This window comes from Halichoeres trimaculatus, unplaced genomic scaffold (assembly GCF_033239565.1).
Source record: "Halichoeres trimaculatus isolate MK-OKI-2021-1 unplaced genomic scaffold, fHalTri1.1 fHalTri1_scaffold_15, whole genome shotgun sequence".
In the NCBI taxonomy this organism is placed as follows: Eukaryota; Metazoa; Chordata; class Actinopteri; order Labriformes; family Labridae; genus Halichoeres; species Halichoeres trimaculatus.
Genome location: NW_027437193.1, coordinates 26413446 through 26525169, shown reverse-complemented (window position 1 = coordinate 26525169; position 111724 = coordinate 26413446). Strand labels below are relative to the sequence as shown.

At 40.6% G+C, this 111724-nt stretch overlaps 9 protein-coding genes across 11 annotated transcripts; 6 read left to right on the top strand and 3 right to left on the bottom strand.

Moving 5' to 3' along the window:
• Positions 1-3222: 3222 nt before the first annotated feature.
• Positions 3223-4110, bottom strand: LOC141804287 (G-protein coupled receptor 35). Its single transcript, XM_074688632.1, has one exon. The coding sequence runs from the start codon at positions 4108-4110 to the stop codon at positions 3223-3225; it is 888 nt and encodes a 295-aa protein (XP_074544733.1).
• Positions 4111-27365: 23255 nt separating this feature from the next.
• On the top strand, positions 27366-41221 carry LOC141804597 (nuclear receptor ROR-beta-like). The gene is made up of 10 exons (XM_074689113.1): positions 27366-27776; positions 34259-34344; positions 34459-34600; positions 35058-35582; positions 36439-36560; positions 36869-37001; positions 37530-37637; positions 37960-38070; positions 38461-38573; positions 38670-41221. The coding sequence occupies exons 1-10, from the start codon at positions 27770-27772 to the stop codon at positions 38829-38831; spliced, it is 1509 nt and encodes a 502-aa protein (XP_074545214.1). The 5' UTR covers positions 27366-27769; the 3' UTR covers positions 38832-41221.
• A 665-nt stretch (positions 41222-41886) lies between these two features.
• Positions 41887-51512, top strand: LOC141804327 (endophilin-A2-like). Of its 2 annotated transcripts, XM_074688695.1 has the most exons (8): positions 41887-42128; positions 44710-44778; positions 44949-45165; positions 45271-45404; positions 45617-45775; positions 47225-47328; positions 47653-47786; positions 48785-51512. In XM_074688695.1, the coding sequence occupies exons 1-8, from the start codon at positions 42084-42086 to the stop codon at positions 48964-48966; spliced, it is 1044 nt and encodes a 347-aa protein (XP_074544796.1). In that variant the 5' UTR covers positions 41887-42083; the 3' UTR covers positions 48967-51512. The 2 variants fall into 2 exon arrangements, with proteins under 2 accessions (XP_074544796.1, XP_074544797.1); XM_074688696.1 differs by lacking the exon at positions 45617-45775.
• Positions 51513-51828: 316 nt separating this feature from the next.
• stap2a (signal transducing adaptor family member 2a) lies at positions 51829-56997 on the top strand. Its single transcript, XM_074688694.1, has 11 exons — positions 51829-52052; positions 52884-52955; positions 53042-53161; positions 53244-53300; positions 53395-53546; positions 53629-53760; positions 53855-53924; positions 54164-54266; positions 54380-54475; positions 55798-55926; positions 56050-56997. Exons 1-11 carry the CDS (start codon positions 51945-51947, stop codon positions 56103-56105), a joined length of 1095 nt encoding a protein of 364 aa, XP_074544795.1. The 5' UTR covers positions 51829-51944; the 3' UTR covers positions 56106-56997.
• Positions 56998-58818: 1821 nt separating this feature from the next.
• Positions 58819-66948, top strand: sema4e (semaphorin 4e). The gene is made up of 15 exons (XM_074688551.1): positions 58819-59257; positions 60479-60791; positions 60938-61083; positions 62994-63056; positions 63138-63236; positions 63389-63488; positions 63589-63699; positions 63800-63951; positions 64140-64318; positions 64434-64590; positions 64768-64990; positions 65113-65228; positions 65344-65501; positions 65589-65641; positions 65720-66948. Exons 2-15 carry the CDS (start codon positions 60683-60685, stop codon positions 66376-66378), a joined length of 2325 nt encoding a protein of 774 aa, XP_074544652.1. The 5' UTR covers positions 58819-59257; positions 60479-60682; the 3' UTR covers positions 66379-66948.
• Positions 66949-67342: 394 nt separating this feature from the next.
• Positions 67343-75949, bottom strand: cactin. The gene is made up of 10 exons (XM_074688550.1): positions 75612-75949; positions 74628-75213; positions 74424-74519; positions 72042-72187; positions 71755-71917; positions 70433-70547; positions 68976-69168; positions 68744-68866; positions 68149-68531; positions 67343-67983 (listed from the first exon to the last, which is right to left on the bottom strand). Exons 1-10 carry the CDS (start codon positions 75914-75916, stop codon positions 67493-67495), a joined length of 2601 nt encoding a protein of 866 aa, XP_074544651.1. The 5' UTR covers positions 75917-75949; the 3' UTR covers positions 67343-67492.
• A 620-nt stretch (positions 75950-76569) lies between these two features.
• Positions 76570-83001, top strand: LOC141804634 (ubiquitin-conjugating enzyme E2 R1-like). The gene is made up of 6 exons (XM_074689185.1): positions 76570-76767; positions 77171-77383; positions 78402-78488; positions 78637-78734; positions 80994-81128; positions 81253-83001. Exons 2-6 carry the CDS (start codon positions 77198-77200, stop codon positions 81461-81463), a joined length of 717 nt encoding a protein of 238 aa, XP_074545286.1. The 5' UTR covers positions 76570-76767; positions 77171-77197; the 3' UTR covers positions 81464-83001.
• Positions 83002-83662: 661 nt separating this feature from the next.
• On the top strand, positions 83663-99717 carry sirt6 (sirtuin 6). 2 transcript variants are annotated; one of them, XM_074689496.1, is made up of 9 exons: positions 83663-83825; positions 84769-84896; positions 87241-87423; positions 89757-89816; positions 93177-93272; positions 93352-93432; positions 95253-95376; positions 95477-95797; positions 99487-99717. In XM_074689496.1, exons 1-8 carry the CDS (start codon positions 83760-83762, stop codon positions 95789-95791), a joined length of 1053 nt encoding a protein of 350 aa, XP_074545597.1. In that variant the 5' UTR covers positions 83663-83759; the 3' UTR covers positions 95792-95797; positions 99487-99717. The 2 variants fall into 2 exon arrangements, with proteins under 2 accessions (XP_074545597.1, XP_074545596.1); XM_074689495.1 differs by lacking the exon at positions 99487-99717 and having other exon boundaries at positions 95477-99462.
• A 6399-nt stretch (positions 99718-106116) lies between these two features.
• On the bottom strand, positions 106117-111449 carry LOC141804495 (relaxin-3 receptor 1-like). Its single transcript, XM_074688951.1, has 3 exons — positions 110956-111449; positions 109339-109782; positions 106117-108951 (listed from the first exon to the last, which is right to left on the bottom strand). The coding sequence occupies exons 1-3, from the start codon at positions 111160-111162 to the stop codon at positions 108340-108342; spliced, it is 1263 nt and encodes a 420-aa protein (XP_074545052.1). The 5' UTR covers positions 111163-111449; the 3' UTR covers positions 106117-108339.
• Positions 111450-111724: the final 275 nt, after the last annotated feature.

Below are 111724 nucleotides of genomic sequence, written 5' to 3'. Positions count from 1 at the left end.
AAACCAACTGCCATACTGGAGGATCTTGAAACTACTCATCAGCATCCTGGGAGAATGAATGTATTCATCTCTTTTCTGTTTGTGCTCTTTCTACTGTGCAGTATTACAGACAAGCACAACGACTTTTCTTTCTCTCTGTTTTGCATTTTGAAAAGGAACTGTTTTCTGTATCATTTGTGAATAGTGTAAATAATCATGCTGAAGTTAAAGTGTATACGGCTGTTTCTTTTCCAGGAGGGTCTTCTGAGACTGGGCTGTGTTTGAAGTGTGAGGTTTCCTTTTTTTTCTTTCTCTCGGTGACGATGCTGTGAATAAGATGTATGTACAGTATTTACGTGATTTTGGCTGACTGCTGAGTTCAGCAGTTTCCCTGTTATTAGAGTAGAGACACAGGCAGAACTGAGCCTTCTCATTTGACTGATGCCTGCCCAGTTTTTGCAGTTGCTAAGATACTGCTGTTATAATAACCATCAATCTTTGGAGTACTGCTATTAAACGGCATTATATAACTGACTGCTAATGTTGTCGCGTTTGCTTCTGAATGCACTCATTGAAATAAATGCATACCATTACAGCACAGCTGAAGGCAGCACACAGATAAACACATTTAAAGCTCTATTTCATCGTGAGTTATGTGTGTATCATTACTGTCGTTTATTTTTGGTAAATGAGGCTCGTTTTTCATCTGTTTGGCAGTTTGAAACTTAAAAGGAGGCAGCTCCAGAGAAGCATATCCCTCTAAAACAAAAAGCAGCATTTACATTTCTGACCACAAGAGGGAGCTGGACACTGGCCTTCAGCTGCTTAAGGAGTGGAAAGCTTCAGCCCCCATGGGTGCCCGAGCATTTACAGAACATGTTCTGTGCTGCTGAGCAGAACACAGACTGTACAGTGATTGTGATGTGCATTCAACCTTCAAGAGGAGCAGTTTTTGTTTGGACCCGAAACATTTTAGCTTGATCACAACTCTAAAAAGAAAAAAAAAGTGCAGCCAGAGTTTAATGTACTATCTTAAGAAGAAACCTCAGTATCTCCTGAGGGGGCATTCATTACTCACAAACCAGGTCCTGTAGTCATGAAAAGATGTCAGAGTGGGGAGGCTGTATTCAGAAGAAGGGTACCCTGAGACGAGGAAGAGACTTATTCACCCTCTGCATCAAAGGTCCTACGACTACAGACTTTGTTGTTTGTTGTTTGTACTGCAATAATTTCATCATCATCATCATCATTTGAAAAAGCATGATGTTGCGCATTGGCCGTGAACACTGATCTGACTGTCCTAGATTGATCTGGTTATGTTTAGTGTTGTGACTCATGAAGTAATGTACCATAACCAAGTACAGCCAACAGTGCAGATAAATGGGGTTAAATTCTACCTTTGTGATGAATGCACATTTATAACACTGTGCACTGAAAATCAAACAATTCAATCCTTAATATTAATTACCAAACAAAGATATGGTTAGCATGATCTTCCTTGTTACATCAAGGTATTTTTCTTTTATTGAAATGGGGAATTTCGGCTGTAATCTAATGTTAAGGCAAAAATTGTAAAAGCTGAATATGTCTACAGCATGTAGTTAGGTTAAAAAGTCTGGTGCCAACATGAGAATACACTGGGCTCCTTCTGACTGACTACAAGGCTTTAACAAAGATTACACACAGCACTAAAGATTATTAGAAACTGACATGGATTATCTGGATCACTAACACACCCTAAAGGTCTTGAGGAGATCACCTAGCAGTGTGATGTACGGGTGTAACAAATCAAGTTACATTCTCTGTAAATACTGACATTATTAACATTACTGTAAAGATAAACACAGTTCAAGGTAACACGTTTATCAAATGTGCCCTTTAAGTCATATTAAACCTCAGAAAAAGTTCTTCATAAATGTTAAGCATTTTATGTAATGAAAATAAAAAAAGAATACAAATTTCAAAAATTTCCTAAATCTTAAGCAGGATTTAGATTAAATGGTCTCCTTTAAAGAAATGAGAGACCTTAAATTAATCACCTAAGGTAACATTTCCGTAAAGCTCATGGTCTAATTAGACAATTTTATGTACTCAAAGAAAATGTGCTAATTTTATAGAGTATGATTGAATTGAAAGTGAAGTGATGCAGCAGGTTGTGTTTTACATCATGACTGACATAACTTCACTGAATTCCATTTGTAGAACCAAGTACTGATTCAAGTAAAATCAAACTCATCCTTGAACACAGCATTGTAAGTTTATATAATATGAAATAAACAGAGGTGTCAAAAGTATTCACATTCGTAGAAGTACAGATACTAGGGTTTAGAAGACTTTTGTAGAAGTTGAAGTATCAACTCAAGCTTTTTACTTAAGTAGATGTGTAAAAGCACTGGTTTTAAAAATGCTTAAAGTATAAAAGTAAAAGTAATTTAAAAGGGGGAAAAATGCTGTTAAGGTCAAAAGCTGAGGCTGTGCCACAGGGGCCTATAGTTAATATAGTTCATCCCCCCTCCTGAGTCTCTGCCACAGACATCTTCATCCTATACTACTTACGTCTGTTATGTCGTTGCTGAAGAGTGGCGTGATTTGTGTCATGTGCAGGTGTGATGGATTGTGTACAAACCAATAGGGTGTTGGAATGGTTTTACATTTATACATCTCATCCATCCACAATCAAATTCACTCTTTCCAGATAATGCCATTTCAGCAATTTTAGGATAGGTTTTTACTTTTTTTTGCTGTCTTTTTGAACAAGCTGGAATGAAACAGGCAATTTTAAAATGTAAGGAGTAGAAAGTAAAGATATTTGTCTGAAAATCTGAGAAGTAGAAGCAAAAAGTTGGCTAAAAAATAATTACTCAAGTAAAGTATAGATACCCCAAATTTTTACTCAAGTAAGGTAACAAAGTCTTCTTACTTAGTTACTTGACAACTCTGGAATTATGCTAAATTTAGAAGAAAAAAAAAACTTTGAGATTTTGTTATTAAACAAATGAATATTTATTTCCACATAAACACACACAAAAGTACCGAAAATTGGTACCATAACGTTTCAAATGTGAAAGATACCCAACACTATGACTGACCTGTGATTGCTACCACAGTAAGTCTCATGGAGTCTTTTATCTCCAGAATAAAAAAACAAGTCATTCAAACAGGGGACCAACCAAAACTGAAAAATGTTTCTCCTACTTTTACTTTATACTATTTGTGAATTAAAGCTGAGAGCCACACTACCCATCATTCAGCTGTTTGACTGGCTCTGGGTGCATCAGAGGACTCCATGCGGTAAGTTATCTTTTTCAATAAGAAATAGTAGCTGATGGAGTCAAGGCAGCAGTTTGAAGCGGCGATCCATTCAGATATAGACAAAAACAGATGTTCTGACAGGGGATCTGAAGGTGGTGTGCCAAAGCTGAGGACTGCAAACCTGATGTGAATGGGTGTGTAGCAGAAGATAAACACAACCATGTTTGCTGTTACAATGCTGATTGAACTCTTCCTCTTTCCTGACTTGGTGTTTTTGTCTTTTAACAGAATACTTAAGATCTGACTGGAACAGAAAACAACGGTCAAGAGTGGAAGAAGGAAGCCTGCAAAGACCAGCATGAACCCAAACTGTAGGGTAATACCCTGATTTTTGCATCTTTCAAAACAAGAGCATAGCTTGTCAGGGTAGTTCTCCTCTCTGAAAATGGCACATATTGTCAACACAAACACCCAAATAGCCAAACAAACAGCAAAAGCAGTCATTTTCCTCTTCCTCCATGCTCTGGCACGCAGCGGGAACCTTACAACCAGGTATCGATGCACACTGATGGCTGTTGAGGTGAAAATGCTGGCGTACATGTTGATGTAATGTGTGTTGACAAGGAACGTACAAAAGTAGTTCTTGGGCAGGCATGAGAAAGAATCATAGATCCTTAAGGGAAGGAAGAAGATGAGGGCAGAGTCAGCTGCAACCAAGTTTAGTATGTAGATGTGGGTGTCTGTCCAGGATGCCCGCTGGGTGTAGGAGGCCCACAGAGCCGCAGCGTTGAGGAGAAGACCAAACAACAACAATGGACAGTAAGCCACACCTTGGAGAGTTTCCAGTGTGCTGGTGGTGTTGGTGGTGTTAGTGCACATACTGAGGTTACCTGCAAACATGATTAGTGTATGTTAGTTTAGAAAAATGAGATGCAAACACAGGCATTGCATAAGATACACACACACACACACACACACACGCATCCACACACACACACACACACACACACACACACACACACCCTTTTGTTTCTTTGTTATTCAGTACAGCTTTGGAAAAGTTTAAATTCCTTTAAGTCTATTCTAACAGAATTAGTTTTGCTGCCACACATTTTTTATTCTGCTTTGGAGAGCAGTACGTGCATTAAGTTTTAAATCTCTGACATGAACAGTTTTGGGGAGGTTACTTTTAAAAAGTAGTTTTTACTTGTTACATGTTCCTTATGGAAAAAGCAGTCCTCTACTGTGCTTAGTTACCCTCTATGGAAAGAAACTTTTTATGCTACTAGGCTACTACTACGCTACTTTTGTTAGGTGGCGCCCTGTTGGCTATGGCTGCCTTTTGCAGCAGCTCTCTCTTCTTTGTCCGATTCTTGGAATTTTTTCATTTCTTTTTTGTAATCTTTGTATTTGGAGTGGATCATTACTTTGAATGGCTCATTTGTTGGTCATGGACAACAAACTTTTTGTGGCTTCAGTGATATTTTTACTACTTTTTCTCCTGTGTTTGTCTGGAGATCCTACATGTAACCATGGCTGCATTGTTTACATGTGAAATCAGCTGTTAGCAGCCTGTAGCATGTCAATGCTAACTGGTGCAGGGCCCGATGTTTCCCCACAAGGTGAGGAGAAGGAGGTGAGGACGACGTGCTGGTTCTAAGGTGTGAGCTAAGAAGTGACGACATGGACCTGTCCTTCCATCCATCGTTGTTGGGAACGTGGGATCTATCTCCAATGAGATGGACGAGCTAGCTGTGCTAACCCAGCAACAGAGGGAATACCAGAGGGCAGAGTAGCATCATGCTATTCACAGACATGGCTAATGGAGCTAACATCAGACACCAACGCCACATTGGAAGAACTTCGCCTGCTGTGAGCAGACAGGATCCAGGAGACAGAGACTGAACAGACTGCTGAAGAAGCTCAGTCCTGGACCCTGTGGAGGTGGAGGCTGGCTGAACTGGACAATGATGGACAAGCTGTCATCATCTATTTTCTTATGGACCTTTTTACACTTTCTATACACTTTCTTACATTTGTTTTTCTTGATTGCTGCTGTGACTTCAATTTCGTAGTACTTGTTACAATGACAATAAAGTTCTATTCTATTCTATACTATTTGTTATTTTTACATTACTTTTATGGTGCTCAACTTTGGACAGAACCCCATCTCATTTCCTAATTGTGCATAGGTCTACATTAAGTTCTACTATGGAGGACATATCAGGTTATTCTCTTGTGCTCTTTATTTTGAAAAATGCCACAGAGCGCTTGACAAGAAAAAAATATGCCATGATGACTGACTGCTCTCCCCATGCTATTGGGAGAACCAGCTTCGGTGTGAAATGAGAGTCCGCTTCTATTGCGCATGCACGCAGCTGAGGCAGTATTGCTGTCAAATCGGTCCCTGGGACAAGTAATGTTGCGCCCAACTAAAAAAGGAACTTCTTTTTGTTGCTGTATTTTCAGTAGTAACAGTAGTTCAGTAGTTATACTAATTTTTACCCCAAAAAGTAGTGTAACTACTGTAAAGCATTACGTTGTAACTCGTTGCCCCCAAAACTCGACATGAGTCACAATAGGAATCTTGCAAAAAGAAAAAAAAATGTCTTGAGTTGTTGACTGAAGTTAAAGCTCCTGTGAGGAATTGCTGGTTTAGGTCAGTTTTGATGCCCCTTTAATTCTGGACAAATGACAACTCTTACCCTTTGGTAGAGTTTGTCCAGTAAAAAAGCAAGTAATTTTTATTTTATCTAAATTGTAGCTTTCATCAACAACATTATTGCAAAAAGAAAGTCTCTTGAGAGTTGTTTATCCTTGAGCCTCCCACCTTGCTGCTGTGGTTTAGATGTTAACAAAAGCTCAGCAGCAGTTGCTCTCGCTGTGGCTTTTTATGCTGATTGTCTTGTTTGCAGGTCATACAGAGGTGTATTCATTTTATTTCAGTATCCACTAGAAACTCATCACAGGAGCAAACACTGCATTTAACTGTATCCATGACATAACATACTGTGTCCATGTGGTATATTATATTATATTCTTGCTTGCGCTTGAGCATAAGTGACTGTACCATGCTAAGACGATCCTCGTCACAGTGATGGGCACTGGGGGGATTTCAACATTTTCCTTCTTGCTTTTCAGAAATTCTTGGTGCTACAGGTGATGGTTGTAAAGGTGTATGTTTACAGTAGTGGTGTTAAAAGTGGCGTTGTGTTACTCCTCCTCACATCACCTTCACTTTACAAGTGTTGTAAAATGTCTGCTTGCAGCACTTCAAACCAGTGTTGTTCACAAGTCTGGAAACATCTTTACTTTTAATGTTTTTTTTTTCTTTATTTGCTTATCTTTTTATAAGTTTTGGATTAAAACCGAGGACATCCAAAATATGTTTTTTATTGATTATTCAAAGTAGGCACTGTTCCTTTGATGACAGCATAGCGTGGTATTCTCTCAATCAGCCTCATGAAATCGTCACCTTCCATAGTTTTCAAAGTCACAGTTTACATGTGTCATTAAAGGGCTGTGAAGAGTTTGAAAGTAGTCTTGAAAAAGTCTCCCTTCCAGATATATGCCTCTTTGCAATCCACACTTTAAAATGAGATTATCAATGCCAATATTTCAGGTTACAGGTTGTTTTAAATTGCTACTTCTTAGCTTCCAGTTGACGACCAGGACCAGGTTGATTTACGGCACGTCTAGGTCTCTATGCCAACACCACACCAGCTGACAAAGTTTAGTAGTTCTCTGCTAAAAACAATTTCTGTGATTAATTTTGTTGTGATGGTGGACACTGGAGCCTAACTGTCAGACAGAAAAAGGACAGAAGAGCAAAAGAAAGATAAACGGGGGAGTGATACAGCCTGAGCTAAAGGCTAATTAGCCTTCAGCTCTGGCTGTATCACTCCATAACACAGGGGCCAAACTGTTAGTGATAATGTTCATTCCAACCCACAGTCAGCAGTTATTCTGCAGTGGTCTATTCAAACTTGAGAGTCTATCAATAAAATGAAGAGTGAGGTTACGTTAGCTCTGATTGGTAGATGACTGGCAGCGCATAGCTAACCAGGATTTACTGATGTTACACATTACAGACATGTCTTAGAGCACCAGGCTGCCAGCTATGCTAAATATAAACAGCTACTTTACTACTTACAAACTGACAGTGTTTACTTGTCACTTTAGCCTACAGTTACATTGGAGCACGGGGCTGATGATGTTGCTAACATTAGGCGGCTGATTCAACATTTGCTTGTCGTCATGTTTCAAACTGTAGCATAACTGTACTGATAAGTCCCTTACCTCAGCATGTTGTAACCGGTAAAAAGTTATGTACAAAGAAAATTTGTTTCGACCCGATCTCCATTTAATTCCAAAACAAACACACACCTCGCCGAGAGTAATTTAGGACAGTGTGCGGAGACTCGGGGCCACAAGGTGACGAGGGAGAGCAATCAAAACAGATCATCTTCATAGCATCTTTAATGTGTTCTTGATGTGTTAGAGACCATCAGTTGTGTAAGGACTTAAAAATTGGGTATAGTGAGAACCTCTTTTCAAGAAACAACAAATCATCATTACTTTAAGACATGAAGGTCAGTCAATTTTAAAAATTTTAAGAATTTTGAATATAAACTTAAAGTGCAGCTATAAAAACCATTAAAAGCTATGATGAAACTGGATTTCATGAGGATTTTTCTGCAGCCAGTCCCATCAACAAGGCCCCTGACCCCCACTGACCCATCCTGCAGAGATACTTGTTGTTTACATTGTGCACAGCTGCTTATTTGAGTTATCATCACAACTCCCACTTGACAGTTATCCTGTACATATGTTGATCAATCTTCACATCTTCATATTTTTGCTTATATTTTATATTTTTTATATTTGCATGCAAAACACTCTTGTCTTTTATACTCTTAACATAAATTTATCAAGCCTGTGTATTTAATTATTTGTACCAACAGACCAAGACAAATTCTTTGTGATGTAAAAATCTACTTGGCAACAAATCTGATTCTGATTCTTTTGCACCAGGCAAAGAAGACCAAGGGTTATGTCAGCTGCAGAGGATACATTTATTCGAGTTAGCAGCCTCAGAAACCGCAAATTAACAGTGTTTAGATCATAGACCACATTAATACTTTGCAGAGTTCAAGTGGCGGACACATCTGAGCATCAACTGTTCATAGGAGGCTGCATGAATCAGGCCTTCATGGTCAATTTGCTGCAAAGAAGTCACTACCGAGGAAGACCAACATCAAGTAGAAGAGAGTTGTTTGGGGCCAAAAAACACAAGAAATGAACATTAGACTGGTGGAAATCTGCAGATCTAATTTGAGACTTTTGGTCTTTGTGAGACACAGAGAAGGTGAGCGGACGCTTTGTGCGTGCGTAGTTCTCACCATGAATCATGGAGAAGGAGGAGGTGTGATGGTGTGGGGATGCTTGGCGGGCGACACTGTTAGTTTATTTATTCAAAAATCAAACCACAGCATGGTTAACGCTATATTCTCCGGCAACATGCATTTTCATCTAGCACTCCTGTTAAGGGGCGGGACCATCTTTTGTTTTTCAACAGGACAATGACCCCAAACACATGTCCATGCTGTGTAAAAGATATTTGACCAAGAAGGAGAGTGATGGAGGGCTTTGTTTGATGATATGGCTTCAACAATCACTCAACCTAAACCCACATTGAGATGGTTTGCTGTGAGTTTGATTACAGAGTGTAGGAAAGATAGTCAGCAAGTACTCAGCACCCCTGGGAACTCTTTTTTGACTGTCGGAAAACCATTGAAAGTGACGACATCATGACGCAGACAAGAGGATACCGAGATACCGTGGCTACTTTCAAGAATCTACAAAATAAAACACTTTTTTGGCAACATAACTCCAACTAGAAAAGCAATCAGAGTGCGCAGACCTCCACCAAGCATACTGTGATTGTCACCAACACTTTAGTCCTACTTTAATGTTATACTCCCTTTCAGCAGACTGTCTGCTACAATTTGGTGTTAGTTGCAGGTTTGTATGATAATTTGTTTCCTGACAGTGTTGAAAATTATGATGACCCAGTACATATTTCATATTCCTGATCTTAGTATCCAGAATATTTCCAGGATCTGGATCGTACTTTTACATCTGTCAGAAATTATGGTGACCTTGTCTTGTTTTGTTTTGCAAAACAATCTGACCATTTATCATGGAGTTATACACATATGGTGAAAACGGCCCTATCTCACAATGATAAAGAATCCTATAAAAAAGTCCTGGATCCAGACGGTGATCTGGATCACCTCCAAAATTTGATCACTTCCTCCTTATCCCATTTTGAGCATTTCCTGAAAATTTAATCAAGATCTGTTTGTTGATTTTTGAGTTATGTTGTTCACAGATAACCGCTCCCAAAAACAGAACCTCCTTGGTGGAGGTTAATATGATCGGTCATAATTTTGATGTGTTCATTAATAATCTACAGTGTGTGAAATAGTGAAAATAAAGAAAAAACACGCAATGAGAGAGTGTTCCCAAACTTTTGACTGGTTCTCGATTAAACATTCAAGCTACCTTGGCGCTTAAGTTGTAATCGCGTGTGCAGGATTGATGTATCAATACATCTGTTTACATGTCTGTAGAAAATTTTAACATCTTCCTATACCAAAAATAAACTTTTAAACCTTTACCAGCCAATTCTGATGCTCTGGCAACAATCTTGTGCATCCTCATCATTTATTTCATTAGTTAATGTGTCGTGTTTTCCCCCCACATGGTTTCACTTTCTGTTCTTTAAAGTGTTCAGATTTTCAGAAAAAATAAAATAAAATTGAAATAAAATACAGACAATTTGAACAATTGGAGCAACCAAAACTGTCTTTGGACATACAAGTATTTTTGATATTTATAAAACTTCTCAAAATAATGTTAACTTCTCTTTTTCATACTTAAAAATAAGATTTGATGGCTGCTTTGTTGTTTTTAAAGAAGAACTAGCCGTTGTGGTCTGCTTTCTTTAATCATCTATTGTTGATCATGTAATGCTAGTATCAGTATCTTGGCTTCTCAATAGAAAAGTTGGGGTCGCAACAAGCGGCCATTATTACAAGACGTGAGAGAAAACAAAGTAAAAACAGAAAGAGTGAGAATATAACTGGTGTCATGTGTTAATAATTCTCAAGAGTTTACGGTCACATCAATGGATAACCCCCCAAAAAACATTGAATTACTCTTTGATTAGAATCACAAAACAAAAAGCTAACTTACCAAATCAGATTTTCACCTTTTCATGAACTCTGTTGAACTGACGTGAAGCTATCGGCAAATCCTCTACACAAAGCCCAATGTGAGAGTTTTAACTTTGTGTTGTTTCTTCTGTTTCGGTGTCAGGCTGTGGCTTAAAGTGAAAAGTAGGAACCAGAAGAGGAAGGGGTACCTGCTAAACAGTGAACCACAAACAGAGTTTATCACGTAGCTTCAAAGTGACATTTGTTTGTTTCTGCTTGATAGGCCAATGAACTAGAAACAAATGAACATGCAGATAAAACTGGAACTGACAGTCGTGGGCTGAAGGCTTCGAAGTGGTGTATTGGTGTCCCAGTTAACTACATGAAAATCTTACAAGGTAGTGAATGGTTATTAAACAGTGCTGCTGTGTCTTCATTTCTGAGTTTAAAAAAAAAAAAAGGTGTTCTGTGTGATTCAACAATCCAGCAGCAGCAGTGAAAAGGAAAAAACAAGCTGTGCTCTGAAACGGAGGTGAGCGCACAGGTCAAGAGCTTCACTGACAAAGCCAGACTAGAAAAGGAAATTGTAGTATAAATCTTGTCTTTGTGCAACAGGCACGACTTCGAACATAACCTCTCCACTCCTTTAGCGGCTAGACTGTGATGAGACATTGGTCAGTACTTGGTTCTGTTGGCCTACCAGGGGAGAGAAAACATTTCTATGGATGAGAAACCAACTTTTTGAGAGTAAAGGTTTGGAAAGATTGTGTCAGAGTCTTTATGTGAGCCATGGTGGGGGGACTGTTTGTCTCAAGCATATTTTTCCAGCTGTCATCATCTGAGCTGCAAAAATAGCCTGCGAGTCCTTTGAGCTTGATAACATCTAACCATCATAGACTCCATGTTTGAAACTTTGTGAACAAAGAAACCTTTGAAAAGATGGTTCTGGGTTAAATGACAAACTGAGAATGGAAAAAAAGATATGTAACACTCAAAGACGTTGTTTACCTCCTTTCAGCTTTTTGCAAACCTCTCATTTAGTTAACCTATGTCCTCATTAAATATGCAACAATAAAGGACTTTGATTGGACGCTAAGGGCGCAGCAGAGCAACAAATGGCTTCCTGGAAAGAGTGTTTGTGTTTGTGACACTCACCCTGCTTTGTGGGGCTGCGTGCGTTGCTCATGTTTTGCTTTGTTTTTGCATACAGTAACCATGTCCAACATCAACTGCTTGTTTGTCTTGTGGTCTCTGATTCACTTGTTCGTGGCCGAGGGCGTGTATGCCGCACCAGAGTGACTAAGACTGAGAGTTTCAAGACGAAAGAAGTGAACACTGATCAAACATTATGCTGACATTAGTAAAGAATGTTTCGTTTTTATCTTATATACCCTAAGGTTATGATCATTTGAACATTTGGGTTTATGAAATCAGATAGCTAAACATTTACTGAAATTGCTTGTCTGCAGTAATCATGGACTTTGGCCACATGAGACCAGATTGAACTAGATGAATCATCAGCTTCATAACCTTTATGGGTCCAGCTCGGATTCATGTATTTGAATACAGACAATGATGGGCAAATTGAGTCCTGGTTTGAAGCACACAGGCATTCAGACCAGGGTAGGTTGGGTCGGGGTTGAAAGAAAAGGAAAAACAAGGCTGATGAGAAGCTCAAAGCTAATAAATGAATGTGTACAATGACTTTAGGGACAGCTTCAGCAACAAGTTGAGAGATTTTCTTGTCATTTTATTGGTCCTCCATGAAGACCTGGTCTACATTGGTAAATCTATGATATATAGGCAATGCCTTGTGACCAACTCAACAGGGTAGACAGAAACAATGGGAGAGACTGACTTTGTCACTTTTTTACTTTCCAGTAGTTTTGAAATGGTGTGTCACATGAAATGATTAGAATAAATCTGAATGTTGATAAAGGATGGAGCTCTGGTTGAGGAGGTCTGACATGGCAGGGATGGCCAAGCGGTGTACTTCGTTGACTATATAATATGAACATAGTCTCCATGATGTCATCGAGCTGATTCTTAAGAAGAGTTTTGAAGCCTATCGTCGCCAGATGCCCTGATGGAAATGGTCATGCCAACCTAACTTCTGTGAAGCTAGTTTGAGGAAAAGAGGAGTTGAGGTGCGCTTTGAGCCTTATTGCTAGGACCTTCATTTCCCATCTGTCAGTAAAGTTAGCTGCGCAACTCATCATTGAGAATGAGTTATCTCAATATCTTCTGAACTTATTAAAAAATTCTTCCCTGCATAGGGTTGGCCGTAAAAGAAATTGGCTATCCAGACCAAAAATCTTTTTGATTCAGGCTTTATTTCTTTTTTTCTGTCAAGACCAGCTTTTCTGGAGTCCAGACGGTCTAGAGGTTAAGGTCGCACTGCATGAGGTTTGCCCTCACGCAGGTGCCCAGGTTTAATTCCAGCCTGCGGCCAATTTCCCGCATGTTTCTCTCCACTCTCACCCCCTTTCCTACTCTATCCACTGTCCTCTACTATCACATTAAAGGCATGACAAAGCCCAAAAATATTGTTAAAAAAATAATAAAAAGATTGGCTTTCTTTATGGGTGCTTCCAGTACTCCTGGGGTCAGCCTCAAGTGGTCACTCGAGGATTTGCAGGTTTGAGCACTTCTACATTGCAATCAGTGGCATTTCCCAAATATCTTTACAAACCATCGTTCACATTTTATAAAACTGTTAAACTCTCTGTATGTATTATTCTTTTTACCTTAAAAAGAAACCCTCCAGAGTCTCATTAAACCAATAAAAGAAGTTTGACACGTCATGGTTAAAGGCACTGACAAAAGAAAATATTCTCCATTTTAACACCATGAAAGGTTCTGTCAGCATGCTAACACATCTATAGTTGTTGAGTTTAACATGAGTTAGTTTCAGGTTGTTTCAGTTGCTGCTTAACATTTCTTCCAGAGGATTTTAGTAAAATTTAAAGCATACCAACCATAGACTGTATAAAACATGAACATAGCCTCTGCGATGTCACCCGTCTGTTCCTGAAACCCTGAAATGATATAATGACATTTGATATAACCACGGCTGTGAAATATTCTTTGAACAGCTACCAGGCGCCCGCCAATCACGTGACCTGAGCTGTGCCTCTGATTGGACAATCAAATGATCCAAATAACTTCTAAACTGCTGATTTAGAAAAAATTCACTCACCGTACAGTGTGTGCCAATAGTGAAATCAACGTTTTAGACCCAAGCCATTTTTGAACCAGGCTCTAAATATGCTTTTAAATGCTGCAAGAGTCTGTTTTTATGGCTGACTTCCAGTTTTTCTGCAGCAACCCTCTGGCCCTGTTTACACAACAACGTTTCATCTGAAAACGCTGAAACGCAGAGAAAAAAAATCTGCGTTTACACGGAAACGCCGATGGACTGAAAATGCTGTAGTAAGCATGCCAGGCCTGTAGGTGGTGCTACAACTGTCTTGTCCAGAAGCCGCTTTTTTGGAGCTCTCCACCGAAGTAAAGTTGAGCCTCTAATCTGGTGTATTGGGGGATACTAAGAGCAAAAGTGGAGCAACAGATGCACATTTTGTATGAGGACAGTCAGCTGATTCAGCAGATTGAGCAGCACAAGCACAACTTGGTAGTTTGCGACGATCATCACAACGTTACTGTTGTCCTGTTGTATGCGCGCGCTCCACTAAAAACACCGGATTACTGTCAACACAGCAACGGTGTCAGCAGTGTTTCAGAAAAATCCCACTCTGGAGGCTGTTTTCAAAAGTTTACATTTTAGGTCGGCCGAAACGCCGTTTACGTGTGACCGCGAGGCTGAAATGCAACAGAACTTTTGCGTGTCCACACAGGCTTCATTTTTACCAACTGGATGTTGCCCCTTGATACCAACCAAGCATCAAGTACTGCACAGACACTGTGTTTAAAAAACAAAACAAACAAAAAACCTGACAGCTTATCCACCATTTCAACAACATCAGTGATGTTTTAAAATACTTGGCTGGTTACCAATGAGAGCAAAGTGCAAAGATAAGAAGACCAGTCTCTTCCTTCACTGTTTCACTAAAGACGATGACTTCAGCATCAAAACAGAGTAAATTTCCTTCTACAAGTGAAGGAAAAGGTTGAGGAAAGGGAAACCACCAACAGAGTGGTTGACTGGAGGCCTTTTAAAAACAAGAGGGGAGAATGGAAATCTGAAAATATGATTTGGAAAAATCTTTGGACAGACTTAGCGGAACAGTTGAGAACACAAGACACAAAAAACAGATGACAGAGCAGAAAGGTTTTGAGTACAAAGTTGCCCTTTAACTGAGTGTTTCATATATTTAAATCTATTTTAAGTTGAAAGAGTTTGGTTTCAGGAAGGTTTGGCGTGCCCTAACCCTCTCGCTTCGTTTATTAGACTGCGGTCTCCCAAATTAAACGGGGGCCGGAGGAAGGGAAAGTCATCCTTGAAGAGGGAAGACAGAAGGTTAAGTGTATGGTAGTGGCTGTTTAAATGAGACCATCAATGTGAGAGTCGCCTGGAGATGCAGTGGCTTCATTAAGTATAAAGGCTGTCATTGGTGCTGAATGTTTACCCACCTAATTGACACATCTCCTATTAGAGCGGCCTTGATACTCAGATGTTTACAACGAGAAGCCTGAAGAGCTCAGGAAATGTAAGATTGCATCCTGTTTATTAGGAATTACAGCTTGTAGTTTTTACTGTTATTGCATTACGTGGCGGAGCTCTGATTTTATTAAAAGCTGCAGCATAGATGTTTTTCTCTGAAAATAAAGGCAGAAATCTAATATTGCACAGGATATGAAGGAGCTCCATATTTCAGATGGGCTCTGTTGTTATCATTAATTTGTTTTAGATCCCTCAAGGCTTATCCTGTTTTCGCAGGGATATTTCCCAGATTGACCATGATCTGGTAGAAAATCTCTGATATATTTTGTCTGCTAGTCTTGGTTGATTTCTTTACCCTCGGTTGAGAGCCGGTCTGTCTCTGTCTCACTGTCGTGCTGTCTCGTTTTTTCATGCATCTCTGCTTTCATTCCTGTCCGTCTGGTACTGTTTGAAAGTGCCCTTAACACGTCAGTTGTAAGGCGGGCGGTGGAGGGTTGTTGGAGGTGGGGGGGGGTTTCCATCGCTCTAACTAGGTCAGTGAAGACACACCCCTCTCTTCTCTGGCTGTGCCCCCCCACCCTCCTGTCTTCCTCCATCTCCTTTCTTTTTTCCTCTGCTCCCTGCTGTGACGCAATGCAGACTTTCTGCATGGTCCGTCTGATTCTCTCCTGTTACACCAAACACCACAGTCTCCCACTTCATCGATGACATGATGACACCTTCAAAGTCAGCATCAATCAAACTCATATCAGCAGGAAAACAGGGACAACTTGCACTTTCTGAGAACTGCCAGGCCACTTTGATGAATCAGCCACGCCATATGAGACCGTTTAAATGCCAGAGCCTCGAAGATTTGGCCCCACTTTTGTTGGGATGACAGATTACATAAAGCTGCCTTATTGCATAATGTTCAAGGTGGTCGTCAATCTGTGGTTATACACATCAGAAAATGTCACCATTGCAGTGTGTTTGATCTGAGAACACACTCTTATAAAATCTCTTCCTTATTTGTTTGTGGCAGAGACGACAGACAACAATCGCTGCATTCATCTGCTGTTTTGAATCAAATACAATGCTCAGCTTGTGACTTATCATGTGTCTGCACGCTCTGTTGACAGTATGGACTGAAAATCATCAAATATGCATGCTAAAGAGCAAACTCCAAGTATTACATAAGCTTAGAGTGTTGTTCCACGATCCCAACGCTAGATGTCTCTGCTCCTGCTGGCTGCTGTGCGATGAGTCATCTGGGCGGTTTTACAGTGTATGAACTGAATTACCACATCTCACCCATGCCTGGTGTGAAAAATGCAGCGTTCATCTCGGTAAGATAAAACATCAGAGGTGAGATATATGTGGTTAAAAATGTATATGCATGCTGTATGAAATGTGTAATGTTCTTGAAGTGGTGAAAACTTGGCCACAGACGAGATAAATCTGCTGAATAAAAGTGAAAACTGGAAAGAAAAAATAGGAGAAGCTCATGTATCTAGGATGACTTATGCACTTTTTCCAACCTCCCCATGGTGACATCATTTGGAGTAGGATTGAACATAGAAAATGAGAAAATGAAAGGGAACAGGGTTTGGGAGGATGAAAGCAAACACAGAGGGTTGAAAAAGCAGCGTGATAAGGTGTGTGTGACTCTCCAGCAGTGCCCTGCGCATGGCACACACCAGATGTAGGTCATTGGGCCAAACATGGAGGAAGCAGCATGATATGAGGCAGAAGCAAGAATAGTCGCAGCGGAGGCGATTGTGCAGGAAACTGGAATGTTTTTCTTCTCCCTCCACCCGGCTGTGCTCCCTGGCCCTGTTTACTGCAGACAGGACACAAAAACACAACCTCGTCGGGGTCCATGTGGGATCACGTATGCGGTCGCATGTGGTGCCTGTGTGCACCCATGTGTGGGTGCAATCACACTCACCCTGGTGTAACTGGGTCATGCTCACATGGCAGAGCACGTTGAGTCACACCAGAGATAAACACTGGGCAGTTGCCGTGGAAACCGCCTTGTCCTGTTACCACATCCATATTTGTATTTGCATCAGATTTATGTGACTGAGTTGACGTTGATAAAAGCTGTGGAGTACGTCCTCACTCGTATCCAAAGCTGAATGTTATCGTAAGTGATTATGAGCACAGGTTTGATAAGTCTGGACTGTTTTCAGCGTGCAGCAGCTAAATTAGAGGCTCAGCATTGTGACTGTGTCAACACGGCTGAGTCCTCCCTCTATTCATGCGTCTGTGGGTGTGGACGTTGAACCTGCTTCACCAGGAACAAAGAAGGAGAGAAATGGAGAGGTGACAGAGGACAACTCAAAGGAGACAGAGACTGTCAGAGCAGGAGATTTGCAGCTAATTCTGTTTGTCGAGACAAGTCTGGACACACTGTAGAAACCAAGCAGGATGACTCTGCGTGTGTGCATGCTTGCAGCCTGAGTTTGGCAACATGTCATAAGGATCTGAACTGACTAGATGTCACGCTTGCGTGTTTTTATAAAGGAAGTGGGTTTCTGAATAGGAGTGTGTTTGTTTGGTTCATGTGACTATCTGTGAAGGGGAAAACAGAGAAGAGCTAATCTTCCTCTGTTTGGCTCTCACTGCACAGAGCCCTTGAACAGGTACTGAATGTTCAGAGTGCACTGATAGTAAAATGCTGTGGTTACTCTGCAAATACAAAAGGCCAATGTCTGTGATTGTGTTTGCTGAAAGCTGCATATGCTGGAGTAAAAAAATCAGGTCTGATGTTTTATGCAAACAGTGTGAACGCAGTCAATGTGAATTTGGTTATGTAAAGACAAACATTTCATCTAGTGAGGCAGCTGTGGCTTGGTGGTAGAGTCGGTTCAGAAGGTTGTGGGTTGGATCCATAGACTGTATAAAACATGGATGTAGTCTCCTCGACGTCACCTGTCTGTTTCTGAAAGGGAATTGCGGCCATATTGGAAGTGGCAAGGGCTTCGCATACAGCCATAGGGCGCCTGTCGTCAGTCACGTGACCTGAGCTGATCTTAATATCCTCTGAACAGTTGAGTTAGAAAAAAATTCACCCCTCGCACAGTGTGTGCTGATAGTTAACTTAGCGATTCAGACAGGAGACATTTTTTGAACCAGGCTGTAAATAGGTTAATTTCTGTTTTGAAAACAGCTTTTTTTTGGCTTGGTGTGTGTGTGACTTCTGGTACTCATAGAGCCAGCCCTCAAGCAGACACTCGAGAACAGCAGATTTTAGCACTTCCGCACTGTCTCACATTCTTAGACCAGAGGTTGCCGCTTGGTTGGATCCCTGCTCCTACAGTCACATGCAAAGATGTGAAGACAGTGAACCCCTAATGTCTTAAGCAGGGTGTAAATGTGTTTGCATGAGATTAGTTATTACTGATGGTCGCTTACTATACCAGACTCTACCACCAGTGTATAAATGGATAAATGTGACCAGGGGTGTAAAAGTGCTTGATGCAGTCAAAAAGATGAGAAACGTGCTTCACAAGTCCAAGTCCATTTACCGTGAAAATGTAAGTATTGCTGTAGAATGTTCAACATCCATGACATTGATACACAGACTATATTACCAAATAATTTCAATTCACACATGTAAAATTTTTCTAAAACGAATACTTAAAACAATATAGAGCGTAATGCCAGTGTTATGGAGATTTGAAAACAGATGCGATGGATTGTCCTTTTGTTTTTTTTTGCTTGTAAAATCAGGGGGAGTCAAACTTTTATGTCCCAGAGCTCTTTTTCCTTCCACTAATGTCTTTGCAGAAATCCAGTATAAAGAATAAACAATAAAAACATTTACATCACTTCCCAAGTTTAACACATGGCATCACATTTTTTAGGGATACAGGTGTATGTGGTTTGTTACACCTTTTAACAATTTATTTAGTTGGTCTAAACATTAGTCTCAACTAGAAAAGCAGGCAGAGAGCTCAGACTTCCACCAAGCATATTGTGATTGTCACCAACACTTTAGACCTACTTTAATGTTATACTCCCTTTCAGCAGACTGTCTGCTACAATTTGGTGTTAGTTGCAGGTTTGTACAATTATTTGTTTCCTGACAGTGTTGAAAATTATGATGACCCAGTACATATTTCATATTCCAGATCTTAGTATCCAGAATATCACCAGGATCTGGATCATACTTTTACATCTGTCAGAAATAATGGTGGCCTTGTCTTGTTTTGTTTTGCAAAACAATCCAACCATTTATCGTGGAGTTATATACACATATGGTGAGAATGGCCCTGTCTTACAATGATAAAGAATCCTTGAAAAATATCCTGGATCCAGACGGTGATCCAGATCACCAACCAAATTTAATCACTTCTTCCTTATCCCATTTTGAAGATTTTCTGAAAATTTAACTAAGATCCATTTGTAACAATTTCCGTTATGTTGTTCACAGACAAACAAACAAACTCCCCAAAACATAGGTAAAAATATTCAAAGTTTGGGATAAAAGGGTCGCATTGATGTAAAGCAAAAGTTTTATGCAAAAAAAATGACACTAGTATGTAAAAATGTCAAGATATGCTCGGGCAGACTTGGTGTGTTCAGTCATAAAGGGTTAAAAAAATAAAATAAATTTAATCAGGTCTGTGTAGATATGCTTCATCAATAGATACTAAACAATGTTCCACCTGGTGCAAATGTTGAAGAATCTTGATTAGACAAAGTATGTTTCACCTACTTCAAATAAGCAAGAAGAAAGCAGGGAAAAAATAAGACAGAGAAATTGCTGCGGTAAAATAACCCACTTTCTTAAAATAAGTGGATTTGCATTTGTGTTCTTGTGGGATCCAATTACTCATTAAAAATCTGATTAGTAAAATCAGTTTTGGGCCCTTTAATGCTGAGAAAATCCAGCTTTAATTGCCTTGCCATGGGTAAGGCTGGGGCTGAGGTTAAAAATAAACAGAAAAGTATAAGAGGTGTGATTAAATGCAAAGGGAGGCTGGTTTTGTCCATGAACATCTACCATTTAGTTCATCTCATGAGAACTCAATAAATGTGTTTTTCTGCAACCCCACAATACCTTCTTCTTTAGTGGCATAACTGGGTTTAATGAACGCCAAAGACAACACAAGAATATATGTTCATGCTTATCCTGCAAGCTGAGGGAGTGTGAGATTAATCTGTATTTAATGGTCTATGATTGAACTCATGTCGTTTGTTCTGCAGTCTTTATCAAACTCTCAAGTGTGTAAAAAATGAAACAGATAAGATGAGCCAAAAACCAAAAAATAGAAACAGATGTGCTCAAGTGTGGATTGGAAACAGGAGCTGGGAGGACAAAAAGAAATGAGGAAAAAAGAGCATGCCGAGATGGAAGGAGAATGCAGAAGGGAGGCGAGTCAAAGAGTGGATTTCGTTGAGAAGGAAGAGTGTTTGTACTCAATCTGACACACTGACCTAGTGACGCAGCAAAGCTCACAGCTCCAGATTACAGAGCTGCAGGGAGGGAGAGAGGGAAGAGAGGGATTAATGGTGCAGGCAGAGAGGAGAAAACAGGGAGATTAACTGAATGAGGGAAGAGGGATTACAGCTCTGTGGATGGCAGGAGCCTGAAGTAATCTCAACAAACCAACAAGCGCAGTGCAGTGCTTATGCATGAGCATGTGTGTGTTTACAAAGCTGTGATGTACAAACAAGGACAAATTAGGAGATGGAGGCTCAGGCTGTGAACTGTGCATGCAGTTTAAAACATCCGTGTTTTTATAAGAATGCATCCAAATGATTTATATTACAGCAGGTATAAAGACACACTGGAATGTGAGGAGTCGATGCAGCTCAGACGAAGAGATCGGCCACGGGGCCCCACTGAAACCATGTGCAGCCAATCAGTTACAGTTAGTCCCTCATCCCTACAAAGACTCTTTGATGTGAGCGAGGCCTTTAAATTCAACCCTTGGGAGTCACAAGGCTGCGCCGACTTTGATCTGAGTCAGGAGAAACCTTCTGCCGTTACCGTCAACAAGACCTTCTGCACAACAACAAAAAGCCTGCCTGACGTTCGGAGAGCTGGCGAGGCGTTTGTGGGTGGGTGGAAAATCTAAAAAAATCAGAGAAATAAATGCACGCATACTGTTTGTGTTTGGGTCCCTGCATCTTGAAGATATCCATGTTTCTGTATAATGTAACCAGTCCCAGGAGGAGCAGAGAGGAGCCAATGTACTAAAGCTGAACAGATCATTCTGTACTTTGTTACCAGCAGGATTCAGAGATTTTATTCATCAGCCCTATGAGCGTCCAAAGAATATGATACTCCTTTAGTGTTTATTTAAAGCTCCTGTGAGGAGCTCTTGCTGGTTATGAAACTGACTCTGACAAGTTTATAAAACTGCACATCCTGAACGTTACAACAATAATACATCCATTCATTATCTGTAACGTTTATCCAATTAGCCCTATAGCACCAAACTTATCCTATTTACCTCCACCAAGGAGGTTATGTTTTTGGGAGAGTTTGTTTGTCTGTCTGTGAACAACATAACTCAAAAAGTAGCAAACAGATCTTGATGAAATTTTCAGGAAATCTTCAAAATAGGATAAGGAAGAAGTGATTAAATTTTGGAGGTGATCTGGATCACCGTCTGGATCCAGGATACTTTTTAAAGGATTCTTTATCATTGTGAGATAGGGCTGTTTTCACCATATGTGTATATAACTCCACCATAAATGGTTGGATTGCTTTGCAAAACAATACAAGACAAGGTCACCATAATTTCTGACAGATGTAAAAGTAGGATCCAGATCCTGGTGATATTCTGGATACTAAGATCCAGAATATGAAATATGTACTGGGTCATCATAATTTTCAACACTGTCAGGAAACAAATTATCATACAAACCTGCAACTAACACCAAATTGTAGCAGACAGTCTGCTGAAAGGGAGTAAAGCATTAGGTCTGTGCTCTTTGACTGCTTTTCTACTTGACCAATGACTTTCAAAGACCTCTATCTCATCCACATGATAAACAGTTTACCTGGTAAAAAAAAAAAAAAAAAAAAAAAAAAAAAAAAAAAAAAAAGAAGTTTCAAGAAATGTTTTCAACCCCTTGAAGGTTATCATTCCACTACTGGTAGCTAGAGTCATATTTTTCCCCTTTTAAATATGGCTGCCATCATGACATCATCCACACTGATTTTTTTCCAAGAAAATCATTGCTAATTTTGAAGAATAACATCTTAATTGTAACTCATTTTTAAAAACAAGTATTTTCTGTACTGAAACATTATGTTGAATAAAAACTTCACAATAAAGATGCCAAAACCACCCAATGTGTCAAAAATGACACAGAAAAATGTCATAAACAAAATGATATGCAAACATTTTTGTGAATTGTCTTAAAATGGTCAGAAAACATCTCAGTTTGAGGGATTAGGATTTTCTGGCTATTTTTTGACGAGTCAGGCTTTTACGGGGTCAAGGATCATGTAGAGTTGAAGCCAATACCAGCTATCGTTGGATACAATCCTGAGGTCAGGTGCACTTGACCTCAGGATGGACATTAGTCAAACATTAGTATGTAAGATAAACCACTGTTCACACTCACCTTAAAACCCAACAAGCATGTCTTTGGGCAGTAGGAGGGGGCCTGACTAGCTGGTACGCAGCCAAAAAAAAAAAACCCATGCCAACTCAGCATAAGAAAACCCCCATGACAATTCGCACCATGGGATCAATAAGATCACATGACCTTATTTTAGTAAAGCCAAAAACAATTGGAGCTTAAACCTGTGTTTTTCTTATCAAGTGATAATAGAGCTCAAGTGTCATGAAGGACCTTCAGATAAGCTGAGTTTAGTTTGGAAATACAAACGGTTGCCCATAAAGTTGGATTAACAATGTGATTTGCAAACATGAATTGTGGATTAATTTTCACTGTGATATGTTTGTAATAGATTGATCAGTTAAGTTTTAAAAAGACATGCTTTTTATCTATGGTTGCTAGGTGCCGCCCTGTTGGCTATGGCTGCCTTTTGCAGCAGCTCACTCTTCTTTGTCCATTTCTTGTAATTTTTTCCGTCTCCTTTTCATAATCTTTGTATTTGGAGTGGATCATTACTTTGTATGGCTCATTTGTTGGTAATGGACACCAAACTTTTTGTGGCTTCAGTGATATTTTTACCACTTTTTCTCCTGTGTTTGTCTGGAGATCCTACATGTAACTATGACTGTATTGTTTATATATGAACTCAGCTGTTAGCAGCCTGTAGCATGTCAATGCTAACTGGTGTAAGGCCTGATGTCTTCCCACAAGGTGAGGAGAAGGAGGTGAGGACGATGTGCTGGTTCTCAGGTGTGAGCTAAGAAGTGATGACATGGACCTGTCCTTCCATCCATCAATATTGGGAACGAAAGATCTATCTCCGATAGGATGGACGAGCTAGCTGTGCTAACCCAGCAACAGAAGGAATACCAGAAGGCAGAGTAGCATCATGCTATTCACAGACATGGCTAATGGAGCTAACATCAGACACCAACACCACGTTGGAAGAGCTTCACCTGCTGTGAGCAGACAGGATCCAGGAGACAGAGACTGAACAGACTGCTGAAGAAGCTCAGTCCTGGACCCTGTGGAGGTGGAGGCTGGCTGAACTGGACAATGATGGACAAGCTGTCATCATCTATTTTCTTATGGACCTTTTTACACTTTCTATACACTTTCTTACTTTTGTTTTCTTGATTGCTGGTGTGACTTCAATTTTGTTGTACTTGTTACAATGACAATAAAATTCTATTCTATTCTATGTAGTAATAATAAATCAGATTGTAACAATCAGTTCATGGAAAGAGGCAGACAATATTTTAATCTAACTTTTCGGGCAACAGTGTGTAAGGAGACAAACCTAGATATCTTATTTATTTCAAAAGAACTGGTTCATTGGCTGCACAGGGGGGCAATGATCAGTGCTGCAGCCTCACAGCAAGAAGGTCACTGGTTTGATTCCCAGCTTGGCTCAGGTGGGCCTTTCTGTGTGGAGTTTGCATGTTCTCCCCGTGCATGCGTGGGTTCTCTTCGGGTACTCCAGCTTCCTCCCACAGTCCAAAAACATGGTGTGTGGTGTGTGTGTGTGAATGGTTGTCTGTGATTGGCTAGGGACCAGTCCAGGGTCTCGCCCAATGACAGCTGGGATAGGCTCCAGCTACCCGCGACCCTCAACAGGATAAGCTGTTAAGAAAATGAATGGGTTGTTTTTTGCCAGCAGACTCTCAGTCCAACAAATTGCCCAATTTTATCTGATTAGTTGCGTGGTTGAAACCCATGAAAATTACAGCCCGTTAACTGAAGAGGCTTTTGAAGTTTTGGCTTTGCTCAGGGTAGCAGTTGTGCTGTCCATGTTTTTATACAGTCTTTGTTCAACACCTGTCTGTTTGGGTAATTTGGCTCCAAGATAAAGTCATGATGCAAGGCAGCAACACGAACTCCTGCTCCATCATGCAAAACAATATGATGAGAGTATGTGCATTAAAATATAAATTAAATGTCATTATGAGAGATGTTGAGAAGAAGAAAAAAACAGACAAATGAGCAAAATTGCAGGAAACACCAACTGAAACAGCAAATAGAAAACCACACATAGAGGAGGAAATCAGGGAGAGAAACTATACCAAATATCGTTACTGTCCATGTACCACAAATATACCAAGCATCACTAGAGGTAGCAAATGTTTTTCTCTATCAAGGATGAAATAAGACAATAAATACAGCCACGTTTCCTTACATAACAAAAAGGGATTCCTCATTACATGGCATTTATTTATAGGCCTTGTTAGAGTGGGTGCATGAAAAGTATCTCAGAGCTTCTCTGCAGGGGATCATTTTCTGTCCATCACAGGCTCCAAGGGGCTGCCAGCTGAAATGACTTTGTTGCTTTGGAAACGTTTTTCTCTGAATGAAAAGACTGACAACAAAATGGGCAATTTCACCTTTCTCTGTGTGAGTGTGTGTGTGTTGCTGGTAAACACCCTCAAGCATTATTATGTGAATATCCTTCCATTTGTGTATCTTCCCCGCCTGTCAGACTCCTCCTTATCCTGTAATCATGCTGCTGGAAACCTCCAAAAGTCCTTCGAGCTCTTTTTCTTTCCTTTCTTTAATATCTCACTTTATCATCCAGCAACAAAATGTCTGCCACAGACAAGCTAAGCTGAGGCCTTGCTCCTCCTCCTCCTCCCACCCTTCGCTCTCTCCTTCCTCTGCTGTCTAAGCGAGCTGCAGCAGTTACATAAGAGCTAAGGTCAAAGTGTCACTGCCGTTGTCAAGGGAGACATAGAACAGAGGGGCTTTGGAGGAGATGTGCACAGGGGGGAAGCAAGAGGGAAAACAGCACACACACATAGCTGCGAAGGGGAAAAATGAGTAGAAAAAGACAAAGAAAATGAAGTCTTGAAAGTGTTTGCATGGGTAAAATCATCAAAATGTCAGTGTATTTAATTCAGGCTGTGATAAAGGAGAAGAGGAAGTGTGTTCATGCAAAGAAGACACGCATTTCAATGGAAACAATGAGAAACAGGCAGAGGAAAAGGGTTTAGGCAGGCAAAAACAAAAGAATGTGAATCCCTGCGTGGGTAAATGTGTGTGCGTGTGTTTGTGTGTGTGTGTGACAGAAACAGAAAAAGAATCCGTGACTGTAGGTGCTCTGCGCTCGGCTGCTCTACTAACCTAGTTTGAGTAATCTCTGCCTTCGTGCTGTTTCATAACACTGCTGCCAGAACATTGCATCATAAGCCACCAGCTACAGCAACATCCCCCTCCACACCCCCCCTTATGGGCACCAGCAGTCACACACATCTACATCACTATCTACATCTCTTTAATGCAAGCATTAAAAAAAAAAACAGAGAGGATACGACGTGAATTTGTGTCAGAAAGCAGAAACTGTCCACAGAAGGAGCAGTGGAAAATTTTCAGCTTGATTGCATTCCACCGTAGATTAAAGGCTAACAGGGAGATGTGACTGTGACTGTTACATAAATGAGATGCAAATGATTCAGCAGCAATGGAGAGATATGCTCTTGCTTGTCTGTGCAGTAATCTGAATGTGAAACAGGAACCAGACGACTGCGATCAAACCCTGTGACGCCGCTCTGAGTTGGTTGAAATGTTAGTGAGCCATCTTTGGGAGGGCAGCCAAGGACATTTCTAACGCTCCTTTTCTAAAGGACACCACGAAGGCTCAAAGTTCATTTAAATAGTCTGATTAAATATTTTACAAGTACACAAAATGGGTCTCAAAGTAATCACAGCTACTCTACATTCTATACTCAATTCTGTACTGTATTTATGTTCATTTCACTTTAACTGAAAAGAGATGATTACTATCATATGAAGACACTGATAACAGGACACATGGAGGTATCATTTCTAAAATCAAGCCTGATATATCTGGTATATAGGTATTTGATGAATGTGCTGCACCAACCAGAAATCACATTTTCACAAATTCAAATTCCTTCAAGAGTCATTTGGGTTCAGTGGCTTGCTTAAGGACACCTGAGCTACAGCCAACTGAGATTATATCCACTGTCCTTAATGTTGAGTTAATACTGGAGCTGCAGCTTGATAAAATGTTTCCATCATAGATTTATGTCACCATCAATAATCACTCTGAATGTGGTAAAAGAAATGCTCAGTACAATCCAATTTGCCAGATCTAAATGACTATATGGACAAAAAGTGCAAAATGTTTTGAAAAGGAGTTTTCATTAATCAGATATTGCTCAAGTCAGCTTTTGAGGAATGTTCAGAAACTTTTTCTTCTTGTACAATAAAAAACAGTCACTTTTAAGCTTTTATTTTGGGAAGCTTTCTGAGTAAGTGTTTGAATAAAGTCGTCAAGTTCAACACCGCTCAGGCAAATGCTGAAACTATTCTGAGAAAGTGTGTTAGCATTTTGGCAAACAAAAAAAAACCCTGTTTGATAGCCTCTTCCTGTTTGTTTAAACTTCTGCATCACCTGATTTGACTGATAACATTCTCAATGGCATGGCTATTCAGGCTACATCTTGCTCTGTTACAGTAACCGCTGCAAGTTACATAAAATCAGGGAAGTTTGTGGAACAGCAAATATCGAAGTTTGTAAAAGCAGAACTTATTTCTGTCTAATTATCTTCCTATGAGCCCCTAGCAATGATTATTTCTCACTACAGTGCGTAAAGACTCGACTCCAGTCATTCGTTTACTCAGCCACCTTAAACTCGCTCCCGTGCGCGCGCCCCCGCGAGAGCTGCGAGAAGAGCTGTCGGCAGTGAGATCATGGGAGAGTCCACGCTTGGAGAAAGTAGGTTAGCAGGGTAGACTGAGAGGAAAGCAAGCGGAGAGTCAGAGCGAAGAGGGGGGGTGCCGAACACCACTCGTCAAACCGTGTGGGACTATTCTGTCAGAAAAGTTCAGCCAAATCCGTTCGCCGAGACGGTTACGATGCGATCCGAAGCCACTTTCTTCACTCTTTTATTTCGCTCGGACTTGACGGAGCGATAGAGGAGTTTCGGTTAGTTATTTTTTTTGCTTTTTGGGTCGTGCTTAAAGATAGCTGTCTGCAGACGGGACGAATTCAATATTTACAGTGCCAGATCACTCTGGCTCCTACGTTTTCATCCTGCTCTTTCCTGTCACCTACATTAACCACATGTAGCCGAGTTTTCATCGTCCATAAGTAAAGAAGAAAACATCAAAAATGAGAGGTAAGATGGTTTTTATTCTACACTTAATTCGTGCATGTTTGGTTAAACTTGGGAGAGGTTTTGGCATGTTTTTGTACGGGCTTCAGCGGCCACATGTGTGCGCACAAGGACTTGAGTGCGCCTGTTTTCCTCCCAGTGCGCATTAATCCCTCATGACTGGATTATGGCTGCACTGAGCTCGAGGCTGCACGCTCCACTGTGAAGTTCAGCATGCAGTCAAACCGAAGCGAGAGGCATGTTTTTCAGTAATTAGAAATCGCTCAACCATGAAAATTGAGTTGTTTATAAAATCAACTCTTAGGCGCGTGGTGATAGCAGCTAAATTCTACAATTACGCATTTGCATAATTTTGTTTTCTGATGGTGACGTTGCAAAATGTGTCTTGTTTCATGTGAAATATGAGCCACATTTCACCTGTGAGACCTTCTGTAAAATTTGTCTAGGGATCCATGTTAGGAGTTATGCAATAGGGGAGAGGGAGGGGCATGAGAGGAGGTTGTTGTTAACCAAAACTAGAATTATGTAATCAACATGTTATTTGAGACAATCAGGTTTCTAATAAGGTGAAAATGAATTTTAAATTGTACACATTTGAAAACAGCTTAAAAGATAAAGCACTAAGTTGTATTTACAGAATTATTTTGAAAACGTATCTTTTAGTCGTTCGAATCTTTTGAATCGTCAGTCCACAAGAATTTAATAAAAACGTTTTCTTCTCGTTTTATTTTCTTAACTAATGTAAAATCTGGGGACGGTGTGTATGTGTGTGTGTGTAGTTGTGACGTTGCTGTGATGATGGCTGTGCCAGCATGGCCGACAGTGTGAGTGCGTGGAGGGAGAGGGATCTGGCTGTTCCACTGACCTAGTTATGTCACCAAACATTATACAGCAGCATACGCAGCGGAGGGAGGAGGAGCGGCTCAGGGAAGCGCCGTGCTTCTGGACGTGCAACACCATGTGCGGTTTCATGCGCGTTCCCTGGCAGAGACTGAACTTGAACTTGGGCATTGGGGCAACAGATAATCATTAACAGAGGGTTTGTCTTAGTGCAGACTGACTGGGGAGTTATGAAAACGGATCTGAAATAGGCCCCTCATGCATTGTTTGCAACATGTAGGTCAAACTTATTTATATTTCCTGTTACGAGCATATTACATAACCTCTTAAATTTGCATCAAAACTGAGCAAACTAAAACTGTTTTTGGTCATTTACTAAAGCAAAGCATTTAATTAGACTTTGAATTATCATTGACTTTAATATTAAAGTGGATTTAATTCTTTTTATTTTATTTTTCTTTGTTCGTTTTCTCTCTCTCTTTTTAGCTTTGCTGACTGTTACAATCTTTTGTTGTGCAGGACCGGAGATAAGCTACTAAGACTCGTTTTTTTTCAGCATGGGAGGAAAGAGATGAATTTTTGAACTAAAAAGGGGAGAGAAACGGAGAGAAGGAGGGGGGAGGAAGAAGCAGAGGGGGCCTCTGGGGGTGGGAGGTTCCATTTCTGGCAGGATATCCAAATGTAAACAAACCTCAGCCTATTCTGCTCTTCCTCACTGCACTTGAAATGTAGGTTAGTTTCTCAACCTGTCGTTTCCCTGCAAGAAAAGCCCATCAGCTAATTTTATCCCCCTCTGAACCCAAATAAATGATGGTGAAGTCCAAACTGATGAGTCATTAGAGAAGCTTTGGCCTGTTGACAGACTTAGAAGCTCAATATGATGTATGAACCTCCAGCTCTTCCTGTTTTTACTGTACATGATAGAAGTGTGAGCTCTAAACTTTATTCTAGATATAGGGAAAGATCATGGGACTCATTCCACACACGAACAGCCGGTGGAGGACAGCTAAGGAATTCTTAGCTCTGTTGTAATCCCCCCCTCTGAGGGCCTCTGCTCGGCCTCTTCTGGTATTTGCATCTTTTAAAATAGAGCCCCTTGATTTGAATGCAAGAGCTGCGAGAGAGCAGGATGGTCTGTATGCATTCAGTGTGACTGGGTTCAGTCTCATCTGTTCTTTTGTGCATCATCCTCAGAGGGTATCAATACAAAATGCACTTGTGCTGTATGTTAGAGAATGGGTGTGCGTCAATAGCAAATGAGGTTTGCGAATTCAAGCAGAGGGTGTGAAAATAAACAGGGTTTCAGTTTCATAAGTGCTGATATATCCTGTCTTGGGTGTAAGCTACTCATCTTTCAGAAACAAAATGCCAAATCATCCTGAAAACACTCCCTTACTCTGACATGAATTCAAAAGGAGACAAAAGCAATGAGGTTGAGCTTCCTTCATTGTTGTGATGCAGCTCTGTGCTGCCCTGTAAGCCTACACCCAACTGTGAGGCATGATACAACAAGTGCCTTAGCATTACTAATTTGTATAAAACCCAAGCACAAGGCTTCTCGCCTCTTGTTGATTATGTGTTCTCCTCCAGTCAGATATTTGTACAGCCAGGTAATAAAAAAAAGAAGATTGCCAGTGAGCTGAGTCTTATGTCAATGTGTTGCTCCAGGGCATTTGGCAGCGTGGCCTTTGTTGGGACTTGCATAATGAGTAAACACGAATAACCTGTATGTACAAAAAACGCTTGTCTGATTATAAAACAGATAAGTGCGACTGGATTGTTCATGTTCACGTCATAAAAAGCTTTGAACATGTGGAGGGTCAAACTCTTCTCTTCTTTGTCACACTGACACACTGACATACTGACTGTGAGAGCTAGGGGGCATCTGTTGGATAATTACAGGCAGTTTGTTCCACGTTTCATGCTAGGAAGTGTTGGCAGCACCAAGTCAGTGATTTTCCTCTGCCTTACCCGACCCCACCCAAGTGAATTAGCCTCAAATGTAGATAATGCGGTTACACATTTAACTGACTGATAAACACTGTTCAGGCCAACGTTGTTTGTCGCAGATCTGTTAAAAAGTTTCAGTTGCCTGTTTGTTATGTGTGAAGGCTTGGGTGTGCCACATAAATTAGATGTTTTGCTGATCAAACAGCCATTCTGAATGCCACTCTTTGTTTGCTGTTTGCGTAATCTTGCCCTGTTAATTGCTTTTAATGCCAGTGTTTCTTTATTTGACTTGGTTATTGTGTCAGCAGAGGAAATATGGAAAGCTTTACATGCAGGGTTCACACATTATGTTAGTGAAAAACCAGGATTGGTATTGATCTTCCTGGAATGCATACTCGCTCCAGGGAGTTAAAGGTCAAATGCCAGAGACTGGTGCTGTAGCAAAGGTCAACATTGATATTCAGGGTGAAAGACAAATTTTGCTTTCACAGAAGTGGGGCTACTGATGCTGCATGACTTTATCAGGATTTTTACATGGTTTGATTAGTCTGATCCCTCAAGTTAGTTTTTGCTGTGTGTATTCCTCATAACAGTGATGTTTTTTATACAGAGGAAACAGTCATTGGGGCTGTTCATTCAGTAGAAGTCCTATAGTAAACAACGTTAGAGTCACTTTCAAGGCAAAATCACATGGTTCTTGAGACTTAGATGTGTGCTTTCAGTAGTTGTCCTTGTCACATGTGACAGTAAATTACCAAAGGGCAAAATTGTGTGCACAATCATCAAGTATTTTAGCTTGACTCAAGTACATTTCAATGGTTAATTTCACTATTTTTAAAAAATATTCAAATGATAAACCAAGTAAGAACTGGAAATAAAGTAATCTCAGTCAAGAAGAAGCTCAAGTTCGCTGTTTGCACTTTCAACCATCAAGGCTTCCCTCCAGTTCTGCACCTTGTAATTTTTTGTACTAGTTTACATGCAGTTATTTCTAAATACAAGCTTCTGGATGGGACAGGTTACATAAGAGAACATAAAGGGTACATTTTACTGGGCTTGGGTTGTGGCTGCATATCTGCAGAGAGCCGGAGAGGAGAGAAAAAACATGCATGTGTGGTTGTAGCAGCAAGAGTGGGTGGCTGGGCATCTGTGTAATTCTGGCTCTCAGTACAGGACAAGAATAGAACGGGTTGAAGCAGAGGCTCAGTGTCAAAGAGGGGTGGGGGCTGAATAGTTGACATTGAACTTGAGAGTTTGTCTGCCTCGGGTGGTTGGCAGTCAGGTATACAGTGCACTTCTACAGTTGAGTCAAAGTGGTTTGGACAATAATAAAGCAAAGTGGAGGAAGAACATAAGGTCAAGCAGAGATAGGCCAAGAGGAACTCTGTGAGAAGAAATACTGGGCAATTTATTTCAGTTTTTAAGGCTTGAAATCAGTTTTTCTCTTCGTTAATTTTTCTGTTATGTAACCACTGAGTTTTCTGATGCAAGCAGGAGGCCTTTAGGGAAATGTTTTTTTCTAATGAGGAAGTCTGAGCATTGTGTAGTTCCACCTTAAAACTGGTCTGCGGGCAGCTGGGAGCGCGCCTGGCTCCCTCCTCCCTCTTCCCTTGCAGTGAGAAAGTGTGTCAGTAGGACAGAGTGTCCACATGGGCTGACAGGCTACAGCAACTGACTGATGGATGACTCAGCCAATACCAAGGAGGCTGCGAGCGCCGCTAAGCCAGTGGGAAAGAGATCCTCTGGAGTGGGCGGGGTGTCAGTGTTGCTAGAGTGAGCTTGGCTGAATGAGTGTTGTGAGGAATGCTCGCAGACGAGAGTTATATAACTGCGAGATGAGGGAGGGGTGGAGGAGGAACCTGAGAGAAAGAGAGGAAGGGAGGGAGGAGGGGGGGGGGATATTTTTCCATTGCATGCCTGCAGCTGCCCTGATCAGTTGGAGTATTTTAGTCAACAGTTTTAGAAAAGAGACAGACGACCGTGTCATTAAAAAGTGGATAGACGTGGAAAGTTGGTGTTTTCCAGTACCTAAGAGTGCAACAATCCTCCTCAATCACACAGACAGAATCGTTTTCCACAAATGGGACTTTTTTTTTTTTTTATAAATTAGTCTAAGATTACACAAACACCAAGGCTTAGCAACAGTTGTTGAATGATACAGCTGTTGTTTGTGTTCTTGGTGAAGAAAGAAGGAGTCTTTGTATGCGTGTCATCTGTGTGGAGTCATGTGATTCTCTATCTGTTTGTGTACTCTGTCTCCACATGGGGGCCACATGCAGGGTGCAGAGAAACACAGTCCATAGTTAGGTATCTGCTCTTTTTCTCTGCTTGCTTATAGTGAGACAGTGTTTTTGCAAGGTTGTTTCATAGCTTATCATAGCTCAGTCCTCTGACCCAGAACAAACTGTTTTTTTAAATAATAATTGATTACTTCAGTCTGGTGGAGAGTACAGAGTTTATCTTTGTTCCTAAAATGTGTTAATCATTTCCTAATCATAAAAATTCTGTTATGCAATGTGTTTTATAGGACAAGACGTAATACAGTAAAGTTGAAAGGTTATTAAACATCAATAAAAGGACTAAAACAAGAAAAGAAGAGAATAAAAAAATTCAAAACATGTGAAAGGAAAAAAAAGTGTGTCTTTTTGGGAAAGGGTCCCAGTAAGATCAGACTACTAATGCACAATTCAAAGAGCTGATTTGAAATATTACCTAGCGTCTTCAATACTGTCATTAAAGTTCAGCTGAATCTAGAAGCTGAAGTCTGACAGAGACATGACTCAGGACAGGTGTGATACCACTTTAAGGTTTTTATTTTGGATCAGCTGGAGAGGGATGATGCTCTTTTGAACACAGGAGTCTTCTCAACTGTGACAAAATAGCAGGACAGACAACCTCTTCAAGGCAAACAAAAGACACACACGAGCTAATTTTAGCCAAAGCTTGTAGCTGGAGAAATCCTGATAGCACAACAAAAAAGAGGATCGCAGATGGGCAAAAAGAGAGGCACAAATATAGTGCTCAGAACTGGTCGCCTTTACTACGGTGGTGTGGTCACCACCAAGAATTAAAATGAGGGGTTCTCATATTTAGTATAATCACATGGGAAAAAATGGGTCAGGTTTTCCTCCTTAAAGCAGAGAAACTGTGACATTATGATATCTTTTCCTCTTTGTCAGCTCTAAGTGGATCCACTGTAACTGTCACTAACTTGGCAATGCATAGTGTATTATTAGCAATTTGCCAAATAAGCCACAAATATATACTGGGTAGCATCGCCAAGAGGGAAAAGGAAGCTTGCAAACACAACCTAAAAGCTTTAACTGGTTTAACCTCTGGGAACAAATTACCAGAAATGATAAGTAACTTCTTCATTTTAAAGAGGACAGCTGTATTGGGAACAGATGTTTGGATAAACACAAAGCGGAAGATAATTTACAAAACTATTGGCCACGTTTTGTAAAAACCACATTTCACTGGCTGATGATGAATATATGCCACACATGGGCCTCTGAGAAATGTTACGTCAAAATGAAGATATGTTGTTCAATGTTTTGTCAAATTTTGGCAGCAGTTCATGCTGTGACTCAATATTGTCAAATAAGGACAGAAATGTATGAGTTGCACTGTACAAATGGATTTTGAGGACACATATGATTTTAGTATCCTTACCTCTGCTTGTTTTGTTCTTGCAGCTCAAATTGAGGTCATCCCCTGTAAGATCTGCGGGGACAAGTCCTCAGGAATCCACTATGGAGTCATCACCTGTGAAGGCTGCAAGGTGAGGAAGAAAAACACAGAGAGCAAACAAGGCCATCAGTTTTAACTTTAACCAAACTGTTCTAAATGTGCCTGTCATTAATCATGTTTATATTACTGTGTGTGTGTTGTTCAGGGATTCTTCCGCCGCAGCCAGCAGAACAATGCCATGTACTCTTGTTCCCGTCAGAGGAACTGTCTGATTGACCGAACTAATCGTAACCGCTGCCAGCACTGCCGCCTTCAGAAGTGTCTGGCTTTGGGCATGAGCAGAGATGGTAAATATACATAAACAAAAGCACATTTTGTGCTTTCTGAACACAGTTTTTTTGACATGTACTGTAAGAAAATGCAACAGAGCCAAGTTTGTTGAACTAGGTCATTCACTTACAGCAGGGATGTTTACTGGAGGTGTTTTATCGATGACCTTCAGTGTCCATGACTCTTTGAAAAAATAATAAAGGAAGGGCTCTGAGTGGTATTATTTCACTGTTGTTAGCAGGATTGCAGAGACTGCAGAGAAAGAGAAGAGGAAACACAATATTCAGATTAAAGAAGTAGCCAAATGTCACCATGCCATCAAACAATAACAAAGTGTGAATATCTCAATTGTAAACTCTTAAAAGGTCACATATCAAATTAGCTATTGTAAATATGAATAAAAACAGTTACTTGTAAGATTTGTTTGAACTGTTTATCTGATTTTCTCAATAAAAATGTCTTCTATTTCTGTAGCGGTCAAATTTGGTCGTATGTCCAAGAAGCAGCGTGACAGCCTTTATGCAGAGGTGCAAAAACACCAGAAGTCCCAGGAGTGTGTGGGCTCTGGAGGCGGAGGACCCACTTCTCTGTCCTTGACCAAGGATGATGGTGTCTGCAGTGGCAGCGGGGAGGACGGCGAAGAAGGTCTGAGTCGGTCCTACAGCAGCGGGGGCTCCAGCTCCACTCTCAGTGATCTGGACGACATTGCGGCGCTGCCAGACCTGTTTGACCTGCCACTGACCCCTGAGGAGGCCAGCGAGTACTGCAGCCTGGAGCTGCTGGGTGGAGGAGCCAGCACCGGCAACACCTCCAACTCATCGTCCTCTTCTTCTTCCTCATCCCTGTCCAATCAGAATTCCCCACAGCAGACGATGCTGGACGGAGGGGACAGCAACGGGCTCCAGCTCCTGCATACACACACTCATTCTCACCCGCTGCTGGGACACACACATGCACTGCTGGACCACCTGCCTGATGACTGCTCAATAACAGATCTTGGTGAGTATTCTTGATAATAAATAACAAATGGTTTCTTCTTATATTATACCTACTACATATAGAAATACATGATGTCTAGAGTGTCTACTGTTTATACCCTTAAGTCTTAATGAGTGGTCTGTGTTTAAATATCGTTTAAAGAACTGAGAAGTTGGCCTTACTTGACTAGAAACATAATTACAGTCATATATGCATAGGTGTACAACAGGTGGGCTATGAAGACTTTGTTCCCTTGAGTGTTTTCAACTTTGATTCTAAGAGGTCGAGTAGAAATGGTTTCAATGAAAAAAGATTAAGCCAAAGAAAGGTTTTATGAAAGCAAAACAAGAAAAAAGGAGCATGTAAAATTTTACAAACCTACAGCATACATCAGAAAATAATGACAGGGAAAAAAACAGAATGATGGTGCTGTGGTACTTATAGCTGCAAGGAAACCTAAGCAATTAGTTGTAGAGATGTCTCAGGAGAAGAAATCAGAAATGTCTCTTACATCTTCATGGTTGCCAGCATCAACAGACAGCAGAGAGGTTTGTGTGGCGCTCCTGGGACTTTAAAAAGAAGCAGTTAGTAAATATAATGACTGGTGGGTATTAGCGCAAGGTGTGAAAGATGAAAGATTTCACTAACAGCAGCAGATGATTAGATGAGCTATTAGCGTCCTTATAGTAGCAAATGCACCAGCAGAACGGTGAAAAGCATCTACTTATTCAAGGTCACACTGTCTTCAGATGTATAGGAGTAGATAATGGCACATTTATGCTCTGCTACGCTCTCTGTCTCCTCAAAGCATAAACCTGCTGCACTCATAGGAGCTGAATGAGGAAGCACTGATTTTATGCCTCTTTTCCTTCCACAGAGCATATCACACAGAGTATTGTTAAGTCTCACCTGGAGACGTGTCAGTACAGCGCTGAAGACATGAAGAGATTTACCTGGGCACAATACACACCTGAGGAAACACGGGCTTTTCAAAACAAGGTACATAATATAAAACACATGGTGTATGCATGAAGTATTAGTGGTGCCATTTAAAGCTCCTGTCTTACACCTACCCTGTGCCAGTGATGTCAGAAAAGGTTGAAAAGTATCACACAGAAATAGCCACTTACTCTGCTGATTGGCATGTTTAGCTCACAAGAAGAGATAGATATTAAATTCAGTCTTTTTCATGACAAGATATAATCTCCACACAGGAGCTTTAAAGTGCTGAATAATATGAAAAACAGCTCATTCTTAATGTCATGTTCTTATGAAACACTCACATCTCTCTGTGTCTCCCCTTTCAGTCAGCTGAGTGGATGTGGCAGCAGTGCGCTCACCACATTACCAACGCCATCCAGTATGTGGTGGAGTTTGCCAAACGCATCGCTGGCTTCATGGACCTGTGCCAGAACGATCAGATCATTTTGCTGAAAGCAGGTCAGTGTACAGCCTAAAAAAATTCACTTCCTGAATACCTGATGAACAAGTGAATCCTTTCTGAGTAAACTGAGTCTCAAACTTGCTAACTTTAGTTCCTTCCTGTGTTTTTGTCTCCAACCTTCTACCTTCACCTTATTTGTTATTTTACTTGAATGAATGTCACACACTTTCCAAACATTGTGGGAAAACCTCTTTTCTGGAAACAAATTTGACAATAATGCTCTATATCTGTTCAACACATATTTATAACTACCTATCTTTAAAATGAATGGCATATATTTGACTATTTATTTACCCTATGTAAATCTTTTGAACTCTTTAAAAAAACCTTTTTGGATACCATTATGGATTTTAAATGGTTCAAAACTGTCTGACATATGCTGCGCACCAATTTGGGTCAAAATTATTTACATTTTGTTGTGTTGTTTTGTGCATGTTGGAGTATCTTGGTCCCTCCTCCCTCCCCTATCCTCCTCTTTCTCCATCTCTCCATATCTTTGGCTCTGTCTGTGGCTACTATTTCAGGCTGCCTGGAGGTCCTGCTGATTCGTATGTGCCGAGCTTTTAATGTCAACAACAGCACCATTTTCTTTAACGGGAAGTTTGCCCCCGCTCACTTCTTCAAAGCACTTGGTGAGTCTTCAGTAGATGAGTAGCTATTATAAAATACAACACTTTAATGAAACGGTCTGTTAGAAAATGAGCATTGTTGTCTAGAAAAAGCTTCTGTGCGTACTCTTAGTGACAGCAATCGGAAAAACCTCTGCAGTGACAAAGTAGTTAATTGTTTTAAACAACCTTATTGTGCTCATTGTTCTGGAAATGCTTGTTAAAACTAAGTAGCAGTAACCATCATGGCGAATAAAGTCAAAACAAAGAAAAAGGGTTCAGCTGTTGGTCCAAGTAGTCTTATACCTCAGTCTTATGAAGACGTCTATTTTCTATGTTTCCACAGGTTGTGACGACCTGGTCAGTGCAGTGTTTGACCTGGGGAAAGGACTCTGCCGTCTGCAGCTGTCAGATGAAGAAATGGCTCTTTTCAGTGCTGCTGTCCTTCTGTCTCCTGGTGAGTTCTCTCTTTCACACTCACAGACATGAACGTAGTTTTCTTAAAGCAAAAGACACTCGGTGCTGCAAAACTACCACACTGAACCCCACACTGACACTCAAGAGCAAGTGACACTCAAGTAACCAGACACCAACAGTTCATGCTGTAAACAACTTCCTTTAGTGTCTCGCTTATATTTCAGCTCATTTTACTGTGGATTTTTTAATCAAATTTAACTTTTTACATCTGTTTAGAAGAATGTCTGATTTACTACTGATTTGATATTTCAGTCATAAACAGTCTTGGATTTAAATCTTTCTCTCAGAAATTATATTTTGTTGATCAAGGGCTCACACACGGACAGAGAGGTAACTTCACATTAAGGTATTCATATTTTCTTACCCATAGATCGACCCTGGCTAACAGAAGGCCAAAAGGTTCAAAAACTCCAGGAGAAAGTCTACCTGGCTCTGCAGCACAGTCTCCATAAGAGTGGAGCTTCCGATGAGAAACTGGACAAGGTAAAACCTCTTCTTAAACAAAAACTACAAAAACAGGTGTGTATTCACATAAAGGAACATACATAGCTTACCTTCATGTATGCTCTTCCTCCACAGATGGTGTCCAAGCTGCCCATAATGAAGTCTATCTGTAACCTCCACATCGACAAACTGGAGTTTTTCCGCTTGGTGCACCCGGAGACCGCCTACAGTTTTCCACCACTGTACCGGGAAGTGTTTGGCAGCGAGATGTCTCTGCCCGACTCCACCGACAGCTAGAGAGGCGAACAGAAAAACCAGAGAAGATGGAGAGAGTTTATTTTCAGAGGTAGGGAAGCAAAGGAGAGACAGAGTAGATTAGAGATTTTAAAGCCTAACAACAACCAGCAGTAACAAGACAATCCAGGACTTTAAAAACTCCGTCTCCCATGATCCCAAAGTAGTCCTCCACTTTCCCAGCAGGCAAAAGCACCTTACACTACAGACCACACATGCTCATGGTCCTCTGCATATTGTAGCATTAATACAAGCAGAATGGGCATTGTAGTATTAACACAACAGCCCACTTAGCATGAGACAGCTCCAAGCTTAAACACTTTTTGACATCAGATCCACGGTGGATCACCAAACCATTTATGAATGTACCTCATCGATCAGCACCAGTGCACAAGTAAGAACCTATCTGCAGTGAATGTACAACCCTGCCACTCTGAGACAGAGTTTTACACGTAGTAACAGAATGAAGTCATGTTGATCAACAGGTCTCACAATTAATACAACTCTCAGTCAGCAAATCTCTTTTTAATAATACTTCTCAGTATGGTACACCTGTGTATTCATACAGACAATATCTTTGTACCGACCATCTCTTAGGGACCAAGATCATGAGTCATTTTCCCAAATCTAAAAATAAAAGCTCACAAATATGACATGACTCACAGCTTCGGCTTACTTCCGTAATAAGCATAGAACCAGTCTCACACACATTTAGACAGTGTTCGGTGCTGCCTCTTTGTAGGCTTTTGTAATGCAATGAGAAACCTCAGTCCCACACACCCCTTTCCTTGTAAATGCCACTTAGAGACAGGAAAAGATGAAATTATCTTTAATTTATATACACATTTATAAACAAATATTTTAAATAAGAATGTAAATAGATGACTATATAAGTGTATGGAGAGTGTTAGAATGTGTGAGTTCAGTCCAGAGAGAGAAGTGGAGGGTGAGATGTTCATGAAGGGGGGAGGAGAAAAAAGATGGATGATTCACGAAGGCAGATTTTTTTTTCTTTGGACTCAGATGTTTTTCTGGACTATTCCCTCTTTTAACAGTACTCTCAGGTTTCCTTGGCAACAGCCCCTTCTTGCCCACGATGGCGAAAACCCAGCTGGGTAAGGTGCGGTCAAGCAAGGGGTAGACACTTGTTGCGGATGCGACGCAGCAGCGGGGGCAGCGTACTCAAAGAAAGGAAGGCGAAAATGACATAGCCTTTGTCATCGCATTTAAACTGAGAGACTTCAGTATGCGCTGTGGCTGCCCGCCCCCTGCCTAAAGAGACAAGAGGACAAACAGGACCCTAAGGAGAAGAGCAAGCCAGGCTAAAGATGACTTAATGAACTGTATGATGAACGGGGATACACAGGGTTTTCCCCACCCGTTTCTAACCATTAATCAGTACCATAGGTGTAGTATATTTGTCTTTCATTCATAACGTTTCATTTTGGTTAAAAGCTCGGATGATGATGGTCCATATATGTATCATAAACCTTCCTTGCTGGTTGGAGCATCTGTATTATTTTGTACATTTGCTGTTCCTGTCCTTTACTCCCAAACCCAACACCTATCCAAATACCAAGCACTTATACTTTTCCTCTTTCTCACTGGACACCAGTCTAAGGCCAGACAGAGCTACCAGCTGCCCCCTGAGTTGGGCCACATAGCCAGTAAGACTTCATGGTTTTCAGTCAGTCAGTCTGTTCTGTTATTTTTCTTTTAACTTCTCATTTGTAACACAAAACCATCCATAACTGTATGCATATATCATGTTCATAAATAACACACTTCCTGCAGGTTGTTCTGATGTTAAGATGATGATAATAATGTCTTACTCGGGGTGCTGTGAAGTTCTTGAGCAGAGTCTGAGGACCTGCTGCCTGCCGCTCAGGGAGCTAGCTGTCATCTCTTCTTGTCCCTTTATTACCAGTGTCGTCTTTTAGCCTTGTGCTCCTCACACCTTTGCACCTAAGATGAGACCCATAACCATAATCACTGTGGACGTAAGTTCTATTTTTGTGAATGTTACTCACAAAGTGTCAAAGCCCTTCCTGTTTGTCCTAATATTGTAACATTAAATTTTTTGAGACATAGGATTTAAAAGACCATGAATAAATCAGTTAGCGTTAAAGATGAATTTTATTATTGGGGTTAAATGTTTCTTTTGCTGTGATTTACATTTATTTGTCAGTCTTTTATCCACCTTTTTCTTTAAGTGTCTCCACTTTTGTCTTGTAAAGTCAGTGATCTATTTTTTTTAATTAAAGAAAGATTAGGACAAGTACAAACAAAAAAAGAATAGTTTGTTTCCCTTCTCTTTCCCTGTATGACAACATGTACAAGAGGTATATTACTAGTCCAAGAGTAACTGAGTCACACAGCGCGATATATATTGTTGTCCAATGGGAAACATTATATGTGGTTTTAAGAATGTAATAAATGGTTTCCTTTTCTTTTAAAATGTTTCCTGAGTCTTATTTACTCCAACATGACTAACACATCATTGTTTAAAATCAAACCAGTCTCTAAAACCATCATTTGACACATCTAGACAGCAAGTGTAAATGGTCTTGAAGCTCACTGTAAGGTTTAAACCAGGAACTAACATTTGTGTTGTCTGAATGTTGTGTTTCTTGCACACCACGGAGTAGTTTTGAGCTGCATCATGGAGCTCTTTAAATTGAAAAATTTCTTAAGACTTCAAAAATACAGACAATAGACTGTACAAGATAAATACACTGATTAAGAGAATAACAAGTACAAACAAATCATAAAAACAGCAATAAGATGAAGTTGAAACCCACAAAATACTTTAACTTTAGTTAACTGTTAGACATTGTATGAAATACCACAAAAAAAAGAAAATTAAAATACCTAAAGGGCATTTTGCCACTGGTTTGCCAGGCTAACACTTAAGTCAGGAAGCAGCAGTAAGTCTACTGTAATACTTTGCAGAGAAAGAAAGATATTAGGACGCATAGAGTGCAAATGTGTGTATGTGGAAGTGTATAGGTGTGTGCGTGCGTGCGTGTGTGTGTTTGACCCACTTTATCCACCGGAATGGTGCCTCCCTCATGGAGCTGGAGCCAGGAAATTGTGGTTGCCTAGCAGTTCTACATCTACGGTGCAAAGTTTGAAGACGTGTTGCTCGGCTGTTGTGCCGTCTGCTGCTGCTCCAAATTCCAGACGCACAGCAACTTGTGAAAAAAGCACACATTTTCCTTGTAGTGCTCCAGGTGGCAACGTTGACGGTTCAACATGTCGGTCGCAGGACTCAGAAAGCAGTTTTACAAAGCGAGTCAGGTAAACGAGCGACTTTTCTAAACATTCACTGTTAGCCAAGTTAGCCTTTCGAGCTAGCACCATCGTAGCTATTTTTATTGAGAGTTCACGCTAACTTTGGGTGTTAACGTGAAAAAACGCTCAGGTGCGACAGGAAAAACAGCTTTTATTGTTTAAGATGTGTTATATTAAAAGCTGTTTCTCTTGGGACGTACAGGTCCACTTAGCTCAATTGTTATTAGACTTCTTTACGACTGTCAAAGGTGATGTAGCTCAATAACGTCAACATTAGCCTGTAATGTCAAATTAGCTTACGCTAATCTAAAGGCTAAGTAAGTTAAAGTTAATGTTTGAAATGCCTCCAACACCTTTTACCTCGTTTTCTGGGGTTGGGCTGGCTGAATGCACTCAAAACTTACTTTCTCAAAGTTTATGCCGCCCGTCGTCGATGACCTAGTTGTTATTTACTTAGAATTTGCAGTTTTGTTATGGTGCAGCTGGTATTCCTGAATGTACGCTCATGTAACACTAAAGGGCACTTTCGACAATTATTTGCAGGAAACTTGAGCAATATGAATGGTAATGCTAGTTACCTCTGACATGCTGGATTACGCGAGATATGTCATGACATTTTGACGAGTGTGTTATTGTAACAATACAACACCTGTTAGAGCATCCTTAATGTTTTTTGACGATCTGCAAGCCCTTCAATTTTACCATTTGTTCAAATCAAGCTAACATGAACACTGTATTTCTAGTTACGTGATTACATACATATGATATGTTATGTAAGTTATGTCGTTGTATGACGTGGTTATTTTACACTCCTATAGTTGAATTTATGAAAACAATCTTTATTAACAACAACGAAACCACCCTGAATTACCAATTTAAGAGAAACTTACAGTCTCAGTGTTTTGTTTGAAGTTTAACCCCACAGTTTCCAAACTGAACATGCTGTTGTAAAGTTTTTTTTCCCACTATCAGTATTGTACAGAGTTATATCACAAGTTCTCGCTGAAAACAGATGGATCCTGAAACTAAGAGAGCAAATCAAATATTTAAGCAAACAGAGTGACTTGATGCGGTGTCTTTTAATTGGTGCTTACATGGTGGGTTGACAATCTTGGGAACTATTTAGTGTCCTCTTTCTGAATTTCAATGAGCTGTCATTAGTCTGTGGACTTTTGGGGCAGTTTAGTGTGACCCCTTTAATCATAAAACTCATAAAAACATGGTGAAAGATTCAACATTTGGGGACACCTGTATGATATACTGACCTAACATACCCTGGTATGCAAATGACAGCTCTTAGCTTAGTGGGTGTGTCCTGGAATCCCAATTATGTGGATACTCTAACAAATGTGCTCTTGGTTTATAAGTAATACTGTAGCAACAGATTTAGCAATGAAGGTGACAGCAATTTTTACAAATCAGAAATAGTGTCACCAACGACTCCCACTGCAAAAACTTAGCAGGTGGAGCATACAGCATGTAAATTAGTCATAGACTGAACCTCCTGCTTTGTGTGAAAACTCGCCTTGGGTTATCTTGCCAGTCAGGCTTGGAGAAGAAAGAACAGGGTGGAGTAAGTAAGCCAGTCCTTAAAGGTTGCCCAACAAGCTCCGTGTCACAATGCCATGAAAAATCTGTTTGACTTAATACATGAACAAACAGAGTAATAATAAGTTTAGTTCAGCAAAGGAATGTAACTAACATCATGCACCCAATCAGCACACTTATGATTTCTTCTGTGTGATGGAATCGTTTGATGTCTGTTAACCCAAGCTCCAGTTTTTCCAAGATAAATTTCATATTGTGTCCTCACCTGGATAAGCAGGTGTTCTAGTCATGCAGGATGGAAATCGTGTGTTTGCAGTTATCAAAAAAAGATTGGGCTCTGGTAATGTGTTTGCGTTAGGTTTTCACAAAAACAGGGACAAAATAAAACAAAAGATCCACATATCTGAGTTAAAACGCCGTCTGTGGGACAATAACTCGCTATGCCTGTGGATTGTGTAAGATAGAGGATTGCAGTTTTATGTTTAGAAGGGTTATGACAGCTGCACTGAGTTGAACCAAATGAGAAACACACACACACAAAGGGTCTCTGTTGAGCCTGCCAGCCAACTGCGCAGGAGTCTGTTCCTCCTAAAGGGGCCTAGAGAACGTATGTGCCGTATGTGAATGATGGTATGAATAAGGAAGGGATAGAAAGTCAGAGCTGGCATGTGTGTATAGTAAAAGTATCCATGGATGTGACTCTGAAGTAGGAAACGTGTGTGTGTGTGTGTGTGTGTGTGTGTGTGTGTGTGTGTGTGTGTGTGTGTGTGTGTGTGTGTGTGTGTGTGTGTGTGTGTGTGTGTGTGTGTGTGCTGACCTGATGGAAACAAGGGAAACCTTCTGTGCAAGTCCTTATGGAACAAAAAAAAACAGGACAAAGCACAGTAGAGTTTTCAGAAGTCACTCCTTTGTGAATCTTGAGGAGTTTCTTTTTCTGTGATGTTAAGTTTTCAGCCAAACTTGGTTTGTCTTATGAGCGTGTGTTGATTGTTGAGGTTATTTGCCAAACTGAATAAATGTGATGTGATCATGTTTGCAGATGGTGAGTGAGAAGGTTGGTGGTGCAGAGGGAACCAAACTGGATGAAGAATTTAAAGACCTCGAAAGGGTAAACTAATTACAGCAACGCCTGCAGTAAACTCAGAAAATGTTATTCTCTGTTTCAAAAAGTGAAGTGGTACCAGCATCCTTTATTCCTGTAATTGTCTCAAAAGACAAACATCTGAGTGAGTACTTCCAGGTAGTACTGGTAATTATGTCTTCCTCTGTTCCCACCAGAGAGCAGATGTGACCAGCAGAGCAGTGGTGGAAGTAATTACTAAAACATCAGAGTACCTCCAGCCAAACCCAGCTACAAGAGCTAAGCTCTCCATGCTCAACACAGTTTCCAAAATCCGCGGGCAGGTAAAGAGTCCAGGCTACCCCCAGCCTGAGGGCCTCCTTGGGGAGTGCATGACCAAGTATGGACACGATATGGGCAGGGACACTAACTTTGGTAAGGCAGTTTCTGGATGAGTGTGGTGTGGTATGTAAAGAGTACTACAGACATGCTTCATGGTTTAACACGCTTTGTGATATGTTGGGGTGTGTCCGTGTGCAGGAGGGGCTTTAGTGGACATCGGGGAGTCAATGAAGAGGTTGGCAGAGGTCAAGGACTCCTTAGATATTGATGTTAAGCAGAACTTTATCGACCCACTGCAGGCTGTGGCTGAGAAAGATGTGAAGGACATTCAGGTAAAGTCAAAGAGGTAGTATGCTGTCACACAATTAGACCAGGCTATGAGTAATCACATCTGTTTTTTCTCAGCTCACCAGCAAAATTAGTGTGATAACAGAACAAATCAGAGCAGATCCAGATGTATATTTTTACTGTGCACATTCCCCATAACTATTATAAACAAGGGGAAATAATCATAATTACCTCTGTGAAATCCCAACTCTCGCAGCACCACCTCAAGAAGCTGGAGGGCCGCCGTCTGGACTATGATTATAAAAAGAAACGTCAAGGTAAAATCCCAGATGAAGAGATCAGGCAGGCCCTGGAGAAGTTCCACGAGTCCAAAGAAATGGCTGAGTGCTCCATGCACAACCTGCTCGAAACAGATGTGAGTAGGCTGTGCACATTGAATCCCTGGTCAGTCTTCAGAAGGATTTCAGTCAGTGTATTGCCAACATGGCAGCCTGCCTTTCCTGTGTATTTGGGATTTTGTATTTGTTTAATTTTTGAGTGTTATTTTAACAGAGGTTCAATTGGTGAAAATACAGGTACAATAATGAGAACGCTTATTATCAATGTGCTGGTTAATGTATGAATACTCTAAAGCAAAGCTAAGATCTAAGATCAGTGTTCTTTAACCAAAATGACTTGAATTACAGTTATCCTGCATAAAATGGATGCAACGTAACAGAAAAACATTGTTTGATACCACATAAATTGTCATTAATACATCTTGTGCTGATGTTAAATCCTAATTTTGGTGCATCTTAAATTGTAATTGGCTTTTAAATTCTCTTATCATCTTTGACTTTGTTATGTTAACAGTTGGATCTTTAGATCTGTGACATTTTCTAGGACTGTATAAACATAAAAGTTGCACTAGCAGAGTGGGGGAGTCACAGCCTTTGTTTTTCTACAAGGCAAAGTAAAACAAACAGCAGAGAACATTTTGAGCCATATTCTGAAAGAGACAAAACGTACTGTTACTTCAGAATGCTCTTGAATGTTCTTGTTTGCACAAAGTAACAATGAACAAAGATTAACACTCACTCTCACGGTTGTCAACACAGTAGTTTCTTTTTTTAAATAACCAGTTTAACTTGAAGACTCCTTTTTCCCCTCTAATCCTCTTGTGATTATAGTAGGCCAAGTTATGTCAGGGTATTCAAAATTGGAAAGACATTTGTTGGACAGTGTAACAGTTCATGAAAGACTTCAAGGAATAAATATCTGTGCCAGCAGATATTAGTTTATTGAGTGGTTGATAGATCCGTAGAGTTCACAAATATGTTTTGAGAGCTGCAAAAGCATCTTTTTGTGCCAAGACTGAAAAGTGCTCTATAAATAAATGATGATCGTTATGGTGATTTATAAAGATGTGTTTTTGGTGAGTACTACTGCCTTCATGTGTTGTCTTTTCTTGAGTTTAGGGAAAAGTTAGACAAAAAAGTCTTTCCTTTAATAGACTGCATAAGAGCCTGCTGAAAAACTGGCCTCAGGAACTCTATAATTAGTCATGTTTTTGTGCCTCTTAACAAAATGATGTGAATTCTGACATCTGTTTCTGTTAACTTTTAGTGACAGGTTACACTTTAGCTTTTCAAGACATTATGAATGAGCTCAAGTCTTGTGTTTTTCCACAGTGACTGTCACAAGCTTGCCTAACCTGTTTTGTTTCGGTATTTGCTGTTTCATACCTGCCATCATGAGATGTTAAGACCTAGCAGTACTGACGTGATTGAAACAAAAGAGAGGAATGAAAACAGTGAGGTTGTGAAGAATGCTTTGAATGGTGTCGGTGCATTCTAAAATCATTTCTCTGTTAATGAACTCGTAGGTGGAGCAGGTGAGTCAGCTGTCTTCTCTAGTGGAGTCCCTGCTGCAGTACCACAAACAGGCCTCACAGGTCCTAACGGAGCTTTCTGAAAAACTGAGCGAAAGGTCAGTACCATGACTGTTTGTAGGAGATGGTATTCCTTTTAGGTGTTAAGGCTGTGTCCTCTGGCTCATGACGAGGAATGATTCAGCAGGGTTATATTAACTGTTACACTTCTGACTACAAATAATGAACATTGAGGAACATCTAATTAATTTTTGTACTAAATAACAACTTCAGATGAGTTTTTTTTGCTTTGTAGTCACAGAAAGTATCTGTTCATTCAGTTATGCTGACATCATATATTGTACCTGGCTTTCTCTGTAATCATGCATCCCCTACCTGTCAGTTGATAGATGTGTAATTTTTCAAAATCCTCCTGATCACAGGGTGAATGATGCTCAGTCACGGCCAAAGCGGCAATACACACCCAAGCCAAGACCATCCTTTGACTATGGAGAGGCCGAAGAATCTAACGGTGGATATGCCCCAGCTGCAACAAGTCCTCCAGCTTACTCTGCAGGTATACTTATCTTTTTTATGCTGTAACAGCTGAGAGTGTACTTCTCTTTGAAAGGCCTACTCCCAAGAAGGCTTGCGTGTGAGCAAATCTCATTCTTAAGCATGTGGCTTCTTTCCTTTTTGCGACAAAAAGCAGCCCAAGCACAATATCCTGGTCCATCCTTCCAAAGAACCTCCATCAAGAACAAACCCTGTGAGTTAGACGGATGAAGTTTCCATATCACTTTCAACAATATCAGTTTTCCCCTGAGTCCACATCCTCTGTTCTACAGAGGTTTGTGCATGTCTGTGATGGTTGAGTATCCAACTAACCTTATCTAATGGTGTTTGTAGGGTCAACTGGACTCTGTCAGAGCTCAGACCAAGGCGGGCTTGTCAGAGTGTAAAACTGTCTGAACAAGGCTGCAGATATATAGAATCAGCAAACTATCCTCTGTCATTGTTTTTCATCATTGACCATGTGAAAGTAATCATGGTTTTCAACTTATGCTTACATTTGACAGTGCTTGAAAAACAAACTAATTCTGCTGTTATTCCCTTTGCTGAATTCTATTTATCTGATGGTCTTTGATCAACTGAAGCTTCTGAAACTCAAGAGACAGCACAGTGTGCCACATGCTGTAAAGATCATATAGGAATGATCAGTGGTTGACTCATATTCAATTCTTAATTCAAACGCAAGTATTATGACATAAAAATTTAAATGTATCATTATGGTTTAAAGAAGATAGTTTCATGTCAGAAGAATAATTGTTGATCTTGAGGTTCAGAAGATTTCTTTCCTCCTAGACTGATGACTAACCTGAACAATGTTCTTTTTTAACAGTTTGTTTCATGGTCTGTTCCTGAGATCTACTCGGAAATGTTCTGGTGTCACCACATAAAATATTTTCTAAGATGAATAAACTCATCCATGACAAATTGTCATACTGTTTTCGCATAGTGACAGTTTTTGTTGAATTTTTCACCCTCTGCCTTTCTCTCTGTGTCTCTCTGCAGCTGAGCCGTGCTGCAAAGCCCTGTACGACTTTGAGCCAGAGAACGACGGTGAGCTTGGCTTCCGTGAGGGTGACATCATCACCTTGGTGAGCCAGATCGATGAGAACTGGTTTGAGGGAAGCATACGTGGTAAATCTGGATACTTCCCCCACAACTACGTTGAAGTTATGGTGCCTCTGTAATAAAAACAGCCAGGCAAGAGAGGGACAGCCAGATGAAGGGGGGGATAGCAAAGTATCTTAAATAATCCAACGATATCGTCTCATTGTTTTTGTTAAGGGGTAAACATCTCCAGCTAGGAACCTAATTTTAGTCTTTACTGGTAAAGCAACGTTTTTTTTTTATTCCATTGGATTAGATAAAGGTTAAATGGATTCTTTGTAAATTGTAAAAGCGATTGGTCAGAAAAAGCAGCTAAAATAAGGGTGCATTCTCTATGATGTAACTATTGACATCCATTCTTTATGCACCTGTGCACTTTGTACACTACACCTCCATCATCTGAATGGATGAAGAATGATCATGAGGGAATGACGTTTATAACTTCTCCAGAAGTATCCATAAACACTAAGAAGTGCAAATGCTTTATTCTTATCCTCTTAGCCTTTAAAACTGTGTGTAAAAGACATTTTCTGAAGTTGTTAATATCGGTACTGCACACATGCATTCAAATGCAGTGTTTTCTACACTCCCAGTTTTCACATATGCTTGTGTAACGTCATTGTAGTCGGTGAGAGCCAACATGGAGGACCAACTGCCTTTTGTCAGTTTTATTTGTCATATACTGCCCCCTGGTGGCAAAGAGCTCATGCTTGGCCATTTGACTCGAGGCAATTACTGGTTTCTAATACCTCATACAAAATCCATACTTGGGGGCTTATCTTTGGTTTCCATGTTGATGTTTACCTTCATTATGTGAATATGACAAGAGTAAGTCAGCAAGTAATTCCAACCTACTGCTGTATGGAGCACTATTTAAATTTTAATTTCACACTACATGTGGGCAAAGAAAATGAGGAGGTCTAAAAAATCTTAGCTTGGTTTCTTGGTGACAAAAATATGATTTTATGGCTGATATGCATGGACTTCCAGATAGATCACTTTTAGAATCTGAGTCCAACCCAAGAGTGCACAGTTGTTTCACCAATAGCTCCTTCTTTCACTGCACTCCGCTGTTTCCTCACAGAGCTGATGCCAAAGAAAAGTTGTTTGTTGCCTGAGGCTGCTTTCTGAACTTGAACATAGTTTGCAGAGCTAATGTTTCATGTTCAATTAATCATTCAATGGTGGTAAATACAAAAAAAATATTTTCTCTTTTATTTAGTGTATATTTCATGGAAGGGCAGCTGACCCGTGTTCCCTCTTTTTTTAAAACTAAATGTAATATGATTCAGCCCCTGCACTAATATTTTCAGCACACCAAAGCCATAAGCACACATCCCACAGATCCTCTGTTTTCTCCACTGATACCGCTGGCGGTGTCACTCACAATGCTTTTAGGCTTTGTACACAACTGTTTGTAACCAAAATTGCAATCTGATTTATTTTCCATACAAAATGTTGAGGTTAAGCTTGGCTTTCTGCTCTAACATCTCATTTGGAGCATGGAAATTAATCTGATGTGCTTTGGCTGTTTTTCTACCTGTCTCAGTTTTCAGGCTGAAACTGTACACCACACGTGACAGAAAATACTATCTCCAAACTATTGTGTACAGATTTTCCTCACAATGAGTAAGGTCTGCACACAAAAGGTGGTTTCAGTTTCAATTATACCCACTACAAGGTGACTGTGAAGAACAAGAATGTTTGTGCTGTTCACTAAAATGCCAACTTTTCCCCCTTGTCATGATCCCCTTGTTAGACCACCCCCTGCCCCACTCATCCCTCCCATCTCTGGTTTAACGGGTAGTGGAACAGACAGGTCTTTTCAGCTGGGGAGGGCACACAGCGGTGGATTATACCCTCCCACTCTCTACTAGTCTTTATTCACCAGCTGCCCCAGTGCCCCTGCCCCCTCTCTCATTATCCTCAGCATCCCAATCCCATGGTGCCTCTGGAGCTCAGCCTCCTGGTCCATCTCTGGTATAATCTCCCCATTGTTGTCATAGCATGGGCCCCTTGAATGATATATTTGCATGCCTGCTATGTTATTCATGTTGTGTGTATGGCCAGAGGCTGTGCTGAGCAATAACTGTGTGGTTCAGGTGTGCGTTTACATGCCTCATTACACCAAATCCAAAAGCACAGAGTTTGAAAGGGGAAATGAGGAGAGGGGGGTTTCAGGTTGAGCTATTATGTGGCTTGTATGTTATTGGAGGTGAATAATGTTATGGAACAAAGAACCAGGATCAATTTTTATGTGCTGCTGTCACAGCGGAAATATTTTTCTGAATGCTATGGCTGACATTGAGAGTAATGCTGCATTCTGTGATAGCTTGTTTTGTCTGGCTCCAGGTTGCAATATTGATAAATGAAGTATTATCAGAATTTAAAGCTTTATTTTATTATACCAAATGTTAATGAATATGTCTGTCAAAATTTAACTTGCTTTGCATGTGTCTTCATTACAGCCTCTTGTGTCTTAAGCAATGCTATATTTTTGCAACTGTGACATGTTGGGAGACCAAAAGTGGGACTATCCTGGATTATCTTTGGGATATTTAGATTACCTCTACACTTTATGTAATCTTCTTTGTATTAAGTATTGTATATTTTTATTACTATGTGAAGGGGAATGAATGCTGTTCTTCAAATAAATATTTCAAAATATGACTTCTGGTGTGTCTTAATATTGTGTGAAATAATATTCCTAAAACTGAATTATTTAGAAATTTTATCCAAAGAAATTTGTTTACAGAGCCACAAAATACGGAGGAGTAAGGCTTATGATATGCAGCTCCACTGTTTTGCTTTGGGGTTTTTTTATCCACCTCTTGACGTGTTGTTATGTCGTTAAATTTCTGTTTTGGACGTTTATCCCCCAACCATTAAATTTTAAGACTGCACCACCACCCATCTGCATGATCCCCTGTCACAGCAGGCTACAGCAGCCAGCTGTTGGGCTCCTGCCACAGCACTATCTCATCGGGGAAGGCGTGTCACTCCCCCGAATTACTCAGCGCCCCCTTTGTCCTCGGTCGGTGCCCAGCCAGCGACACTCATGGCGGCTGCACCCGTCAGACAGCGCCCTGGGCCGGGGGGACCCCGGGCGCAGCTCCCACCTTGCTACTACGAGGGCTACCTGGAGAAGCGAGGACCGAAGGAAAAGGTAGGTTGGTCCGCCGCTGATCCAGTGCCATGTTGTTTCCTGTTGTGTGCCGTAGATAGCGATGGTCAGTGTGTGTGTGTGAAAGAGAGTGCTCCTCCACACCGGCTGATCCCCCATTTCCAGTGAACTGTCAACTTCCTTATTGTGTAGAATGGGCGAGGTGAGCCTGGGGCTGGTGGGGATTTTTTTTTCCCACATTGCGAATAACATAGCCTATATTTAATTTTTGTGCTGTAAAGTTCGGTTCTTCAAGAGTCTGACAGGGAGGCAAAACGACCTGTCAAAGACGACTGCCGCGAAATCATAGCATGGAAAAATCAAACCACCTGAATCATTTGTGGACAAATTATGATGCACTGGTTACTTCTAGCTGCGGTCGAATAAACCGAAAGACTACTAAGCTTTATCAGCACCTGAAATCTTTGCAGACTGAGATTTAAACTGTTATGCTGTCATAATTTGACAACCCTGATCCACTGTTTTGACACATCTCTAATACTAAGCTGGACACAGTGAATCTGACAATATCAGACAGAATCCTATTGCATTTGTTTTTTGTTTTTGTTTTTTTCCTTCATTTCATTACATGCACAAAAAGAAGGTGAAAATTTATAGTATGCCCTCCCCCCAGACCCACCCTCTCTCATTAGGCTCATTTTAATGCAATATAGACATGTAATGTGAGCCTGGCTCAGGTGCAGGGAATTGCCCTGGTCCGTGTCCACAGATTGAGAGCAGCTGTGGTTCCATCTCTTGGGACAGGAAATATCCATTACACACATGTGGTCAAACTCCTTGATTTGCATGTTGTCTTATTTCTCTGTATGGCAGGCATCCAGGCGACTGTGGACCTGTCTGTGCGGCAATTCCCTGTATTTCTTCAACAATGCCAAGGATGCCCATGTAAGTTTTCACATTATAAACTCAGTACATGTGAATTTTTCTTTGTGCGTCATAGTTTGCACACTGTTATGTTGTGTGTTTTTAAGTATGTGGAAAAGCTGGACCTCGGCGGGTTTGTGTCACTGAAGGACGACTGCAGCCGAGACAGGAACCTGGAGGCAGCAAGACTCATCCTGCGCATGAAGGATGGAGAGACCAAACTTACGGTAATTCATTTATTCACATTCATACATGTTCATAAAAATACAAGCATTTTACAGGGTGTCAAAGTACTATTGTGTTTCCCAGGCACCTAACTTGGAATCAAGAGAGCTCTGGAAAGGTTTCCTCTACTCAGTCATAGATGTAGGTATTCATCTTTTGCACTTTCTTATTATATCTATTCTCTCTATCTCCTTTGCATCAGCTTACCAATACTCTCCTTTTTGTGCCGTCACAGCTCAACGTCCCCTCCTGTCTCACGCTGCTGCCTGGCCAGCTGCAGATGCTGAAGGAGGTAGTGGACAAAGAAAGATCCAGGCGGAGATCTCGCACCCCAACACGTGCTCCTCCCTCTCCCCTCTCCGTGCCTTTAGTGGGAGAAATTCCCCCGTGAGTTTTCCTCCTGTGTTGCCTCCAGTGAGTGTGTGCACGACTGTATTGCCATCCATAACATGCATCTGCACACTTGCAGGTGTTTTCGACCAGTGTCTCGAACAGAAGCTGAAGTCCTCTTAGAGAGACACCCCGACTGTGGGAACATGCTGCTCCGTCCAGGCAGAGATGGGTGCTCGCTGGCTGTCACCACACGTCAGGACCTGAATGGGTAAACACCTGCTGGGCATCTGCACACAACAACTACAGAGTGATGGTCAGACGTTATGAACTGCTAACACCCTGTATCTCTCCTTTCACTCCAGGTCAGTGTTCAGACATTATCGTGTCACACAGAGGGACCAGGGCGGTTATGTGATTGATGTAGAAAATCCTGTAAGTGTACAAGTTTTCTACTTGACCAAAAAATTTTAAGACGCTTTGGTTCTATTTTACAAAGATTCTCTGGTTGTTTCAATCCAAGACTGTGCTGTTAAAGATGACGAGGCAACAGAAACAAATGGGAGCAATGCTTTGAGACTGCTGCAGTCATAATGTCTCAGTCTGTGTGTTCCCTGTGCTACTAGCATACATAAAGCTTTGGGCGTTTTAATACAGCAGGTCTCTTTCTCTAGATTCCCTGTGCTACACTTCACGATGTGATCGACGCCCTCGTAGAGAAAACAGCAGGAACTCTTCAGCCGTTTTTACTGGAGGAGCCTTACGAGGAGAATATCAGTGAGACCCTCCATGCACCACACAAATATCTGCATTATATCTTTGCCTTTCCTCTGCTTTTTTTTTTTTAAACAAACTAATAAGAAAAAGTGAAAATATTTTGCTGTCTTCAGCATACGTTTCTGCCAATGACGAGAATGGAGAGAGGATCCTCCACACAGCCCCAACCAGCCCCCTGCCAAAGGCTCCTGCCCTGCCTCCAAAACAAGGCTTGTCTCAGTGATATTAAGCTACAGTTATACACTCACCAGCCACTTTATTAGGTTCACCTTGCTAGTTCTGGGTTGGACCCCCTTTTGCCTTCAGATCTGCCTTAAACCTTGGTGGCATAGATTCAACAAGGTACTGGAAACATACCTCAGAGAGTTTGGTCCATATTGACATGATAGCATCACACAGTTGCTGCAGATTTGTCAGCTGAACATCCATGATGAGAATCTCCTGTTCCACCACATCCCAAAGGTGATCTATTGGATTGAGATCTGGGGACTGTGGAGGACATTTGAGTACAGGGAACTCATTGTCATGTTGAAGAAACCAGTCTGAGATGATTCCAGCTTTATGACATGGAGCGTTATCCTGCTGGAAGTAGCCATCAGAAGATGGGTACACTGTGCTCGTAAAGGGATGGACATGGTCAGCAACAATACTCAGGTAGGCTGTGGACTTTAAACCATGCTCAGTTGGTACGAAGGGGCCCAAAGTGAGCCAAGAAAATATCCCCCACACCATTACACCAGCAGCAGCAGCCTGAACCGTTGATACAAGGCAGGATGGATCCATGCTTTCATGTTGTTGACGCCAAATTCTGACCCTACCATCTGAATGTGGAGCAGAAATCCAGACTCATCAGACCAGGCAACGTTTTTCCAATTTTCCATTGTCCAGTTTTGGTGTTGCTGTATGAATCGTAGCCTCAGTTTCCTGTTCTTAGCTGACAGGAGGGTCACCCGGTGTGGTCTTCTGCTGCTGTAGCCCATCTGCCTCAAGGTTGGACGTGTTGTACGTTCAGAGATGCTCTTCTGCAGACCTCGGTTGTAACCAGTGGTTATTTGAGTTACTGTTGTCTTTCTATCAGCTCCAACCAGTCTGTCCATTGTCCTCTGACCTCTGGCATCAACAAGACATTTTGTCCCACAGAACTGCTGCTCACTGGATATTTTCTCTTTTTGGGACCATTCTCTGTAAACCCTAGAGATGGTTGTTGGTTAAAATCCCAGTAGATCAGCAGTTTCTGAAATACTCAGACCAGCCCGTCTGGCACCAACAACCATGCCATGTTCAAAGTCCCTTAAATCACCTTTTTTCCCCATTCTGATGCTCTGTTTGAACTGCGGCAGATCATCTTGACCATGTCTTCATGACTAAATGCGTTGAGTTGCTGCCATGTGATTGGCTGATTAGAAATTTGCGCTAATGAGCAGTTAGACAGGTGTGCCTAATAAAGTGGCCAGTGGGTGTATATTCCTATAATAATAACAAAAATAATAGGGATAATGATGATGACAATAACTGCTGTATTCTGCTGCAGATCGTTGGTGCAGCAGCCCATTGTCCAGGTCCCCTGCCCCTGACCGTCGTATCCTGACTTCATCAGTACCAGCCTCGCCCACCAACCCCATGCGACGCCTCATCCTCTCCCCTTCACCTCTTGCACAGAGTGAGTGGCACAGCTCAACTAATGCTGCAGTCAGATCCCAATTTTTTACCAGCAACATTCCAGCTACATGTTTTCAGATTTCAAGTGCGGGCATCTAAGTCTGTTTCATACATCTGTCCACAGCACTCAATGAAGAACTCAAAATTAAGCTGGAAAAGAGACGAGCCAGCCAGGAGTGACTTAATCATAAGGCTCATCCTCCTGTCACAGCATCTTTACTCTTCAGTGCCAAATAACTTCTCACCGCAGCTATGTATTCATCCTGTGCCTTCAAGGTGGAAGACAACGGACTACAAACACCACTTTCTTGAAGGGGATGCAAAATGCGCTGAGTTTCATTCCTCTGGTCTGGCAACAAAGTTTTTGGACTTGATCATTAGATGGACTTTGATGGGCTCTGAGAGAGCAGGACAGGCTGCTAAACACTGGATTAGGTTCATGACAAGCCTCATGAAATGCTGCCCGTCCTTTGGTTGGAGTAACAATCCATTTGCCTTGTGTCTTCTTACATTATACTGTTTACAAACTGTCTCGAAGAAAAATAAGAAAGTGCGACATTAAATTAAAGGTACAGTGTGCAGTATTTGTCAGCATTTAGCAGAATATGGAATATAAACATATTTAAATTAGTGTATAATCACCTGGATGTAAATATTGTCTTATTAGTAAATTACACAAGCTTTTTCAAGACTTGATAAGGATCCCCTTACTTGGAGGTCACCACCTTGCTCTGGCATACTGTTTCTACAGTAGCATGGACAGAATAGTTAAGGCCAATCACATTTTCATATTCAGTGTGTGGCCAATGAAATGTACTGGTTGAAAGAGGGAGAAGAATAAGATGAGTTGCTGTTGTGCAAAAAACTATTAGTATGAACGGATGTTTTTAATGGTAAAAACTTGACAGTTGAAGAGTCGTACTCATCATGCATCTTAGGAGCACTTTGTCCCTGCAGGCCACCACTGAGTAATTTAATGAGAATCTGACTACTAACATTCAGCTATAAACTCCCATTTCTACACACTGTACCTTTAATATGTCTTAAAAGTAAAAAAAAACAAAAAAAAAAACCACTCACTGTATTAAGATGACTGGCAGCTGAGAAGCATTGAAACATGCTTGGCCACCAACTGAGCCTGATATCTGATGCCAAGATCAACACCTGAGAAACTTTATCAGCTCTGAACCTGAAATGAGCCCAATCAGGTTTAGGCTCAGCAATCGTCTCCATTGACATAATTGTGTGTACTGTGACTGGGAAAAAATGAAATGTGTGTGAAAACAGTTGAACGAGCCAGAAACTGTGAACTGCACAATCTCCACCTGCTGCTCTGGCATGCTGTTTGTGGTTAATAAGCAACCATTGATGTATTGTTAATTCAAGGACACTGTACTGTTTGACTGTACTGTTGGTGCTTATTTTATAAGTGTTTCTTAATCTTTGCCACTGTGTACGTGCTACTGTAAGGTGCTATGACTCACCCATGCTTAGACCTGCCTGAAAGCGGCAGGTGACTTCTTCAGCCAAATCCTTCTACTATATTCAAATCCAAAGGGCACCCTCTAGTGGCATGGCTGTCACCTGAGAGATAGAAACCTTAACAGCACAAACCCACGACACCTTTAATAGGACAATGCTGTTACATACAGCATGGTAAAGACTCATGGCTTCAAGACAATATTACACCAATCCCTACCTCTCAACATTTTCATAACAAAAAGGATGGTTCATCAAATATCTGATGATCAATCAGTGTTTCTACATGGCTTTCATACATTTTGTGGATTGGCTTTCCAATGCACATGCAAATCATATCAGTATTTGTGGCAGTTTTTGATCAAATGTCTTCTTAAAATGAACAACTTAACATTTGTACACGTCGTGTGGTAGTGTGTGCTTAGTCACAAACAAGGAACAGTGTTAGATATCAGGGACATTAAAGTGCTTTGCATGGGTCCAATTTGTCTTTGTAATATTTCTCAGAATCATCTTTATCTTTATTGGCCAAGTTTCAAGAATACAAGGAACTTGACTCCGGTTTAAACTGCACTCTCTCAGTACAAACGTGGATAGAATTACAAGAGTAGAAAAAATAGAGTTTAAGTAGTAGAAAAAGAATAATGATTATTACAATATTAAATAAAGAACTCTGCACAGAGTAAATACAAAATATATACACAATTTAAGCTAGGAAACAAGATAAGCTTTTTATGTCTCCCACAACAGGGTTATTCTTGAATTAATTTTAAATCATTTATCAAGTGCCAGGCTTTAAGTCTCAGTTTCTGTTAATGCATGAATTCTTGGACAATGTTGGAATCAAATCAATACTACTAGTGAATGATTCAGTCTTTTCCAGTTTTTGAAGACCCATATCAAGTCTTAATATAAGTACAAACACCCAAAAGATAGTATAATTGAAAAAAAGTCATTTTTTAAAGTTAATTTATTGTTTCATTTTACTTCTTGCGCCTGTTGTGATGATCTTAAATGATCTCACACTTCGAAATTAGATGATAAGTCGTACTTTTTCATTTCTATTTTAAGTTTTTTTTTTTCATTAAACAGTGGCCCTTCAAGTGGAACTCACAACAAAAAAGAAAAAAAAAAGAGTAAATGCAAAAACCAAAAAAAAAGAAAAAAAAAGAAAAAGAGTTTGTGTCTTCTTCATCATCTTTTTTGTATTATTATTATTTTTTTTTTGTTTGTTTCCTTTGTTGATCCGTTGTCTTTGGGCCACCATTGTATTTTCAATCTTGTTTCATCCACACGCTTGATAAATTCTGTTGAGCACGTGCAATATAATTAAAGGAGATATAATCAAAACAGATAAAGAAAAACCCTATCCATTCATGAGAGGTCAGAAAGCTTTCACCACACGCCACTAGGTTACGTTAGTCTGTCTCTCCTGTTTGGACATGTCACTCAGCTTCTAAAAATCTGTGCAACCTGTAAAAGCACCAAACCCTCTGTGCATCGCTCATCTTGGACCAGCTGTGCCCTCTCCTGACAGACAAAGGTAAATGAGAACAATGAAAACTTAATCAGATCAGAGATCAGCGCCTGCCGCCGCCACAACTGCTCACTGAAGGCGGTTAAAAAACGGAGCAGCAGCCTTTCAGACACTGTTCACCGCGGGATGTGAGTGCTGAGAGACCCTCTCTAAACACGGATGATGACTGCTGTGACTCTAAGAGGACCGAAACAGAGACACGGAGGCTGCTGAGCCACAAGATAAGCTTTTTTTAATGCGGCGTGAGAGTTTTGGAAGTGAAACTTTTTTGTGTTTTTGACACACATTTTAAAGGAAGTCGAAAGCTCATGTAAATGTAAGTAAAGCTTTAGAGCTTACGTTGAGTACGGCCGCTAACGTTTCTTTGTGGTTTCTACGTTTCCAACGTTTGTGTACTTTGCGTAAGTTTTATTAAGAACCGTTTTTTAAAGTTGCTAATGTCTAAAAAATGGCGCTTAACAGGTGCTGGGACTATGGTTTAATAGTATCAGCAGCTTTGGGCGTGTCGGTGCACAGGTGAGTTATTAACTTTGGACAGGAGTGTTTATTGACGGTTAGCTTGTTGTTCGCTAGTACGTTTGTGTCGACTGTGATGGCAATTTGGGCTTAAAGCTTCATTTGTTGCATTCAGTAGTGCAAATTACCCAGAATAACCCAAATAAACCACACACACCTCGTCATTTTGCTCTTAAATTTTCCTACGTTGCAGTAACTGACGTAAAACACCCTTAAAAGTTTCAATACATGTTTTTTAATTGGGGTAATTTGACGTATTAATGCGTAAAATAAGTTTGTTTGTGTGAGTGTATGTGTGTAGTAATGGGTGTAGTAAAGCTGGCTTTAGCTTCAGGGCAAAATATGTGAAACATCTTATCAGGGCTGCATTCTCTGACATGCCACAGCCCATCAGGACAACACTGCAGCACACCTCTGTTAAGGAAAGAGACACCTGGTACACACACACTAACACACCCACACTGCAGGTTTTTGTCACACAGTTTGTCTCAGAAAAATCAGAGAAAAAAAACTTGTTTCATAACCGGAAGCATATTCTAAGACAAGCAACCATCTAGGTCAATCATTAGTTTGATGGTAGACTAAATGAGGCAACAGTGATGAGCAAACCACAGTGTTTCCTGTTGCTGCTGAAATGTCTTGCAACTAAGTTTTTGCAAGGACATGTCTCTCCTCCTCACCAGCCTCGAGCGCTCTGTGAATCTCTCATTGTTTTTTGTGTCGTGCCGCAGGATGGCTGAAGTTGCCATCCTTGCACCCTACTGAATGTCTTTCATGGCCCTGCATTAACATCACTAAGGAACTGACAGATTTACTAGCGCGCTGACTTTAGCTCACTCTGCCCTTTGGAGCCATTTCTCTGCTCTGTCTGATTTTGTTTTAAATGCATCTGTCACATCTCTTTGCGCTTTTTCTTCTTCCGTTTTTGCTTTTTGCAGCACTAACTTTAAACATTTCTTCCCTTTCAGATCTCATGTTCAGTGAATTGACTTTGATATCCATACAACCTCGTCTCTTTCAGGCCTCCTCGGCTTTGTTTCTCTAGTCTGTGCCATCCATCTCAGGATGGACAGCCTGCTGAGTGGGGCCAGTAAAGGGGCCATCAACCTTCAGTCGGCAGAGACCTCATCACGTCATAGATGCTGCTTGCTGTCTTTAGCCCTGTATGACTGACCGTTTGGGAAACAATAAAGCTTAAATTCCTGTTAGCTTGAACAAAAGAGCCATGCATCCGCTGCTTTCCCTCTGCGCCCTTTGGCTGCTGCCCCTGGCCTTGATGCTGGATGAAGACTCACCACTGGACTGTGTCCCCCGCAGATCTGTGCCATATCATAGTGAGTGTTGTATAACCTTGGCCTACATTTCGTCATCACAGTTACTTACATGTTGACTCATGGGATTTAAGCTTGGGTTGGTAAATTGGGAAAAGGGGATGAAGCAATTGTGTTTGCTGAGCAGTACTGTCTCATTCTGTCCGTAGGGGACAATGCACACCTGTTTCGAGAGGAGGGGGTCTTCAACTACTCAACCATGCTGTTGAGAGAAGATCTAGACCTGCTGGTACTGGGTGCCAGGGAGGCAGTGTTTGCTCTGGATCTCAAAGATATCTCCAAGAAACAAGCCGTGGTAAGAAAAAGCACAACGGTTAAAATGCAATTCAGGCAACTATAACAGTGCCTTCAAACTTTTACTTGCCTTATCAGAGCTTTGTTAGCCTGCAGCTAAATATTTTTAAGAGGAAACTTGTGTGTCATGCCAAGGTATGTACCTCTAAATTACAGTTTACATAGTTTTACATACAGCATGTACTACAAGTTTGGTGTTGGGCTTTAAGAGCTGCCTAAGAGACAAGACCTTGTACTCATCGCTGTCAGTCACTTTCAACTGTCAGACATGATCCCATTTTCTTTTTCTTTCTTTCTTTCTTTCTTTCTTTCTTTCTTTCTTTCTTTCTTTCTTTCTTTCTTTCTTTAAACTATTTATCAATTTTTATTTAATTTTTTTATTCAAATCTATCAATGAAAAGCAGATATTAAAGAGTGGAATTATTTAAAACACAAAAACACATGAAATAAAACATTACTGGAACAAAAGTAATCCACCCACCCCAACAGAAACACAGGGTATCACTTCTCTGTAATATGTTAAAACAAAAAATAATAATGGCACTAAAAAAATAAGTAGTTTAAAATAAAGAAAATTCTATGTTTTATCAAGTCAAGTTTGAAGTTTACATAAATACATCAGTTCTGGATCCCAGATGCTGTAAAATTTGTTCTTAGACCCTCTCAGTGAACTTTTATTTCTATTTTTTTATTGTATAAATAGTGTTATAAAATCATTAAGTCTTTATGTCTTTTCTCAATGTGCAGTTATCTTGATCTGTAATATCGAATATAGCTGCAGATACACTGGGTCGAAGTTCAATATCAAGAGCCCTTGATAAATTACTGAAGATCAACCCCAGTAGGATGAAAGAGCAGGATGTAACCTAAACGTGAGTTAAATTAGCAGGAGTATTACAACATCTGTCACAGCTAGCATCTTCACCTGGATATAGTTTTGAAAGTTTTGAGAAATTACCCCGATGTACAGCTTTGAATTGTATGGTAATAAACTTTGCGCAGTGAGTAATTTCATTTGTTATTTGGAGTGCACAGTTCCAGCTGTCCTCTTCCATGATCTCCCAGAGTTCATTTTTCTAATCTGCCTTAATCTTTGCAAGAGGTGTGTTTTTAAGAGAAGATGTACAGTTATCTTAGAAATCAGCACAAGAGGCGTCCTCTGAGCCCAGAGCTAAAGATCTACTTGGAATAAAATGGAAATAACAGAATTGGCTGGGTTAAGGGCGGTTAGATTTTTGTGCAAACAAACCATATATGTATATGTCTTTGAATTTATAAATACCCAACCTTTGCTACAAAGAAAATACCAAGTCCAAACTAGCTGGGCGACAGAAGCGACTGCTACATACAGGGCTTTGGCTGACAATATGATTCCATTTTCTGTTGTTTACACCTCTCCACTGTTGTGTTTTATGTACGTCTAGCTGTTTACATTAGTTCAACCTGGCACAGAAATGAAACATGATTTTTCTTTCACACGCTTCAGTTGCATTCTTGTCTTAATTATGAGTTTTTCATTTATCAACACTGCAGTGACAGTCTCCACTCATGCAAAAAGCCCACCCTGGCTGAAAGTATTGAAATAAATAGTGCTATTTTATTTGGAATAATGGGAATGTTGCGTCTTACAACACATTATAGCATTATAAAAAAACGTATTAAGTAAAAAATGCACATGTATTTACAGTTCATAAACCTTTAGTGTAGATTTGCTATACAAATACTAAATCTAATCAGCTTTACTTATAGTACCGCTTTACTCATTTTACATCACGCTGCAACTGTGGGCTTCTCAAAAAGGCATTAAAAAGCCACACGAAAGTTACAATGATGAATTTCAACATTGTAGTTTGGCTCTACTAAAGAAAACTCAAGGTCTGTGTTACTTCATAGTGTTTTCTACTCTTCAAGGTTAAATGGGAAGTGACACAAAAACAAGAAGAAGATTGTAAAAACAAAGGAAAGGATCCTGAGGTGAGTGCAGTTTTGTGTTTGTTGATTAAACTTACACATAAAAAGCAGGTGTGTTTATTGCATTTTAAAATGTCTTTACAGACAGAATGCAAGAACTACATCAGGATCCTGCACAAATCAGAGGATAACAGGATGTATGTGTGTGGAACTAATGCTTTCGACCCCGAGTGTGATTACATGGTGAGACTTCCAGAGCCACAGTGCTCACTATCCTCTGTGTTCATCATTTGTGTTATAAAATGTGGTTTTGTGTAGTCAAAGTGCAGATAAAATAACTGAAGGTTTTGGAGATAAACACAGTGACTTGGAGTGCTTTTTGTGTGTTCCTGCAGTCCTATACAGATGGGAAACTGGTTCTTGAGAAGAATGGAGAGGATGGCAAAGGAAAATGTCCATTTGATCCTTTCCAGAGATACGCCTCCATCATGTTTGGTGAGCAGCAGTTTTAGGACGGCAACAGAAAAACAGAAAAAAAAGATAAAAATGTTAAAATCGGTGAAGTCATTTATTTTGTGTCCCTGTGCCTCATCAGAAAACAGCCTGTACTCAGCTACTTCCATGAACTTCCTGGGATCTGAACCCGTCCTGATGCGCAGTTCTCCTACCTCCATACGCACAGAGTTCAAGAGCTCCTGGCTTAATGGTACGATGTGATAACAGTTTGTGGTTTTGTAGGATACATTATTCATGCAATCGCTTGTAATAGGTTTGGAAAAATTTGTGTGTTCATCCCTTTATTTCAGAGCCCAATTTTGTGTCCATGACTGAGATGCCAGAGAGTGACTTTAGTGAGGATGGAGACGATGACAAGGTGTACGTGTTCTTCAGTGAGACTGCTGTGGAGTGCGACTGCTACAACAAACTGGTGGTTTCCCGCGTGGCCCGTGTCTGTAAGGTGAAAGGGTTTAACCTTATTGCCCTAAATAGTTTTAGCTCCGTTTCCTACAAAGAGACGGATGTATAAATACAACTTCCCCAGCTGTTCTCATTCCACCCTTTCCGCTGCCTGATTGTGCATCCTATTCAGCAGCGTGTTTTTTGTCTTGTAAATATGTCATCGTATTTGTCTCTTTGTGCTCACAGGGAGATCTTGGGGGTCAAAGGACATTGCAAAAGAAATGGACATCCTTCCTGAAAGCCAGGCTGGACTGTCCTGTGCTTGAGTCTCAGCTGCCATACATTATCCAAGACACGTACCGCTGGTGTGACCCCCAGAAACGCTGGAGGGACTGTTTGTTCTACGCCGTCTTCACACCACAGTCGTACGTTTAAACTAACAATATTAACAAACGTCTTTTTAGGTTTCCTTTTTCTTTAACTGTATTTGGCAGTTTGCCCTCATTTGTGTGTGTGTGTGTGTGTGTGTTTGTGTTTCAGAGACACATCAGACCTTTCAGCTGTGTGTGCGTACAGCGTGTCCGACATTAGCAGAGTGTTTGCAGAGGGGAAGTACAAGACCCCGGTCCCCGTAGAAACCTCTTTTGTTAAGTGGGTGATGTATAGCGGAGATGTCCCCATCCCTCGTCCCGGAGCTGTGAGTCTGCCCACTATTCAGTGTGTGTGTGAGTGTGTGTTTGTGTGTGTTAGAAAACAAAGGCTGAGCTTAAAAAGCAACTCTTTTTATGGCCAGTGGCGGAGCAGGCAGCTGATGTCTTTTGTAGTGTAACTCTGTTGTTCTCTCCTCTTTCCTTCCCGTCTCCTCCTCTGCCAGTGTATAGACAATGCCGCCCGTAGAGAGGGTATAACTCAGACTCTGGACCTCCCAGACCGGACCCTTCAATTTATCAAAGACAAACCCCTCATGGACCAGGCTATCCAGCCAATCAGAGAGAAGCCTCTGCTGGTGCGAAGGGGAGCTACATTCACACGCATCATAGTCAACCAAGTGCAGGCGGCAGACGGAAACAAATACCATGTGATGTTTGTTGGCACAGGTGTGTGAGTACAGCGTTGAATGAAAGCAGAACACTGTCATTTCCTGTGTGTGATCAGCTTTTCTGCTGTTGATAACATTTAGCAGTGGGTAAATTTAACTTGTGTCTGTTTAATGTGACAGAGGAAGGCACTCTGCTGAAAGCTGTGAACTATGATGAAGAGATGTTCATCATAGAGGAGGTACAGCTCTTTCAGCCACCAGAGCCAATCAAGATCCTGAAATTCTCAAATGTCACGGTAAATTCAAATTCATTAATAGCTCATCACGCTAATGCTTCAAGTGTATGTTCATTCGTGAAACACACGTTGGTGTCATTGTTCTGTGTCTGTGTGATGGATCCATTGTGTACAGGGTCAGATCTATGCAGGCTCAGACTATGGAGTAGCACAGGTACCACTGGCCACCTGTGAGAGATCTCCATCCTGTATGGACTGTGTGTTAACCAGAGACCCGTACTGTGGCTGGGACAAAGCTGAGAAGAGATGTGTTTTCATTTCTGACTCGCAGGGGTAGGCAGATTTCATGACTTGCTGAGCACAAAGTGTTTGTTTTTGTCACCCAAACTATATTTGATTCATTTTTATCCTCTGGTTTAGGGAGCTGGTCCAAAGTGTTAAAGATGGTGATGCATCTCTTTGCCCAGAAGCTGGTGAGTAAGGCAGTGAATGAGCATCTTATTCTCAGAGCAAAGAAACAGTCTCTCTAAAGAGCTCTGTTTTACCATCAGATCCTGTGAAGCCTGTGAATCAGACTATCTGGCCAGGGGGGAACCTGAAGCTTCGCTGCACTGCACCCTCCAACCTGGCAATAACCACATGGGAGCGGGATGGCAGCCCTCTGACCCCCGAAGCTCGACTCCAGTTCCTACGAGACGGACTGCTAATCCTGAACGCCTCAGACTCAGATGCTGGTCGGTACCGCTGCGTCTCTACTGAGAGCTCCAAAACTGAACCGTTTTCCACTGCTGTGGCTGAGTATGAGGTCAGGGTTGGCCCAGCAGACAAAGGCGGTGGGACTGTGATTATGCCCAGGGCTCAGGTGAGTGGTGCCTCTGTGGCTGGACTGCAGGCTGTCGTTGCACTTCTCGTGGTTTCTCTTCTTGCCCTTTTGGCCTGGAACTTTTACAAAGGCCATCTCCCGCTGCCCTGGCACTGTGGGAAGAGGAACAGACTACAAACCCAGGTGACCCACGAGCATGGGGGTCTAAACCAAAATGCACCAAGGCCTGGACTGGTGGAGGAGAAACCTCTCGTTGTGGGAACGGACAATGGCCGCAGTAACAACAATCACACTGGGGAGGCAGTATTTAGTGCAGCAGAGGAGCGCAATGATCCAAATGTTAATCTTCCTACTTTAAAATATATTGATGATGAATCGGAAATCTGAAAATGGTGTGGTAGTAACTGAGGTAAAGTTCTTATTGGGAGACAAAGCTTGAAAAACAAACGGTAGAGCCCTAAACTATTTGTTTGCAGGCTGGATAAGGGGTTCAGCTGAAATCTTAATTTATGGGACTCAAACAAGTTAGATTCTGAAAACATTCCACATTTTTAAACCTTTGTTTTTGAAATACTAAGTGTTAAGTTGAACACACAAACCTATGAATTTTTTGTTGGAATGAGACACACTTCAACTTGTATTGTACTTGTTTTCTCTTTTTTTTTAAAGATCTCATAGTTTTGTAAATCCCTTTTTTAATTGAAATATTTTGTAAATAGTGTTTTATTTTCTTTAAGAATGTTCAGCAAATGAAAGTGAGTCATTTAATTTTTAATGCTGTGCTGAGCAGATGAAGTGTGTTTGTATTAAAGTGTTTCTACTTGGTGGCTGTGTTGTTTTGAAGTATTCACACAGAAGAAACAGGGTTTACTTCTCAGCAGCATGACTGAACTTGCCAAGAATGTGAAAGAGGCCTGCAGTCATAAATCAGGAAGTGATTGGCAAGTGGTTAAAAGCAGGGAAATGGTGAAAGCAAAGAGCAGGATGCAACACATCAGAATTTTAACTGGTCCTGTTCATGACTGAAAAGTTTTGTTGAAGTGCACAACGTCTGTGTTCGAGCCTCAAGCAGATGTGACTGATTGCCAACCAGCGTAAGCAGCACAATGGGGGCCTTTCCAAAGTTTATATGCTATTTTGCTCCCTGTGTATTGTGTGTCAGATACAGCATCTGCCTCTGGTTTACATTCAGGGAAGATTAATTTGTTTTAATCCTAATTCACCTAAAAAAATTGGTTTTTAATGAGGGAATTTACTACAGCTAATAATCAAGAATAGACAGCTTTTTGAGTTAAAAAAAAATCTTTAATTTGTATTTTCAAACTTCATTACAGTTCACTTTTCAAGATAACAGTACAAAAGGATTTGAAGCTTTAAGAAACTGCCTTTTGTTGCCAGGTTAACTAACAAAATAAAGCACATTGACTGTACAGCCTGTATAACACACTGCTTCTGGTTCCAACCCAGTAACGGGCCCACCGACCTGTTGGGTCTGCGACTTCTACCGCCTGTAGCGGTATCTCTTGAAGTGGAACCACAGCTGGAAGATCCCATTGGCAAACTGACAGCGGAAACCGTGTCTGTGGGAATACTCCCACTCTCTGTTTACAATTTTAAAAGCAATGTCCTCATAAGGAGGACCTGCATGGAACCTCAAGATACCAAAGTCCTTGTTGTCGGGACTGGGCTCGAGGAAGTACTGTGGGGTGGATCGCTTGTCAATCAGGTCTGGGTAGAAGATGTTGAACTTGTAACCCTGGACAATCTTGGGCGGTGGGTTATCAAAGTCGTAATGCGTCTGGTTGTATTTGTTCCACTCAAAACCAGTGTGGACCCTGTTGAAAAAGCGTGGTTTCCTGGGACGGTATTTGTCAGCCCACAGGTACATTTTACCTGTGACTGGGAACTCCACGCTGAACTGGGCCTCGTCGTTGCCCATGCCCTCTCTGGCACGACGTACGAAAGCGTCTTCAGCACTCTCATTGGCATCACCTGGAGCAGGAGTCAAAGGAAACAGATTTAGGGACACATTTGATACATCACAGTCTCAAGGATGACTGGTGTTGCTGTTTTCTGGATACTTTCATGTCAGAGCACCAACTAATTCCACATTCTCTGTAACCCTGACATTTAAACTCTCAGTACATGGGCTCATACCTGTGACTTGCAGCTGTCTGCGTGCTAACTGCAGCCTGTGTGCGTCCTCTTCTGGTGTGATCGTGTGTGTGTCCAGAGGCAGCTCAGACTGCATGAGCAGGGTTGGACTGTAACGACCCGAGTCGTACTCCGCCTGACTTTGCTGGATCAGGTCCTCCTCTGTCAGCACGGCCTCCACCACCTCCCCCTTCTCCTCGTCCTTCTTGTCATCCTTTTCCCCCTCCCCCTCCTCCTCCTCCTCCTCATCTTGGTTTCCTGCTGCGGATGGAGATGGACCAGCCTCCTCTTCATCATCCTCTTCAGTTCCTCTGCTCCTGTGTTTGGTGGAGGGGGATGAAGGCTGGCTGGTGTTTTCTGCCGCCCTTGTTTGTTCTTCTCTGTCTCTGGAGATACAAAACAAGGGCTTAATATTTTCCACAGGTGAGGTGAAGATACATCACAAGTATTCAGCATGTGCTCCTGAGTGATAACACTCATTCTAAAAGTAAAACAGAAGTGCTCCTCCACAAATATGAAGTGAAACTTGAACCTCAGGTGGTTGAGGTCACAGATCTCAGTGTGTGTGTGCTGTGTTTGAAGCTCTGAGGTAACTTACTCTTCCTCATCACTCCTCTGCTCCTCTTTGATGATGGGGAACAAAGGTTCACTCTCCACTCCTTGTTCCTGTTTCAGCTTAAACAGCTTCTGGCGCAGCACATCCTGGTGTCTCTCTCTCAACCTGCAACACCAAAAGTAATTCTTACTGACACTCACTTTCTGGAAAGAGGGCTAAGGAATGGTTAAAATAATTGAAAGGACAAAAACAAAGAGGGTTCATGTATGCGTACCTCGCTCTGGCCATGTAGACTCTGACCTGCTGTAGCAGACTCTCCCAGTAGCCGATATCCAGATTAGATCCTCCGGCTCGGATCTTGGACTCGATGTTGAGATGCAGGGCCTGCAGCTGACTGTACGTCTTTCCTTTGAACACTGTTTGCACATCTGTGCTGACAGCTGTGTTGATGCCCTCCCGGCGATCACCTGATGATTCAAAGGTTACATTAAAAAAATGAATCAAACAAAAGCATGAAGTGTGTGGTATGATGTTCTGAAACTTCTGCTCCTATTTTTAGCCTAATTTTTTTTCTTTTTTAACTCGCGTGACCTCAAAAAGTTTTTCTTCCAGTGTCCCTTGTCCTCAAAGACAGGTTGTTAGCTGTCAAATAAATTGTGATGTTACTTCAGAAAGACTTATATACTAGATGATTGTACGTTTCCTATATGGCTGTCAGAGCATGTAAGCGCAGGGAGCAGGGAGCAGGGAGCGGCAGGCTGAACTTTGAAAGGAGCGCAAAGCAGGATATTATTTATATTTATATTTATAAGGCAGAGCTAACCTGATACGCCGGACGGACAGTTACATATATCCACCAAGGAAATACTTCACTTGTCCATCTGGGTAGCAGCTCTTTGGATTTGTTTTCAGAGGTGGGACCTTCAAAAAAATCAGCAGCTGGTGATTGGACGGCCGTTCTGATTGACACACTCACCACAGACCAATCCACATCAAGCCACGGTATGACGTAGCTTAATGTGTGCCGCTGCTGAGCAACAATAGACAAACAACTACAGGAAAATGAGAAACAGCTGTAATAATGGCGTTAGACGACAGCTGCTGTTTTTGTAAAGTTAACTTAAGAATCAAAGGAACGCTGGCAAGAACGAAAGTCTGCTGACGTCACGTCTGCTTGTCACTTCCGCTGCTCCCACAGGTACGGTAGGTACTGCAGCTCCCGCAGGTACCACAGTTTGTCTCTGATTGGGCCTTTGAGAATTTAACCGAGTGAATTTGTGGTCAATGGAGCCTGGCAAGATGGATCTGCAGGATTTCAGAAACTGAATCAGGCAGGTCCGTGTGCCAACCAATTTTCGCTCTTTTCCGCTCACAACAAGAGTCTGATGCATGCCCAAATCTGGGCCGAAATCTAGTTAATTACAGTATCCAAGTACAATAATTTATTAACTCCCACCTATTTGGGGTCTAAAGCTTCAATTCAAGATAAGTAAAATATATTTTGGAGAAACTGAGATGCAATCTCAGTTGAGTGCTGAGCAGTAATGGGCGGAGCAGCATGGTGGGACTTAAAGCAGGGAGCGACAGAGGTGGGCACCTCAGGTAGCGAGAAGCGGAGATCCTCACCATTCCACTCCGCTTGCATGCTCAGATGGCTGTACAGTTTGAGAATCTGTTTCCTTGTCAAGACTGAAGTTATGGTGTTTTTTTTAAAGAAGAAAGGATTTGTACCTGGTCCTTTCCCAGAGGCCTCCAGTTTTCTCAGCTTGCTGATTTCGTCTTCGGTGATGGTCGTCATGTCTCTCCAGAAGTCCACATTCTTCCCTTGCTCCAGTTCCATGTACACCTACCAGCAACACATCCCTCATTCAGTACACCAAGAACAAGGTTTGGTCTAATGGATAAAAATATGCAGCAGCAAACACATGACCTCTGTTTTGTTTAGTTGAAACTAGGGGTGCACCGATTACAATTGTCTGACCGATACCAATTTTTATTTTTTATTCTTTTTAACTGACAGCACCTTCAATGTTCCAATCTTATTTTATTGAAAATCATTGAACAATATCTGTGAAACAATAAAATCTTTATGTTTTAACTTAAACACCTAATAAAGTGTCCTGAGTTTTAGGTCTCAGAGCAAAAAGCAACAGTGGCTGGCTGTCAGACCTTCCTGGGGGGTATATAAGATCAGTTTTATATGTAAGGATGAGCTGATCACCAATCCCCCAAAATTAAGGAAAATGGAATGTCTAGTTGAAACCAAACGCTTCATAATAAATTTAAAACTGGAACTTACCTGAAGAGAAGTGTAATGTATGTCATTTGAGATTTCAAGTTTTAATTATTAAGTTAAATCAAATGCAAATGTAAAGTGTTGCTTTTAATAGGATTTGCTGCTCCTCAGTGGCAGCTAAAGGAATGACCACAGCAGAAAGATCTAACATCTTAGAACTGTTAACGGTATAAAAATTGCTCCATCTACATATAAAGACCTATGCCATCAAAACAACTTTATTTGTTAGTTTTTGTAATCACACATTAACTGTGTTTAAATTCCTCTAAATTCCCCCCAAAAAGTTTGAATGTAAATTATCCAAACTGTGGGACTTACTGAAATCAACAGTTTTTAGAGGGTGCTACAATTAATAAAGTGACCACACCAGGATGACCAGTATGTTGATAACAGCATCAAGGTTTTTCTTTCTGATATTTGTTGTTCCAACGTAATTTGATCAGATAAGAGCTTGAAGTGATGACATTTGGATTTTTTAATTCTTATACATTTGAAAGTGGATAGTTGATCTAATTAAGCTTCCTTGTAAAATGATAGAAAAAACTTTGATAGATTCTGTGATCATAGATGATAAAAACTAGATCTTCCCAGATTGTTTTTGATTTGGTTAATCATTCTAAATAATTCCATCCTGGGATATTCTGAACAGGTAGCCACCATCAAGATGCACTTGATACAACATTTCTACCTACCAGCTATAGAGTTTACTCTGTGCATTTAAAGCTGCTCTCAGCTGGAGAGGCAATGTGCTGCATACCTTAATGTCCTCCAGCAGATCATCCATGTCAGTGACTGTGAGCCCATTGAGGAAGGTGTACGGCTCATGCATCTCCACAGCAAGATCGTCATCTTCAGCACTGATGTACTTTGCCAAAAGGTCAATAGGTTTAGCACGACCATCCCGGATTCTGATCTTAGACCTGCACACAGAACACACACATTGTCAAGAGTTATGAGAGCTTTAAGAAGCTGTTGCAGTGGCCTAGATATTCTCATTGGCTAACAGACTTTAAAGAAATGTAGTAACTGTTGATGCACGCTTACCGTAATTTGGCCTGTTGCAGATGGAAGTTGTCCTCCTGCTCAGCCCAGGTTTTGAAATGCTCTGCCTCCTTCTCCCTCTGCAGCATTTCCAGCTCTGTTTCTCTCATGGCCTTTTCTCGCTCCCTTTCCAGACGCAGCTGTTTCACCTGAACACACAAAGATAGATTTTGTAATGTACTTTACTAATCCATGAAAGGAATTTCAGGTGTCTGGCAGATGAAATTACAAAAATCCCATACAACAAGAAATGTAGATGTCTGTCAGCTCATCTCATTGGCTAGAGAGTTATGAAGCCTAACAAACGCAGTAACTAACGATTTTCTGTTTCTCTCAGTCCTGCAGTGCATAGAGATGAGCAGTCCACAAAGATGCTGGGAAGTGGATGATCAGTATAATTTAGAAAGGCCTCTACTTTCTTGTGTATTCAGCTCTCCACCACAGCCCCCAGTGAGTCCGACCTGGTTCCAATCACTGTACCAGCTCTTTTCGCCCATTTGTCCAGTCGCCTGGCATCCTTGTTTGGTTTTACTGCTTCCCCAGCAGATTGCAGCACAAAGTATCACACTTGCCACCACAGACTGACAAAATATCGGCAGCATCTTTCTGCAGATGTCAAATGATCTGAGCTTCTTTAAAAAAAAAAAAAAAAGGCGACTCTGCCCCTTCCTGTAGAGCGCATCTGTGTTAAGGGACCAGTCCACCTTGTTGTTCAGACGTACACCTAGATATCTGTATGATGGCACCAATCTGTCCACCCCATGAATGTTAACTGGCTGATGGCAGAGCCTGGATCTTCAGAAATCCACTACCACTTCCTATGGCAGGACTCAGAGTTGTATCAGAAGTCTGCTGCAAACAGTGTGAACAGGGAGCCAGAACAGTCCCTTGTGGAGCCCCTATAATGCTCATTACTGTCCCCGAGACACGGTCCCCTAACCTGACAAACTGTGGCCCTTCTGTGAAGTAAGTGTAAGAGGGGGTATAGCTGGAGTGGTGAAGATGGGCTTGTGTAGAGAAGGAGCAATAGTAGAAGAGGAAGTGGGTGCTGTTTCAAACCTTATGAACAACTGGTTGAGTTCATTGGCTCAGTCCACATCCCCCACTATTGGCTGTCTTTAATTTTTTTTCTGTAGCCTGCGCTGGTACTGTTTCCTCTCCACACTTCACAGGCATTGCTGTGTTGTAATTTACTCTTTATCTTCTTTTTGTATTCCACCTTTACCTACCTTGATCTCCTCTTCAACTCATGTGTGCGCCTGTTTGAGGCGTTCTTTGTCACCATCTCTAAAGGCTTCCTCTTCCTGGCCAAGGATTGCCTCGGGTCTGTTATACTGGAAACAGTGTCCAGTCTTTATCAGTATGACGGTGTCTCTACAGAAGTTGATGTTCTCAGTAAAACATTCAACCTGTCTGTTGATGTCCATGCTGTTCTCATCTGTTTCCAGCAGTGAATCTGTGCATTAAATCAGTTCCTTAAAGTCTCACTAGCCTCAGGTGTTCCCTGTCACTGTCAGGGGAGTTGCCTCAGTACACAGGGTCTGTAACGGGTCTGCAGTAAATCCAGGTTGTGGTCCGACTTGCCCAGTGATGGCTGTGTAGGCATCCTTGATGTTGACATACAGCAGATCAAGTACTTTACTCTCTCTGGTTGGACAATTAAACTGTGTAAATCCAGTTAGATGGGAAGTCTTCTGATATTACCAGTGCTTCAAGATGCTGAGTCTGTATCCTGACAACAGTTTCATGGATGACATCACATGGAGCTTCAGCTGTCACTTTGGCTGGAATGTACACAAAGATTGCTAATTTATCACCTCTTGGAAGGTAGTAGGTACAACTACCATGGATTCCACCATCTCTGATTTACAAATAAAGCCAGTCCCCTACCTTTTATCTTTAGCATCACTATCTGAAGGTATCAGAGTAAAGCCAAGAAGATCCACACAGGCTTCAGCCAAGCACATGAAGCTGCTATCACAGTCTCCTCTGGATTCTTCACAAACATCTCCAGCTCATCACTTTTGTTGGGCAGAGTTGACATTTCCTTGCAATGATTTATGGAAGAAAGGGCTTATATCTCCATCTCCTTCCTTTAACTCTGCATCCCTGGAAACGCATCTTTATCTTCAGCGGGATAGGTTGAAATCCTCCAGATTTGCTCCACTGTAGTGCAAGGAGCTCCTCTATTGAATTAACTCCTCTCCCAACAGACATATCCATTAGTTACTGACACAAACAGTTAGTAGTTAGCACAAATTGAGAGCTGCCAGACCCTGCTGCTACCAGTGGAAGCGCATCATTCTAAATCAGTTCAATTTATTTTTTTCACAAAAGGGAATTATAACTTAAAAAAATATAAAAAATAAAGCCTGCGGCCCATACCTTCTGCAGTTCTCTGCGGTTCTCCTCCTGAATACATTTGTTCCTTTCTTTAAGTTCTTTTTCACCAAGATGGCCGATACCCTTCTTATCCAAAGCCTGAACAAACACACGCACAAAAAGAAACCACGATTGGTTAAAATTTTCAAAAATCAAAGAAAAAAAACACAACTTTAAAATAATTAGAAATTTCAGATTTTAACTTACCTTCTGCCATTTAAATGTTCCTAACAGGTTGTTGTCACCAAATGGATTGTCTGCGTTGGTGTATCCCATGTACTCCTCACTCCATCCCATCTTTTCTCTCCTTTTCTTTTCTTTGGCTTCCTTCTTTGCCAGCCTCCTAGCCCTCTTCTCCTCTGGTGTCTCCAGAGCTTTCATCATATCCTTCTGTTTCTTCTTCCCTTCCTTCTCTTTAGTTGCACGGTCCTCACAATCAGATCCTGAGGTATCATTTGAATCTGGCGAACTGGAGAGCCCCCTCCGCCTGTCTTTGACAGTCCTCTCTCTACTCCTCACACTCCTCCCTTGATCCCTGTCTTTACTCCTCTTCCTTCGCTCTCGACTTTTTTCTCTTGCTCCTTTTCTGTCCCTGTCCCTGCTGTTGCTTCTCCACCTTCCTTTGTCTCCTCCTTTCTGTCTGTCTCTGACTGGACTCTCTCGTCTCCTCCTTTCTCTGTCGCTGCTCCTGTCACTGGAATCCGATCCTCCCTTCCTTCTTTCTCGGGAGGTCCCTCTCCGGTTCTCCATGTCATGCCTCTTTCTCCTCACTTTGTGATCATCTGAACCAGAGCTGAGACAGAGAAATGACAAATCTTAGCAACTCTTTGCATCTTGAAACCAACCACGAATTTCTGAGCGGTGAATACTGGTGGATTAATATTCAATGACTTTGATTAAAATGCATGGTGATACCACCAAGTCATGATTATGGTTTTAAGGTGGTTTACTGTACAGCTGGACAACAGTATTAACCCTAACCCTAACCGTATAGCAGGATCATGGTCGAGATCCCGATTGTTTTCATGTTGTGTGGGCTAAATCTTAACGTGACCAAAAATAAAATATAATATGAATATAATATGGAATATGGCCGGTATTACTATCTCAACATGACGAACTTGGCTGGGCAGCTGGTAGCACGTAAAACCCAAACCAGCCAGCTAGCAGTGGGCCACTTATGTTAGTTACCTTGATGATCGATCTCTGGACTGGCTCCTGGTCCGGTGTGGTCCTCGCCTTCTATCGCTCTCTGAGCCGCTGCGGGAACCTGACCGATCCCTGCGTCCAGGCCGACGTCGACCAGGGGAGCCATCACTGGAGTCCCTGCTCGCAGACCGTTCCCGTCTACGGGCGGTTCTCTTAGCATCTGCAGACCGGCTGCGGGCTCTCCTGTTCTCCGGGGATCTGGAACTGCTCCTTTTGGATTTGGTCCGCCGATCACGGCTCCGATTTCTAGAGTGGGAACGGGACCGTCGTCGCGATTTCGAACCCATCACGAACTTTCTGCTTTTCGGGGTCCTTAGCTCCTGGCGTCGCGTAAATAAGAGGTAACGGATGATTCGGTTTGCTGTACTCATAAACCGCAAAGTATCTCTGTCTTTGTCAAATTTTAAAATTAGAAATAATAAAAATAATTGTTATATTTACCTTTAAATGACTAAGATCAACATATCAATGCAATTTTGTTGCCTTTTTTCAGAATTAGTCTTTCAGGCAGAAGGTGGCCATCTCTTAAGGCCTTTCTTCACACTGGCGCATTATTTGTCGTCACATGTGTAGATTAAACAAATAAAGTACATAAAAATATCCATTCTCTATTTGCATTATTTGTTGTTCATAAAACGTTCTAAATCAAACCAACAACATAACGGTGGAAAGACGTGTTTTAATAAATAGTGAGTGAAAATAGGTCAGAGCTGATTCTCAGAAACACAAACAACGTTCGTATGTTCGTGACGTCACGAAACCCACAGAGCTAATGTAGTTCTCTGAAATACTGTGTGAACATGCAGTTCAATAAAGATGCCTCCAATCTAAAACAACCTCTGGTGGTTGAATTTTATTGATATAAAATAACAGTTTTTATTATTTTAAACCGGATCTTTCCTGTTTCTAAGGTTGGGTGTTGTATTGACGGATGAAATTGGACTACAACTGCCAGATGACTCAAGTCGATAGTGCTCCTGCTGAGGGGAGAGGGGGCTGCTTTCAGCAACATTCTTCTTTATCCAGTCCTCTGTCAGGGCAATAACAACTGTGTTCCCGTTTTGTATCATTAGAGTTTCTTTTTCTTGTGTGTTAGACAAATAGTTGTGTTTTCTATTGTTTCCTGGACCTCGCAGGGGTAGGTAACCATTCGCACCGCGGTAAGCACGGCTTTAGCTGGTCGGTTAAGGTAGAGCTTGTTAGCTAGTTTACATTAGCCAGCAGCTACCAATAGATTTACGGCTTATATCCGAGCCTGTCCTGCCAGGTAGATCAACGAAAGCCCGAAGCGCTTTTCAGTCACAATGTTTTTGTCAATTAACCAATTTCTAAGTTTTGACATTGGGAAATAATTCTTCTGATTTAGGGACAAAGCAACACAACCTTTGTTTGGCTTGTGCGCAGCCCGGCAGGTTTGGCCTGTTTCATTGTCTCTGAACGTCGGAAACACTCAAGTTGTTTTTCAGGAGGTTGCTCGGCTTGGTTAGTGAGGTTAATTTCGCAGAGTTCAGGTAAACAAAACCGTCCGCTCTCGACCCCAGATAATCTTGAAGGCTTCGAGGTTCAGGATGGCGCAACACGACTCCTCTCATGTAGCCAGTTCACAGAAAGCACTCATGTTGGAGATGAAGAGCCTTCAGGAGCAGCCTGTCGAGGGATTCAAAATAACACTGGTGGACGAGGCTGACATGTACAATTGGGAAGTGGCCATTTTCGGACCCCCAAACACTCACTATGAGGGGGGCTATTTTAAGGTAAGAACAGAAGTGAAAATGTTTTTTTTTTCGGATTAAAAACGACTTTATTGTTCATACTAGTGGAAAATACTCTTTGTCTTCGCAGGTTATGAAAATACACACACAAACACATGTCATCATGTTTTATATTATCAATGGAAACACTAATTCAGCGAAACATTTATAAATACAAGAATGAAGAGTTAGCCTATAGCTCATGTGACAAGTATCATTTTAACCAATTATGGAGCCAAAAACACCCGACACAAGTTTTAACTTACAAACCTGGTGACCAAATGATATTCAGGATGATCTGTAAAACAGAGATCGTCCACCTTACTTAAGACCCCTAACTGGTTCTGATTGTCATTTATTCATGTGGTGGAAACAATAACAAGTTGCCTGCCTGTTACAGGTTGTCACCATACAGAGTCACTATATGAAGAAACCTTCTGTGTGTATTCATGTAAACACTGATAAAGCATGATAAAAAAAACCTTTATAATTATTAGATATTCAACAATTAAACTGCATGATCTGATATTGGGATGCATCCTGAAGCCTGAACCTGATGTAACCTGAAGCTGTCAATTTAAATAACCTGAATGGTGCTCGAAATGAAACTTCTAAATTACTACAAGATATAATCTTTTATGTGTACGCTTAGTTAAATTAGTCATTTTTGTTATTCTATAACAAAAACGACTGTATATTAAATTATGTATATTTTCAAAAATGTTTTTCTCTGTAAATGCATCTACCTATGGGTCATTATATTTAATACTGGCCAGATAGCATAATACTACCACAAGGGTTGTAACTTTTAATTCCCTGCACTTTGCTGAAAACAATGCAGATATTTTGATATACTGTGAAAATAACATCACATCAGCAAAAAATCTAAAATGGAGCTGCAAGAGCAGTTACATAATTAATAATTAATAATACACTCCAAATTAAATTACAGTATGCCATACAGTGATTCTTTGTGTATTAACTGCACAGCCACATGTTAAGATGTGTTCTTTTAACCCAGGCTCGGATCAAGTTCCCTATAGACTACCCGTACTCCCCACCTGCCTTCCGGTTCCTTACCAAGATGTGGCACCCAAACATCTACGAGGTGAAGTCTCATATCCTGTCTCTGTTCAAATAACATGAATTTAGCAACTTTTTGTGCTCTAACCACAGTGTTTGCTCCAATAGGGGTTTTAGTGGGTGTGTTATTTATGCCATGCTAACAGAGTCTGTGTGCTGTTCTCTGTCGTTAGAATGGAGATGTTTGTATCTCTATACTGCACCCTCCAGTGGATGACCCACAGAGTGGAGAGCTTCCCTCAGAGAGATGGAATCCTACGCAGAACGTCCGGTTGGCACCTTCTCTCATTTCTCTCTTCATTTGTCTCCACTTATTGACTGATAAGCTTGTGCTTGTGTTACATAATCTGTTTTTGACCTTTTATAAGGTGTCTGTTGATTTGAAGTACAATATTTGTACACCAGCACACTGTTTATGTATAACCACTTGGTATACAAAGTACAAGCGTCTTCCTTTAAACAAATAAGAGAGTAGTTCCAGAAAACCATTCTGTCTAAAACAACAAAAGTATTATATCAAGGAATTCCACGGCCAAAAACTATAAACTAATGAGTGCTACTAAGGGACAGTCTGGGATCACTGTCATCAATGATAATAAAGGAAAAACAAAAACAAAGTGGTAATTATTGTTCCCAAAAAGTTTTAGCATGTGACTAAGAAATTAAAACTGTAGAACCAATCGTTAGGTTTTCTCTTTCTTCAAAATATTGTTACAGTGTAATTCGTAACAATTTATTTATGCTCTTCTTTCCTCTCTTTTGGTTTCTTGTAAAATCATGTTTACCTGTCTAAGTGTCAGAGATATAGCTGCTAACAGTTGCAGCCCCAGTTTTAGCCTTTTGCTCTGGTTACTTAAACAAACTTTTTTTTTTCCCCAAAATTGTAATCATGACTCACAAGGCTTTACATGACCAAGCTCACTGAGTACCTCAGTCAGCTTTGAGGCCTTTGTTGTCCAAAAAAAATTCCATGTTTGGCCTTTTTGGCTTTGCCAGAGCCCAGCTCAAAGCCAAAGCCAAAGAGTATCATTTGATGACAGGCATCTGAGCTTTGGAATAGTCTGCCAGTCAGTATTCAGTCCTCTACCCCTGTTCCAGCTTTTAAATCTTATCTTAAATCCAGGAATGGCTTTTTCAGAATCACTTTTTTGCATGGAAACAAGTCTAAAAAAATAGAATAATTGTGTTGCTCTAATCACATGAATGATTCTATAAATAGAGGAACATTTCAGGTATACAAAAAAGTGAAAAAAATTATGGTCTTTTTTTGTTTCATCGTCAATCTGATTGCAAATGATACACCCAGAATGTACCTAATTCATTAGTTGGCAAGCTTAAGCTCTAAGGAATTTTAAAACATTTAAGTACCAAAAAGATTTTGAGCAAAGTACAAGACTGCACCCCATAGAAATGTCCCTCATCATTTTTATCACATTTTAGCCAAATTTAAAAGAATTATGGCAAAAAAAATCACATGGAACATGGTTGACAACACATGGTAACATGTTTGACGGGACAAACCTGTCTCTACAACATTAGTTTTTGTGACCGGTGACACAACTGACATTTTCTCCATTTTTTGGCCCTTGTGCTAACTGCAGACTTTGAACATGACACCACCTGACCTCCATCACCTCATATTTCTGCTCATTTTCTGAACAGTTCTTTTTTTTAAACATTCACAGTAAGACCACTAGAAAATGTTGGTAGCACAGTTGAGGAACAATTGATGCGCCCCATGTACAGACAATCATTTTGATGAAATATTGTTGAGGAGGAATTAAAATATGCAACACTTTATTCATGGTTCCCACCAACAAGGATGTGACTTCAATTGATCAAAGTTATGTGACTTTGGAGCAAACCACTGATGATTTTATAGGCCTTTTTTAAATGGGTAACACGGTTGATGCTGATTTCTCACACACAAAAAATGGATTACTTAATCCATATAAATTATTAAAATATTTGTTAAAACACCTTTGTCATGTTTTAATGATTATTTTGAACAAATAACACTAAAAAAAATTTTCATAAACATGTAATCTAGTGTTGATTTTGAAAAGCAAACTTAATATTTGAGCAATTGGACTGCACAAAAACTGCAAATTCCAGAACGTGATTTGTATTTTTAGCTAAATAAATAATAGAACCTGTTCACTTTATGCATTAAATAAATGGTAATATCACCCAAATGTCCCACTGTAAAATTGGTTATTGCTTGAAATCAACACTTAGTAAAATCGATAAGTTTATCCCACGGACATAAAATGTACCCCTAATTATAGAATCACTCACATATTTCAAACCATGTAAGAGATATATTTTGATGCAGTTGTATGAGGTACCTGTCAACAGGAGATGCTTGTCATCTTGGCTCCTTCATTGAGGAACTGACCTGAGAAGTGACACAGAAACTAGGTGGTACATTCCTTTAAAAAGAAAAACTTAGGTGGCTTTGAATGAAAAAGAAGGATAGAAATCCCAGGAAAAGGAATTTAGTCATTTTAACTTAACTTTGTGTTTTTAGGACCATTCTGCTGAGTGTTATCTCATTGCTGAATGAACCCAACACCTTCTCTCCTGCCAATGTTGATGCCTCAGTCATGTACCGCAAATGGAGAGACAGCAAGGGCAAGGACCGAGAATACGTAGAGATCATCAGGTAAACAGCCTCAGCTTCCTGTCTTTAGTAACTGAGCATTATGTGGAGGAGAAGATCCAAGATATGTGAAGCCTCTTTGATGAAGTGAGGGTCTTTATTCACCATGTTTACTCTTTTAAACCAGGAAACAGGTTTTAGCCACCAAGGCTGAAGCTGAGCGTGACGGGGTAAAGGTGCCCACTACACTGGCAGAGTACTGCGTCCGCACACGTGCCCCAGCCCCTGATGAAGGCTCCGACCTCTTCTATGACTATTACTATGATGATGATGATGTGGAGGACGGGGACGGTGACTGCTGCTACGATGAGGACGACTCTGGCAACGAGGAATCATGACATGCTTTTAACGGCATTCCCTAACCTAACTGAAGTAATGCTACCCTTTTTCTTCTGGGAGTCCAGAAATGCAAGGTTGACATCAGAGAACGATTTCAGGCTTTCCCAGTTCTTAACTCATGAAAGAGGCGTTTTTTTCCTTCAGTCTTCAAAGGCTTTTGTTCTGATTCAGAAATCGATGCACCGTTGCAGGAGAGTCAGATCTGGTAACATTTGCACCAGCACAAAGTCTCTAGTTTGTCCAGTTCTCCAAACATGTTTCATCACCACCCAAAATCTTACTTTGAAAATATGACTTCAACTCTCAGTTTTCATTCCCCAGAATACTCTGTGGTGTTGTGAGGTTAATACCACTGCTAACAATAACAACATTTGCACTGGTGCAACACTTCCGACCTAAGCTCAGTGCCCTATTCATAACCTTTTTGTTCCCTAATTGTAACTGTTTTGCTCACAAGAAGTTGGTCTTTGCGACCAACAACAGCTTGAGGACTTCTTACAGCCTGTTTGTGTTGATACGGGATGGGTTGAATGGGTTGAATCAGACATTTCCTGTGTTGCTTCATTTGGACACAATTTCACGGGACAATGTTTTCCAAGTTCTTGTGCATGCCAGAACGTCATCGGAAGCTTTTCGTCTCTTTTACTGATGGACTCTTTTCCTTCTTCATGATCTGGTTAAAAGAGACTTCTGTGATCATCGATCCCAGAGAACTTTTTATCTGGAGGAACTCCTGACATGTTGAGTCAGGGGGATTAATCCTTGTGTGAACATTTTTTCCGGTAACATGAAATTGATCTTTGCTGTGTTTTTTCTGGTTACTGTTGGATGTGTTTCTCTGTATTTTTGAGTGTGGGGTTGTGTTATTTGAAGTAGCTCAGATTTAAGAGTCATGTAGAATGAGGACGTTTTTCAGGAGAGTGGGGGTGAAGGCAAAACTTGTTATGGATCGTATTCTCCTCAGGTTTCTCTCAGAGAGTCCTGATGGAGCCAAAGACCTGAGGTTTTGTAAAAGAAAGCCCAAAACATTTTATGATTTTCTGTTGTAACCTTGACTTTGTTTGCTCTCTTGCAGCTTTTTTTATTTTAGTCTCTTTTGTTGGTTTGACATTATGCCTGCATTCTTGCTTGAGAATGATTTATGTGATGAGATTATTAGGTTTGAGTTGCCCAGGAGCTTCTGTAGAAAAAGTGTCTGTCAGAGGTAATGGTAACATCTTTTGTCAAAGGGGATTTGAAGGGTTTCAATGTGGTTTTTGGAGTGCATGTGTGTCCACTTTTGTGTATACATCAGCAATATTGATTGTTTCCGTTACAGAAATTGGGACTTCATACTGAATTTCTCAGGATAATGAATTACATATGTCAACAATCTAGACAAACAGCTATTTCCCTCTCTTAGCTTTAACAGGAACCATAACTGATATGCACATGTAGCTGTATGGATGATCACCGTTTTGTTCTCTTCACCTGTCTTTTTACTTTTTAATTTCTGGCTATTTAAAAAGGAAAAAATAAAGATTTATTGGGAAAAAGACTAGCTGTGCTTGAAGGAAGTACTCTGATATATGTTCTTACCTTTTTGGTAATTAAAGGTAGAACTTAAAACACATGCTATAAAAATTAGGAGGTAGAAAAAACTTATAGAGAACTATACAGTTTTTTTTATTTCAGCATTCTCAAAAGTATTCATTTAGACCTAAAAAAAAAAATGGCACTTTGGGTTTGGATATCCCAAAACTTAATGTTAGAATACTGAAAATAGTGCTTCTTTTTAATGTTTACTACTTTTTTCTTCTGTCTGTCTTTTTTTATATGACCATTTGTTTTGCTTTTGGTCTTGTTTGATTGCACCACCGGTACTGGGAAACCACTGATAACATATAAAAGACATCAACGTTCACATGTGGCAATTTTTTTTTTAATGTTATGGCTCCACTTCTTAAAATTAATTTGATAACAGTAATAAACAGCATTGTTAATAGTCCAACAGGGAAGTAAGACAGTTAATAACTGTGTCAGTGGCTGAGTGTTTCCACTTTAAATTAAACCCTCAAAATTACGAACAACGAAAGACAGATTCTTGCTTGAAGAAATATTTATATCATCAACCTATCCACCTTTGACCACACAGGGGGGCGGAATCAAGCGAACAAAAAACAAAACAAGCACAGCTCGTCGCTTTGAGATGACGTCACCGAAACATTGAAACCACCGAGGAGCAGAGACAGTTTTTCTCAGAGAAACATCTTCACAAGCAAGAACAAAGAAGACGCCACAACTCCAACAACAATCATGTCTGTGAACTATGCTGCTGGATTGTCGCCGTATGCCGATAAAGGTGTCTGTGGGCTTCCTGAGGTAAACATTAGCTGCTGTTTGATCGTTAGCTTCTCAACAACTACTAGCAGGTTAGCCGGTGGTGCTGCTCATCAGTGATGGTGGGAAACGTTTTAGAAAAGCTGCAAGAATATATAATACAAAATATAAATAAAGAAAAAAATGTACCCCAGAAAAGTCAGTTAAACCTTTTTTTGTATGTCGTAGTTACATGCGAAGTTACATGTGGAGTCTTTGTTAATGGGAGATCTTTTCGCAGTTTTTACATCAGAGTTTCTTTTCCCAATAGGTGCGTACAATAGGAACAATACGCCTATGTAGTATTGCTCCTTTCCTCAATATCTTTAGTTTGCGTTTTATACTGTTATCATATCATGTTGAACTTGTAATGATAATGGGAACTCCAAAAGGTTAATATGTTTAGCATTTCAGTATTTACAATGTTTGATTTTACTGTGAGTGTTGAATTCCAGATGTACAAGGATTCATCACATACTTACTTTCAGCCTTTGTCAAAATGAGATTCTTATGTTGCTGGTCTTTGTGCTAAAGCTTTGGGATCGACTTCTTCATTTTGACTCTGAACCTGTGAAACACTAAATTAAAGCTCAGCTGAGTAACTTGAGAATCATGAGTTGAATATGAACAGGAAATGAGCAGAAAAGAAGAAAGTTCACAGTGCCACTACACAGGCCTTTTCAAGATCCAGCTTTAAAGAAACATGAGGTGCTTGGTCAAGTTCAATAAAAACTGTGTTGCGGAAGGGCTGTTTTGAAGGGGATTTTAAGGAATTGCAACACACAAGTTATTATTTTTGTAAAGTTTATTAGAGTTGCAGTGGATCATTTTCTTTGCTTTCAACGCTACCCCCTGGAGTTTTTAGATTTTCCTGGGACACTTGTCATGCTAACAGTGTGCGTTCTATTCATGCATTTTGAATGTTGTGTTTTCTGTTTTATGCCAGAAATTTGATAGTCCTGAAGAGCTTAAAGCAAAGGTAGAGACCCTTGCTCAGCTGATAAAGGAATCCCAGTACTTGGTTGTCCATTCTGGAGCTGGAATCAGCACCTCAACTGGCATCCCTGACTTCAGGTGAGACATAAACGAAGCCACTACAGTGGCAGTCACACATCTCTTCCTTTTCTCATTGTCTATGTTATCACCACTGACTCAGTTTAAGGGCTGCAAGCGAAGGAGAGCTTTAGTAGATAATTCTTGTGGTGGTTTTCCCAGCTTTCTTGCTACCCTGTCAGTGTGTAATGCGCACATTTTTTTTAATTATTATTTTTCCAACACAATGAGGTTATACAGAGTCTTAACTGTAGGTGATCATCGGAAATAACACAAAATGCAAACATCAACTTTTTCAGATTACAGTGTAAACACAGGGAGTCATTTAAAGGCATTATTTTTAACATATATATGGGGTCACAAACCATATTCATCCATATTATGAGCAGAGGAGGATGAAATTAAATAATAAATAGTTGTAAATTTTATATTTTCTCAAGGAAGTTTAAGTATTTGATAAACAAGTCTGATATTTTTATGGATTTGTTGTTCTATGATGTTGTTACTGTATTGAAGTATTGTTTGAGTTCATTTTCAAAGTATTTTTCATTAGGTAATCTGCGCATGTGTTTGTGTGTTTCTGAACTCCCTAAGGCGGAACTTTGTCATGCGCGAAAGAGTATGGAAAAAATGTGAATATGACAATGTACAAAAGGCACTCTATCATGTAAATTATATAATAAACCTAAGGCAATATAGTCTGGTAGATTATCAAAAGATGATAAAAAAAAAAAGATAAAGACCTGATATAAGAGAAAGGTAACTCTAAAACACTTCTGCTGTGATCTGGCGCGATAATATGAAAAATGAAATTAACACGATTTTCAGGGTGCGGCTGCCTGTGTTAGGGGGATGGGCAGCCCCCCCATACAATGCATCAAGTTACTGCCATGTGACTGGCTGATTAGATATTTGTGTTAACTAGCAGTTGAACAGGTTGAACCTAATAGAGTGGGTGGTGAGTGTATATTGATCAGTTGATTAGATACCAGAATTTATTTTAGGTTAAACATAAGATTTTCAATGGGAATTAATTATTGACCATTTGTCACTGTCAAATTTATACTATGTACAAGCTGCTTCATGCAAATGCATCAACACAGATTAGTGAAGTTTTTTAATTGAATTGAAGCAAAGTGACCTGGGAAAGCCACCAAGAAGAAATTCTGGATTCAATATATTGTTGAACTCCAGATTTTTCATCCTGGTTTTTTCATGTAGTACCGCTGAACGAGCAGATGAGGGTGGTACTTGCTTATACATTGTCACATCTTCATCCTTGTGATATATTCACACACATTTTCTACCCTTATAGCTTAGCCTTTGCAAAGTAAAATTAATGGGTTGATTTTTGATGATTTTTGTTTGTTTTCTTCTGGTAACATTGTTGACGTCAGTGTCTCTAAAATGATGATGATACTCACCCTAAATATTTAGTTATTAAACTTAGCTTCCATGTTATACTGAGAGTAAATTCCTCTTGCATTGTCACTGATCAGCAGTTGAACATGACTGTGTGTGTGATATGTGTGTAAGTATAAACACCACAAACCCTGAGACGCGAGTCACCGAGACCTGACTAATTAATATTTGATCGGCCTGCCTGTCGATCATGTTGAGTCAACCTTGGATGTAAATATCATTAAAGCCAAGGTTCTATATTCACACAAGACCCACTAACACACATGTTAATCCCACTGCTTCCAGGCGTATACATAAGCTCACACCCATGATGACACACAGCATGCGAATTAACCACCTCCACAGCTCCGCTGCTGCTCCCAGCCCCTGCAGCATCTTTCTCTTGGTGATTTGTTGTGCAAGAACTGGCGTGCAGGCCTCGTCACAGATGCCGGCATGTCTCTGAAGTTGTCTTACCCTTGGCTGGTGATTTCTTATGATGCTGGAGGATGGGGATGTTAAAGTTTAAGCTGAAAGCAAGAAAGGAAACTGCCAAGTCTGATTCACAAGATGGGCTCCCTCATCTGATGAATAAAGATAAGTTGTGTATTTTTGAAGCAGCTTGGGAGCTGACAGGGTGTTCGACAGCTGGTTGATTAAAGAGATTTGGAAAGACTCAACCCCGGGCTGAATCACTGAGTTTAAGCATGTTAGTTTGAAAATGCCCCTCTAATTAGACTGTCTATGTTTATACCAAACTCTCATGAGGATTTTTTTTATCATGTTGATCTTTCATGTTTTAAGTCTGCTCTCTATTCAGAATATGTCATCAATTTTGCAGAAATCTTATCATCCAAGAGTAAAAACTTAATAATTAAAACAAATTACAACACCAGATTTTAGAATTTAATACCTCCAGTCCACTCTCAACAATAACGGTCTTTCTCACTCTGTTCTCAACCAGGGGTCCAAAGGGTGTTTGGACATTAGAACAAAAGGGTGAGTCACCTCACTTTGACACCACATTTGAGGATGCCAGACCCAGCCTGACTCACTTGGCTCTCCTGGGACTGCAGAGGGCCGGGTACCTCAAGTATCTCATCAGCCAGAACGTGGACGGCCTACATGTACGATCAGGTTTCCCCAGGTAACTCAACCCTGCACTCTGTGACTGCATGACGCTGTGATTAAAGGGGCTGTGAGGAGTTTGAAGGTGATCTTGAAAAAGTCTCCCTTCTAGATATATACCTGATCATAATCCACACTTTATAATGAGATTATCAGCAACAATATTACGGGTTACAGATTGTTTTAAATTGCTACTTCTTAGCTTCCTGATCGGGTCAAGTTGGACTGGATTGATTTACGGCACGTGTAGGTCTCTATGACAACACCACGCTGGCTGACGAACTTAAGTAGTGAGAATAGATAAAACACAGAGATCTGTGTTTTTCTCTGCTGAAAATGGTTTCTGTGATTAATTTTGTAGTGATGGAGCCTAGTTGTAATACATACAATGGACAGAAGAGCAGAAGAAAGATAAATAGGAGGGTGATAGAGCATGAGCTAAAGGCTAACACAGGAGCTAAATTGTTTGTGCTAATGTTGATTCCAACCCACAGTCAGCAGTTGTTCTGCAGTGGTCTGTTCAAACTTGAGAGTCTATAAATGAATGAAAAATGAAGAGTGAGGTTACGTTAGCTCTGTTTGGTAGATGACTGGTAGGACATAACCAGGATTTACTGATGTCACACATTACAGACATGTCTTAGAGCACCAAACTGCCAGCTGCTCTCAATATAAACAGCTACTAAACTACTTACAAACTGACAGTGTTTACTTGTTGTCATGTAAGCTTACAGATACGTTGGAGCACGAGGCTGCCGATAGCACTACATATAGCTGTCTGCTATGTTTGCTTGATGTCAAATTTCAAACCGTAGTGCTATGTAACTGGACTGATATACCTTACCTCGGTACGTTGTATCCAGTAAAAAGTTGCGGATTTTAAATCCTCTGCATTGCCTCATATTTTTAGACTGGAGGTTGCCACTTGCAGTGGTATCAGTATCTGGACTTGAAAAGTTGTATCTGTGCACTCTTTCTCTGTTAGCGCTCCTAACAGTTATTTGCGAAACAAGGTCTGAATACTAGGGATGGGTACCGAATTAGGTACTTTCATAGGTACCGACCGAATTCTGTCAAAAGTACAGGGTACCGATTCACGTAAAACCAAAAGGTAGCACATTTAGGTACCTAAATGCATCTTTGTGACTGTGAGGGAGTGAAAGAGTAGGTGCTTTTCCTTGCTGGACATGAACACACCATTGCGAGGTTATATATTGTAGAATAATTATATTAAATTGAAAAATGAAATATTTTATTATTAAAAAACATATATATTTTTTTTTACCACATAAACACTAAAAAGTACCGAAAAGTGGTACTGTTGCGTACCGGGACCAATTGCCAGGTATCGGGCATCAGTACCGTATTGTTTCAAATGTGAAAGGTACCCATCCCTACTGAATACAACCCTTCAAGACTAGAAGCAAGAATTATTTTCATTTAAGTAACTTTGCTGTTTATTCATATTCAACCATTTGGCCAACAGATATCTAACAAACATCTCATTTACCCATCAACCACCTCACACACACACACACGTCAGAGTACATCTCCAGAACATGTTTTCTTTTAATTTTTCTTCACAGTTTGAAGAGAATAAGAAAACACCAACAAGCTGACTAATCAATCAATCATTAATCAATTAATGGGCTAATCATTGCAGCTTTTAGACACAAATCTTGATTATTTATACACCTAGAAGACACAGAGCAACACCAGTATCCTTTTACAATCCTCCTGTTTGATGTCTGCCTGATGAATTGAAGCTCAGTAGTCCTCCTCTATAAGCTCTTGGTTTGTTCTGCAAGGACTCCTCAGGGAAATATCTCTGTCTCCTTTGCTGCAGAGCACCTCCACAGCACAGCACCTTTAAACGCTGTGTTTACCAACCAGTCACTCAGTTCGTGTTGTTTTCACTGATCAGGTTACATGTGTTCGATTGAGTAGAGCTTATTTGTTTTCTTCTGAAAGCCACTGTCTGCTGCTGCTGGGAGAACAAATAATTGGAACTGTGGTATGGGTACAAGCATGTTGCAGCTGTGAAACCTAAGCAAAGCACTTTCAGGTGTGCACCGAGGCACTGAGAGATGCAGAGAAAAATCAGCGGTGCAGCTTTGAAGATATGCCAGTTTTAGGACACCCTGTGCTCTAAGCAACGTGAGAGGAGGGAATGACTAAGTGAGGAGGGGATGTGATGTTCTCATTGAGAGGAGAAGTTAGGCTGTGCAGAGAATACATGCACTTCACACTTTAGGGGGAAAACATTGTGTGAATCATCTTGAAGATTCTTTTGTGTAAGCAGTTTCATCGGTGATATCATTTTGCTTTTTTTACTGCCTCTTTTTCCAACAGGGACTTGTTATCAGAACTTCATGGGAACATGTTTGTGGAGGAGTGTGAGAAGTGTGGCAGGTATGTATCAGCACTGTACACACAAGCAACAAACACCCACTTTTTGAAATATGTTTCAGTTTGTACAAGCTGCTGTCTCTAGCTACACCAGTTTGAAAATAAAAATAAGAAGGCTGAAACTCCACAGATCATTCAGTCATGGGTTCAACACACACTGAGTTTGAGCTTTCGGGCATTGGTTGCAATGTTTATGCAGTTAATGCAGATGTGATGTCACCAGGGGCCTGTACTACGAAGCTGGATTAGCTCTTACAGAGATAACTTCCAGGATAAGTTTCGGGTTTTCCGTACTACGAATGTGGATCTCTTTTTATCCAGACACGTTGCCCCAGTAACTGATGCTGAATGCCAAACCTGGTCCAGGATAAGAGCTCACGGGGTGTGACAGACTACCAATCGGTTCTCTCGGGCGAGCATGAAAGACCGCATAGTCACCAATTTGCTCAGCCGGAGTGAAGTCCTCTGGCGCAGGACCGCCCCCTGTCTTTTTGGACCAACATTTTTTCTTATGGGCTGTGAATAAACAATATCTTAATCATCATAACTGAGACATTGTCAGGGAAAAGGAGAAATGTGTGCTAATGGAATCTTTCATACTGACCACTTTGAAGGATGTTTTTATATTTATTTTTATTTGCTCCCACGTCCTTTTTTCCCCACTGCTATTGCATCTGCAATACGAACTGCCTATAATGAGCGTTTTCCTTGGGATTTGTAGGAGAGTGGACTCTTTCTAATTATGATGTCGGATATGATGCTGATCACACACACACTGACTGACAACATGAATGAATAAGGACCTGACTGCCCGTGTCGTCACATGATGAGATAGGTCTATTAATATCAGCATTTTGGAAATTTACACATTCACAGAGTCGGCGATTTTTTGCCAGCAATCCCTGCAGCTTCTCGCGGCCGCAGTCGTGCTCCTGGCCTGGATAATACTGCGGTACTCCTCTTATTTTTGCAGGATTATTTGCTGCTCCTCTGCTGTAAAGTAGGCTGCTCCTTTTTCCAGTGTCCATTGAAAATGCGCGCACAGATCCCAGCTGGATTCACTGATCGAGTTGATAACGAGCTTCGTAGTACAGCAGATCTGGATAACGGAGATCCGGTGAAGTTCAGCAAGTTGTCGCAGAGTTATCCTGGATGACTTAATCCAGCTTCGTAGTACAGGCCCCTGAAGCTCAAAAGGGTTATCCCAGAGATTCTCCCACCATGCTGGCTCTATGCAGAGTGACTTGTTGTGCAAAACCAGATTTCAATGAGTTGGCAACAAGGAAAAGCTTGATTTGCCAGTAGGGCTGAATTATTTTGGAAAATAATCCAACTGTGATTTTTAGGGGTGGGTAAAAATATTGATGAATCAATGCATCAAAATATTTCCTTGCCCAATTCAATATAGATTCAGCAAATCCTCTGAATCAATTCATCTCCTGTCAAATGGGAGGAGTATGCGTGTTGTTTGGACGAGGGCCATGAGAGACCAAACAACAACAAAAAATGGCAGCCAAAGCAGTAGCAAAAGCCAGATCCTTCAGCTTCAAAGTCTGATGTTTGAGTTGTTTTTGCTTCAAAAGGTGAGGTGACATACCACATATGTTCACATGGGGCATAAAAATTGATAATCGAAGCATTCAAATCAATATCGAATCGAATCGAATTGCAACCTAATGAATTGAAATCGAATCAAATCGTGAGGTTCTTAGCAATACCCAGCCCTAGCTATTTTTCTGGACCAATATTGTGATTGTGATTAAGCCATAGACTGTTTATAGAGTAGACAGTGTGGCTCCGCCATTTATCATTGTACGGTTTTGAAGCCAAAATACCCCGTAACAGGCGCCACCATTGTAGCAGTTTGCAGCCAGAGTCTGCGCAGTAGAGACGATGAGGGATTCTGGGAGAATCTGAGTGGAGCTGGGTGACAAAAATAATATTTTTTTTTTGTCTATCAAGAGTCTAATCACTTCTTGACTCTACCTCCTGACATATTTTACAGTCCCCGAAAAAAATACACAAGAACGATATCTGTCAATCATCGTTAAACGTTACGTAAAACCTTGTTTTTGACCTCGTACAACTAATGAAAACAAAACTTTTCAGAAAAAAGTGGACTTGAATAGAAGACAGCCAAATGATATCATCAAATCACCACAACAATCAGACGTGACAAACATTTCTACGAGGAGTAATCATTTTTTAACGTTTGACCACAGCCCATCTGGAATGACTGGAAAGCTTTTTTTTTTTTAAACCTATACTGCAGCCAGCCACCAGGGGGAGCAGCTTTTGTGGAGACCTCACTTGGAGCCAAGATGACTTCCATGTTTTTTTTTTACAGTCTATGGATTAAGCATGTGGGGGTTTTTGGGAGGGGGGAGGTTATCTTCTGCATTATTCTCTCAACCCAAGCAATAAATCATATTATAGTATGACCAACACGACAAAAGATACAGTCAACATTTAAACAAGTGTTTCCTGTAGGCTAGACCTACATGCAATGATGAAATGAGATAAACTGGTTTAATAATTGATATGAATGACATATCTTTAACTACGAAAACCCCAGAAGAGAATTGACTGATTGATTTAACTTGAGATGTAATTTTTTTTGTGAGAAAATCCAAAATGACTTTTGCTGGTTTTAAGGAAGAATGAGTAGAAGTAACTATATTCCAATTAACATTTTTTCTTTTTAAAAAAAAATATTTTAATTGCAAACTTTGCGATTTGAAAATTGCATTCCATTACATTGTGATGTAGCTTTCAATTCTATTAATTGTTTAGCCCCATTTGCAAGACTTAAAGGAAAGCCAGAAGCATACAAATACTAGCTTAGATATGCAGAGCTTAGATGCCCTACAGCAATGAGACAATGTCCTCGGCCTTCACATAGAAAATAGAATAGAATAGAAAATACTTTATTTATCCCCGAGGGGAAATTCAGGAGTCACCGCAGCATTTAAGAAAACAAAAGTAAGAAAGAGTATAGAAAGTGCAAAAAAGTCCATAAGAAATTAGATGACGACATCCCGTCCACCACTCGTCCACCACTCTCCAGCCCAGCCAGTCACATGTCATATATTACCTTCAGGATAAAGAGTTATGAAATGAGACATGAAGACAGGTTTGATAATGTTGCCGTAGCTAGCTACATCAGTCTTTGATATCCTTAGAGAGCAATTTCACGGCTTCCTGGATACAAAGAGTGTCTGGTTTATTTATCATGAAGTGTTCACTGAGAAAATGTGGATGTGTTTTGTGTCTCCTGTCATGTTTGTTGAGGGACTTGATATGCCATTATTTTTATCTCCCGAGCTGATCTCTTTGAAAACATACTGTCTCTGATTTATTTAGGCAGTACGTGAGAGAAAAAGTGATCGGCGTGATGGGGCTGAAACCAACAGGGCGTTACTGTGAAGTGGTCAGATCCCGAGGACTCAGGGCCTGCAGGTAACGCTCACTTCTACCACATTATTGAATAACACAAGAATTCAGCGTTTTTTAGTAATCGCTTTTGACTGTGTGACAGAGGAAAGCTGATCAGCACTATATTAGACTGGGAGGACGCTCTACCTGACAGAGACCTGAACAAAGCAGACGATGCCAGCAGGTGAGATAGAATGAATCACTGAGTTTGATGCTGCCTGAGTTTCCTCAAACTGACACCTCTATTGCTGTATTTTTAGATGACATTTTCAGGGAATTTTCTGTAATTTCCCTGAGTGTAACATGAATTTAATTTGCAGCTAGCCTCTAAAATGATACAGATTTTGATGCGCATTTGTTTGTTTAACTTAAATGTGTTCATTCATCCAAACTTACCTTGTTGTCTCGATGGAAATACTGTTGGATAGTGAAGTAGTGGTGGTTGATGATCAAATGTGCTGGAATTCTTTGAATTTGCATTCAACCATGTTGTTTCAACAAACATTTGAAATAAAAACTAATTCAAGTTGATAACAAGAAAAGTGACAAAACTTTCCCAGAAATTTTCCGATAATTCATTAAAGTTGACAGCAACAAAACCCTGAAAATTTCCAATATTCCCATGCAAAAAATTCTCATGGAAATTTTGAGGGAACTTTCCTGAAATTAACCAGGAGTTTTCCAACCCTTCTTAACCCGACTGTGAAAATCCTCTATGAAACCTTTGACTTTTTTTCTTTTTAGATCCTAAGAAGGGAAATCCAAGGTGGCCAGTGAGTGTCAGACGATTTGCAATAGCTACAACACAAATGCTAAAGCAAATACATGGATGCAAAAGCCACAAGGCAAATGCTAGAGCAAAAATACGAATGCAAAAGCCACAACACAAATGCAATAGACACGACACCAATGCAAGAGTAAAATTGTGAATGCAGAAGCCACAACGTGAATGCAATAGCCACAACACCAAAGCAAAAGCCACAATACAAATGCAAAAGCCACTAAGGAATGCAAAAGCCACAACACAAATGCAATAGCCAAAACACCAAAGCAAAAGCCACAACCACAATGTGAATGCAAAAGCCAGTTAGGAATGCAAAAGCCACAACACAAATGCAGAAGCTACAACATGATTGCAAAAGCAAATACATGAATGCAAAAGCCACAACAAAAATGCAAAAGACACAACACCAATGCAAAAGACACATTTCGAATGCAAAAGCCATAATGCGTGTGCAAAATCTACAACACTTAAGCAAAAGCCACAACACCAATGCAAAAGACACAATGCAACAGAATTACAGCCACAACGGAAGTTAAAAGAGGTTAGTCATCTTTTTTTCTTTTTTTTTTTTTTTTTCTTTTTTTCTCTTTTTTTTCTTTAACTTCTGCTGTACTTCCGTTGTTTTATGGCTTTTGCATTCTCGTTGTTGCTTTTGGAAAACATCTGACACTTATCAGCCAGCGTAGAAATCTTAAAAGCCATCTCTCACATTGAGCTGCTTTCCCCTAATCCCCATAAAGATCAACTGTTTTACAAACAGTCGGTCCTCCGAGGTCATCAAGTGTTAGTTTTAAGGTAGCAAACGCACATCATTGTCTTTTTCATGAGATAACACACGAGTAGAACTGTACCTGGGGATTTGTCAAATGGACCAGCCAATTTTGAGAACTTAACCTCTTACTATGTACAACATTCTTTATCAGTGTATTTAGATGTTTTTTCACTAAGCTAATTATTGTGCTTATATTCAGTTGGTGCACAGAGATTGCGTCAGTTGTTCCTGATCAAATGTAAAGTCCTGATTTCAGGAAAGGGAAGAAAAAAATGTGGTTGACGTCTTTTTTCCTCCCATAGTTATCAGCATCGGTGGGCTCTGGGAGAACAGAAAGGACCGTAATTATTTTCTAGCTCTGTGACTCAGATGTGATGGCGGGAGGCGTTCACCAGCAGCACACGTGTGACCTTTACCTGTGACATATGTCTCCAATATCTACACACAGACGAGCTGACTTGGCCCTCACACTCGGCACCTCAATGCAGATAAAACCCAGCGGAGACCTTCCGCTCCTCACCAAGCGCAAAGGGGGGAAAGTGGTGATTGTCAACCTGCAGCCTACCAAACATGTGAGTCACAAACATGAAATGGTTCAAAGGCAAATTGCTGCTCATGTGGCATTTTCAGGTTCATTATTTTTCATGGCTGTATCATTTCCCTGTCATGCAGGACAAACATGCGTTCCTGCGTATCAATGGTTACGTGGACGAGGTAATGAAACAGGTGATGGAGCTGCTAGGGCTGGAAATTCCTAAGTGGGAGGGTCCGACCATCTGCGAGAGCTCCAAAGCCGCCTCTGAGACCACCTCTGATGTCAAACCACCTGGTGTCACGTCAAAGGGAAAGGTGAAGCCCCACCTGATCAAGGACGAGAGGAAGAGGGAGGCAGCGTCACCAACAGACAATGGGAGTGTTGGAGAGGAGATTGTTCCCGTAAAGAAGGAAAAAGCAGACTCTCCCGCAGAGTTAAAAGAAGAGAAATAGCATCAGGTATTTTTTAACGCTCACAAACCCATCCACACAGACTTGATTCCTGAGAGCTATCAGTTTGTCGAGGGTGTCGTCTCATCTGACGGCTGAAAAACCGGAGGTTTCTGGTGCTCTACAAGGTTTGTTGAATGTAGATCACAAATACACGATGATGTTAAATGGTTTTCTTAACCAAGGGCTTGGAAGTCAACCCTCTTAATGACACTAAATCATCTGAGCTGTTCAGTCCATGAGGTGAGATCAGAGGGGTGTACTACGAAGTGGGTCCAACATACCAAAGCTTTCTTTGCATAAGCCAGCTTAAAAAAAAACGAAACAACTCAACAAGTGATGAAAAGAGGAGTGATATGGAACATTATTATTGGTATTCAAATCAGTAAACTGATTTGGCCTCTTGATCCACTGTCCCTGCCTCCTTTTCATTTCTGATAGAAGACTGTAGAGCTCTTACACTCCAAAAACAAAGCTCAATGTCGTCGGTTTAGAGGTGATGTAAGACTGTTACACCTTCAAACCCAAACAAGATCTGCTGAAACATAGAAATGAACCCTAAATTTTTAAATCTGCAGAACAACAGTTCAAACAGAGACCAGGTAACTCTGTAAAACATTATTCATGTGTGGTTCTCATTCAGAAACGAGCTCTAAACCATATAACTTTCAACCTTTGCGTGTGCAAAAGGATCCCAGCATCTGCAGTGTGAGTCACATGACCCAAAACCCATCCAGCCAACACCCGTTGTTCATTTTTCATGATTAACTACAAAGAGTCGGTCTGACATCCCTTTAAAGCTTCATCCATTGAACACATAGAGACCATTGCAGCAAAGCAGAGTCAGGTGCTTCGCTGTAACACTGCTGCCATCACAGATATCCTGAATTAAGCAAGACAGGCTTCAAGAGGTTGTATTCCTGCTGGCCTCAGTGCTTATTGTGGTCACACATGGGCCACACATGGTTCCATCTCTGTACTCGGTCCTCCTGCTCAGCAGAAACTGAAATCTGAGTGGTTATGTGTGATTAGACTAAAGTTGTGTGAAAAAAGTAAGCAAATTTGCCAATAGGTTACAAAGAATTGTTTAGTTTCTTGAATATTTTAAAATATTTTTTAATGCAACAAAATAAACTTTTCTTGAGCAGATTTTTTTATGCTTAAAAAGAAAGTCAGGCTTCATTTCTGTCTTCATTTCTTGAAATAAGACAGTCTTCTGTCTTGAATGGGAATGTGGCTCATATTCAGTCTTATAAACAACCCTCACTCAAAGTCAGACAGGCACTTGTGTGGATACCAGTTTTTAGTGCGTTTTCTCTCTTCCCGTTGTCAATGGAGGGTCTAAGCACCATCACCACTGCATAACTGAATTTCCTTTTTTTTGTTTTTAGGTCCATGAAAATACTACATCTATGGCATGTACACACACATTTTTCATGCTGTAGAACTTAGTGTCTGAAGGTCAAATATTTGGCATTGTTCGTTTTTGTAATATTGTGCAGCTCGAAAGTGAGCTAAGGTTAAGTGAAAACAAAACTGTGAGCAGAGCAGTAACTCAAGGTTATCACTTCCTCTGAAAGCTTCAGAGTCGCTGAACTTTGCCGGACCACCATCATGTCTTTGTGCTGCACCCCTCTGAAGCACACAGTTATAAAACAAGTTTTAAAAAGCGTACTGTTGTTGCCGAGTGCACCCAAACTCAGAACCAGGCTTTACAGACGCGTTTGCTCAGCTGTATGTGAGCATCTCTGAGTCTGAGTCAGGTTGTGTGGTGATCACACCTAAAGAAAGACTTGGTGTCCTCCAAATGTATTGGAACGGTGAGGCAAATTCCTTTATTTTTTTAGACTAGAAACATTTGGGTTTGACACCAAAAGACAAATATGAGGCGTGAGTTCAACAGTTCAGCTTTCATTTCCAGGTATTTACATCTGGATCTGATACACAACTTAAAAGATTTGATTATTTGATTATTTTTAGGTGAGCAAAAGTATTGGAACATGTGACTCACAGGTATGTTTTGTTGCACAGGTGTTTCCTGTTACACTAACTATTCAAACAGGAAATAGCACTTAATTCTGAAGGGTTCAGTTACAAATTTGGGTTTTGCCTGTGCAGACTGCAATTATAGTAAGAGGTGTAACAAACATGAAAACCAGAGAGCTGTCTGTGGATGAAAAAGAAGCAACTGTGAAGCTGAGAGAAGATGGAAAATCCATCAGAGCCATTGGACAAACATTGGCTATAGCCAGTGCAACCATTTGGTATGTCCTGAAGAAGAAAGAAACCACTGGTCTACCAAGGAACAGATGTCGAACAGGTAGGCCAAGGAAAACAACAGCAGTTGATGACAGAAACATTGTGAACATTGCAGAAAAATACACTAAAACACCTGTTAGTGACATCACCAACAACATCCAGAGGGCAGGAGTGAAGGTATCAGCATCTACTGTTTGCAGAAGACTTCAGTACAGAGACTACACCAGAAGATGCACACCACTCATCAGCAAAAAGAATAGGAAGGCCAGGCTGGATTTTGCCCTAAAGTACAGAGACGAGCCTCAAAACTTCTGGGACAAAGTTATATGGACTGATGAAATGAAGATTAACCTTTACCAAAGTGATGGAAAGGCCAAGGTTTGGAGAAAGAAAGGATCTGCCCATGATCCTAAACATACAAGCTCATCTCTAAAACATGGTGGAGGCAGTGTCATGGCTTGGGCTTGCATGGCTTCTTCTGGGACGTGCTAGTTAATCTTCATTGATGATGTAACACCTGATGACAGCAGCAAAATGAACTCGGAAGTCTACAGAAACATTTGTCTGCCAATTTAAAGAAAGATGCAACCAAACTGATTGGTAGATCATTCATCATGCAACAAGATAATGACCCAAAACACGCTGCAAAAACAACAAAAGAGTTCTTCAGGGGCAAGAAGTGGAAGGTTTTAGATTGGCCAAGTCAAACTCCAGACCTTGATGCAGTTATTGCAAGCAAAGGATTTGCCACAAAATATTAAGTCTTATTCGCTTTAATTTATCTTAAGTCTATCTGTTCTTATACTTTTGCTCACCTCAAAATGTGGTGTTCCTTTACAAATAATCCTTAGGGATGTCTTGATATTACATTTTCACTTCCGATACGATACCGATACAGCAGCATTGAGTATTGGCCGATACCGATATTAATCGGATACGAGCATTAAACATGCATACTTTTATTACTTATTTTGTAGTATGTCTATCATGTTAGAAGAGGCTTGATTAAGTGATATTATTCAAAGAACAGTAGTCAGCAACAGTAGGTATCAGGAAAAACTAACCCATTTATTATTGACCAATGGGTAACAGAAACTGCTTATATCGGAGATTTTAGATGCATTCCGATACGATACCGATACTTGTTCTTTTGCTGATATCGGTGCAATATCCAATATCAATATCGGACTGGGACACCTCTAATAATGCTATCTTTTAAGTTGTGTATCAGATCCAGATGTTAATACCTGGAAATAAAAGCTGAACTGTTGATCTTTTGTCTCGTATTTTCTTTTTGGTGTCAAACCCAAATGTTTCCAGGCTACAGCAAAAATAAAAGAATTTGCCCCACTAATCCAATACTTTTGGAGGACACTGTACTTTTGGTCATTTTGCTGCATCAAATAAAGCAAAAGTTTTTCAATCCAACAATTACACAGTGTTTTCTTCAAGTATCAACGTCTCTCCGCCCAAGATGTCTCATCCTTCAGCGACATAAACAGTTAAGGATAACTCCACCTGCTGTGCTTCAATGAAGCATTTGCTACTGACTGGCGACAGGACCATGCTCACAAAGTTTGTTTTTCAGTAAAAGGATTTTATCTCAGGAAAAAAAAAACCTGCACTGTACTCCAAGTGAAACTTCAATTTATGTTTTTTTTATATCTTTAAAACTGTTTTGACAATAAATGCTGTATGTTGTTCTTACACCCCTCTGTGTGTGTGTGCGCTCTATGGTGAGAGCTGTCACTCATCTTTAGCCCTGTTACTCATGTACACAAACACTTCATATGAGACAACAGACCAAGTCTTTGGGTTTACCATCAGCCTTGGTTTATCAATATCAATACACTTTTGTAGTGTGTAGATGTCCATTGTATGTCTCTGCATCATGAGGCCTAGTTTCTCCAGCACAGTGATGTCAGTGAGGAGGGGTCCCCATTTTAACACAGGATCAGTGTTCTGGCTCTGTGTACAAACAACATGTACGTCCCACTGCATGGCTGAGTAATAGGCCACAGGTGTTTGTGAATGAATTATGCAGCAAATGTGTTGTTTGTGTGTGTGATACTGAATAAGCTTCCGTCATTATGCCACTTTGTCCCTTTAAGTACACATATAGAGTGAGCAGCAAACACATCAGCAACACATGCAGGGATTTATCGTCTGTTCTTTGAATGGGTTGTTACACAATCCACAATTTACACATCAATGTCCTGTTTTTAATCATGCATCACCTGGTACGGAGTGTCTCATTTTGTCCTGTGAATGTATGCTGACCTCTTTGGAAGTGCTGTGTGCCGTTACTGGGTCAAGTGATACTGGGATGATTTATTATAGTAAGCTACCGATACTCCAGTTCAGGCCACATTCCCCTAACCTTTGAGGCCTGCTTGATCCAGGAAAGTGAACTATGTTGCAAGGCTGACCTCATCTCAAGCTGGTTCAGCTCATAGAGCAACGACTTCAGTGCTGCAACAGAGAGCAGATTTTACCCCTTTTATTAGTTTTGGACTAAAAAGAGAAAAAAAATCTTAGGGGTGCTGGTTTGGCTCTGGGATTAAAATGTGAGCAGGGGAGCAGAGGCCATGGTCTGCCTCATGATCGTTGCTTGTTCAACTCCTGGCTGTGTCCCCTTACTGCATGTCTTCCCCTGATCTCTTCAGCTTTTTTTTCTACCTAACAAAGGCAAAACTGTAACTCGTATACGAACAGTGCTGAACAAATCTATTAGATCGGCTGTCACAGAAACCAGTTTCATTTGAGCTTTGACTCCTTTAGGTTTTCATTTCAACATTTTTAACAGGAAGGAAGAGGAATTTCACTCCACACAAAAGACAAAGGAAAAAAAAATCTTATAACATCATTGGTTCTTGAGAGTAGCATCATATCCACACTCTTCATGTCAAACCCTTATTTATTCTTGTTAGGGAATGAAAGTTTCGCTTGTTTCCAATTTTGGATATCACAGTGTCCCTTGAAGCTAGCCTTAAAGATGATGATGCAGCCTCTGTCATGTGCTGCATGTCTTTCTTTTCTTTCTACTCCCAACATTTCCTGTCTCTTTAACTGTCCCATCAAATAAAGTTTTGCGCCCCAACTTAAAGGGGTTGTGATGAGTTAGAAACTGATCTTGAAAAAGTCTCTCTTCTGGATATATACCTGATTATAATCCACACTTTAAAATGAGATTATCAGCACCAATATTGCTGGATACATGTTATTTACTTCTACTTTTTAGCTTCTAGGTCCAGATTGATTTATGGCACGTCTGGGTCTCTATGACATTTTAGCAGAGAGAAGAGATAAAACTCGGAGATCTGTGTTTTTCTCTGCTAAAATGATTTCTATGATTAATTTTGTAGTGATGGTGGACACAGGAGCCTAACTGTCAGACAGAAAAAGGACAGAAGAGCAGAAGGAGGCTAAACAACAGACAGCCCGGGCTAAAGGCTAATTAGCCTTTAGCTCAGGCTGTATCACTCTATAACACAGGGGCTAAGCTGTTTGTGAAGATGTCCCTACCAACACAGTTATTCTGCAGTGGTCTGTTTTAAACTTGAGAGTCTATTGATAAAATGAAGAGTGAGGTTACATTAGCTCTGATTGGTAGATGACTGGCCAGGATTCACTAACGTTACACATTACAGACATGTCTTAGAGCACTGGGCTGCCAGCTGCGCTAATAACAACAATCCATAAATGATCCATATAAAATACCAAAACGCACCTTAAATAATAACAAAGAAGGATTTATCAATACAAAACAAGGAAAGAAATTGCACAAACTAATCCACACAACAAAATCCCACAGGAGATGCAGCAGGGCAGCAGTCCCCAACTCAAATGCCTCAAGCTCTTAAAGGCTGTGACCAGGCACGCCACGTTGATGATCATTAGTGTCACGGAGAAAATGAGCAGAAGAGAAAGGGAACAGACGGAACACACGGCCGTTACAAAAGGTAAAAGTTCATACACGAGAAAGACTGGAAAAACAGATCAAACCAAGAGGCAGATAGGTGTGCTCAAGCAGCTAAACAGTCCGCACAAAACTTAAAGTTTCCTCATACATTAAAGCAAAAAGTTGGCCTGTAGTTTAAAAAACTTCATGTCCTTATGTTCATGTCCTTCATTATTTAGTGTGACATAATGTAGTTGAGAGCAAAGGGCTCAGTCCATCTTCTCTGCTGAGTCCACACAGGTGCACAGTAATGCGAGGTCAGTCTGAAAGACCACATACCTGTTTTGTCATAACTAGACTAGTACAGTATGAGTCAATAGCTGAAGAACATTCAGACGCTGTGAGAAACACCTGAAGAATGTTCCCTGTGAGATCTGTACCACAAAGAATCCATGCTGCATTCTCAGGGCTGAAGATTTTCAGTCACATAGGCCAGGGGTGGCCAATCAGTCAGAGACCAAGAGCCACAAAAATTACCCTGGCACTACAGAGCCACATCACAAATGTGGTCTTACAAGCACACTTCCTCCCACACATAAGCAAAATGACATAAAGTAAAAAAAAGTATTAGGGCTGTCATTTTAACGCGTTAATTAGATTAATTAATTACACCGCAAATTAACGCGTTATTAAAATTAAAGCAGATTAATCTGGACCCGCAGGGGGTTCAAAAACGCACCTACTTTTTTAAATGTCTGGCATTTACAATCCGTCTGTCCTGTCCAAAAGCTGTAAAAAAGTGGTGTTCTCGTCAGATTCTTAAATTTCCGATGGTCCCTGAATGTATCAGACTTGTCTTCAGCAACATGCTTTAAATCGAGGGAAGAGGGTGATTTGTGAGACTGCCATCCACATCTCGTTAATTCACACGTCCTTTTTGAAATTCTACAGAAAATCAACCGTTTGCTCTAGCTCAATTCTGTAAAAAACAGATAATTCTACACTCTTTACTGCTTTAAACAAGCCCTAAAAGAGCGATGTATGCCCTGTATTTAAATCTAAAGAATTCTTAGAAAATTTCTTTCTATCTTCCTGGTGTCATGTTTCAGCTTGGGGCTGCTCTGCACCAATCAGCAACAGTTTGTGTGTTCAGAGCATGTAAAACTGAAAATACTTCACTTTTCTTTGATCCAAGACTTGAATAAAGTGTTCTTCACAGTTTTTAGCCTTTAGCCCTGGTTCTCTTGACCTCATAGAAGTATAGAAGTTCATATTGCAGTGAAAAATGAGTCCACAGTGAGTAAAAATGTGACAGAAGCAAAAAAACGTTCTAAAATTCAAATCAGCTTATCTTAGGTGCAGGAATGTGTAGATTTTGTAAAGATAGAACCACAATACTTCTTTCATGTGTTCCTTCCCTGTGCATCAGGGTACCTAAAAATGTGTTGTATATATTCCCACCTTATTTTAAAAAACATTTTTAATGTCTTTTAATGTGATTTTAATGTCCTAGAATCCAAAATCTTTATTTTGGGACCTTAAGTAGATATGAGATAAAATGCGAATAATTAGATTAATAAATTACAAATCCTGTAATTATTTAGATTTATTTTTTTAAATCACCTGACAGCACTAAAAAATATACATTTAAAATTTTCAAAGCAAGATTTATTGTGTTTGTGTGTTTAAATCTGTTCTTGGAGCCGTGTCAAAGCCAAATTTTCTGTTTTTACTGGAGACAAATTTCTATCTATCTATCTATCTATCTATCTATCTATCTATCTATCTATCTATCTATCTATCTATCTATCTATCTAACAATCTATCTATCTATCAATCTATCAATATGTCTGTCCGTCTGTCTGTCTGTCTGTCTGTCTGTCTGTCTATCTGTCTGTCTATCTGAATAGATAGCTATAAGCGATTAAGAGGAGCACATGCATCAAAGAGAAACTGAAACTTAAGTGTCAATCTCATCACCCAAGTATTGATTAATACTGATCTCAACATTGGCATCAGTATATCAATAGTTTAGATTGATCAGTACGTACATATACATATATATATATATATATATATATATATATATATATATATATATATATATATATATATATATATATATATATATATATATTTATTTATTTATATATATATATATATATATATATATATATATATATATATATATATATATATATATATATATATATATAGATATATAAAGATATATATAGATATATATATATAGATATAGATATAGATATAGATATATATAGATATATATATATATAGATATAGATATAGATATAGATATATATAGATATATATATATATATAGATATAGATATAGATATAGATATATATATATATATATATATATATAGAGATATAGATATAGATATAGATATAGATATATATAGATATATATATGATAGGGCACATTTCATAAACAATACATTAACATTGCCGCAGAATTGTTTTAACACCCAGATCTGTGCCAATTCCCATGCACGATTGGTAAATGAGGGCTATTGTGTCCACAGAGTGCAGGTCCAGGACCCCCACTGACCATACCTTCAGAAGTCTGAACTACACTCCATACCATAAGGAACTAGTCAGTGACAGCATCCCTGGAGTCAGTGGAAAAAAGAGAGAAAGACTGCATCTAAGATTTTGTGATCTGATGAAGTCTGAATCACACTCCTCAGCTGGGATTCAAAGTGTTACTTCTGCAGGAGAGCAGGCACAGCTCATTAAGCATTTAACAAGATGCATGCTGGGAATCCAGGGGTGGCAGTGTCATGCTGCGTGAGGCTGTCTCACCAGCATTCACTGGGGCTGTCTGGTAAGAATGATAATGAATGGAGCTCACAGGAGTCTGAGCAGCCTGCCTCACCAAGACATCCAAGACCGAGATGAGAATACAATTAAGTCAGGAATCTGTGTGTGGAGAGATATGCTGCATATTTACAAAAGCTCCCAATGTAGCACAAGTGAGTATGTGGATATCTCAGGAATAAAAATGAAATAATTGTCACCATCCATGGCAGCCATGGCTTGGGGGGGAGAAGAGAAGAGGAAGTCTGTAGAATAAATAGTTAAGAAAATTACAGCTTGAACCCTTTACAGAAATATCTATAAGTTTTAAGCACATGACTCTCCCTCCAAAATGTCCCGCTTTCTCAATGGCCTTCATTTATCAACCTTGCGTGGGAATTGGCGCAGAACTGGGTGTAAGAACGATCCTACTGCAACATTCATGTGTGATTTATGAAACATGCGCTTTTAGTCACTTTACAAATAGTCACTTTTTTGCACGTAGTTCACGTTTATATGATAATAATGTGGGGAGTGAAATAATCTTCGTAGTAAATCCTATAATCAAAACAGCTTCCTTAAAAAATCCAGGCTAAGAGTTTGATCCAGTGTCCGAATGTTCTCTGCAGAGACTTTATCATGGACATGGGAGTGTATTAAAAACTGATAACAGCGTCTCAATCTTTTTTTTAAGTAAACCGATAAAGGAAATACATTTTTTTATGGGGAGAAATCAGTAAAGATCAAGAGATATCTTGAAAAGAGGGATTTGTTTTTAATAACTTAGTCAGTGGATTGTGACAAGGCAACTTGTGAGTAAATTATCTGTTAAGAAACATACTGTATATATATCTGTATATAAACATTTATGTCTTAATTTCACCTTTGTAGGAAGGTGTAAGAACCATTAATAACACGGTGATTTTAAGAGCTGCTCACCGACCAGTGGAAGAAATAAATCAAAGACTCTGATTGGGAAAGTAATTACCACCAAGGTGGCACACAATAGATTGTGTGTGTGTGTGTGTGTGTGTGTGTGTGTGTGTGTGTGCGTGCGTGCGTGCGTGCATGCGTGTGTGTGTTTGTGTGTTTGTGTGTGTGTGTGTTTGTGTGTGTGTGATGATGCTTGTCCACATTCAGACGAAAAAGGTTGCAAAAGGGCAAAAACGTGAATCAACTTTTGTGCTTTTGACCCGTTTCCCAGCATTTAGTTCAGACGAGATAAAACTCACTGATGTCAACAAGCTCTTTTTTTCCTCTTGTTTTTATTTAATGTCACAATACATAGCTTTGATCACAAAACATGACAAAACAGATACGTTTAGACATTGTGTCGGCCAAAAGCCCCATTGCTGCCTACACTGAATCAGTTTTCTCTGTAAAGAATGAGCAAAGTGTTGTAGATTTCATCTTCACAGTTACTCAACACATTCATTTCATCAAGAGTTTACAGCCCTGTGTACAAGGCAAAGCATCCAACACCAAAATGCTTCAGGACAGAATGAATAAGAAGCTGTTAATATCTCATAGAAAATGCATTCTTCCATTGGTCAAAGAACATTTTTAATATTTACAGAGTCTGAATATCTGGTACATTGGGCACTGTGTTTAACTCTATTTAAAGTAAGTTATTATTAAGAAAAAAGTTGCAAAATTGTTTTGTTTTAGCCATATACAAAGACAGATTGACTATATTGGATAAAACTTCTTCTCTGAACTGTGACTGACGTTTTGTTCATAAAGAAGCCAAAGGTGTCAACTGGCAAAGTTCAAAGCTGGTAAAGTGCAATAGAGTCCATAATTCCCTCCAAACTTTACTATTATGGTAATTAAGAGAGTTAATGAGGAGCTACAATATGACCTGGCTTTCTGCCTTTCTTCTTCTTGGTGTTAAACTTGCACTGGGTCATTCTCTGTAACTAAAGCAGGTTTTTATGAGGTATTTGTTTGTGTCACATGTGTTTATTATCATTTCTTTAACTGAGAAACTGGCTGGAGAACTGGAACAGAGGCTTGGCCGTACACTGCTGCAAACAGGGATATGCAAACTACATCATTTAGATACTATCAAGACAGACATGTATTTACTGCATCAGCAGAACAGTTCCAGATAAGTGTGAAGCATCGATTATTTTACCTCCAGGAGTAAAGTTACACCAACATCCGCGTTAGATCAGAATGTGTGCAAAGTAGCAAAACTACGTGATACATTAGACCCTGTCTTCAGCAGTGTACCTCGTTGATGCTACTCTTTTTGGATTCTCAAAAGGGGGGCCAAGCTGACCAGGATCTGTTAACAAGTACTCCTTATAACCCTAAGCATTCTTTCAAGCATTTCAGTGAAAACTCACAGACAATCTTGTTCAGGTTGTTTCACAACAAGCAAATCCACTAAAATGTTTGTGTACAAAATGGCACCAATGAAAACATTGTACATAAAGTTCACATAATGAGCATCTCTTTTAGAGCAAAAGAGAAGTTACATTCTTTTATATTTGTTTATGTTTGTCATTAAGAGGCTACAGCTAACAGCTAGCTAACTCAGATAAGCACAGGTGAGCAGTAAGCCTGACTTTGTCCCAAAAGGTTTTTGAACCATCACCTCTGAAGCATACCCAATGTAATGACACGCTCTGTCACTTTGTTCAATCCATAAGAAGACAGCAAGAAAACAAGTGTGTGTTAACTAACAAAGACTTTGGGAGGTTGAAATCCAGAGCTGTGCTTGTCCAACACAAAGCTCACTTTGGATTTCATCATTTTGTGCAAACTTCAAAGAATGGAAAAAAAACCCCATCACAAATCAGTCTTTGAGCTTTGTAGTTACACTAATTTACATTTGAGCCCCATTTCCACCAAGCGGTTCAGTTTGGTTCTTCTCGGTACAGCACGTGTTTTTTTATGGTGTTTCAACTGACTAGTTACCAGGACAGATCCCTAAATACCCAAGAAGAACCGTCCCACTTTTTGAGGCCACTCCATTGGGGTGCCAGACTAAACCGGTGCCAGAAGGTGGAGCTGCTACACTGCAGACTGTTGATTGGTCAAAAGAATCGTCTCTTACTGCGCGACAGCAGCTGCATTTCTCCTGGCGGCACAGTTTTCTCTGAAACAAAGCTTGATTGTGCTTTGAAACAAAAAGTCAGATGAAAATCACAAAATATGAATTGCTGGATCTCTTCCATTGTTTCTCTTTCCATTTGAAGACAAACGTGTTCCTCCTTCGTTGGATTTATTAGCAGGATACACTGTGTCATTCATATGGCATATGGCATCAGGCAATTATGTAATTGACACGCCACCTACCACAAGGGGGCATGGCTTTGGAAACACAAACAGGATCAGGCTTAACCGATGCTAATCTAAACTAGACTGCTTGGCGGAAACAGGGCTTTGGACTGGCCAGGCTAGCTGTCACCCCTGTTTCAGTCATTTTACCCTAGGCTAAGCTAAGCTAACCTGCTGTTGGCCTTAGCTTCATGATTACAGTACAAATACCAGGTCCAGATCACTTTCAAACCCATGTCTTTGCATGAGAGCAAATGAATGACTTCCCTGAAGTCTGAGTAAATTACATATTGACGTCTTCATGAACTACAACTATACTGGGTGGTGCCCCCTCCACCCTCATCCCTCTCAGAGCCAGGGTGATGACATTATGGGCTGAGCGAGACACCCTCAGCAGGAGCTCCTTCAGTCCAGCTCTGTGCTCTCTGCGGATCAGACAGTACAGCACCGGGTTGAGACAGCTGTTAGCGTGAGCCAGGCACACAGACAGGGGGAACGCGTAAGCCTGGGCGTTGTAGAAAGCTTTGCTGAAGGGCACCAAGTCAAATTTGATGAGCACCCCCCACAGGGTGAGCGCCTGGTTGGGCAGCCAACATACAAAAAAGGACAGGACTACGATGGTGACGGAGCGGGTGACTTTGGAGCGTCGACGGTGGCGCCCTCTCTCGCACTCTGACTTCTCTGGGATGCTCCCGCCGATGATGCTTCCAACAACGCGACGGCTCAGGATAAACCTCAGGAGTAGGAGGTAGCAAACTGTGATGATGACCAGGGGAACTACAAATCCCAGGAGCACTTTCTGTGTTTGATAGAGTCCAAGCAGGACCTGAGGGTCCCAGTGGCTTGAGTCCGACTCGGAGAAACGCACCAAACACAGCTCATCGTCTGAAGACACCTGAGAACACACACACACAATCATTTCAGAGGGTTCAAATCAAAGACAAGTGCTGTGTCTTATATCACATGCTTCTGCACTTACATTGGTTATTTTTTTTTACTTCTTGACCCTACGTAGAGGAAGGATCAGGAACAAATCAAACAATGGATGATGGTTTTAATTAATAAACAGCAGAATAACACAACTGTGTGAACGACTGTAAATGCAATTGTCATTTCTAGTAAGAGTGAAGCAGCAGTGTTTGATGTGAGACATCACTCTGTAAAGATTTTGTGCACTGCATTAGTAAGTATGTAGTGTAAGCAGTGAACTTACAGAAGTATGTAATTGAGACACAGCATCAGTAATCTGTTTTGAATAGAAAGTAGCCTCAAATCAACCAACCTGAACTGTGGTGGAGTAGATAGCATGAGGTAGTGTAGCCACTAGCGAAACCATCCATATGCCCAAACTGGCCCATTTGGCTCGAGCGTTGGCAATCCTCGGGTTGTTCATTTTCAGAGACGTCACCAGGGAGCGGTACCGGGTCACACTCATGGCGGTGAGGAAGAAGACACTGGCGTACATGTTCATGGTCGTGACTGAGCTCACTATTTTGCACATAACCCTGCCGAAGGGCCAGCGGAAGTCCAGTACCGTGTCCACAGCCCAGAAAGGGAGGGTGAGGACAAACTGGAGGTCAGTCAACGCCAGGCTCATGACGAAGCAGTCAATGGAGGAGTGGTGGTGACCCCGGCGGCGGGAGTGGAGCAGAAAGAGGGCCAGGAGGTTACCCACAAGTCCCAAGACACATACCACCAGGTAGATCAGGGCGATGAGGACTCGAACCTGTCAGATAACACAGAGAACAGTTTGATTCATTCCTTTAGATTAAAATTTCAGATTAACACGTATGGTGTTTACAATATTTATTTTTGTGGGACACTGAAGGTAAAACATTGGCTGTTTAATTATTGGATGTAGTCTCCCTGAAGTCACCTGTCTGTTTCTAAAACAGATTTTTGAAATAAACCAGCTGGTGCAGACATATTGGTTTGGGTGACTGCCTGTCAATCAGCTGAACTCTGCATCTGAATGGTCAAACTCGCTGTCTTAATATCTTCGACACTGTATTGTACCAGGCTGTTAACATGTTTATTTATTTACTTTTTTTTTTCTTAATTAGGGTGTGTTTGTAGTTTTCAGGACATTTTCAGAGCCAGCTTCAAGCGGGCACTCGACAAACTGCAGATTTTAGCACTTCTGCATCGCCTCATATTTTTAGACGGAAGGTTGCCACTTAGGATCAACTAATGTTCTTAAGTTGTGTATTGTACCCAAAGGTCTATAAGAGACTGGATTTGACCACCCCAGTTCAGAGGCAGTGTTATGGGTGGGCCCAAAGGTCCCAGACCCACCCACTTTTCAACAGGCCCACTCAAAACTTTTCTTTCAATTTCTACTTATTTTATTTTTCATTAGTTCACAAAGAGCATTGTAAAAGTTTAGTTAACATTAGATGCTCTGTCTTTATAAAATGAGCCATGTTTATTAGCCTGTTGGAAAAAAAAACTCAGCTTCCAGTGGGAAGTATCAGATCATTATTTTGGGAAAGACTGTAGATTTTTTTTTTTTTTGCATTTATTTTTTTAAACCATGGTTAATGCCCTTGCTCTCACAGCTTATGGCAAAATAAACGCAGCAGTGGCGCAGCCTACTGGTGCTATAGCGCCACTCTTCAGTCAGCACCATGGACAGCGATTGCGGGTAGATCCGTCAGATGCAGAAAAGGGTTTAAAAATGCAATTAAAGGGGAAAAAAATCACTAAATCCGCTTTAAAACCACACATTGCAACAGCAGTATTTTGTCAGTCATGTCTTTTAATTACATTTATGATCTACTACTTTTGTAATTTGATGTCCAGCCAAAATGTATCTGGTCCATCCAAGTCCCTGCCCCAGTCGAAATAAGTCTGCGCCTGTCTGATACAAACTTTTACTTTATTAACAATGTGAACTTACGGCCAGGTTAGCGCTGTCTCCGTGCAGATCAATCATAGACTCTTTAGTGAGGATGTGCAGCCAACATTTGAGCGACAGGTTAAAGGCTGCGATGTTGGAGATGTCCTCTAAGGAAGTGTCCAGTTTGAGGATGTCTGTCCCATCCTCCTCTCCTCCGCACAGACTGAGCGCGTTCAGAGCTTCAGGGCTGCTGCTGTTCATCTGCATGATCCTGCACAGGGAAAGGCGACTTTATGTCTCTTTTTAACTGTCTTCTTCTGGTTTACCACGTCTGTCCTCCGGGTTGACCTCTGGCTTGGATGCAGGGATCCTCATTGTCCTATCGCGTCAAAGTATCCCCGACAGATCAAAGTTGAATCTTCTAACCGAGAGATGTTTGAACGCAAACTCGCGCATTTTGCTGTTTGAACCGGCAAAGTTGAATAATACAGGCGCTAGCTTCGCCTCAGCACACTCTGACGCCTTTAGGAAAATCTCAGTTATGATGCAGCCGACTCTCATCTGATAGTGATGCTCCCGAGTCCTGAAACTGAGGGCTTTTATACCCATTGAGAATTTTCTCTACCGCTAGAGGGCGCACTGCCTTGCTGCGCCCACGGCTTGTTCATTGTAGAAGATACAAGGCGGGCACAAAGCTCCATTCATAGATTTAAAAAAAAAACTTTTCATCCAGTAAAATATACTTTCTGAACATTTGAATTGTCAAATAAAGAATAAATTTTTTCTTCTCAATTTAAACAATCAATGGGCGAAAGTTGGGGATATCCTT

Coding starts and splice junctions, on each gene's coding strand:
- LOC141804287 (XM_074688632.1), bottom strand. CDS start 4,110: ATGTGCACTAACACCACCAACACCACCAGCACACTGGAAACTCTCCAA.
- LOC141804597 (XM_074689113.1), top strand. Junction 35,583..36,438: donor CTGCTCAATAACAGATCTTG/GTGAGTATTCTT, acceptor TTCCTTCCACAG/AGCATATCACACAGAGTATT. Junction 38,574..38,669: donor CCGATGAGAAACTGGACAAG/GTAAAACCTCTT, acceptor CTTCCTCCACAG/ATGGTGTCCAAGCTGCCCAT.
- LOC141804327 (XM_074688695.1), top strand. CDS start 42,084: ATGTCGGTCGCAGGACTCAGAAAGCAGTTTTACAAAGCGAGTCAG. Junction 42,129..44,709: donor AGTTTTACAAAGCGAGTCAG/GTAAACGAGCGA, acceptor TCATGTTTGCAG/ATGGTGAGTGAGAAGGTTGG. Junction 47,329..47,652: donor TCTGAAAAACTGAGCGAAAG/GTCAGTACCATG, acceptor TCCTGATCACAG/GGTGAATGATGCTCAGTCAC.
- stap2a (XM_074688694.1), top strand. CDS start 51,945: ATGGCGGCTGCACCCGTCAGACAGCGCCCTGGGCCGGGGGGACCCCGG. Junction 52,956..53,041: donor ACAATGCCAAGGATGCCCAT/GTAAGTTTTCAC, acceptor TGTGTTTTTAAG/TATGTGGAAAAGCTGGACCT. Junction 53,301..53,394: donor TCCTCTACTCAGTCATAGAT/GTAGGTATTCAT, acceptor GTGCCGTCACAG/CTCAACGTCCCCTCCTGTCT.
- sema4e (XM_074688551.1), top strand. CDS start 60,683: ATGCATCCGCTGCTTTCCCTCTGCGCCCTTTGGCTGCTGCCCCTGGCC. Junction 60,792..60,937: donor CAGATCTGTGCCATATCATA/GTGAGTGTTGTA, acceptor TTCTGTCCGTAG/GGGACAATGCACACCTGTTT. Junction 63,057..63,137: donor ACAAAGGAAAGGATCCTGAG/GTGAGTGCAGTT, acceptor ATGTCTTTACAG/ACAGAATGCAAGAACTACAT.
- cactin (XM_074688550.1), bottom strand. CDS start 75,916: ATGGGTTCGAAATCGCGACGACGGTCCCGTTCCCACTCTAGAAATCGG. Junction 74,520..74,627: donor GAACATTTAAATGGCAGAAG/GTAAGTTAAAAT, acceptor GTGTTTGTTCAG/GCTTTGGATAAGAAGGGTAT. Junction 70,548..71,754: donor ATCTGCTGGAGGACATTAAG/GTATGCAGCACA, acceptor TGTTGCTGGTAG/GTGTACATGGAACTGGAGCA.
- LOC141804634 (XM_074689185.1), top strand. CDS start 77,198: ATGGCGCAACACGACTCCTCTCATGTAGCCAGTTCACAGAAAGCACTC. Junction 77,384..78,401: donor ATGAGGGGGGCTATTTTAAG/GTAAGAACAGAA, acceptor CTTTTAACCCAG/GCTCGGATCAAGTTCCCTAT. Junction 78,735..80,993: donor AATCCTACGCAGAACGTCCG/GTTGGCACCTTC, acceptor TTGTGTTTTTAG/GACCATTCTGCTGAGTGTTA.
- sirt6 (XM_074689496.1), top strand. CDS start 83,760: ATGTCTGTGAACTATGCTGCTGGATTGTCGCCGTATGCCGATAAAGGT. Junction 89,817..93,176: donor GAGTGTGAGAAGTGTGGCAG/GTATGTATCAGC, acceptor TGATTTATTTAG/GCAGTACGTGAGAGAAAAAG. Junction 93,273..93,351: donor CGAGGACTCAGGGCCTGCAG/GTAACGCTCACT, acceptor ACTGTGTGACAG/AGGAAAGCTGATCAGCACTA.
- LOC141804495 (XM_074688951.1), bottom strand. CDS start 111,162: ATGCAGATGAACAGCAGCAGCCCTGAAGCTCTGAACGCGCTCAGTCTG. Junction 109,783..110,955: donor GAGACAGCGCTAACCTGGCC/GTAAGTTCACAT, acceptor GTTATCTGACAG/GTTCGAGTCCTCATCGCCCT. Junction 108,952..109,338: donor TCTACTCCACCACAGTTCAG/GTTGGTTGATTT, acceptor GTGTGTTCTCAG/GTGTCTTCAGACGATGAGCT.